Source organism: Dendropsophus ebraccatus, chromosome 6 (genome assembly GCF_027789765.1).
Source record: "Dendropsophus ebraccatus isolate aDenEbr1 chromosome 6, aDenEbr1.pat, whole genome shotgun sequence".
NCBI lineage: Eukaryota > Metazoa > Chordata > Amphibia > Anura > Hylidae > Dendropsophus > Dendropsophus ebraccatus.
In genome coordinates this window covers 100,509,496-100,653,674 of record NC_091459.1, presented here as the reverse complement: position 1 = coordinate 100,653,674, position 144,179 = coordinate 100,509,496, and the positions used below count along the sequence as shown (strand labels likewise).

Genomic DNA, 144,179 nt, shown 5'->3' with positions numbered 1-144,179 from the left:
AACGCTGCAGTACTGCGACAGTACTGAAATAAAACTGCAATGCTATATATTCTATAGAGTAACTAGGCAGTTTATTAGCACAGTATATAAGATCAAAATGAATAACCTTTTTTATCTACACAATCCCTTAGCTTCCCACAATGCTAGTAGCACATGTACAATGCTAAAGGTTCATCCTGACAATAATTCCCTCCATAAATGTCCAAAGATTGTGCCTGATAAAACAAATCACAGGTAGCAGCAATAAAACCTGACTACAGAGGGTGGAAGATTTGCCTCCAGCTTTCTTATATTTTTCACTGGACATTCTTGAGCAAACAGATACAGAGATCTTTGATAAGATAGAGAAGCTTTCCATTGTAGACGTCATTCTTGTTCACTGGTGCACCTGCATTTCCCTAGCTGACAGCCAGAGAACACCTAAAGCTATGTTCACATGGTATAAATTGGAAGGAGAACGTAAACCTATTCTTCAAGGCAGAAAGGCTTCTGAATTTTTACATATTTTACACATGTACTTTCTGATTTGCAAGCTTTTTTTTTTTTTTTTTTTTTTTTTTTTTTTAAAGCTAATTTAAACCAATTTTTTTTTATATATATTTAAAGGGGTTACCCACCCAAGAGTGAAAAAAATTAAGCGCTAGCTGTTCTTACTCACCACATCCCCCTGATTATTTTGAGCCATCTCCTATCTTTCTAGCTGCTGCCATTCCTGAGTTGCAAGTTTTTCTAAAAGCCGATCTGTATCCAAGAAAGGAAACTACATTTCCCATCATGCATCTCCCTGATTAGTCCATGTGTGTACTCGCCCCCTTAGCTTTCTTTCCTGCCCACTGCTGTCATTACTTTTGCACAGTAAACACAGGGCTGTTTTTTCACTGATTTTGCATCACATCACACCAGTATGTATACCATACTAGCTGATGATGTAGCAGAGCTAACGCGGGCATGGTGTACCTATGTGCTGCATAACGGACATCTGTTTACCGGGGGTGGGGGTGTACTGTAGGTTTAGATCTCTGCTTGCTGACTGTGAATGAAAACATTCTAGTTCCATCCAGACTCTAAGAACATCTATAACTTACAATTACAGAGCTGTGACACAAAGACAGGTACATATGCCTGCATTCAATAACAGCAAGCAGAGATAGAACTATAATTTTTCATATTACAGAGACCTAGGCTCAGGGACACATGTAAGTCTACGGAGGCAGCACAGGTGTATGGAGATGATGCAGATAATGTCTCCTGGGAGACGGGTTATCAAGTCAAAAGACAGCAAACCCGGCCCCCAGAGAGGAGATCACATGTCCTGTGACTACAGAGGGAGGGGGGAGGAGGGAGCTGGGTGTGGTCTGAGTGGACCCAGAGTAGAGGATTTTAAACATCCATAGCAGACAAGAATGAGAAAAAAAACTGTGAAAGGGTGCAGGTTATACATGTGTATTAGACATAGGGTGGTATTGGGAAAGGGGATTGTTTAGAATATTGTTTTTGTTACACAGATAACCTCTTTAAGAATGCATTCCAATACAATACACTGAATAAATATCAACAGAGGTAACACATCACTTCTTTTTTAGGGTATGTTTACACTGAGGAACAGGTGAGAAATTTCAAGCAGAATCTGCACTTAAAGGAGAAGTCCGGCCAATCTAATAGGTACAACTTCTCCCATCCTCTGCTCATACTATGAGCAGAGGATGGGAGGAGTAGTACTGTGTATATGTGCCCAGCACCGAGCAGGGAGGGAGGAGGGAGGTAGATGTATAGGCACCTCTCTCTCTCCCTGCTCGGTGCCCTCCAAATGTATTCATTGAATACATTTATGGGATACTTTGCGGAGCAAGGACACTTGCTCCCCAAAGTATTACATGAATATATTCAATCAAAACGTAGTGTACATAACATTTTTAGATACACATTAATTGGTTCAATAGAGTGTCCAGCAGGGGCGCACTATATATAGAAGTCAATGGTACTCATTGACTTCTATATATAGTGCGCCCCCTGCTGGACACTTCATTGGAATTACACCCTTCGTTGTGACGTCACTATATCTGAGAGAATTCTAACACTTCATGATCTAATAAATTAAGGGAAATAGCAGTATATGTGCATTTCCCATAATTAATGTACATTAGAAATTTGTCTAACTTTCCATAAGTAATAACATATTAAAAAATACTTTTGGCCGGAGTTCTCCTTTAATTTTAGGTGTATTCTGTTTGAAATTCTGGCCATAAAATATTTACAGAGCAATGTCCCATTGTGTTCAATGGGATTTCAGCTGTTGTTGTTCACTCGGTGGAATTTATGCACAGAATGTTCTGCCATGGATCCGCTTTTTGCCCAAAGAATTGACATGTCAATTTTATGGGCAGTTTCCGCTAAAGAAATCACATAGAAGCCTTTGGGGCTTTGAATATCTGCTTTCCACTCGCATTCCACTCAAATTTTGCACAAACACTATTCACACTAATGCTGAAGAAAAGGAAATTTCAAGCCAATTCCTAGCCTATTGCTCAGTGTGAACATACTCTAACACTTTTGAAAATTATGTGTAAAATAAGACTTAAAGTGAATTTTGCAGCATCATGGGTATAAAAAAATATTTTTTAGTGTTAGGGAAATGTTAAGCGGTAAAAAAAAACACATACAAATACACCGAGTGAACAAAACCTTAGAAATGGTTTGTTAGCTGCTGTGTATGCAACCCTGACATATAGGCCATTCCTATAATAATATGACTTTGATTGAAAAATGGCCCTTGACAATAACATCTCCCTGTGGAATAACTTCTTCAAAGGGTCTGTCTATTGTTGTCTATGTTCCTGGGGCCATAAAGCATGTTACTAAATGCTGCTAAAAAAAAATCAGGCAAGATGGCAGCCCCCATAACAACGTTCAAGAAATATAATAAAAAGAATTACAATCAGAAAAAAAAAAATCAGATAAAAAACTGTCTCTTATCAGGTAAAGAAAATCTAGGTGATACATTTCCTTTAAGAGGGGACCATGTGATTACTGTATCCACCACGTAAGTGAGTCCATACTCCACTTCCTCATGCCTAATGTTCCAAGATTTAACGCCTTTTACCAGGCTACAGACAGTATCATTTGTTTAGCCTGTTGCTGCAAAAAGTCAGACAGCACCGGCAGGGGCGTAGCTAGGATTCATGGGGCCCCATAGCAAAAAACTGTGTGGGCCCCCCCCCCCCAGATGCGTCCCAGGGTGGGGGAGGGAGGGAAAAGATCTTTCAAGTGGAGGTGCTGCAATGCAATGGGATATACATAAGGGTATTATATACATATGAGAGGGGTATATATGCATATTAGAGATACCCATCTAATAAGTATATAATACCCTCATATTTACCCCTCTCAAAAGTTTATAAAACCTTTATATACTGTATATATGAGGATATTACTGTATATACATATGGGAGAGGTATATATGATGGTATTATATGCAAAGATGAGGGTATTATATACACATTAGAGGGGAATAATATACCCTCATATATACCCCTCTCATATGTATATTATACCCTCATATATATGCATATAATACCATCATATATACCTCTCCCCTATATATATACTTGATAGTAGGGCTAATATAGGAGATTTTGTTTGAGCCTCTAACTAGGTAGACTGTAGTAGTGGAGGTATAGTGGATGAGGGGTGTAGTAGTAGTAGTTGAGGTATAGTGGATGAGGGGTGTAGTAGTAGTAGTAGTAGTGGAGGTATAGTGGATGAGGGGTGTAGTAGTAGTTGAGGTATAGTGGATGAGGGGTGTAGTAGTAGTAGTGGAGGTATAGTGGATGAGGGGTGTAGTAGTAGTAGTAGAGGTATAGTGGATGAGGGGTGTAGTAGTAGTAGTGGAGGTATAGTGGATGAGGGGTGTAGTAGTAGTAGTAGTGGAGGTATAGTGGATGAGGGGTGTAGTAGTAGTTGAGGTATAGTGGATGAGGGGTGTAGTAGTAGTAGTGGAGGTATAGTGGATGAAGGGTGTAGTAGTAGTGGAGGTATAGTGGATGAGGGGTGTAGTAGTGGAGGTATAGTGGATGAGGGGTGTAGTAGTAGTAGTGGAGGTATAGTGGATAAGGGGTGTAGTAGTGGAGGTATAGTGGATGAGGGGTGTAGTAGTTGAGGTATAGTGGATGAGGGGTGTAGTAGTTGAGGTATAGTGGATGAGGGGTGTAGTAGTAGTAGTAGTAGTAGTGGAGGTATAGTGGATGAGGGGTGTAGTAGTGGAGGTATAATGGATGAGGGGTGTAGTAGTAGTAGTGGAGGTATAGTGGATAAGGGATGTAGTAGTATAGGTAAGGGTGAGGGGTGTAGTAATAGTAGTAATAATAATAATACAGGTATAGATGAGGGGTGTAGTAGTAGTTCAGGTAAATATGAAGGGAGTAGTAGTGAAGGTATAGTGGATAAAGGGTGTAGTAGTACTAGTATAGATGAGGGGTGACTGAGGGTGATTGGGGGGACACTGAAGGGGAATGGGGTAAAACTGAGGGTACACTGAGGAGGACTTTCCCTTGATTCCCACCAAGGTAAATTCCTGATCTAAAATTAGAGAGGGTTTCCCCAGTACTTACCCATAACATGTATTTTTCCATCATGTATATTTCTTCCACCGCAGCATTATTACCAAATGGTTTCATACATCTCATAGAAGCAATAGGCCTAGCAGCTGGCTCCATTCAGCCAGGGCACAAATTTACAGGAAAAAAACGGTGAGGCGATGTTCACACTCAGTAAAATAAAAGCAACATATGACAGTAAAATAGGTATAAATGCAGAATATTTTGAGTCTACTGATAAGCTTCATTAAAGTCTATGGATAAACATTTGCCTGTTGTAAAATGTTTTTTTTTTTGTGTGTGTTTTTTTTTTTATTTTCCCAAAGATTTTAATGTAGCACATTAATAGATTCAAAATATGGCAACGTTTTAGACCTATTTTACTTTTCAGTGTGTGAACATAGCCTATAGCGTACATTCACACACACAGAGTTTAACAGATTTTACACAATGGATCTGATGCTGCAGATTTGATGTTGTCTAAATCAATGTTAACCCTTTCACAACCTGGAATCATTGATGCCTCAATGCCCAGGTCGTGATTTGACATCAGTTTATGGGATCATAATGATCCCATAAGCTGATGTCCAGGTGTCTGTCCCCTCTCCTATGTCCCCTGCCGCTGTCATAATCTTGTGACAGCGGCAGGGAAGAGAGGGGAGGTGGCAGAGCGCCCTGCGGCGCGTGTCATGCCTTCCCTCCCCCCGCCGGCCTCCGTATCTAGAAAACGAAAGCCTGAGGCTCTATGGCTACCATCTGGGCTCTGCGATCAGTTCACAAAGCCCGGATGGACACCGTAGAGACAATTTTCTCTCTGTAGAGGGAGAATTCTCTCTCCGGAGCCCTATAGATGCTGCGGTCGTGCTGACCCCAGTATCTATAGGGTTGACTCTCAGCACCAGAGAGCGGCTCGGGTGCTGAGAGTTGCAGCGGGTCCCTGGCTATCACTGATAGCCAGGACCCGCTGCGGATGACACAGGCGCAGCTCCTACGCCTGTGTCATCCTGTACAGTAAATTAACGTCACTGCAGCACCAGGCATTGGCTGCAGCAACGTAAATTTACTGTGCAGCGGCGGGAGAGGGTTAATAAATGATTGAACACAGCATCAAATATGCAGCAACGATACATGTGAATGTGCCCTGAGGAAGCCACAGTGTTAAACTAGCGCTGCACTCCCTTATTCTCTGAAATGGCAGGGACCATTGTTTTAAAATAGGGGCAATTATTTGCTATTAAATGACGGTCATCCACTCAATTTTAATAGTGTGTACACACAGCCTTTCTGTGTTTTCAATCCACTCCTGGTTTTGGTGGAAACATAGCCTAAAAGGGAACCAATCAGCCCAATCCGCTGCAGCAGTAGCTGAATACCCCCAAAAAAGCTGTTTAATCCCTTACTGGCCTCTCTGCCTGTCAATCATCCCCTCCGAGCACACTGACAGGCAGAGAGCGGTGACTAGATACGGGTGGGGAGTCACCCAGATGACTACTTGCCGCTGCTGCCTGTCACGCGCCCGGGGTATTAAACTGCTTTTTTCGGGTATACAGCTCCTGCTGCAGTCGCCGCGGCTGCAGCAGGAGCTGTATACACTGTTTCAGGGAACCATATCAGCCTGATTGGGCTGATTGGTTCCCTTCAAGAGCTATTCCTGCGAACTTACAGCTTTTCTCACTATCTGACATTAAATCAGAATAAACCTTTCCCATTTTATTTCAATTAGGATAACCAATTTTCTATATTTGCCAAATGCAAAAGTAATGGGAGAAAGAGAATTTTTTAAAGACAAGTTTACCTACACTAAGATTCCTATGGCTTTAAACTATTTGGGACAGTCCATATGATGATGTCATGTCTCTGGAAGCTTTTGCAACATCTCAGTACAAGCAAGATGGGAATGTCCAGCCATCATACCGCTCAGGAAGGAGAAGGGTTTTGTGTCCCAGAGATAATTGTGCTTTGGTACGAAATGGTCATGCCAACCTAAGAACTAAAGGAAAAGAGCTTGAGTAAAGTAGAACTGTCTCAGTGGAATCTGATTGGTTGCTAGGGGTTACTAAGACTATTCTACTTTACACCAGTTTGATAAATCGTGAAGATGCTGGCTAAAGCTGAGAGTGTCATTATCCACAGTGAAACAAGTATAGTATCAACATGGGCTGAAAGGCTACTCTGCCAGGAAGAAGCCATTACTCCAAACATAATGGGGGAGATTTATCAAACTGGTGTAAAGTAGAACTGGCTCAGTTGCCCCTAGCAACCAATCAGATTCCACCTTTTCATTTAATTTCATTTACTTTCTTTTCATTTTCCCAAAAATCTGTGAGAAATAAAAGGTGGAATCTGATTGGTTGCTAGGGGCAACTGAGCCAGTTCTACTTTACACTCGTTTAAAAAATCTCCCCCAATGTTTGCAAATGCACAAAGGAACAAAGACCTTAATTTCTAGAGACATGTCCTATGGTCTGACGAAACTAAAATGGAACTGTTTGGCCATAATGACCATCGTTACAATTTGCGGAAAAAGGGAAAAGCTTGCAAGCCTAAGAAAACTATCCCAACTGTGACACACAGGGGTGGCTGCATCATGATGTGGGGTTGTTTAGCTGCAGGAGGGTCTGGTGCGCTCCACAAAATAGATGGCATCATGAGGAAAGGACATTATGTAGCAATACTGAAGGAACATCTTAAGACATCAGCCAGGAAGTCAAAGCTTGGGCACAAATGGGTCTTGACCCGAAGCACATTGCCAAACTGGTTACAAAGCGGCTTAAGGATAACAAAGTCAATGTTTTGGAGCAGCCATCACAAAGCCCCTCAACCCTATTGAAAGTTTTTGGGCAGAGCAGGTGCAAGGAAGGCGGCCTAGAATCATGGCACAGTTACACCAGTTCTTTCAGGAGGAATGTCCCCAAAGTCCTACCAAATATTGTGAGAAGCTTCTGGAAGGATATCCCAAATGTTTGACCCAAGTCAGTTAAATACAGTTTAAGGGCAATGGTACCAAATACTAATGAAATGTATGGAAACTTTTGACTTTACATAAAGTAATAAAAATGCCTTAGTAGATTCTCTCCCTCTCGGTATTCTGCCATTTGGCAAATATAAATAATTTTAGTAATCCTAATTGACCTAAAATGGGAAAGGTTTATTCTGATTTCATGTCAGATAGTGTAAAACATGAATGTTTGTTTTTTTATAGTGTATGTGGTTTTAACTGTACATATCGCTAGTGCTGCTGGATGTACAAACACGGGCAGCTTCTCCAAGCCTAAGGCCTTATTCACACGTTCCGTAATTTACGGATCCGTATTTCCGTATCCGAGTTAGTGCACATTGAAGTCTATTGGGCTATTCACACAATCAGTAGCAGAAATGGATGAAATTCAATCCGTAAAAAAAAAAGGACATGTCCTAGTGCGGACCTGGTGCAGACCCATTTTTTTTTGCGGATCCTCTCATTGAAATCAATTGGTCATGGATCATTTACGGATTGTAACATGTTGGCATCCGTATTTCCGCAAAAAAATACTGATGAAGTGCATTAAAAAGCGATGAGTAGTAAAAAAATGGAATTACTGAAATACGGATGGAATACGGATGTCCAATCTGCAATTTCTCACGGGTTGTTTCAGGACCAGAAAAAAATACTGAACGTGTGCATAAGGCCTAATATCTACTCTATGCTAACATGCATTAGAACAGACATCAGCGCAACCTCAGTATCGCTAGCCCTGGGGCCAACGCTTGAGCAACCCTTCAGTTCCAGACATAGCCATAGGTGGCGGCAGATAGGCCACATCTTGCCTTACTGCTGCCACTCAATGCAAAAATATCATTTTTTTTAAATAAAATTATATTACAGTTAAAAAGTTAAGTTAAGAAACATATTTTTTTGTTTTCGCCAGAAAACCCCTTTAAGTCTATGTATCTACAGACTATTGTACAACTGCAGTACTTTGTAACATTGCTAGTACTAACATTGTGGGGATTAAAATGGTCTGTTTCTTGGAACAAATGAGAGAGACTTCACTGTAAGATGGGATCATCTGAAGCTTATATTATATTGAAGATGAGTCAATGAGCACTGGTAGATTGCATTAACAACAGGCAGGTCTCAGCCCCATTCACGTCAGGACAGCAACATGCTCTTATGTGGCTTATACTCATGGAAAGTAATGAGGTTGCGAATGTTGTCAAATATACCTAGAATTTTTAATAAGGATGAGTAAAAAAAAAAAAATTCCGAGGGAAAACCTTTCCTCTGTCAAAAAAAAATCTAGGTCATATATCCATTTCTATAGCAACTGCTGGCAACATAATTTTCCCGATATAATTCTGATTTCCCTGAATGAGTCATATTGTTGGGTATTTATTATGCAGGCACAGCATTTTAAATATATTTATAACATTCTTTAGAGGGAAACATACTATGTGCCAGTGGTGAATACAGGCAGTGGGGCTGATACATACAACCTTGTCACCCAGCTACATCCCCTAATGCACACAAATACATCTGTTTTTCACATAAAACAGACTGCAAAAACAGTGTGAACCCATCTTTATTCTATTAAAGTAAACTAATTCTAAGGACTCTATGGCCATGCATTTAAACGGCACCATGTAAGCTACATGTATAGGCTAAGTTCACACAACGTAATTTTAAAGTAAAGAACAGAAGCTGATTGCAATGGAATACGTGTCCATTCTTTACTACAGGGGTGGCATTGCATTGAAGTCAATGCCATGCGGCCCGCTGTGTTCATACATAGCTATGTTAATGCACGTTCTTTAGAAGAGACGTTAAAATAATGTACCTGCCTATTATTTTCAGATGCTGTTCCAGAAATAATAGCTGTTCACACAATGTAATGTGTGGCGGCGGCCGCACATTACATTGAAGTCAGTGGCTAATTGATTTGTGGGAACCCCCGACGGTGCCTGCAAGTCAATGTTAAAAAAAGAACGTTTCTGCAGCCAATACATACTGTGGTTACTACCACAGGTGTAATCTGCAGCAGGTCACAACTTCTTTTGACAATGTAGAAGGAAATTGACTGATAGTAATAGCAGCGTACCTTTGTTCCAATAAGTATGAACCAAAAGGGGGTTAATCCTAACACCATTTTATTTTTGCAACCACACTGATTCCACATACTACTGAGTGAATGGCAAACTCTGCTAACAAGAAAATACAGCAATTCATCACACAACAGCAAATCAATATGAGACATAGTTTAGAGTAAATTGTTCAATCATAAATACACTTGCATCTCTCCAGAGATCTATGAGACCTATGCCCCCCACAAATAATTCGGTTAGGAATAAGGTTGATAAATGTTCATTTCTTTGAATATATCTGTCTAAATCTTCATAAAATACATACACAGGGAGAATTCATCACAGTTTGGGCAAGGTGCCGGCTATAAAACAGCAATTTTTGTTGTGTACGCCACTGTCTTGTACAAAAATCTTGTTTTTTTACACTACACTTGGTAAAGCCACATTAAGACACACTGATAAGTTCCCCCCTTAGGCTGAGTTCACACACAGTATATTTGAGGCTGTATTTGTGAGGCTGTATAGCAACCAAAACCAGGAGTGGATTGAAAACACAGAAAGGATCTGTTCACATAATGTTGTAATTAAGTGGATGGCCGTCATTTAATGGCAAATTTTTGCTGTTATTTTAAAACAACGGCTGTTATATTGAAATAATGGCCGTTATTTACTGTTATATGGCGGCCATTCACTCAATTTCACCAGTGTGTGAACAGAGCCTTTCTGTGTTTTCAATCCACTCCTGGTTTTGGTTGCAATGAGGACCTGACATGAGGACCAAATACAGCCTGAAATATACGTAGTGTGAACCCAGCCTAAGGCTGCATTTACACGTCCCGTAAAGTTTTAGGGGCCATTGAAGTGAATGTGGCCATTCACATGATCCGTGCCGCAATCCGCACAGCGAAAAAATAGGACATGTCCTTGTGAGGATCCCGACACGGATCAACCCCCCCTCCCGCCAGCAGAGATGACAGGAGTGCATGATGTGCTCTCCTGTCATCGCATCTACTACTCACCTACTCCCCGTGCTGACCAGCTTCATGTTCACTAGAAGTGGTCTGGAGATCCATGCTGCGATCCTCCTCTGGACCGCGGTACGAATCGTGTAAATGAGCCCTTAAAGGAAACCTGTCACCTTGGCACCCGGGGTAGAACCCACCCGACCCCCCCGATACTTACTCACTCCTGCCAGTCCCTTGGTGGAGAAATCTTCACCCGCTCAATATGCAAATGAGAAGAAATGAGTGAAGGGTCCAAAGGAAATCACTGCTCCAGTGATTTCCTGTGGACATCGGATTTATCTCTCCTCATTTGCATATTGAGCGTGCAGACGAGTGGGCGGTGATTTCTCCGCAACAGGATTGGCATCGGGACCAACAGGAGTGGGTAAGTATCAAGGGGTCTATCAGGGGGATTCTGCCCAGGGTGCCAAATTCCTCTGAATTTTTTTAACCTTTCAAAAAAAAATTTACATTTTTTTTTTGTTTGTCAAATTTATTGACGATCAAGCTCAAATCAGACCAACACCAGGCACCCAGCCAATCAGCTGTCTGCTCAAGCCAAAAGATCACATACACAGAGAACAGAACATGCTTCTGCACAGTACTCCATAGGCATGGGACGTTTCCAAAGTAAGCCAATCTTTCGGCATTAGCTGCGACTGCACACAGAACTATGGAATAGTGAGGCCATGTTGACACACTGTCTTTTTTATTTTAAATAACAGCCGTTGTTTTCAATCTTCAATGATTTCCATTTAAGTCTATAGAAACGACGGCCATTAGTTCACATGATGCATATAATAACAGCCGCTGTTCGCCGCAGCTGTCCACTTGATGTTCAGGACGTTTATTGTCATCTGTTAGAGAACAACGGCCGTTATTCTACGTTGTTCACACTAGACTAGAAAGATGTACCAATGAAAGTCATGTTAAACGTTGATTGATACTCAAAATAACAACCGTTGAAAATCGTTGATAGAACATAGCCTGACAAGTATCTTAAATGTGTTCCTGTCACAAAGTTTGGACCCAATGCAGTCTGCAATCTACTTGTGGTTGCAAGTTCGGGTATTTGTGGAGATGATCATGCCAGGTCAGTAATTTGCATGACCCCAATTGGACCAGAATGTGGGTCATCTCCATGGATACCCTGAATATACACAAAAAGGCTCACTGGTGGATAAAACACAATAACCCTGTATAAATGTATAGGGCACAGAAATATACCGCAACCCCGGGCGTCACTCCACCATAGAACCAGAACAACCCACCAACAGAATGGATACAAAACAACAACTATGGGCATAGAGTCTGAATAATACCAAAATTTTATTTACCATGATACATTACACAACATGATTAAAAATCAATATTCCATAAAAATAAAAATAAAAAAATATATATATATATATATTTAAAAATAACCACTCAATGATAAAATTACATATATACAATAACCCACATAGAATGAATAATTTAGCAAATTGCAAGCGTTAAAAAATGTCTACTTCAGTGCCAGAGATATGTAAACATAGCCACCATATTAGTAAAAGGACTATACAATTATCTACAGACATTACAAATCTCCGTGGTATTTATCACTCACCCATATTCACTATGAGCCCTTATTTTTTGCGTCACTAATTGTACTTTGCAAAGGTAGATCTAATTTTTGCATAAAATATGCTGCGAAGCCATAAAAAAATGCAATCCTTTCTCTTTGTATTTTGTTTTTACGCCATTTGTCCTATGGAAAAACTGACATGTTATATATGTTCCTCAAGTCGGTACGATTAAAATGATAACTTTTATTGTTTGATGGCTTTTAAAAAAATAAAACCTTCTACAGAAAAAAAGTTCCTTAAAATTGCTCCATTCCCAGGCTTATAGCGCTTTTATCCTTTGGTCTATGGGGCTGATTGAGGGGTCATTAGTTGCCATGATGTGTACTTTCTATCAGTACCTTGATTGCGTATATGCGACTTTTTGATCGCTTTTCATTACAATGTTTCTGGATTTGATGCGACCAAAAATGCTCAGTTTTTGCAGTTTGGGGGTCTTTGCGTTTACGCCATTTACCGTGCGAGATCAGGAATGTGATAAATTAATAGTTCACGCGATTACGCAGGCGGCGATACCAAATATGTTTATTTATTTATTTATAAAATGGGAAAAGGGGGGGGTGATTCTAACTTTTATTAGGGGAGGGGATTGTTTATTAATGAAGACATTTCTTTTCCACTTATACAGTAATTAGAAGTCCCTCTGGGGGACTTCTAATACAACTACACTGATCTCTCATAGAGATCAATGTAGCTGTATAACACAGCACCGATCCATGAGATCGGTGCTCTATTGCTATGGTCTGCTGCAGACCATTGCAATAAAATACCGAGTCGGGATCAGCGTCATTCCGACGCTATCGCCCGGCCCGGTAAGACCAAGGGATCCCCCCTCCGCGATCACATGGCAGGGGGGGATTCTACCACTAGACACCAGGGATGGGCTGCAAATGACACTGTTAGATGCAGCTGTCAGGCGATCAGCCTGCTCCCACTAATAGCCAGGGTCCCATTCTGCAGAAAGCAGTCGGGATCGCGGCAGTTCAGAGCGGGGTTGTGGCGCGGCACCACTCTGAACTCCTCTTGCGGACATATGCCATACGGGTACGGCATATGTCCTTAAGAGGTTAAATCAACGTTATTCATATTGCAACTAGTTGTTATGCAAACTATGGTCCATGCTCCTTTTGTGCCTAAATTTGGTCTTTTCTTAGTTCAAAAAAAAAAAAAGAGACCAAACATAGGAAATCCCAGTCCTTTGTGCACTAACAGACATGGCTTGGTATTGATTAACAGCCATTCCTGAGCATCCATGGAACGGGACTAGTCTTCACTGCACGTGTGTACAGTTGCTGCACGTGCACATTCAGTAGGAAAGAATTCTGGTGCTTGCATTGTATAGTCAGCTCTCCTGTCACACAGCACCAAAACCTCTGTAACCACACAGTGACGTTATACTGACTGTCGCATTACAAACAGCATTGTCTCCTAATAAGCATGCAGAGCTGATAAATAATAAGCAAAAGTTTTAGCCTAAGTTAAAGGGGTATTCCACTCTTTTCATATTTTGCTGCCCATGGTAATACTACAATTCATTCCAAACTTGTTATTATCTATTCAGTCTCCTTCCCCACAGTTTTGCGCTGCTGCTTTCTGCTAAAGACACATAAAAACTGGGTGTGAGCTTTTCTCTCTGTCTCCCCCTCCCTTCCAATACAGTTGATGTAAAAACAACTCTATCTGCAACTTTATAATGCCGGGAGGATTAATCACAGCAAGTTCATCAACAACTTGACCTCGGTTTAAGCCCCCCCCCCAACATTACAAAAAAGCTACAAAGTTGCAGATACACCTGCCAGGAACTTTTCTACATCAGCTATCCCAGAAGGGAGGGGGAGATGGAGAGAAAAGCTCACTCAGAGATTTTTTGTCGTAAGCAGAAAGCAGCAGCTCAGAACTGGGAGAAGGCGACTGAATAGATAATAACAAGTGTGGAAGGAATTGTTACTCTCACCATGGGCAGGAACGTATGAAAAGTTATATTTGAGTGGAATACCCCTTCATACATTACCAGTGGCGTAGCTATAGGGGTCGCCGGGATCGCCATGGCGACCCGCACGGCCCCCCCTTGCCACTTGTGACAGTGTCACTTTAAGCATCCCGAGAAGCTGCGGCCGCGCAGCTTCTCGGGATGCACTGATCGCTTTGATGTTCTGCCCGCACAGTGAGCGGGCCGAACATTAAAGCGATCAGAATACAGGAGAAGGACCTGTCAGCGTCCTCCTCCTGTATTCTCTCCCATAGGCTGCCGGCACTTCATACCAGCAGCCTATGGGAGGCCGGGCCGTGACCTCTCCGGCAGGCGTGAGGATGTGACGTCATCACGTCTGCCGGAAGTCCCGTCCCTGCGGCTCGCAAGATGGAGGCCGAAGAGGAGGAAGAGCTGCTGCCTGCAGCCACACCGCGCGGATTAGGTGAGTAGGATGTTTGTTTTTTTAGGGGCACCTCTGGGGGCATTATTAGTATATGGGGGCACCTCTGGGGGCATTATTATTGTATGGGGGCACCTCTGGGGGCATTATTATTGTATGGGGGCACCTCTGGGGGCATTATTAGCTCATGGGGGCACAGCAGGGAATCCTACATACAGGGGGCATCCCACATTCCTACTCACTTTACTGCACATTACACCAAACAGCGCAGTTACTATGGGAGCCTACAGGAGGGAGGAAGGGAAGGAAGTTGCTAGAAATGTGCGGAGCCTAAATTGTTTGTCTCGCAGGTTCTAAGGGGATGAAACGTATCTGGAAGGAATCATCATGGAGGTCTGGGCCGGATGGAGAGGAAAAGGGAAAGTGACGCCTCAGATCAAAGAAGACATCACCGGTGAGTCACTGTATGACCGTTTTCTTATTTTGTAGAACATCATTTAGTAGGGGTGCCCCGAGGTGGAAAAGGTTGGGAAGCACTGCGCTAATCTGTCCCGCTGCGCCCGCTGGCACATGCTGTCATCTGATTGGGCCTCTTACCTAATCAGATGACAGCAAGTACCAGCGCCCCCTCCTCCAGACATCTGCCTTGGCGGCCCAAGCTGTGTCCTATGGCCGTATCTTTACCGCGTTGAGCTCCAGCTTGTGCTGCATCTACATTATCTGTACTCAGAGATATCACTGTGTTATCTGTGGTGTTACATAGGACTGCAGGGGACATCTACTACATGATCTGTACTCAGAGATATCACTGTGTTATCTGTGGTGTTACATAGGACTGCAGGTGACATCTACTACATTATCTGTACTCAGAGGGATATCACTGTTATCTGTGGTGTTACATAGGACTGCAGGTGATATCAGGTGACTTCTCCAGGTTGCAGAAGTTCAAACTTCATCATGCCCTGCTGACAGTTTATAATGGGAGTTGTAGTTTTGCAGCATGTGGCTCTTCAGGTTGCAGCACTACAACCCCCATCGTTTCCAACTGGCAGTTCATGATGAGAGTTGTAGTTTTTCAGCTGTAGAGTCAAAGATTGGAATACAATGATTAGACAGTGACACAGTACAGTCCATTAATTATAGGGGGCAGTAGTGCAGTACATGAGGTGGAGGCAGTGACAGGGCATTAGAACATGGTGGCACATTAGAGTAATTGGATATAACGTTAGATAGGACTTTGCCTGATCGGGGGGAGATGGGGGGGCCCCAAGCTAAAATTTTGCACCAGGGCCCATCAGCTTTTAGCTACGCCCCTGTACATTACCTCTCCACACTCCCGGTCTTCTCCTACACTCTGCTTGACTCCCGGCTGCAGCAGGTTGAAAACGGACTCTGAGCTTACAGGCTTCTCATCCAATCACTGGCCGGGACCACTGCGGCCAGTGCCAGTGATTGGCCGAACTGCCTGTAATCTCAAAGTCCCTTCTCAACCTGCTGCCGCCGGGAGGCAAGCAGAGTGTGGGAGAAGACTGGGAGCGTGGAGAGGTAATGTTCAACAGTTTAAGGCAAGGGCTGCACGGACATCGCTAACAATGTCCGTGCAGCCCTTGTTAAACGATTATCGAGCTGTGTGATAGGCTCAGTAAACGAACAGATTAGCACTTGTTTACATTATTGGGCAAGCCGTTATCAGCCTAATAGGACCCTAATAGTAAAAAAGGGAATTTAAAAGAAAATGCCAAAAATTATTTAAAAATATGTTTGGTGTGATAATCCCAGACTACACCAAGCCACCACTCCATATACAGCATATTATCCCCCTATACACCTAACCCTCCCATGTACAGCTTATTATCCCCCTATACGCTTAACCCTCCCATGAGTGGCGTAGCTACCATAGAGGCAGGGTAGGCAGTTGCTATGGGGCCCATGGAGGAGGGGGGCCCGGGAGAGAAGGTAAAAAAAAGTGTATCCTTCTGCCTAATCCCTTATGTACTGCAGTGTGTAAGTGACCTAATGTTTACTTACATGCTGCAACACAAAAAAGGGTTAACAAGCAGAAGACAGAGATCTTTGCTTCACTGCACTGCACCTCTGACCTCTGTTCTCCAGGTGGCAATCAAGTAGGAATATGTGCAGAGGTCAGGGGTTATCAGTGCACCAGCAGTAAAGCAGATCTACCTACCTATCTGCAGTGTCCCAGAACAGCCCTCTTATCCTCACACTTTTATTATGACCGGTTCTGTTCTGGAAAGCTATGGTCCACTGCAAACTACGTGTATTGTGTCACCCCCCCCTGCAGTATTCAGGTCTGCTATTCCATTCATTTCTTGTATGCATATTCAGTTATCAGTGCCTGATGGTATTGTGTCGCCCCCCAGTATGGTACTTCTCATGTATATTTCTCTGTATATGCCTAATGGTGTGATGATGCAATGGCTGGATGTCACGTGACTGTGCCCTGTTACCAATGGTCACCATGTGACTTCCTGTTCTGCCTCAGTCTTGTTCTCCACCTTCAGGGGACAAGTTCTGTGTCTGTTCTCTCTCCCTGCTAAGAGAGAGGCCTGCGTGTGCTCTGCTGCTCCAGTCCGCTGGCTGTGTTCCTGTCTCAAGTCTCAAGATTCTCATCTGGGTGTCGATTCTTCAGTCATTCTTCAGTTCCTCTCATCATCATCTTCTCTAATCATCAACAGCAAGTATTCAATTCAAGTCTCATTCCACCCAGCATCTTATCCTCAGTATCACTACTACTCCCATTATTCAGCACGCTACTCTCACAGCCTATTGCAGCATCACCCATTACTCTGCTTTATTCAAGATTGCCTTATTCCCGGTTGCATGTGGAGAGACTGTTGCTACTAGTTACCACCGTTACAATAAATATACAATTACCGTTGTTTCTGAACCTTGGCATTGGTGTGATAATTGGTGCCATGACTAAGGACAATGAAGAACCGCATGCCCAGTATCCCTGCATGGTCAGGAGCCCGATTTCCAGCTGTATCACCCTCGTGCCTACACCGTGACAACCCTATACCCTACAGCTGCCCCGGTTTCTGCCCGCAACAACATCCCCTCAGCGGAGTGGCCCCTAGGGGCCCGGGCATCGCATATGGGAGGGGGGGGGCCTTAATAAATTTTGCTATAGGGCCCAGTGAATCCTAGCTACCACCCTGACTCCCACATACATCATACATCCTTTGCATCAGAGGCCTCCATGCAATGTTATCAGCCTCCATGACTGTAGGGGTGCTCTCCCTACACCCCAGTACTCTCTTACACCCTCTGCGCTGACTGCTTAGGGAGTGACGTCACGTATTGGTTCTCCACGTGACACCACACTGCTGCTATCTATCAGTACACTTTCCCCGCCAACTTTGTCTTCCCCGACAGCTGACGTAACATCCTCAGCCCGGTCATGTGACTCGAGTTTGGCCACGCCCCCAGCCTTCATCTCCTCTCACACACGGCGGCCGTGACGTCAGTGGAGATGACGTGTGACAATGTTCCAGAAGGTAGGCAGAGCCGTGGGCCGTCTCCGCCGTGTCGCCGCCGCTGTCAGCGCTGGAGGGGGCGGGCTGCTGTGGAGCGGAGTGACGGATCTGGCTGTGTGTTGATGGGGACTCTCCGTGCTCTGTGAGCCGCTCTTACCTTCCTGTAGCCCCGGGAAGTTTCCTCTCCGCTTCTCCGGAGCGCTCCGCCAAGTTCCATGGTTGATTGGGACCGACATGAGCCGCCCGTCCTCCGCCGGACCCTGTGCTAGCAAGCCCTGCGGTAAACAGAAGCAGCCGCCGCCGCCTCACACCCCATCCCCTGCGGTCACCAGCACCACGATCTCCGCTGCCTCCGGCCCTGCCGCCCCTCCACCGTCCCCGGCGGCGGCAGCGGCGATCTCGGGACAAGTGTCCCAGCAGCAGCAGCAGCACCACGAGCTGACCTCCCTGTTCGAGTGCCCGGTATGCTTCGACTATGTCCTGCCGCCCATCCTGCAGTGCCAGGCCGGGCACCTGGTGTGTAACCAATGCCGCCAGAAGCTGAGCTGCTGCCCGTCGTGTCGGGCGTCCCTCACCCCCAGCATCCGGAATCTGGCGATGGAGAAGGTGGCATCTGCCGTCCTCTTCCCCTGCAAGGTGGGTGCTGCCCCCAAAGCTGCCTGTCTAATGCATGGTGTGCTAGGACTGCCTGCCCTGTGCCCACTGCCAGATCACACATCATACTGCCAGATCACACATCATACTGCCAGATCACACATCATACTGCCAGATCACACATCATACTGCCAGATCACACATCATACTGCCAGATCACACATCATACTGCCAGATCACACATCATACTGCCAGATCACACATCATACTGCCAGATCACACATCATACTGCCAGATCACTTATCATACTGCCAGATCACACCTCATACTGCCTCCCCTGTGCCCACTGCCAGATCACACATCATACTGCCAGATCACACCTCATACTGCCTGCCCTGTGCCCACTGCCAGATCACACATCATACTGCCTGCCCTGTGCCCACTGCCAGATCACACATCATACTGCCTGCCCTGTGCCCACTGCCAGATCACACATCATACTGCCTGTCCTGTGCCCACTGCCAGATCACACATCATACTGCCAGATCACTTATCATACTGCCAGATCACACCTCATACTGCCTGCCCTGTGCCCACTGCCAGATCACACATCATACTGCCAGATCACACCTCATACTGCCTGCCCTGTGCCCACTGCCAGATCACACATCATACTGCCTGCCCTGTGCCCACTGCCAGATCACACATCATACTGCCTGCCCTGTGCCCACTGCCAGATCACACATCATACTGCCAGATCACACATCATACTGCCAGATCACACATCATACTGCCTGCCCTGCGCCCGCTAATCATCAACAGCAAGTATCTCATTCAAGTCTCATTCCGGCCAGCATCTCATCTTCAGTTTCACTACTACTCCCATCATTCAGCACGCTACTCTCACAGCCTATTGCAGCATCACCCATTACTCTGCCTTCCAGATCACACATCATACTGCCTACTGCCAGATCACACATCATACTGCCTGCCCTGTTCCCACTGCCAGATCACGCATCATAATGCCTGCCCTGTGCCCACTGCCAGATCACGCATCATACTGCCAGATCACGCATCATACTGCCAGATCACGCATCATACTGCCAGATCACGCATCATACTGCCAGATCACGCATCATACTGCCAGATCACGCATCATACTGCCAGATCACGCATCATACTGCCAGATCACGCATCATACTGCCAGATCACGCATCATACTGCCAGATCACACATCATACTGCCTGCCCTGTGCCCTCTGCCAGATCACACATCATACTGCCAGATTACACATCATACTGCCTGCCCTGTGCCCACTGCCAGATCACACATCATACTGCCTGCCCTGTGCCCACTGCCAGATCACACATCATACTGCCTGCCCTGTGCCCACTGCCAGATCACACATCATACTGCCTGCCCTGTGCCCACTGCCAGATCACACATCATACTGCCAGATCACGCATCATACTGCCTGCCCTGTGCCCTCTGCCAGATCACACATCATACTGCCTGCCCTGTGCCCTGTGCCAGATCACACATCATACTGCCTGCCCTGTGCCCTGTGCCAGATCACACATCATACTGCCTGCCCTGTGCCCACTGCCAGATCACACATCATACTGCCTGCCCTGTGCCCACTGCCAGATCACACATCATACTGCCTGCCCTGTGCCCACTGCCAGATCACACATCATACTGCCTACCTGTGCCCACTGCCAGATCACACATCATACTGCCTGCCCTGTGCCCTCTGCCAGATCACACATCATACTGCCTGCCCTTTGCCCTCTGCCAGATCACACATCATACATCATACTGCCTGCCCTGTGCCCACTGCCAGATCATACTGCCTGCCCTGTGCCCGCTAATCATCAACATCTCATTCAAGTCTCATTCCGCCCAGCATCTCATCTTCAGTTTCACTACTACTCCCATCATTCAGCACGCTACTCTCACAGCCTATTGCAGCATCACCCATTACTCTGCCTTCCAGATCACACATCATACTGCCTACTGCCAGATCACACATCATACTGCCTGCCCCTTTCGAGGACCAGTGGGTGCTAGAGATGCTGTGCCCAGGCAGTCCTCTCTGTGAATGTGTCCTCTGGAGGATTAATCACCACGTCCGATACTTGTGTACCTGATCCCTGTATACAGCATTATTTATAAGCCGGCATTTCTGATCCAGATCACCTATGGCACCACATGCACTGGGTTCGCAGTGTACCGCCACATCTAGCAGGCTGAACTAGGTATACCAGCTCACCCGTATGATTCAGCTGTGTTCCGCTGGCTGTGCTGTTATACAGGGTGCTTATAGGTAAATGCACTGCACCGTACTTGGGAGAAAGTTTAGGTTCAGTTCAGACCATGCAGATCAGCAGTGGAATTTCCCACCACATCTGGCTGTACCCCTGTGGTCTGCGTTTGTTCCAGCACATACTGATCTGTTACTATTATCATTTATGAGAATTGCTGCAGAGAAAGAGGAGCGACCTATACAATTCTTCATATTCTAATCTGCCTTATGTAAATCATTGCTAGTGTATCATAGTGGGGTTGAGCTGCAATAACCGATATGGCCTATATGCCCATTGGGGCGTTGTTTGTGAAAAGTAGATTTTATGTTTTTTTACCTCAGTAGTGTGAGACCTGCGCCCTGATGGCCCATTGATTAGCATGGGTCCCTCTGAGAGCAGGGAGTGTACGTACAGGATAGTCAGGGAAGCATATTCAGCTAAAAGACGACACAAGTTTCATATGGCCACCAGAAAGGTCAGTCCGAGCCCATCTAGCCTTGTATCAGTTCTGTATCATCCATGAAGAGATTGGCACAGTTCCTTCCCTTGTATTATTGGTCACGCTGTGCTCTCCAGTGTCTCATGATCTGAATGTGATCTGTGACTTCCCGGCAGAGCCTGCTGCCTTGTCTCTTAGGTCTGGTAAGGATGTGTGTACATGCAGTGCAATGCAAATATTGGGGACACGAGTGCAAATGTACCACCTTGTGTCAGGATCCTCTAAGCAGCTATAAGAGTGTGAGGGACATCCCTACGGTTATGGGCTGAGACTTATTTGTATACAAGAAGATGGCGGCTCAGTGCCTCCAACCTTGGATGACTTGCTAAAATATAGACAGTAGTAGAGATGAAGAAACCCCGATCACCCTCGTGTTTAGAGGTGAGCGAATCGCTCATCTAAACAAAGCGCTACATTTGATCAGCGTTCTGCTCATCAAGCTGCCGGCCTATCAGCCACTCTTCCCAGGATGCCGGAAAAAGCTGGATCAAATCCAGCTTTTCGCCGACACCCGGGGTGGAGCGGCAGGGAGCAGAGCAGCGGTGAAAGGCCGGCAGCTTGGTGAGCAGAGCGCTGATCAAATGAAGCGCTTCTCTCATCTCTGCTCGGGTTCCTCTGAACCCGAGTGTGCGTCATTTTATTATCAGTGGCTAAAGAAAGGAGTCGAAGTAAAAGATTGGTGGCAGTCTGGGTAAAGAGATGCTGTCTACATAACAGCACAGCGCTGGTCTTTTTGGAAGCCCGGAGCACTGGGGGCCTTGGTGTGACAAAACCCCCAAGTGTGACTCTGCTCCCTGTGACCCTTGGAAAAGACTGGCCCCGTGCACGGGAATCGGGAGGTGGTTCAAAAGAAAGGACGGCACCACCGGTATCCCTGGGCCAGCAGCGATCCATTAAGGTAGAATAGCCAAAGCGATGTACCTAGTGGTTTGTTTTAAACTGAGAGCAAAAACGCTGTGTGAACCCAGCCTTGGAGAAAGCTGAGAGCAGGGCTGTAGGAAAATCAGAAAACTGCTGGAAAGATTAAAAAAAAAATCCACCAAAGAGCTGAAGGTAAATGGCGTCCTCTTTAATAAAGGGAACCTGTCAGCCATGATGCCATGGCGGAGCCCACCCGACCCAGAGGGATTTTGCTCCACTTATAGGGGTTGTCACATTGCCTAGAAAGGTAATCAGTGAACCAAGGCTTTTCTGGGACATTGTCCCTACTATCCAGCCACCAGGTATACACTTACTACACAACCACGATCATCAGGGTTGACTTTTTTATCCGCTGATCACCAGGCTTCTAAGGGTGCCTTTACACAGATTTGACAGATTTTTGAAGCCAAAGCCAGGAATGGATTTGAGAATTTCCTCTTTCCTTTATGAACTGTTCTGTTTAGTCTGTTCCTGGCTTTGGCTTCAGAAATCTCTCAGTGTAAAGGCACCATGACATGGGACAACAATCAGACCTGACAGCCGGGATGCCGTGGTGGAGCCCGGCATATGTAACCCTCCCTAGAAGTCCCGGTCCCTCAGAGCGGAGAAATCATGGCCCAAAGCTGAGCGCACGCATTGTGCAAAGTAGTAGAGAGGAGTCTGACGTCCATAGGAAATGACTGCTCCAGTCAGTGTATACCTGGTGGCTGGATAATAGAGACAATGTCCCAGAAAAGCCTTGGTTCACTGATGACCTTTCTGGGCCATGTGACTACCCCTATCCCTCTGGGTAATGGCGGCTGCTGCTACACACATGGGTAATGGCGGCTGCTGCTACACACAATGGCTATGTCCTTCCCAACACATTTCTCTGAAGGGGAGTGAAGTTCATCTAAGGGTACAAACCCACACACCGTATACACAGCAGATACGCAGCAAAAACGCAGCAGATTTGAAGCAGATTTGGTGGTGCAGATTTGATGCTGTGTTCAGTTATTTAGATCTAATCTGCTGCGTGTTTGCTGCGTGTTTGCTGCGTGTTTGCTGCGTATTTGCTGCGTATCGCAGCAGTAAATACGCTGCTTATACGGTGTGTGGGTTTATACCCTAAGCTAGAAAATAGATCCTCCCTGGGGAAGCGTTTGGGCACATTTCTAGGATGTTATAAAAGACATTAGAGGAGCAAGTATTCACACAGTGACTCCATACAGATGGCAACTTAGGGAGTCATGTTCTTGAGATTGTGGGGTCCCAGCGGTCAGACCCCCTGTGATCAGATAAGTGTCTATTGTGGCAAAACTTTTTTAAAGGATTTTCTCCAAGTGGCTTGGTGCCAAATGCCAGAGGACACATTCATAGGGTTAGTGGCGTCTATACTTTGTCACATAAGAGCTGCTCTTTTGGTTTTATTAATGTTTCTGTGTGTCAGTCAGGCTCTCTAAATTTCAGGCCCTTAAAGTGTACTATTTAGTGTGTGGTTTTTCAAATGTAAGCTAAAAATACTCCTTTAAGGCTCATCCCATGCAGCCTTGCCAAGAACAACAGGTTATTTTTATTATTATAGGCGTTCATCTTTCACTTACCCTAAATGGTGTGATTTTCAGAAAAAAAAAACCTCTGCCACATTCTTGCCTATTTATAGTTGAATAAAAATAAAGCGGCACAAACTATAAAATACTACTTTCTGCATCATCCCATTGACCTCCACTCCCGCCCTGAGCTCCGTGCATGTGGAAACAGACATGTTACTTGTCATTGAGCCGATATAAACAACTGAGGTCCTACATGGACACACCTAATGTGTGCACTGTGACATGCAGAGGTGCTGAGTGATACTCTGCAGCTATTACTGTGCACATATACATGAAGTCACTGCCGCCTTATCCAGGCCTCCTCTCTGCATATGGCTTATTATAGTGGCTTCTAGCTGGATGCAGTCCTGAAGCTGCCCAGATACATGTATTAGATATTTATGGGGAGGAGATGAGTGGCGCTGCGTGGTCTGTAACTTATTTTACAATCTTTTCAGAGGAAAATCCATTTTATCCCCATTCCTGGCAGGCAGCTGAGTTCTCCTAATAGACATGACATTGTCGGAATGAAGCTGAGAAAATGTATATACTGTATGAAGGGTGACTTCAGAGCTTGAACTTGTTTTTCTTGTCTTAGAAAGTGTCAGCTACATGGTGGTAATTATATTTCTGTGTATCTCGGCTTAGGCAGGTTTCATATGAGTGTATTACACAAGTATATTACCTGTGTATTATTGCAACCGTGTCACAGGTGCACAGGGCCAGTCTGACCGCATTTCTGATGACCTGAACTGATAGCTGCTGGTTCAGGTCAACAGAGCAGCAGTGAGGTCGGAGCTTGCGTCTGTAATACAGATGCAACAATGCACAGGTATAGAACCGGCCTGAAGGTTATTAGTGAAGCTCAGCACATAGCTGTAGCACCTGGACCTCTGCTATTGGCAGCTTCTGAGACAGTAGTGTATGGGAAAAGTTAGTTGTGCTTAAAGTGAAACACCTTTGCAGAAATTAATAGTACAAGCGATTTTAAGAAACTTTGTAATAGGTTTTGTTATGCAAAAGGGTTTCCTTCTGTACCCAGAAAGCTGTGAGTGAGCAGGGAGAGGAGAGAAACAGCCAGTGTGTAGGAGACAGCACAACATTCTGCAAAGTTCTCTGACCAGCACTGAGCAGTCTGACCTGTGAATCCAGCGTTTTATGGGCCCAGACAGTCTCAAAGTACACAGCTGTTTGTCTCCCTTTCCTGCTTACTCATCTCCCTTTGACCCCTCCCACCTCCATAGGATATAATGGATGCAGCAAATCCATCTTCACTTTGCTTCTCCGAAATGTACATGACTTACCTGATAATGAACAGATAAGAAGCCTAATAAAACCTAATACAAAGTTTCTTAAAATGACTTGTTCTATTAATTTCTGCGAAGTTGTTTTAAATGACAGGTACATATTTTATACATCCAGTAAATCTTCCCTTAAAGGGGTTGGCCATTGTTGTGTTTTTTTTTTTTTTTTTGTTTACTTGTTTAAGAGGTCTAATTGACTGACCTCTTAATATGTCAAGTGAGCAGTCCTACTCGTTGACTGACAGCTCATCAGGCACTCTCATACACGGAAGGCTGTTGATCACTAGGTAGGACCGCCCAGCGGACGAATTCCAAAATTATAGGAGATAAAAAGAAATAAATGACGACATATACAGGAACTTTTATAAAAATACTAAAAATCAATCTATTCAGCACCTCCTGCTCTATAACCAGCTGACTGGACGGCATGTTCAATGAGACAGGTTTTTTTTTTCTTTGTATTTGTTTATAGGCGTTTAGTCATGACCTTTCATACAATACCTATAAAAGATGAAACTTTCTAAGAATTTATTAAAGATGAAAACATAATTTTCAGGTGATAAAGGAAGAAAATAAATTGTCGCCTTATGGGCCCGACATGCATGTTTTTCTATTTGTAAATCTTCTGAATGTTCAGGTTAATTATAATGCAATGGAAATTCTATGGTAGCTAGACCAGTGGTTGGGCTGGAATTTACAGCTGTGATACACTTCAGTGTAACTGGTTTAAATATGGCCGCTCTTCTCTGAACTTTATGCCTCATTTGTACTTTATAAAGGGGTATAATAAAGCCCTGCCCTTTTCTAATACAAGATGGTATGTTGTAAAACACTTAATACACCAGATGCCACCTTTTAAGCTGTAACACTTTTCGCTTACTCTGCCAAAACTTTCCTGACAGGCTTTAGGTTAGTTTGGGCATGAAAGCACTACAAAAACATGGCCACTTTTGCACCACTCTTGTTTCTAGTTCAGGTGTGATTTGCAGTTAAAGGGGTTATCCAGTGCTACAAAAACATGGCCACTTTTCCCCCTGCTGTTGTCTCCAGTTCAGGTGTGGTTTGCAATTAAGCTCTATTTACTTCAATGGAACTGAGTTTCAAAACCCCACCCAAACTGGAGACAACAGTAGGGGGAAAGTGGCCATGTTTTTGTAGCACTGGATAACCCCTTTAAGCTCCGTTTACTTCAATGGAACGGAGTTTCAAAACCTGCACCCAAACTGGAGGCAAGAGTGGTGCAAAAGTGGCCATGTTTTTGTAGTGCTGGATAACCCTTTTAAAAGAGATACTTACAGGGTTTATCCAGGCTTAGAGGAAGCGCAGCTACTTTTTCTTGCAAAAACAAGCTCCACCCCTGTCCTCAGGTTGCATGTGGTATTGTAATTTATAAGGTATTCTGCTCAAATTAAAGTCTTAATATGTTGCTACCCTTGGTGAGAACATAAACATACCTTTCCATGCTGTTGTGGTGTCGTCTTTGGGTCTCTAATTCTCGCTAAAAACTCTGTGCAGAATTTGCCATTCGCTCCCACTTCCATTTCCGCCGGCTCCATAGACTCAATTCTTTGATCATTGACATGACATGACTTTGGAACGACAATGGAATCCGCCCGAGCATATATTGGACCCTATGTGACGGGCGCAAAGTGGGAGCGAGCGGCAGATTCCACGCAGGGTTTTCCGCAAGAATTACTGTGTGCATATACCCTAATAGAGATTGGCACTACTCAAGCATGCTTGAGTTCGTCTGAACCTGGAAGTCTTGGGATTTGATTATTGGTGGCTTAATAAGTTGGATGCAGCCCTAGAGTCCTGGAAAACATGGATACAGCATATGGCTGTAAAACTGAGCATGCTAAAGGTGGCCATAGATGACTGAACGCTCTTTAGCCGACACCTGTGCCTCCTGACCACCACATACATGTGCTTGGTTTTAATGAGGGTCGAAGGAATAAGCAGCAGCGGCTTCTCTTCTGTAAGAACAAAGGATCAAACACAAATCCAGCATGCCCAATCCTTTTTTCCACTAATATCTGCCAACAGGGCAGAGCTGGTACAGCCTTACACACATTAGATGATAGTCTGGTCCCACCAATATTCACAAATTCAGCTGTCCTGTTATTGATATGCATGGACATCTCACAGGGATTCAGTCAGCCGAGTACAGGGAGACGAGAGTAAGCACACATTGGATTATAGTCACGCATCCTCTGGTCCCCATTGTCCGCTCTCGTTGCCTCCTGAAGGGACCATAGATTGGCTAAATGCAGAGAGCACTGGGCCGTGTAACATGAAGCGCCTCCTCCTGGGCACTTGCAGTGGCTTTACTCTGCACCCTGACCATGTACATTCTGTTATGCACATTTGTGCATGTATGTTACATTCTTTGGCTAACCGTGTCTTATTAATAAAGGAATGGATATCGTAATGTTTATAGGTGCCCATACACATACAGCAGGACAGGCTATCTAATTCATACAAGGGTCTTTGGCTCTCAGCAGCAGATGTCTGGGGAAGCAAGGATTTTGGGCATCATGGATTACAACATGCTTGATTCTTTCACGTGGGATAAGCTACTACCGGAGGTATAAGAAGAATGGGGTTTTGGGGAGGAATAGCTTTTGGCTGATGGAGTGTTTAACTTGCAGCCATGTAAGCTGTACAGCCACCCTAACCATTACTCAGAAGGTCAGCATAGATCTAATTCTTCAGCAAATGTCTGGGGAAATATCTCTTGGCTAATTCAGTTTGCAGTAAACGTCTGCTTGGTAGAAGGTATTTTAAGTATGTAGGGCATCTCCTGATCGAGGCAGATTACCGACCTGCACAATGATGGCCTTTGTGAGCTCCGCTGCTCCGAACGAAAACCAGGCAGCGCTCTGTGGCTATTTGACTACACATGTACTGTACTAGGTGGTAACTGTCTAAATGCACCCTTGTTTTACTAAGACCTTGATAGGAGTGGACAAGGCAGGGTTAACGGGTTAATGTGAAAAATCTTTAGATGTAGATAGCGCTGATATTTGGCAGCACTTTACCAAAAGGGGGGGAAGGCTTGTAGAGACTATGTCAGTCATTACATATTAATAAACGATTGTTTCAGAAAGCGGGTATGAGGGCCCTGCTCACAAGAGCTTACAATCTATAAGGTAATAGGGGTGATACAAGAGGAATGAGGGTCCTGCTTACATTCTATAAGGAAATATGGGTGGGACACAGGAGATACAAATGCCTATTTTACACAGATACACATCTTTTATAAAAGTACAAAATGTGTGTAAATATATGTACTGTGCTTTTCCGAAAATAGGACAGGGTCTTAAATTTTCAAAAGAACATACTGTATACCTCTACACTGTAACACCACTCTATATGGTAGGCTATTATACTGTAATTTCCACTGTAGTTAGGCCTCCATACTGTATACCTTTTTCCCTGTAGTTGTTCCTCCATACTGTGTACAGTGCCTCCCCTTTCTGCAGATAGTATCCATAATTTATACCTCCCTCCCCCCTGTGTAGTTGGCCCACCTATCCTCTGTTCCCCCTTATTCAATGTCCCCTACTGTGCATCATCATACCCCTCCTGCCTTCCCTGCAGCTTGTGTTCAGCAGGTGGGGGCGGAGCATAACAAGTCTGGCACTGATTGGCTGATGCTCAGCACCCAGTGTTGGTTATCTGGTCAGCTTACTGTAACTAGGGCTTATTATTGGAGTAGGGCTTATATCTCAAGTCTACTCCAAAAAACTTGCAAAATAAAGCTAGGTCTTATTTTCAGGAGAAACGGTTTGTGTGTGTTAAAATAAATGTATATCCTATATTAATATATTTATTTCCTGCCTATACTTTAGGGCCCACTTAAAGCGACTCTGTACCCACAATCTGGCCTGCTTGTACCTTCAGATCGCTTTAAAGGCACTTTCCCATCTGGGTTGCAGTATTGCCTTCACAAACCCCTCAAAAAAAAAGTTTGCACTTACTATTATTGGTGCCTGTGCACCTGGTTTAGGATTTTCACCTCATTGACTACCATTATGTATTGTATGAGCATTGATCTCTTGATTCTATTCCTGATGATGTATAATGATACAGATTTTTATTTCTATAATGTGAGATTTACTCTTTGATTTCCTCTTTTGTAGTACTCCTCTACAGGATGCTCTTTGTCTCTCCATCACACAGAAAAGCCTGAACACGAGGATGTCTGTGAATATCGCCCTTACTCCTGCCCCTGCCCTGGAGCTTCTTGCAAATGGCAAGGTTCCCTGGAAGCGGTCATGCCTCACCTCACACATGCTCACAAAAGCATTACCACCCTTCAAGGAGAAGACATAGTCTTCCTTGCCACAGATATTAACTTGCCGGGAGCTGTTGACTGGGTCATGATGCAATTCTGTTTTAGCCACCATTTCATGTTGGTGCTGGAGAAACAAGAGAAGTACGAGGGACACCAGCAGTTTTTTGCCATCGTTCTCCTAATAGGAACGCGAAAACAAGCTGAAAACTTTGCCTACAGACTTGAACTGAATGGAAACCGTAGGCGTCTAACCTGGGAAGCCACCCCGAGATCCATCCATGACGGCGTTGCGGCAGCCATTATGAACAGTGATTGTTTAGTTTTTGACACGGCCATTGCACATCTTTTTGCTGATAATGGGAACCTGGGCATCAACGTGACCATATCTACTTGTTGTCCGTGATCTTTTGTTTTTGTGTTCTTTGTAAAGAAGGTAGATATTTATGTGGCTCCTTTTTGGAATAGTGCTGTCTGCATTTTATATTTTATTAAAGTGAACTCACTTTTTCCAATAATCATTGCCAACATTTTATAGAGACTATATTTAGTTTGCATATTATGACTAAGGCTGTGAATCCTTTTTCCCTAAAGAGCTAAATAATACAGTTTTTTCTCTTCTTAAATTATTTCCCATTAAAAGTGACTGTTCTTTTTCGATTGTCAAAAAAAAAAAAAAAAAACTTGTCACGAAAGTTTTTTTGAGACTACAGCAGGAGAAACCTAAGCATTGTTGCATGGTGTTTGTGTCATAAAAGGTCACGTTTTGTATGTGCAAAAGAACCACGTTCAGCAGAGCATTGCTGTGTAATGTTTTGTGAGCGATTGTATAGACCAAACTTTCTATGTGCCAGCGTAAGATTTGTTTTGCTATTTCTTGTCTTTATATTAAAGCACACAGTTTGCAATGTTTCATCCAGAAACCTCAGCCTAGTTTGCCTTCAGATTTGTTTTATCTGTCTAATAAAATGAAGCATACCTGGATAAATACATTGATGATCTGGTCAGATTATGTAGTGCAAGTGCAGTCAAGTATTCAAATTATAACTGCACATTTAAAGGGGTACTCCAGAGATATTTGTTTTTACATTGCTTTAATATTTCAAAGTAATATAACTTTATTAAAATAAATGCATAGTTTTATAATTAAATATTCACTTTTATTGACTGGCAGCAGTAAGGCCTTATTCACACATTTCGCAAATTTGCAGATCTACAATTACGGACAAAATTAGGGCACAATGATTTCTATTGGGCTATTTACACTGTTCGTTGTTTTGCAGATCTGAAATATGTGCTGCTGCAAAACAAAGGACATGTCCTAATACGCACTGTAATTGCGGCACAGATTCAACCATAATACCAATGTTAAAAAAAAAAAAAAAGGAAGGCTGGGTTCACACTGCAGTTTTGCAGGCCGTTTAACATATCCGTTTTTAAATGGTAACTTTTAATGTACACAAGCGTTTGTGTTTTTTTATTTTTTTTTTATTATAATGGAAGTCAATGAAAAACAGAAGGCGGATTGCACACAATGGCATTGTTTTGTTTTTTGTTTTTTTTTTCTTTAATAAAAATATATATGTTGAGCAGACTTGAAAAAACGCAGTGTGAATCCAATCTAAGTCTTATTCACACCAGCATATTTGGTGGCAAGAAAGCAACATATAAATGCTTTTATTAATTATTTTTGTTAAATAGAGTTTGGACAAAACACTGACCAAATACATAAGTGTGAATAAGCATCTTTGACTCAAGCCATGTCAACAAACAAACCAGAGAAACCTTTTAGGGCTGCTTGCACAGAAAAGTGTTCAGTCTGTGAAATACAATCCGTGTGCATGTCACATTTCTGGGACTGAACATGTCCCTGCAAATATAAGACTGCATCATACCGAATTGTAATGCAGTGAGCTCCTGAACGGCAACTACACTACTCATCTGACAAAGCTGTCATTTTTGTAGGGTAGTGCTCTTGACATGAGGGAGTTCCCTGCATTATAAATCTGTATGGTGCTGGGCGTCTTCTATTCACAGAGACATGTTCAGTTTATGAAATGTATCCAGCTCGTGGACCGTGTTGCTGAGCATGGACCTGTGCATGCAGTCTTGGTGCCAAGATCATGAGTAAAAATAACCTGTAGTAAAACATTGTATACTTGTTTCCTATATACATTTATTTAGTGAACTGTAACGCAGAACCTGGTATTTATAAAGTCTCCTCATAACAGAACATAGTAGCTTATGTACAGTGATTTATTTTCCAACTTTGTGTGTGTAGAATAAGAAGTTTTATTTATTTTTTTGTTACTTTATCTGTATTTAATTTTTAAAGCAGGACTGTGGAGCAGTGAAATGTAGCAACTCTAGCTCCATGTACTACAGTAAAGGTACGTTCACATGTAGCATATATACTGCGGCTTTTACGCTGTGTTCAACTGTTTTATATCTATTAATTTGTCTAATGTAATAAGACACAACATAAAATCCACAGCTATCCTTTTATATGTACCTGCTGTCTGTTCTTGTCTTTTAGTTTTCCCCCTTTTAGGGTGCTGTCACATCTACAGGATTTTATGGCGCAGATAGCATTGTAACTAAATGACTGAACACAGCATCAGAATCTGCTGCGGATCCTGTACGTGTGAACCTACCCTTAAAGGGGTTTTCCAGGAATAACTTCTGAGCTATCCATGGGTGATGTGTAACTGCTGCTCTGCTCCCTTTCATGTTAATAGGAGCTGAGCTGCAGCTGCACATCGCCACCACAACACAATAAATGGAGACTGATTCCATTCACTGGGTATAGCGGTGTCAAACAGCTGATCTGGATGAGTGTTGTCACCTCGACGATCAGTTACAGATGAGTTTTTCTGTGGACAGCTCATGTAAATGTTGCACAAAAAAACCCTTTAGGGTACCTTCACACGTACCAGAGTTTGCACTGAAATCCGCTGCAGATCCTGGTAGTGTGCAGGTCTATGGGGTTACATATCCGCAGCAGAATTTTCACTCCACTGCAGAAATGTAAGCCGCTCCGCTCCGCTGAGGATATGTAACACCAAAGACCTGCACACTACATGGATCTGCAGCAGTTTTTGCTGCGAACTCGCAGTGTGAAATCAGCTGCGGATCCAGTAGGTGTGAAGCCACCCTAAAGGTGACAGTACACCGCTGTGTATTGGCTCAGTTCTGGACAGAGCTATAATAGGGCTTCTATGGAGCTCTATAAGTACTCTACTGTATGCTTCCAATTTCATATAGAGATCTTTAAGTATAAAATGTGTGGCGATTATCTAGGAGAGTATGTCTTCATGCACAGATGAGTCTATAGTGAATGGACACTGCATGTCTCTGTAGTAGAGGAGCCTTACAGGGTCAGTGTTCATGCGCACTTAGTTGCCTAGCAACCTCTTTACGTTCTGATTCGGTGTCGGAGTATTTACAGCTATATGTCTGCAGTACAATACACTGCCTGTCTACTATATGTCATACAGGTGTCATTTAAAGTCCTGTTTATTCATGGACCATAAACATGAATGTAAAGATGAACTAATAAATTGTGAAAAGGGCAAAACCCAGAATTATTGCTAGATGAATATTGGGGGAGGGGGGACACAGTGTTGTTCAGCCTATTTTGATGGTTTGCATGGTTCTCTCTCCTGGATATTTGTGGGTTTAGTTCATTGTGAATATTCTATAGGGCAACAATAACTGATGGAGAAAAGTTTGGTATGTATGCTTCCTATTCTCCATGGAGGATAATGTTCAAAATCTGGAAGATGCGGGTCATGTTTTATCGTTTTCAGGGCATTGGTGACTTATTTTTGTAAGTGTTTACAATGGTCGCCCTCCATCTGATGAGTTCCTGTTCCATGTTCCTTTAATTGTAATTCTTTTGTTCGACTTCCTCCCCATTCTTTGTAGTATTTTGTGTGTATTTGTACATTTAATTGAAATCCTCTAGCAATGAAAACCGCTGATGAGAACATAGTATACCTACCAATAATACAGAAATGTCCGCTCGATTTTGCAAAAAAAACTTAAAAACACAACAGAACTAAAATAAATTATTTTGTGGTCAATATTATTTGTCCATACATTGTTTGGAGTTATACGTTAATAAAATAAATACTTGGTCTCTGTGTTTTATTAGATGTGACATGTTCAATCATTTTTCCTTTCATGTTCATATTTGCCATTAAAGAATATAATTTGAGAATAAAAAAAAAATTGATTTTGATTTCTAAGCAATATAACCAATGCAGGGTATAAGTCTGCAAGTAATAATGTAAAGCCAGCCGTACATGTAATAAAAAGAGCTAATGTGTTCGGTGTTAATGATATTAGTGACTCAAGGCAACAATTTATATTCTAATTTACTCATGACTTAATCTCCTGCCCCAAAGTGATATTTCCCCAGCCCTCAGGCATAGTGTGTGGGCAGTACCTAGTATTTCCGATAATGGGATGAACTATACTACCACTGGACAGCTGCTTTTGAGTGTGCAGAGCCGGGCCTGGTCAGTGAGAAAGAGGCCACAGCACTTGTGCAAGCTGCAATCTGATGGAGGCTCAGGAGTCAGTCACCCCATGATCTGATATTGATATGTTACGATCTGTGTGTTAGCCCCTTATTAGTGTTGAGCGAACTTGCCAGCCGCCAGGAGTCAATAATGTTCGGTCTCCTAAAGATAGACTGGGGGCAGTATATCAAGACCTTCTCACAAGTAGGCCTCTTAGTAAATCCGGTGGATCTGTGGCTGCTCTTGAGCAGGTGTAAATTTTTGCCACGATTTACATAATTCAAATGCAGGAGGATGCCACGCCTGTGCCCTCCTCTCTGCCCATCAGGTGAACAGGGCGTACGTTGGGGAAAGGGCACATTTTTTAGTGCAAACCTTTACCTGGCATACACCAGGCGCAACTGCCCCCCTCTTCTATTAAAAAAATCTCATCTTCCAGTACTTAGCCGCTGCTGTATGCCCCACAGGAAGTGCTATTCTTTCCAGTGTGGAGAGAAGGAGAGAACAGACACTGGTTGGGTGAGGCCATATTGATACCACTAGGCATTTAGAGGTTAAAGACCTGCTTGTTCTTGACATTTTCTTTTACTATATTGTATGAGCCGTCTGATACACACACACTTCACGCACACACATTTCCATTACAGTCTTGAATACAGCTGATTGATTGCATGTTAAATATTTGCATTGATCAGGCGTATGCGGGATAATTACCATGACAGGCATATGCATGGCTGAGCGTCTCACATTTACAATACTACAGTACACGTACAATCTGACTGCTTGGATTCTCACTGTTACAGTCTGCTCTACCATATTTATTACAGAAAATAAAAGCTAAAAATAATTTGGAAGCGGACTGAGAAAAGGGAAGACACCAGATTTGTCTTTGCCAAATCAATAAATGCATTTTTCACCCTTTAAATGACTTTTTGGTGCCTGATATTCATGCTGAGATTTTATTCTTTATTAAATATAAATCTATTACATCGGATGTGAAGGAAATTACATATCTAGTGATTGCCCTTGTGTTTGGGGTTTTAAGTGACGGTTTTTCTTCAATTTAGCCTATATATATATATATACAAACATATATATATATATATATATATATATATACATATATGTGCAACGGGGGCTGATCATGGTTTTTCAACAGGTTGAACAATCTTGATAACGACAGCGACAGTCTGCTGCGTATCGCTCTGTGTATTAGGAGCAGCATCAGCAGGCCGCCACTGACTTTAATGAATTTGATCGGCCCGTATAAAAGGCCCTTATCAGTCCAAACATATATATCCAAAGGTATTATGTCACCTCTCCCAGCCTGAACTGTTCATTACTGACAGGAAGGGTTCATAGATTCATGTTGCTTGGGTCCAATTTGATCTCCCATCAGCTTTGTGTTACAGAAACCTGGATTCACCAGGCAATGTTTTTCCACTGCTCATTGATATACTTTTCATTCTTTTGCCTACTGGAGCCTTGCCTTTCTGTTTCTTTAGTAGTAGCGCTCTAGCTGGTTGTCTACTGTTATAGTCCATCTGTGCTAAGGAATGATAAGATGGCATTTGTTGGCGCACCCGTATTATATTCGACTGAAATCTGCTTGCACCTTCTGTTCATCAGAACAATTCTTGAGATCCTCAGTTTTCTTTCATTGATCAGTTGTTTATATCCACAGGATCTTTCGCTGGATGTTTTTCTAATTCTTGGTATATATATTTTGTACCATTAAAGGGGTAGTGCGGTCTAAAAAATTTTTCACTAAATAACACACATTACAAAGTTATACAACATTGTAATGTGTGTTATTTAAGTGAATGGTCCCCTTCTCCATGGTCCTCCCCCCGACCGTGGACCCGCAAGTGTGATACAATATACTTACGTAAGCACTGTCAACCTGGCCGCCATCTTGGGGCGATCACATCATCTTCAGGGCGCCGGCCTGACTGCTCCGGCCCTCCCTCATGCCGGCCCCCCTCCAGCGCCTTATCAGCTGCTCAGCCGCCATTAGCTGAGCATAACAGAAGACGTCTGGGGCTTCTGTTATGCTCAGCCAATCGCGGCTGAGCAGCTGATGACGCGCATGAGTGGGGCCGGCATGACGGAGCTGGAGCAGTCACTCAAATAACACACATTACAATGTTGTATAACTTTGTAATGTGTGTTATTTAGTGAAAAAATGTTTTAGACCGCACTACCCCTTTAAGACATGATACTTTGTCCTGCACTGTAGAACATGTTCATAATGCCGGCCATACACAGCCAGATATTCCAACCACGTTCACTGTGAAACACTTGTTTCATCCAGAGCAATAAATTTTAGTCAGTATGGGTATGTTTGCACACATTGGCGTTTCATTTTATTAACGCGATGAAGGACAGCTGATCAGCAATCATATGATTAGTGCAATGAAGTGATGCAGTAAATGATACAGCACTGCAATGAAATTATTATGAGAGATCAACAAATAATGCATGCTCGAGTTCAATTATTCGGCATTGTATTACTGGTGGCTGAAGAAGTGGGATGCAGCCCTAAGGGTCCTATTAGACGAGGTGACTTTTAACGATTATTGATTAACGATAAACGATCACAAACTAGATTGTTTATCGTTAACTTGAAATCGTTCTCCATATTACACAGGACGATAGTCGTTAGTTACAATCGTTACAACAATTAGTACGATCGTTTACTCCATTAGATCCCAGCAAAAGAAGGAACGATGTGGAATTACACTGAATGATTTGTGAATAAATGGGGAATTACAGCGAACGATTAACAATAATTTAAGGGTCAGATCCTAAATAAACAATTAATAACACATGAATGATTTTTCGATCGTTGCCTGCAATTACACAAGACAATTATTGTTTAAATTCGAACAATTTAATGATTTCTTGCACGATAATCGTCCAGTGTAATAGGGCCCTAAGGGTCATTTTACAAGTACAGATATCTGACCAATTTATCTGGCAGATTTTTGAAGCCAAAGCCAAGAATGGATTTGAGAAGAGGAGAAATCTCAGTCTTTCCTTTATGACCTGTTCTCTGTTTATAGTCTGTTCCTGGCTTTGGCTTCAAAAATCTGTCAAATAAATTGGTCATACATCTGTTTGTGTAAAAGGACCCTTAGGCTGCCTGGAAAACATTGGCTATATGCATGTTTTTCCGGACTACCTAGGGCTGCATCCAGCTTCTTCAGGCAGTATTCAATAATGAACTTCTGTAGAAGTGATCTGTTACTTAATTTAATGATGCATTCCCATTGCAGTTTCATTGTGGTTCTGTATGGGTAAACACAACTTTTCGTGGCATAGTCTGGTGTGATGTGTACCCAACTACTATAAGCAACGATGAACTGCCAGTGTTTATTCCCTCAGCATCAGTGAATATTTATAATCACTCATAAGTTGTCAGTATTGCCTTAATGTATCACAAAACCAAGAATCATATCCACTCGCCCTCTTCTGGGGTTTTACATGGGATTTACATGTTTTTAGTGTATGTTGTATTTTTGCTGCAAACAAATGTTATGCAAACCAATGTCTCTAGGTGTCATCGGATGAGTGTGATGGTGCAGGCAGTCACCTGTCCAGGCGTGTGATCGTGATGGCTGGGTCGAACGTAACTGTGTCACGATGTGGAGAAAAGAGAGAAAACAGGAAGCCACAGACTGAGGGAACAGCACAGAGTAGTCATGTGAAGTTCCTGTTACACTGATATAGGAAGATAAAGAGAGTAAAATGTGCTTCTTCAAAAAATAAAGGACATATAGTTAACTTTATGGTGTAGGTAACCAGTAAAAATATATTTTGTAATAAGAGTTAGCAGCAGATTATGATGTAAAGATGGTAAAAAATATTTTCCTTGGCCCCAGGATACAACAGATGCAGGGGTGTAGCTAGGATTCACGGGGCCCCCTCCCCTATTGCACAACACAAAGCACTGCACACATATATATATATAGAGAGAGATACAGGCTCGGACTGGCCCGCAGAGGAATCCCCCGGTGGGCCCTACCCTTTGGTGGGCCCCCAAACAGGAGGTGGGCCTCCCTGTCTGGCAGCTCCAGGATGACATCCAACACTGCTGCACATGCCTTTCACCTGGTCACTTACTGCCTCTCATCATCATCATCATCATAAACTTTACAGCAATGGAGCAGCTTTATCAATCTGCCAGAGACAAAAAACAATCTTATTTACCTATAGCAACCAATCACAGATGACCTTTCATATGTTAACAAGCTCTTATAAGATTAAAGCTGAGCTTTGATTGGTTGCTATGGGCAAGTTAGACTAAGTTGCCCATGGCAACCAATCACAGTTCAGCTTTTATTTTACCAGAGTAATTTGAGAAATGTAAGCTGCTCTGTAATTGGTTGCTATGGTCAACATCAAACCATATTATTTAGTGTTCTTAGTGTGGCCTAACCATAAGCTCTTTGCTTGGTCACAAGTGTGTTTAGTGACCTCTGCAGTAAAGCACATCGCCAGTCATTAATGGGTTAATGCTTCAGATGTGTTTGCCTGCAGTAACCATGGCAACTATGCACTGTGATGACAAGCGCTTATGTCATCGAGAAGGTTCCATAAAGCAATGCACCGCGCCCTGATCAGTGCCATCTTGGATGCGCCAGAGGACCTTGAGCTTGACGACTTTACTGACCCCTTGGAGGTTCTAACAGGGGAAAAGGGGTGGTCTGCTTTAGACTACTCCTTCATCAAGTCTCCGTCCAAGGAGTGGACCTGGATCTGTAAGGGAGAAGAGATGCAGCCGCCTAGCCATCAATAAGGTGACAGGTATTGCAGCCAAATCTCACTCACATCCAGATTATTATATTTATAGTGTGGTATTACCCTCTAAGCCCAGGGGAGGGGCAACTCTCCAGCCATGGCTCCCTCGAGGTTTCCCCCACAGGGGGTTGTTCCTCGCTTGTGTGCTGGAGGGTGACTCTTCGTGAGTCGGGGGTCTGCCATTTTCAGTGTCATGTATTTTTAAATAAAATTGGGACCCTTTGACACCTGATTACAATGTGTTGTGTCTTTATTTTGCGTTCTTTGGTGTAACTTATGCCTGGGAGTTGGGTATCCATCACATATAGCAGAGTCATAAAGCTGGACATCTGCCTGCTACACAGATCTATCACCTGCACAATGCGCACAAGTAGGATGGAGCAGTAGATAGTAGAACTCCTGCATGTATGTGTATATCCCTGGACTAAAGGGGCACTCAACTCTTAAAGAAAAAACATGCATCGCAAGGTTTATACCTACATCTGCAAGGTTTGTTAAAAGGTTTATTCAAGCAGGAGAAGCCTCTTTGACTCTTTCTACCGTAGAATAAAAGCATTTTCTATGCTATGGAAGCACAGACAAATATATTTAAGGTACCATGTGTCTTCTTGACCTAACAGCATCTAACAGTGTCAGCAGTTTGGAACATGAATTACAGCTGACAGATTCCCTAAAGGCGAAGTCTTGTGAAACTAACAAATGACAGGCAGGCAGAAGGGTGTGTGAAGATTATAAAGAAAGTATACTTACCAGTCCGTGTGTCCCATAGCGCTGCTCTCGGGTCTCTCTCACAGCTGCCAGAAGTCATTTTCGCCCAGGTTCAGTGTACATCTCAGCACTGGCTCCTCCAGCTGCAATTTCATGGAGCGGCTGATAAATTGCCTGCTCAGCCAGTCAGTGAATACAGCGGTGTCCCATCCCAGTCACTGATTGGCTGACTGGGTGATCCATCAGCTGAGTATGTGACGTTGCAGCTAGAGGAGCTAAAGGAGACCTGCGTCTGTCGGATATCATTAAGTAAGACCTATGATGGCAGAAGATGGCAGAAGAAAATTAAGTGGCTCACTATGCTGTTTTCATAGAGTGACTAACAAGCAGTGAGCTAGTATCGTTGGTCACATCCACAGCTCTGTGCAAAGTCGCTATAGTAATTTGAAATGTTTGACACTGGTTATATCTGGTATATGTAGGGTGGGCCCCTAGGATTAAATTCCCTGGTGGGCCCAAGGTCCGATACTAGATAGATATCTGCTTTACTGCCAGTGCCCTGTTAACCCCTGACCTCTCCCAGCTGGAGAACAGAGGTCAGAGGTTATCAGTGCGGTGAAGCAGAGATCTCTGTCTTCTGCTTGTTAACCCTTTATTTGTGTTGCAGCATGTAAGTAAACACTGGGTCACTTACACACTGCAGTACATGAGGGGTTAAGCAGAAAGACACACGCTCTTACCTTCTCCCCCGGGCCCCCCTCCTGCACGGGCCCCATAGCAACTGCCTACCCTGCCTCTATGGTAGCTACGCCACTAAACAGATGAGCATTTGGATGCCACCTATGGTTATGAGCAGTAGGCTGCTTCACAGTCTGTTACCCCTGGAGGGGGCATTAGGATTTAAAGGGAATTTGTTATGTCCCTCACGCTGTATAAACCTCCTCCAGTACCTTTTAGCTGCTGTTATAATGGCTTAAATCCCTGCTGAAGGTGCTTAGTATGCAGACATAGGGGCAGAGCCACCGCAGAATGTAGTCACACTGCCTCCACCCGCCACCCAACCACTTGATTGGCACTCTGAGTGCCGGGAACTTAGAGAGGTATTCTGTCCAGGACCCCTTTTTCGTCAATGGTCAGGGAGGGCCTGGGTGTAACCAACTACATCCACTTACCTCCATGGTTTCAGCGCTGCCATCTGCATTTGGCTGCTCTGGTACCCCAGTGTCCAGCCGCTTCATGGCGACATCACATCCCAAGACCAGGAAGTAGCTGCACACCGGAGGACCAGAGCAGCCAAATGTGGGTGACAGCGCTGGAGCAGGCAAGGTAAGTGGATGTATTTGTTTTCACCTGAGTGTTGCCAAAAAAAGGATCCTGGACAGAATACTCCTTTAATGCAAAGCCCAGAACTGCTGGGTTTGTCTTGAAAAAAAAAAAGCAGAATGAAACCCTTGTAAAATCTTAGTGACCAGCCTACGTGTTTTTTGGTGATAACTAAGGGGCCTTGGGCTAGGCCTTCACCTTTTTACAGGGCAGCCTGGCATAGGTCTCATGTGCCGGGATTGCAGAAGCTTCACACTAGCTGACAGGGCCAGATAAACCTCCCCCTCAAATCATGACCCTGGCAGATAAGGGATAAGGGAGGCACTAACACCTCATTGGCAGCCAAATGGTTTTCCTGCCATGTAGGTGTACGTATAAAGCTGTGCCTGAAGCTTGGCGCATAACGCTGACAGACAAAATACACTGCACTACAACGGTATATGGTGCATTATAAGGGCCTTCAGAAGATTGCAAGTGAAACCCCCCATATGGGGCTAGTTAAAAGTTGAAAATTAAATAAACATATATATTAGCACCTGACTCTGCAACATATAAAATGCATAAATATTTTTTTCTTTATAAAACAATATATTGCCACATACATAATTACTCGAATTGTAAAACTTAAGCATTATTTATCCAGCATGGTAAACTCAACAAAAATTTAAAAAAAAAAGTGAGAAAGGCGAGATTTTGTTAATCCCCTTCCAAATAAGGCTATGTTCACACAACGTCAAAAATATTTAAAAGGCGGCCGATTTCCATATTTAAAATAACGTCCGTTTTTGCCAAGATTTAACTGACTGCAATGCAATGCATTGAAGTTTATTGAATAACGGACGTTTTAGCTGTGGGCGTCAAAATAATGATCAGTATTTTTGAACGTCTTTTGCAAACAGCGGACATTTTTTATTTGTAGTTCACACACAGTCTACCTTTTGTCACCGTTCGTTCTCCGTTTTTACTATTAAATTCAATGGACTTTTCAATTAAGCCGCATCCAAAGTCCAATTAGTAACTCCAAAGTAGAATAATGTACAAACAGCCGTCAGTGCACTAAGGGGAGGCCAGGCTGCTAAATAACGTCCGTTATTTTAGACTCAAAATGACGGAAGTCATTTTAAACGTAGATGAAAAAAACGTTGTGTGAACATAGCCTAATTGAAAAAAGAACAATTAAGAACTACCTGAAAGGGATATAACTAAAAATTTCAAGTATTTTTATGCAGAAAAGCCCATCATTCTTTGTTAACCAAAAAAGTAAAAAGTTGCAGGTCTTGGAATGTGGCGACATTTTTTTAAAATAAAAAATGTTTATATTGTGCCAAATTGCATATCAAGTTAGATTTTTTTTTTTTAAATAATTAAATAGAAACTACAGCAGATTAGAAGCATCTCACCTGCTGATATGTCCCTATAGTGCACGGGGTGCTATATCCTTTCAGAAACTTTTATTAGATATAGAAATGAGGTGGTTTGGTGCACTGGGGGCGGGACCACCATCCTCAGTGCACTGATCCGACCCTTCTAATGAATATTGAGGCAGGGCTCATCACTGCAGAGCACTGGATGAATATTCTTTAGAAGGGGCAGGGTAGGCGGATGGTGCACTGAGGTGGTAGTCCCATCCCCAGTGCACCACAGCACCTCATTTATATATCTAATAAACTACAAACATCCCTAAAAGAGGTGCTGGGCATATAGCCCTGTTCTCTATGGGGACATATCAGCAGGTGAGATGCTTATGATATGGTTCCCTGGAGCAATGTATAAAGCTCCTACAGCAGCTGTGGCACGTACCGGCCGCGGATGCTGCAGGAGCTTTTAATCGGAGAAAAATGAGCTTAATAACCTGGGAGCGTGACAGGCAGAGATGGGGAGGTAGTCATCTGGGCGATTCCCCACCCGTCACTAGTCACCACTCTCTGCCTATCAAAGTGCTTGGCGGGATGATTGACAGGCAGAGAGGCCAGTAACGGACCTCTCTGCCTGTCAATCATTCCCGCCAAATGCACTGACAGGCAGAGAGCAGTGACTAGTGACGGGCGCTTCTGCTTGTCATGCACCTGGGTTATTAAACTCGTTTTTCTCTGGTTCCCTTTAAGCTATGTTACATATGTAAAACCAGTATCCTGCCCATGAAACAAGTCACCCTTATGTTAGTGGGTCATATCCCGCAATGGTGTGTACATATATATATATATATATATATATATATATATATATATATATATATTTAGGTAATAACATCTCTATGATCCATCAGGAGATTCTATTTAAAAAGATAAGTCAATAATTTCCTAGTCATTCTGTAGGTATAGAGGTCAGTTTTATAGATATCAAAAAATTAATAAAACTATATATGTGAAGTCAGCTCCTTAGGAACTAGTGTTAAATATAGTGGAATAACATGTTATCTAATCTGTACATATGCAATAATATTATTACATGTTGGACCTTTCCAATTGGACATTTTATTATGCAGAGAGGACACTGGAGGCCTGATCTGCCCTATGGTTATACAGGAGCCGCACTGCTGCTGCACAGGAGGAGTCTGCGCAGTGCTGGGTTGTCATGGAGACCGCCGGGTGACAACAAAGCGCAGCAATGGAGGAGAGCCGGGAGCCGGGTGAGTTCTATTAGAGCCCGGTGTCGGCTGTACGGCACCGGCTGACGTGTGTATATGACTCTGACTCCTTCATACTCCCGGTCCCGGCACGTGTCTCTGCTGTGTCCGCTGCCAGGGAATCTCCGTGTAGTGGATGCGCCATATAGAATGTCGCCTGGTGTGACACAGTACTTTCGGGAAAATTACACTTTTTTGTCGTGTTTTTCTTGGTATTTTTTTTTTTTTTTACCCCAAATGCAGCAAGCTGGAGCCATGGCGTTTTCACCCACTTTGTTGTGTTTTTCTCCCTAAAACTTTTACATTTTTTTTTTGCCCCTGCTTTAAAAAAATGCTTGTGCAAATGCTTTTCCTCCTCACCATCTAGGACCCCTATGTTTTTTTTTTCTTCCCATCTACAGATCATTTTGCCACATAATGTGTTATAAAACCAGAAAAAAAATATCTGGATATGGAAATAGAAAAAACTAATTTGTGTGACAATCATTCAGGGTATGAGAAAACTGACCTGGTAGTATTATTCTCTAGGTCGGTGCTCTTGTGAAGGCCCCCGGGGGCTGCCATGGATGCCTGAGACCCCGACTATGCTGCAGGGCCTGTCAGCATGATCTAAAATTAGAAAAATCCCTCCCAAAAATAGGTAAAAAAAGGTTTTGGGTACAGTGATTCCAGCGCTGCTGCTGTAAACCAACAGAGGACTCCAATAGAATTGTGAAGTGCTGCGGAATCTGTTGGCACTAGAGATGAGCGAACCTCCAGCATGCTCGAGTCGATCCGAACCTGAACTTTCAGCATTTGATTAGCGGTGGCTGCTGAAGTTGGATAAAGCCCTAAGGCTATGTGGAAATCATGGATATAGTCATTGGCTGTATCCATGTTTTCCAGACAACCTTAGAGCTTTATCCAAGTTCAGCAGCCCCAGCTAATCAAATGCCGAACGTTCAGGTTCGGATCGACTCGAACCCGAACCCAGTTTGCTCATCTCTAGTTGGCACTTTATTTAGAATAAGCACAAGGTTGACATATTTCGGGAGAAACTCTCCCTTCCTCAGAACAGATGTGCATAGACATGAAAGGCAAATCCAGGGTAGCACTGCGGTATCTGTTGGCGCTATACAAATAAATATTATTATTATTAACCCCTTCCCGCATCAGGGCGTAACTGTACGTCCTAATGCGGGAGGGGCGGTTCAGAGGGGGCGGCCGCACGGCGACCCTGCTTTGAACCGCCGCAATCCCGGGTGCTATGTGTAGCCAGGGACCACGGCTATTATCGGGCGTGGTCCGATCGCCGCACCTGCTAATTATACATTTAAATGCAGCTGTCAAAACTGACAGCTGCATTTAAAGGGTTAGTGCAGCACCCAAACATTTATTCACAAAATAACACACATTACAAAGTTATACAACTTTGTAATGTGTGTTATGTATGTGAATGGCCCCCTTCCCCGTGTTCCCCCCCACCCACGCTAGACCCGGAAGTGTGGTGCATTATACTTACCGCATTCGTGTCGACCCCCGGCCGCCATCTTGTGACAATGATGTCATCTTCGGGAGGCCGGCCAGACCGCTCCAGCTGTCCCTCATGCCGGCTCCCCTCAGCCAATTGCGGCTGAGCAGCTGAAAAGTTTGAATCACCCCTCTTTTCCCATTTTCTAAATAAAAATAAATATATAAATAATCAATCACCCGAACTATTAAACTATTACATTCTGGATCTCGCACGGTAAACGGCGTAAAGTGCTAAATTGCGCATTTTTTGTCACATCAAATCCAGAAAAATTTTAATAAAAAGTGATCAAAAAGTCGCATATATGCAAGTAAGGTACCGATAGAAAGTACAGATCATGGATCATGCAAAAAATGACACCTCATACAGCCCCATAGACCAAACGATAAAAGCGTTATAAGGCTGGGTACAGAACAAATTAAAAAACACTTAGTTTTTTTTTTTTTTAAAGGTTTTAATTTTTTAAAAGCTGTCAGATTAAAGAAAAGTGATATAAATTACATATCATTGTAATTGAACCGACGTGAGGAACATATATAACATGTCAGTTTTACCATCAAACGAATGGCGTACACACAAAACCCCCAAAATGAAAGCAAATTCCTTTTTTTTTTAAATTTTACTGCACAAATAATTTTTTTCTGATTTCACAGAAAAATTAAGTCTGCCATTGCAAAGTACAATTAGTGGCGCAAAAAATAAGGGCTCATGTGGGTCTGTAGGTGAAAAAATGCAAGTGCTATGGCCTTTTAAACACAAGAAGGAAAAATGAAAATTAGCCCGGTCCTGAAGGGGTTAAAAAGTAGTAAAAAGCCCGCCAAACCCGCCCACCAGTGGAAGGTGGGGAGGGGGGACACAACAACGAGTGTAAACATAAAATATACATATGAATTGTGTGAACTGTATACAAAATATACACACTCCATTGTGTGCACTGACAGGTTTTCTGCAGCCGCTATTCAATGAAAAGGGGGCAGAAAACTGACATGTCAGTTTTTTTGCGGCGCCGCTAGGTTTCCAGGCCAGAGTGTATACTATGGGGGACATCTATAAAGTACGTCGTTTTTTACGCCGGGCTTACAAATGTCCCCGCAGCTCCTGAGCTCAGAGGATTTATGTAGAAGCGCATTGCCTCTACTTAAATCCCAAACGCACGGAGCCCGTCCTTGCGAAAATTCTGGATCCTACACCAGCTCTGAGGTTTCAGTATAATTTTTCCTGCCAGAAAAATGATAAATGCGACCCATGCAGAGGCCGCGCCCCTTTCGCGTGCTGCCGCACCCCCCATAACGCCCCCTCTCCGCCCCGCGGGCAAAGGTGTCGCAGGTGTGGCAGATGCGGAAAAAATATTTGCAAAAATACCATTTTCAAATATTTTTATGCCAATCTGCCCCATCTGCGCCTAAAAAAGGCAATAACGCCTTTTCATACATGTCCCCCTATGTGTATACACTCCAGCCGGGATTCCCTCAGGTGCAGCACTACGTAAGTACCATAGAAATCACAGCCGTTGGTGCAAATCGGCATCGGTACTTACGTAGTGTGAGCCTAAGGGTGCGTTCACACGTACAGGATCTGCAGCAGATGTGATGGCGCAGGTTTGAAGTCGCAGATCCAAAGCAAATCAAATCTGCTGCAGATGCTACAGTACATGTGTGATTGCACCCTTAAACAATAAAAATTTACACTACTTGGGAAGCAACAATGGAAAAACTATAATGACTTGGGCATTACGGCCCATAATGAAAGCCGGAGGGGTTAGTTCCCATGCTGTCCCCCAAATTTACATGTTCAAAACTGAATAAATCGGCTAAAAAAATGCCCATACAGTAGATTTTTTATTGACTTGAGAGGCAATTTTTCTGTGGAAACACTGTACTAAACTATTGTATTTGTATTGATTCTAATACATTTATTATTCAGGAGCGCCACTTTTCCCAAGAGCAATAATGACAGTAAGAAGAGAGGAAGAATCCCTGCCTATGGAGTAAGAAAGACGTGCTGTTAACCAGAATATTCTGACATCCAACATTCATGTGTCCTTACAGCTTGGTGTGGCCCTAGGTCATGGTAATATGTGGCCCTGACGGAGTCATGGACAGGAGATTAGTATTGTATCATTTACTGCTCACTACATCCTATGCTTAGTCTTTAGTTATAATGAGCGAACTTGCCAAATGTCCAGGCTCAGCCGTAACCGAGTGCTTGGCATTTGGCCCCCAATGGCTAGAGAAGTGGCAACCCTAGGAAATCCTGGAAAAATGGATAGATACAGTCTATGCCTATGTTCCTACACAGTATTTTTGTTCAGTAATTTGGTCAGTATTTTGCAACCAAAACCAAGAGTGGATTGAAAACACAGAAAGGCTCTGTTCACACACTGGTAAAACTGGTTGGATGACCGCCATTTAAAGGTGTATTCCCCCCAAAATTATTTTTGCATTAATACGCTGCCCACCCGTAGCTTTCCATCTTTCCAATATAAAGTTATTACGGATTCTGCATAGTTTTGCTGTTATCCAGCTGCATTCACCCCTACGGATTGCAGAGAATCATCAGACCTCAGTCCAACCCGACACACTCCCTGCTCCTGGCCCCCACCCTCCGTGTCGGCATCACGTGTCCTCAGTCCCAGCACAGTGAGGTGACTGAGAACACTGATGCGGTGGCTGCTGTTACAGAGGGAGACAGTGATCAGCGCAGCTGTGACTGCATCCCTCTCTAACAGCAGCCACCCGGTCACCCCCAGCCCAGACCTCACCCCCTGTGTCCAGAGCCTCCCGTCACCGTCCAGCACTCACCCGCAGCCCCCCGCCCCACAACCAACCACCCCCCCATCACCCGTGGCATCCCTCACTCACCCGCGGCACGCCCCCCCGCCCGCGCCAAGCTCCGCTCCCCGCGATCGCCCGCTGCAAGCTCCCCCCCAGCAATCGCCCGCGGCAAGCCCCGCCCCCGCAATCGGCACTGCAAGCTCCGCCCCCGAGATCGCCCGCGACAAGCTCCGCCCCTCGCAATCGCCGCGTCACCGCCAACTCAGCTCTGCTACATCGGCATCCCCAACTCAGCTTTGCTACACCTTCTCCCCAACTCAGCTCTGCTAGGCCCTCACCGCCAACTCAGCTCTGCTGCACCGCCATCTCAGCTCTGCTACACTGTCACCGCCAACTCAGCTCTGCTACACCGTCACCGCCAACTCAGCTCTGCTACATCGGCATCCCCAACTCAGCTTTGCTACACCTCCCCAACTCAGCTCTGCTAGGCCCTCACCGCCAACTCAGCTCTGCTGCACCGCCATCTCAGCTCTGCTACACTGTCACCGCCAACTCAGCTCTGCTACACCGTCACCGCCAACTCAGCTCTGCTACACCGTTCCCCAACTCAGCTCTGCTACACTGTCACCGCCAACTCAGCTCTGCTACACCGTCACCGCTATCTCAGCTCTGCTACACCGTCACCGCCAACTCAGCTGCTCTGCTACACCGTCACCGCCATCTCAGCTCTGCTACACCTTCCCCTCAGCTCTGCTACACCTTCCTTCAACTCAGCTCTGCTACACCGTCCCCCCAACTCATCTCTGCTACACCGTCACCGCCAACTCAGCTCTGCTACACCGTCACCGCCATCTGAGCTCTGCTACACCTTCCCCTCAGCTCTGCTACACCGTCCCCCCAACTCAGCTCTGCTACACCGTCCCCCCAACTCAGCTCTGCTACACCTTCACCCCAACTCAGCTCTGCTACACCGTCATCGCCAACTCATCTCTGCTACACCGTCACTGCCAATTCAGCTCTGCTACACCGTCCCCGCCAACTCAGCTCTGCTACACCATCACTTCCAACTCAGCTTTGCTACACCGACACCGCCATCTCAGCTCTGCTACACTGTCATCATCTCCTTCATTGTCTTAGCTCTGCTACACTGTCCTCATCTTCTTCATTGTCTCAGCTCTGCTACATCGCCATCATCAGGCAGAAGCATTGCATGATGGGAAATGTAGTTTCCTATCTTGGATATAGATCGGCTTTTAGAAAAACTTGTAACTCAGGAACGGCAGCAGCTAGAAAGATGGGAGACCGCTCAAAATACTCAGGGGGACTTGGTGAGTAAGACCAGCTAGGTTTGGGAGCATTTAATTTTTTTAGCTCTTGGGGGGAGTACCCCTTTAATGGCAAATAACGGCAACTATAGCACGTTATTCCTGAATAACTAAAGCTTTGTCTGTCCAGGCATGATGGGAATTGTATTGCAAAAGCAGGAGGAAGACACCAGTGCTATAAGGGATTTTAAGGTGAACATGTAATAATGTTAACTGCAGTAGGCGTCATCAGGGCGGTCCCTGGTGGCTTTTGCCTGCCCAGCAGGCCATGATTAATAGATCTCACCCTATACCTAAACAGGGAGAGGTCTATCCATCAAGGCTGTTGGGGTGGGAAGATGTCTCTGGGACCACCCTGATGACCCTTAGTTCAGGTAACATGAAAGTGATGATGGGTTCCCTTTAAAGACAACAGTTCTCTTGCAAATATTGCCCAAAACTAAAGATGATAACCAAAATGTACACAATATTATATTAAATTGCTTTCATTTTTTTGAACTGAGTGCCAGTAATAGAGCAAAACATGTAGGGTAAATTTTTTGCCTTGCTCTCCTGCTGGTCAGATGTACAATTCTGTGAATGACCAGAAAGGATGTGCCAGTTATTACTGCATGCTGGCTTCTCAAATCCTGTGTGTTACAGAGAAATAAATCTGACTCATAAACAGAACTATTAGGATCAATCAAGGAAGCGTTCGCTACAGTGAATGTAGGAACACTTCCAGGAAACTCAAGGTTGACCTTATGAGAGGCATTGTATGTATGTGCAGAACATACTGCTTTACCTCTTGTTCAGGTTGAAGTACTAGACACTTCAACTAATTGATCATACAAGAACAAACAAGGAAAAATAATTCCATTAGTCCATAATTCTGTTAAGGTCCATTTACACAGAAAGATTATCTGCCAAAGATTTGAAGCCAAAGAAAGGAACAGACTATAAACAGAAATCAGTTCATAAAGGAAAGCCTGAGATTTCTCCTCTTTTCAAATCCATTCCTGGCTTTGGCTTCAAATCTTTGGCAGATAATCTGCCAGATAATCTTTCTGTGTAAATGGACCCTCATGGTGCATTTACACAGGCAAATTTATCTGACAGATTTCGGAAGCCAAAACCAGGAAAAGATTTGAAAAAAGGAGAAATCTCCGTCTTTCCTTTATGACCCGTTTCCTGTTTATGGTCTGTTCCTGGCTTTGGCTTCAACAATCTGTCAGATAAATCTGCCTGTGTAAACGCACCATTATGGTGTGTTTACACACACAGATTTATCTGACAGATTTTGGAAGCCAAAGCCAGGGATGGATTTGAAAACAGGAGAAATCTCAGTCTTTCCTTTATGACCTGTTCTCTGTTTATAGTCTGTTCCTGGCTTTGGCTTCCAAAATCTGTCAGATAAATCTGTCTGTGTAAACGCACCATTAGTCTTCTCAATTGCTATGTGTTCTTCTCCCATCTACTTCTCGTACCAGTGGTGGAAATGTGAACAAGAAGGAATTAAAACCAAAACATTACATTGCATGGAATGTCGCATCCCTTTTGCCAGCTTATATTCATTTTTTTTGTCTAGAAAAGGTCAGACAAAGGCAACAATTGATGACATACAGCATCAAAGCGGGCAGATTTCATTTTGTCTCAGGCAGTTAACCTTCAGGCTTGGGAATATACCTTCATGGGAGGATTCATGTTACTAAAGAGAAGCGCTTGGACACCTTAAAGCACTTTTCCTGCCATTTGTATTTTTTTTAACACAGCTCCATGTGGAGATTATTTTTTAAAGAAATCATATTTGCCATAATGTTCCCCCATTACTCTGTATCTGGCATTGTCTGGGTCCTCACATCAGTGACCTACTACAACCAGTAAATAGCTGCAGCGGTACGCACTTGTAGGCATCAAGAACAGTAGAAACTGTCAGGTTAGATGGGCAGGGGATTGGTGAGGTGAGTATCACGTCTTTTATTATTTTCCACCCATTTGAGCCATTTTGAAAAATATTTCAGAGGCTGAACAACCCCTTTAACAGACTTGTTCGCACTATACATACTGTTTAGGGATGGTCCGAACCTGCCGAGGTTCGGGTTCGTATGAACCCGAACGCTCGGCAGCAGATTTCCGCTGTCTGCCCACTCCGTGGAGCGGGCGGATACAGCGGGAGTAATGCCTGGAAAACTGGGATACAGCCTATGGCTATGGCTCTATCCCAGTTTTCCAGGCGGTCCTCCCGCTGGATCCGCCTGCTCCACGGAGCGGGCAGACAGCGGGAATCATTACCGAGGGTTCGGGTTCTTACGAACCCGAACCGAACTCGGTTCGGACCATCCCTAATACTGTTGTTATTTTTATGTCAAAATGTGGATAGAAAAAATATATTTCCATTACTTTCTTGTGTTTAGGATCCACTCCTGTTTTGGGCTTTCAGATACAGCTGCACAATATACAGTAGATCAAATACGCACTGAGGAAAAAGTTTTGTGTTAGATAATAGTTGACATTTGCTGATTTTTATCATACGCATATTTTTTTGCCCTAGTTTTAAAGCAAACCACAGAATCTTAAATCAAGAACACAGTCCTGGGTACAATGGTAAGCTCTAATACTGTTCAAATAACTTATCCCATGAGACCTTAGGCCAGGGATGGTGAACCCTCGGCCCTCCAGCTGTTGCAAAACTACAATTCCCTATAATTCTACAAATCCCTATAACAGAGCTTATTGTTATGAACAGAGTGGTGACTTGCTCCATGGACCTGCTGCAGGTAGCTGGGCGTTGTACTCAGCTGTCTCCGGCAGCTCTATAGACAATGAATAGAGCATTGGCACATGCACGACTCACCGCTCTATTCATAACAAAAACTCGGGGCTCCTTTCTGGAGATTGTGAAGGTCACATGTCTGTATATATACAGCAGAGATATATATTGAGGACCACAAGCCCATCAGCATTTAGGTGTGTGTGTTGAGGGGGGTTGTACATTTGCTATGCTATTCTAAAATAAAATAAGAAATACTGTATATTTAATGTTTTTGTCATTTTCTAAAATATCCTTTAAGCATATCACAATATTGAGCTTTCCGTCAATGTAACTGGGGAGGAAGTAACAGACTTCATAAAGCACTGTTGTACCTGAACTGTTTTTCAGATGGAAGTAAATGTTGATGGTAGCTTCCAGGCAGGAAATCTGCTCGATGTCATATAGTCTAAGCAAAAGTAATATCATCTGTGTTCTGACATGTTATTACAGTCCCTCTGATTTCAGTAGAGCTTCTCTCACACATAAGAATCTCGGTGGAAAAAGCAAGTTGCACAGCACTGCTATGAAGCAGACCCCTGTGTTCCAGTAATAGGTGAGGGGGTCCCAGGTTATGAGACCTTACTGATGCCATCCACTGACATATCTCAGTGACACAGTTGAAAGTCGATGTGCCCTTTAAAAAACAGCCATAGCTATAAAGGTTGCAGAGGAAGCAATAACACTGGGCCTCTGGTTCCTTGAGTTGCTTGAAGGCATACATAATAAGGGACCATTATAGTACAAGCAAATGTGAGAAATATTGTAATGTATCTTATCAGGAAAAGGCCTCTTTCTTTTATTCTTTTCTGCCCTCTCTCAAACTCACCATTTACTCTAAAAAGCAGCTCAAATCCATCTTATCATGACATGAGGGAGTATCATAGTGGTGAGAGGAGAGAATGTGAAGACAGAGACACTGAAAAGAGACTACAAGAGCTTAGTGTATTGGGCTATGTTCACACAACGTCAAAAATAGAGAAAAGGCAGCCACTTTTGCTATTAAAAAAGAACGTCTGTTATTGACGCGATTTAACTGACTGCTATGGCAATGCATTGAAGTCAATAGAAAACACGTCCAGTGCACACAATGTGTTGAGTAACGGACATTATTACCACGGACATCAAAATAATGATAATGACAATTATTTTTGGACGTCTTTTGCCAACAGCGGACGTTTTTATTCGTTTTTCACATACAGTTTTTCTTTTGTCACCATTCTTTCTCCGTTTTTACTATAAACGTGACTCTGTACCCACAGTCTACCCTCCCCAAACTGCTTGTACCTCCAAATAGCTGCTTTTAATCCAAGATCTGTCCTGGGGTCCGTTCAGTAGGTGATACAGTTATTGTCGTAAAAAACAACTTTTAAACTTGCAGCCCTGTGTCAAATTGGCGTGGCCTAGAGTGTCTATGCCCTAACCTTGCACCGCCTCTCCGTCCCTCCTCCCCACCCTCTTTACCATTAGGAATGCTCCTAGAACAATTTCTGCTATTCCTCACTTGTCTGGACACTGCACAGGTGCCTTAACAATCCAGCCCATGTGACGTGTTCTCACAGGTTATGAATAGTAGAAAACCTGCCTGGAGCATTCCTAATGATGAAGAGGGTGGAGAGGCGGGAAGGAGAGGTGGTGCAGGCCTAGGACACAGACACTCTAGGCCACGCCAATTTGATTAAAAGCAGCTATCTGAAGGTACAAACGGTTTGGGGAATCAGATTGTGGATACAGAGTTTCTTTAAACTCAATGGACTTTTCAATTTAGCCACACCCAAAGGGCAATTAGTAAACCCAAGCTAGAGTAATGTACCAACAGTCGTCATTGCACTAAGGGAAGGCTAGACAGCTAAATGGCGTCCATTATTTTAGACTCAAAATGTGAACATAGCCTTAGAGTGATATTGTCGCCCTCCTTACTCGACCTCCTTATGTGCGGTTCTCTGCACCATCCACATGCTTAGATGCTGCGCATATGATATATACCTGTATAAAACTTGTCTGTATCTTCAGTCTGCTCTAAAATCTCTTCAGTTCATTGGTAGATAGTGTCAGCAGGAAGACGGGGCCCAACTGCTGTGAAGCCCCGCCTAGGTGACACTGTCCACCGATGAAATGAAGGGAGAGTAGGGGGGATCATTTTACATGTCATCTGGTGCATAATTCACAGCTTAGACTGTTCAGTACTGCTCTATATAGTCCTCCATGTCCTCCTGTATATCCACTGTATATTTCCACAGTGTACTCCTGAGCTCAGTCTTTGAGCTGTGAAGTGTTGCTGATGGAAGAATTATGCTTTACATTGTACACTTTATTGCTAATTGTAACTGGAAAGATTAGAAAACACCAGGGACGCACATAGTGTGTTACTGCAAACTGGATATTCGACTAAAATGGTGGCTTTGGAGCCGCTTACTTGGGGTGCTCGTGCTACGATTCCGACACCGCCGATCGCATAATCAAATATTGAGCCTCTTGCAGCTAGTCCGGGGGTCGGGTGATCCTGGTGGAGAATCAAGGGAAGGTTATGCCAGCTGAGGGTACAACCGTGCTAGGAGATCCGGAACTTTGGTGGCGCTGACGGCATCAGATGGACATCACTCCTTCAATGATGGGAGTAGTAGTACTTGATGTAAAATCAAAGCTTTATTACAAGAATTACGCATTTCAAGGCACAGCCTCTTCATCAGATTCGCAAATCACCACCAAAGTCCCGCATCTCCTTGCACGGTTGTACCTCCAGCTGGCAAAACCTTTATTGCTAATTGTATAAGGTTTAAACTGCAGTCAACTAAAATTGCTTAGTTTTTTTTTTTTTCTCCCGAGAGATGGGATGATCAGAGGATTTATTCTCGGCACAAAAAAAAAAAAAAAAAAAAAAGCACAGCTTTACACTATTTATAGACCTAAAATAGGCTCCAAGAATAAGATGGAAAAATATTTTAGTAACAGTGATTTTAGATTGAGTATATATGAAACTACAATTTGAGCCCTGACTGGTTGTTATAGGCAGAAATTTCCATGAGTGTTTTTATAAGTCTGTGTATATAGGGTGTATGTATGTTATGATCAAGGACAACTTAGGACTAATTCACACGTCCACAGAATTACGTCCGTGTATGAACAGTGTCCTGCAGAGTGGACCTCAGAGCTCACAGCATCATGATTAATTATGATGTCTGAAGCTCTGAAACTCTTTGAAAGTACACGCTAGTACAAGGAGTCTTTTACAGTATATTTTGTTTAGTTTTCTGTCTGAGTATCATATCTGCAGTTTTGTGTTAGCAAAGACTTCAGAAGAGAAGGATTTAGGGGAGTGATATTTTGATAGCTTCAAAATGAGTCACTGGTGTTGCCAGGAGGTAGGGAAAGCTAAGCATATGTTGGGCTGTATAGCTACAGGTAGAGGGAGTAGGAAGAGGGAGATTGTGATCCTGTCCTAGTGAGATCACATCTTAAATACTGTGTCCAGTTCTACAAAAAGATATCAGGAAAGACAATCCTAATTTATAATAAAATTTTGACTAAAATCAGGTTTGTCAGTTTCAGTTCACTTAACACTGGCAGTGACTGTGGTAGAGTATTTTTCTTGCCTTTACTGTCACAAGTATAACTTATATATTCCGCATTTCCACTTTACTAGCGCACAGAACAGTTTGCATGTAAGGTGATATAAACACCTCTTAAGAGAAGGCATAGAAAATCCTGATTACTGAATGCAAATGACAGGGAAGCTGACTGATTTACATTATGCTGGCTTCGTTTTTATTTAACATGTCATTATAGTTAAATATAGGATTTACTTTGCATGATGTGAACTCAGGATATGGTTCAGATTGTGCTGCATTGCTAATGCTGGTAAATTGGTGACAGGGTGCAAATGTGCTGTTGCTTCCTATAAAGAAGATTTGGGAGCGTTGGCCAGTCCTGACCTGCTGTAAACTTAAAGGGGTAGTGCGGCGGTAAAGAATTATTCACAGAATAACACACATTACAAAGTTATACAACTTTGTAATGTATGTTATATCTGTGAATGGCCCCCTTCCCCGTGTCCGCCCCCCCCCCCACCCGTGTACCCGGAAGTGTGGTGCGCTATACTCCCCTGTCACGTGCCGACACCAGTCTCCGATCTTCAACGTGTGACGTCTTCTTCGGGCGGCCGACGAACAGCTACGACTGTCCCGAATGCCGGCCGCCCTCTGCAGCGTCATCCGATGCTCAGCCGCGATTGGCTGAGCATAACTGTGCTCAGCCAATCGAGGCTGAGCAGATGATGACGCGGCGGAGGGGGGACGGGCGGCAGCGACTCCGCCGTCTGTCCAAAGATTACTTTTGGCACAAGATGGCGGACGGCCCTCGACATGGATCAGGTAATGTATAATGCACCAACACTTCCGGGTACGCGGGTGGGGGTGGTGGGACACGGGGAACGGGGCGATTTACAGACATAACATACATTACAAAGTTGTATAACTTTGTAATGTGTGTTATTCTGTGAATAATTTCTGAGCGCCGCACTACCCCTTTAATGCTGGTTTCACTCATGGCAGGTTTTTGGAGTACTGCCACTGCAGTATGGATCAACCAGGAAAAAGAAGTACAAGTCCTCCCTTTATATTTTCCATCCTATTTGAATCCACTTCTGGCTTTGGCACAAAAACTGCAGTGGGACTATTCCAAAAAACTGCTGTGCATTTGGGTATGTGGACAAAGGGTGGATACACTGCGGATTTCCCGCACCAAGTGGTGCGGACTTTAGCCTGGATTATGTAAATGTTGTTAGAGAAAAAACAAGTTCTGATGCCCCAGTGCTCCCCTCCTATCTTAATTCTTGCAGCCATGATGTGTTATACATGCTAGTGTTACTGATGTGACTGGATGCAGCAGCCCCGCACTTTGAGGCTATGTTCAGACAATGTAAGAGACCGGCTGTCAGATAAGATCATCCCCAATCATCCCGGATGATCTCTAGCGCCGCTGGGTTCTGATGCGGCCGCTCGCTCCACAGTGTGCAGTGACAGGGTTTTCAGCGGCCGCTATTTAATGAATAGCGGTCGCAGAAAACTGACATGTCGGTTTCCTACATTGCGCTAGGGATCCTGGCCGGAGTGTATATCCTGTGATTAGTACGGAACTTACATTGTGTGAACATGGCCGGAAGCACATCATTGCTGCAGGAAAAAAAAAACACTGGGTCAGGACCGAACACTTCGATTATGTTTGTGTCTTTATTTTATAACTTTTCCTGCAGCTAGTGTAATTTCTGCAATGACCAGACAACCTGCTAAACATGGCTTCCATTTTAGAGGCAGACTCTCTTCAAACAATAATCCAATGTACTGGAAGTCCTCATCCTGTGATGGAGCAAGAGGAAGGTAAGGGAGACAATAGAAGAAGTGATTGCATACCATTACATGCAAGAGAATAGATGAAGTAATTGATAGCATTAACCACAACTTATTATTACCTTTTATTGCTTACAGACTTATACTCTTCATTATCAGATGACCTGAGTGAACTAAGTGTTCTGTGTGATATGGAGGTAATGGGATTTCTTCTTCCATTTCTGCTCATGACGTGATTAAATCAGGTAATAAAACGTGTTTTCCTGTAGTTCTCTCATGATTATAGGACGTTTTTTGAGAAACATCTTAGGACTCTGCCACTTGTCGGCCCTCCTGCTATCCTGGCATATAAAAGAGAATCCTCAGAAAACCACCGACTACTGGCAATGATGAAGGTTGGCAATTAGTTAATATAATAAGGTCATAAGCATAATAGAGTTGTAATGCAACCCTCACTGGTATCAAATAATAATAGAGACTTCTATTAGAATATTTTAGCAACCTCTTAGTAGCTATTCCCAGTGCATGTGAGATGTCACACTTATTCTTGTTCTTCTCTTCTGTTGTAGATCCTAAGAGAGCAATCTGGAAAAGAACTTTGTGAATTCTGTGGAAAACCACTGAAGCCGTTTCCTCTAGAATACACCATAGATACAGCATTTTCTAATGAGGTAAATCTCTACATTAGGCCCCTGGGTTTTGTTTCAGGAATAGGGCAGAGTTTTGCAGCTTAAACATTTGCATAAATAGGTCCTGAAAATCTACTTGCTGAGGCATCTTGTAGCAGAGGGATGGGAATGGATGCAGTTTACCTGTAATGTGCCTGATTTCAGATAGCAAACTCACGCAATAACAGAAAACTGCCGCTGACTTGCTCCATACCAGTCTCATTGTAGCGGACTTGAGCCGTCTTTGTATTATTTCATCTGAATGGCTGCCGTGTAAGAATACATTTCCCCTGCAACAGCAGCCGTTTGCCGGGGGCATTGAAAGTGGGAGTTATGGTATTTAGCTAATTGATCTGACAACCATGTTTTAAAAAGGGTTTTCTCAGATGAGATACCTCTTTACGGAGCATCTGCCATTGGTTATTATTGTTTTTAGGGCTTGTTTAACCCCTTCCCCTGGCATATATTGTGGGACTTAATGCCTTAGTCATTTGTTTCAATTTTCCATGATCACCTCCCAAGCAGTATAATCTTTCTATTTTTTAATCTACTTTTCTATTTTTTAATTTCTGGGGGTGGTGGGGGGTGGATTAAAATAATATAGTAATCATAGTTTTTTTTATGTTTTTTTTTTACTGCATTCACTGCGTGGGATAAATATTAATAATAATACAATGTTATTGTTCCGGTCATTGCGGATGCGGTGATACCTAATAATTATATTTTTATTTATTTATTTATGTTTTATTTAGAAAAAGAGAAGGGAAAGGGACTTATTTTTTTACCTTTTTCCATGTCCCATGGGGTGAACTTTTCGGCTATGTTCACACAAAGGGAGAGATTTATCAAACTGGTGTAAAGTAGAATTTTCTTAGTTGCCCCTAGCAACCAATCAGATTCCACCTTTCATTTTTTTAAAGAGACTGCAAGGAATGAAAAGTGAAATCTGATTGGTTGCTAAAGGGCAATTGAGCCAGTTCTACTTTACACCAGTTTGATAAATCTCCTCCAAAGTCTTCTTTAGGCAAAATAACAGCTAAAACAGCTGTTTGATAATGACGGCCGTGGAGTGCACGACCAAGTAGAGGCATCCACTCCCCCCATCTGGAACACTGAAAAAAAGACAAATTTGGTCAGTTCTCCTAGAACACCATTCACACTAGGCAGGAGCACGTTGCTATGGCTGAAATTGCAAACACACAAAAACAGAAAAGTGCATTAGCTCACCACAATGGCAAGATACAGACCCACTACAGACATGAAAATAGTTAAAAGCAGCCCCCCCCCCCAACTGCTAAAAAAAATTCCCACAAAAATAATGAGGCTCTTGGTTTCCATTTGCAAACAGTGTTAACCACCCCACCACAATAAAGTGTCCTTACTGACAGCAGTCACTGTAAAATAACGGCTGTTATTTTGCATGGAAAGACATTGTGTGAACATAGCCTTACAGTGATCCTTAGATCACTACTGTAATACACTGCTCTAGTCATGTAGTGCAGTGTATTAAAGCCTCTATTGAGCCTGTCAGCAGTATACGGACAGGCAACCCGGCCGTGTTTGGAGCATACATGTCTGGCCCGTGTCTGGTGTACTCAGGCATCTATAGCAGCCCTGGGAGCATTTACAAGGCCTCCCTGGCTGCTGTGGAGACCCATCGGCATCGGCATCCCTCTGCTACAAGATCTGCCTGTGGAGACCCATCGGCATCGGAGACAATGTCATCTGGATGCCAGTAAGTATACAGCGCTGTATACTCTTTCCATGTAGCGGTCACAATGTGGCATGCAAAGAGTTAATCAGTTTCTTCATTCATGATAGATACAACAGAGGCCCGTCTGTTATACTGACAACCGAGCTCCCATGATCCCTGCGCGGGGGGCATACAATTCCTTATTCTAGGTCCAACATAAAAAGGTGGGGGCCTAGAAAAGAACCCTTAATGACCACAGTAAAAAGACATATTGGTGGTCATTAAGAGGTTAAAGCGACTCTGTACCCACAATCTGACCCCCTCAAACCGCTTGTATCTTCAGATAGCTGCTTTTAATCCAAGATCTGTCCTGGGGTCCGTTCGGCAGGAGATGCAATTATTGTCCTAAAAAAACTACTTTTTTTTTTTTTTTACAGCTATCCCACTGTACAAGTGGTTTGGGGGGGTCAGATTGTGGGTACAGAGTCGCTTTAAGGCTACTAAAGTCCACAGTCTCCTTACTCTGCCCTGAGAGATAATGTTGGGGGAATACGTTTGATGGAGCAATACAACAATCTCACTTGTCTTCATATCCAGTGCATAATTACTCCAAATATTTTTCTTATTTACTTGTGTTAGAAAGTTATACAGATTGCTAAAACACTGAAAGTCATCCAGTACTTATCAGCTGCTGTATGTCCTGCAAGAAGTGGTGTATTCTTTCCAGTCTGATATGGTGCTCTCTGCTGCCACCTCTGTCAGTGACTGTCCATAATAGGAGAGGTTTTCTATGGGATCTGCTGCTCTGGGCAGTTCCTGACATGGACAGAGGTGGCAACAGAGAACACCATATCAGACTGGAGAGAATACACCATGTCCTGCAGGACATACAGCATCTGATAAGTACTGGAAAACTTAATATTTTTAAATAGAAGTATTTTACAAGTCTGTATAACTTTCTGACACCAGTTAATTAGAATTTTTTTTCTCTCTGGATTACCCTTTTAATGTAAAACTAACATAAGATCCTTTCAGATTTTTTGCTGTAGGCAGTTCAGAGACATGTTCCAGTATCTGTTCAAAGAAGAGAAGCGACTTTCTCACAAAGATGAAATTGAATTAATCTCGGTCGCCCCCCATGGACCTTATGGAAATGAAGTTGAGAGACAAAAAGCAAAGGAAAAAACTGCACAGAGGTAACACCCTGTGCTCTCCCCATTTCCCACCTGTTACTTTGGGATTCTCCTGAAGCTTGGTAGACTGATGATGAAGCATTGTGTATATGGAAATACATGTCATGACAAAAAACTCACTTTTAGTGTCATATCTAAATACAATGAGCTGGAACATTTCTTAGTGACATTGTTTTTGTAAAATATTCTTGCTTTTCGAAATATATTTCATATCAACTCTTTCTGCTCAAATGTTTATCCTGTGTAGTACTGGATGACTTCTATTCCTAACGTCTGCCTCCTGTGTTAAGGCACCTGATTTAATAGGGGGGCTTGCAGGGTCTCTGTGCATCAGCAGTTCTAGTGTTTTGCCATATGGCTTTCAACCATAGTTAGTATTATAGAGCTGTTCTGCCGTCAGCATTCTGCTGTAATGACCTCCAGTCTTCAGGAAAGGCATTGTGCTAGATTTTCAAAGATAGACATGAAATATATTTTTGTATGGCTTACAGGGGTTTTCCTCATGATAAACCATTAATCGTTGATGAGCAGTACCAATGAGCTGTTTGGGAAAGCCTTGGTGTGAGTGGGACTAGAAGCAGTTGGCTCCATTCACCAAATTGTGGCTGTGCTGGGTTACTGTTCCCACTCATGTGAAGAGGAATTAAGCTGCAATAACCAGGACTGGACACTACTAAGTGAACAAACCCAACTGCTTGCGCCCTCATTCACTGTGTGGTGCCGCAGCTGTCCAGAACAGCTCATTGGAAACAGCCGATATGAAAAAAACATTTTAAAAGGCTTGTCCAGATGTCTCCAAAAAATAAAAAGAGGAGCTGTAAATGTTCTGAAGAAGTCTAGTCTATCATCTATCAGTTGGCTGAGCTTTATTGCAAAACTGCACCAAAATGTGCATGGAAGCCCTCTTGACAGGAGTTACACCCAGTTTCTCGTAAGCCTCACCCCCTTATCGAGCAAGTTGGGAAAATGTCTAAAAAGTGTTAAAACAAGTCATGTAAGGTATTTTTGATGCAAACAGCACCAGACTTTTGTCCCAGACATTTGTATGTTTGTATCTCCCCCATGTCATAGATATTAATAACAGAAAGTATAAACTTTCATAGCTTTCCAGAGACATGGAGACTCTCTTACCATTCCTGCAGGTTCTCTGCACATGTTCAGAATTCTGCGTAGTTCCTAAAAATCAAGAACAATACTAAAATCGCACCAAGAGGCCACTCATTCAGCAGCCATATAGACATACAGTACATAAACCTGGGAAATGCAAAACATAGTTCCACCTGTGCATTATTGTAATTTCTGGTTTGTAATAGTGGGTATGCTTTAAAGCTCATCTGTTAATCTTTCACAACGCTTCTGAAAGCATAAAAACACATTTTTTATTAGCAGAACACCCCTTTTTGGACCTTTAAATTTTTTAGTCTTTCTGTTACCTCCTGTTCCTTGCTGGGAATTGATTTGAACCATTATTGTTGATTTATGAGACTACATCAACTTTCTTGTAGATGATCAGTTATTTGGTTCTGATTATTGTTCAGTTTAGAGAGTTTATAAAAATGTTATATATATATATATATATATATATATATATATATATATACCGTATATAATGCAAGGTCTCTCCTTTTCTGAGTAAATGAAACTTGAGGCTAGTGTACAATTGCATTAGATAAATAAAATATTCTACTATTTCAGCCCTGCATGAATGCAAGTAGAGAACAAGCGACTGCTAATAATTGCAGGAGAAGGCTGAATATGCTTTCACGCCAATCCCCGGTAATCTGGCCACATGAGGAAATGTTCCCACATACTGTATATGCTGCAGATTTTATGTGGAAATTTATATAAATAAATAGTTAAACAAATCTTCATTTTTTTATTGGTGAAGTCTAACATACAGAATGCATAAAGCTCCACAGAGGTAGACTCAGATGGGTATCTGAAACAAAGGGACAATCTCCCAACTCAGAAAAAAATACCTCCGTAACCATGACCAGCCCCCATAGCAGATACTCTATTAGATAAACAAAACACAACAATCACTGAACTCAGTGACTGAACAGCGAAAAAATCCAATGGAGTACTCATTTACGAGTCTCCACTGATTGCCCCCTACAAAATTTGAATATGCAAAGAAGGGGTCCTTGGAGCCTCAGTTACGAGTCTCAAAACACGGGAATAGCCAGATATCCCTCTCTCCAGAGAAGGAAGCCCGTCGCCAAGGGGTGCCTCCTAGTGGGGAGAGCACCAAACCACCCTGAGGACCTGAGGGACTACGTATCAGGGTGGTTTGGTACTCTATTAGATACATGCATTATGTTCATGTGTGCTACATGCATTAGAATAGATTTGTTAGCAATGGCAGAGCAGGGATTTAGGAATAACCCCAAATACCAACTGGTTACTGTTTTTCTTATGATGGAAAGGGATTCCATTCTTGCTACTTTTTTACTGTTTTACTGACTAAACCCTAAAGTAAGTATTATTCTTCCTCAGGCTGAGAGAAAGACATATGGCCAAAGTCTTTGAATCTGTAGTGACAGAGCCAACAACTATTAATGAATGTAAGTGCAAGCGATGCATTTAAATATCTGTCTGTCTATCTATCTATCTTTCTATCTAGAGTTCAAATCATGAAGCAGCACTCTTTAAAACGATGTGGGCGGGTGCCAGCAGATAGGTCTTGACTCCGGACCATGTGATTAACAAAGTAAAAATATTCCGTAGCACTTCAATTCAGGTGAAAAAATCCAAATTTATTTTGTGCAAAAAATCATATAAAGAACAGGTGCACAACACAGCAATGAACCTGTTCTTTATATGATTTTTTGCACAAAATAAATTTGTATTTTTTCACCTGAATGGAAGTGCTGCGGAATATTTTTATTTTCTATCTATCTATCTATCTATCTATCTATCTATCTATCTATCTATCTATCTATCTATCTATCTATCTATCTATCTATCTATCTATCTTTTAATCATCTGTGATCGATCATCTATCTATCTATCTCTCTCATATCTATGTATCTGTTATTTATTTATTTATCTATCTATCTTTCAATTATCTGAGATTGATCTATCTATTTATCTATCTATTGCTGATCTCTTTCATATATCTGGTATTTATCTATCTATATCTATCTGACATATTTTGATTTTATTTTTTTTCCCCTATTTCACAAATTAAGATAACAGGTCAGTAATGTCTAACCCTCTCATAAGACACTGTTGATATAGTGACACGTTTCCCTGTTCAGGTCTAAAATTAGATGTGTTTTAATCCAAAGTGTCCAGCAGTGTATGCCCAGCTGTAGCCCTATTTACACGCTACCTCTGTTCCAGACTATAAAAAAGCTTTATCCTCAGGATTACGTTACCATTACAAGAAGGGTCAGGGTATAATGGACTGTAGTTTGCAATATTTCTTTTGTTTGGATGGCTGATATGAGTAAATGAGTCAGAACTTTATTAGTGCCAGAATGCACTAAATTGCTTTATATTCATTTTATTGTGCAAGTGCATAATACAATAAGCTCCTCAGCTCATTTTTCAATGCGTATACTGTGATCAGCCTGTTCAGCGCAGTTATCGCTGCATGCCTTCTCTATAATCTTTGGAAGTGGCTAGTTACTGGGCACAACAGCTCTTACTGTTTATAATAGCTTTTTATTGGAGATATACAGTATTGTGCTGTAGGATATACAGTCACCATATAAACAGAAAATATGTCATAAACCAATTTATGGAAATTAGTGGTAAACTATGGTAACTAAGTTACCATTGTTGGCTTAAGTAGTTTAAGAGACCCTTGGAGCGACTATTAACATTATATTAGGGAATTGCATTATCAGCAATAACCTCATGTAATGTCCTAATTCCATTAACTTCTTTTACGTCTACTGGCAATCTGCTAAGGGCTCCTGGTAACTTCTAATTCTATTAACAAAATGTATCCTCCACTTATGGAAGCCATTGGTCTTCTAATAGACTACTATATGTCTAAAGAAATAGTGACCAGCACAATAAAATATGCTTTATGTGCTAAGGAGCAGGCAAGTTTCATTGTATGGTAAACCAGTGAACACAGATCTGTCATGTCTCCTATACTACCATATCTCATAAAAAATAGGAGTCAGAGAAAACCTCTGCACATAGAAGCCTGGGGTAAAATCTCACCCTGGTCAGCAATGGCACGGCGTTTGTATGTTCTTCTGATGATTAAATATATACTGTATAATTCCTTGTATTCATGGAGAGAAAGCTGTCAGTCACTGTACTTGGTGAGTCCAGGGAGCAGTTACACAGCTTTTACACTACAATAGAGTATCAGTTAATGTAAAACTATATATGCTACTCAGTCTCTGCTCTATCTTATCCTGTCTTCAAAGAGGTCAAAAGAAGTAACCTGTCTGAAGACCTGAGGCCTGTCTACTTCAGCAATGTTACATAATTGGCAGTAGAGGGCCATTAACACCCCTTTTACACAGTTGTTAAATCTGTCTGTTACATTTGTGGATTAATATCGATGGCCCCATAAACACACCTGTAAGTATGGACGTGTGTGCAGGTCTGGATCCATGCCACAAAAAATATCGGCGAGCTATAATAGCCATTTGTGTCACAGATTCCCTATCTTGAATAAAGGGGCCAGTGCCATTGCAGACAGGCGAAGGTATGTGTCCAAATGTTATCAAACAATAAATACAGCTATGCTTACTACTTTTTTCCTTTACATGGCAGATGGAAGGCCAATGAAAACCATTTCCTACCAGCTCTCCAGTGCCCCTCCTGCCACAGACAGCTGGACAATTCCTCCAGACAATGAAGATGGTGAAGAATTGTCTGATCAAGAGCCAGTCCTGTATGATTTCACTAGTGATATGGTAATGTTTGTCCTTTCAGTTTTTGTCCATTACTTGTAACATTTAAAGGAGAAGTCTGGCGAAAATTTTAAAGTATTGTATTGCCCCCCAAAAGTTATACAAATCACCAATATACACTTATTACCGGAAATGCACATAAAGTACTTTTTCCCTGCACTTACTACTACATCAAGGCTTCACTTCCTGCTGGAGAGGATGATGGCAGGGGGATGCTCAGTGTCCCTCCAGTGCCCTATGACCCTCAGTGTCCCCCTGCCATCTTCCTCTCCAGCAGCCACAGCCCGCACAGCTCTGGGAGTCGGGTCGTGACATCACAATTTTATCCAGGAAGTGAAGCCTTGATGCAGTAGTAAGTGCAGGGAAAAAAGCACTTTATATGCATTTCCCGTAATAAGTGTATATTATTGATTTGTATAACTTTTTGGGGGCAATACAATATTTTTGCTGGACTTCTCCTTTAAGGTCTGTTTTTATGTTTATTCTAATTTTATTTAAAATAGCAAAAATAAGATTACAAATTGCATACAATACAGTAAGATAAAAGTCTGTTATTTAGAAAAGCCTTACAGATTTTTTTTGTTATTCATTATGCAGCCAGTACATGTAATTCAGCTAGTTTCCCCTCATTTAGTTGTTTGTTTGTAAACAACCAAATCTGTCTTTTGTCAAATAATTTGTCAGATATCTGTTGGTGTAATAGAGCCCATAGACTGTTCCACTCAAAGGGTGGGTTCACACTACGGAATTCTCGCGGAGGAAAATGTGACCAGGCAACAGGTTAAAAAGTATTAGTAAAATACACACCACACAAAGAATACCAGTTAATTCCACCCACTGTAGAGCAAGACAGCAATGTTATCTCTGACTGTCCAACATCCTAAATAGCTCTGATATATTTTTCCTGAGTCACCTGAGTTATGAGGGAATAGTCCAGTTGTTATTCTGTACACACAGTATAGACAAGAAATTATTCTTTTCTCAAAGGAAGTATTCAGTCGATAAAGCACATACGTATGTGTCTCATACAATCACATTAGGATAATCTGCCCTGCAGGTATCATCTTCCAAGTGAGTCTACAAAATGAAGCCAATTATACATGTAGTTATTAGGATTTGTATTTCTTTAAAGATAATGTATACAGACACATTGTATTAGGGATGGAGAACCTGTGGCCCTTCAGCTGTTGCAAAACTACATTTCCCATCATATCCAGGCATGATGGGAATTCTTATTTTGCAACAGCTGCAGGTTTCCCCATCCCGGTATAGCCGTTTGGTAAGGCCACTAAATGCATACCTGTAATTTAAAATACAAAATATACAAACAATTAACCATGACTATAGAGAGGTACCTATATAGATGTCTATGTATGTGTTCCTTGTCAGCATGCCAGTGAAAAAAGACCCGTGCTACTACATGGACACAGCTGAATGTTTTTCATAAAGAGACGTTCTGTCCTATAAACATTGCTCTGCGTATATGGAATCCTATGGACCATGCTATTTTTTCTGTTGAATTCTTTTCTGTTGAAATCCTGTATGCCTTCTGATGAAATCAGAGAAATACAGAACTCCAGTAAAGGCCAGATAGTTGATTGTATGAAGGCGGAATACAGCTATGTTCATGGGCCCTTAGGGTACAGCTCCCACGTGGAGACCGATAGCAACATGATTTGACTGGCAGTAGCGTGGGCAGAATTGTGCGGACATTGGCCACTGCAGGTTGGCGTGATTTTGACCTTTCACTTAGTTTGAACATTTTCAATACTCTGCCCTCTAGACATTATTTACATGACCCCTTGAGAACCCCTTTATAAACATGTATTATTAGAAAATGTCATAAGGCAATCATGCTTGGAAAAGCAGCACATTTGAAAGCCCCGTCTCATATCATTGTGTACACAGAGTTATGATTACCTTGCCCTAAGACATAACCTTATGTTATAGCTCTACTGCACTGAATACACCTGAACGACTTACTGTCATATCTTAGCACAACAAAAGTAGACCACTTTACATCTAGGTAGAGGGATTTTTTAAATACTTGACATCTTTAGCAGTAACATCTTAATGGTTAAATAGCAAAAGCTGACAAGCTTTATTAAACACACTGGTTGACACCAAAATGTAGTGTCTATGGCCAACTGTACACAGTTACAACTGCAGTGCAAATGCATTCTATGTTTTTACCCTAATATACTAAGCAGAAGCTGGACAACTCTAAGAAAGAAGATAATCCATGCAAGAATCCATCACATATATCAAGCCTAAAGGCCCTATTACTCTTTATGATTATCTGCCTTACTAGGCTGATTACCGGCCGCTCAGGCCGATAATCGTTTAGTGTAATAAGCGCATGTTGAAAGAGCACGACATGTGCACAGATGGTCTGCTGTGCATTGCTCCGTGTAATATGAGCGGCAACAGCAGACCACCACTGACTTCAATGGGTGGCCCAAATGATCTAAGGATTGTTCGGGCGGCCCCTCCCGCTGCTCTCCACTTGCTGTCTGTGCATGTAATAGCACAGGCAGCGAGGGGAGAACGAGACGGAAGCAAGCGCTTTGCTGACAGGTTATTGTGACATGTATTAGAACCTTAAGGGTAGATTCACACGTAACAGATTTGCCGCGAGTCTGCAGCAAAATCCGCTGCAAATCCTGCTACTGTGATTTTCAATGGGGTTACATCCCCGCAGCGGAATTTTCATTCTGCTGCGGGTATGTAACGCTGCCCCCTTTAAGGCCCCCACCCCACCGCCCCCTCCTACAGCATAGATTACCTGGTCAGCGCCCCGGCTGCATGTGAGGCTCCCAGTTCCTGTCAGTCCCACTCAGCCAATCAGTGACTCTGGTGGGGTCGTGCACTGATTTGCTGCAGCCACGGCACAGAGCAGATATGCTGTGGGTTAAAGGACCGGCTGAATGAAAAAAAATTTCGCTGCTAACTCGTAGCGTGAAATACCCTGCGAATCCAGTACACGTGAAGCCACCCTTGTAGTGGCTGTAGTCACTCATTTAGTACCCACACCACAGTACCACCGCAGTTTTTGCTTTCAATGACTGAAATTGTGGTAAAAATTATTTGTGCAATCGTGTTATAAACGCAAAGGAGTGAATTTATTAAGACTGACAAACCCCTACGCCAGTCTTACATAAAGCCCCATCTCCATGCTGCGTTTACTTAGAGGCGCATCTGGGGATGCCACATGGCATTTGCAGAAATCTACACCAGCTCTGGAGGAAATCATGATAAATCAGGTGTGGGAGGGGGCTTACCCATCAGGGGAGTAGGTTAGACTTCAGGAAAATCTCTGCCTTTTTTTACAAAGTACGCTGGGTACAAGTTTGATAAATAAACCCCATAGTGTTTACCAGTTTTGGTAAATCTCCTCGACTCAAACTTAACTGAAAAATTACTTGTGGGAATGTATGATGCCCTGTGCTAATAAAGAGTGGCATATTTAAGCCAATTTTTTTGTGCAAGCTCCGTATTCGGACAAAAAACTGTGCAAAACGCTCGATTTTGCCACTTGCGCTGGTGCAGGAAATGATACATTTTTGTGTACAGTCACACTAGGGAATTTTTCTACTGCAGTTTTCTTTGGAAAGAGAACATATGTAAATCTAAGCTTGGCTGCTATAATGTAGGTGTTGAGATAGAGAATGACTTGTAAAGGCATTCATGACAAAAGTGGCCAATTCACGGTAAAAGCATTGCAAAACCACGTAGTGCCTCCCACCATTTTACTACCTTACATGTCACATAGGACAAAGCAGTTTTATTTCCAGTGGTAGCTAGGAGACTTATGAAAGCAGCTGTGAATAAAGAACTGGTCATACTTTACACTTAACATGAAACAGTTAAAAAATAAAGGAAATGATTTACACAGAATTCCCCAGCATAATATACTCGGGATCTCTCTCTCATTTTCTGTAATCCCACAGATAGTAGTGTAAACCTTTCCTTGTGTTTAGAAAATCTCCCAGACTTTTTCCTATATATTCAAAGTATAATAGAATGAGGCACATTAGCTGGACATAGTGATTTGTTGTGAGATATGCAGCCCACATTTGCTTCACTGCTAGGACCCTGTAGGCTTTTGTGGTACTAATGCTAATATGAACCCTACTTACTGCTGTGTGTACTTTTAACTTTTTCTTATTATATTTGTTCTTAGAACAAACAAAGTTACAGTATACACCACCATGTCTATTAAATCATTCATCCCCTTCATGGGAGTAAAACAGCAAAAAAAATGGCAGTGGTGGAGTCCTTACCTGCTGGACAACAATGGCACTCGATGGACCCTATTTCTTTAAAGAGGTTATCAGATTTCCATAATGGAGCTTGGACCTTTTGATGGAATCTGCAACAAAATCTCCAGCGCAGATGTTAACAAAGCTGTAAATGCAATTTTTTGACTCTGGAATAAAGTTTGTGTGCAAATTCAAAGCACAAAGGGTGGCTGCTTAGGTAGCAACTGGCAGCAGTGACTACTGTAGATCTTCTCAACTAGTGCTTCATGTACAAAAACTGGTGATTCCCATAGTATTCAGTCAGATCACTGCTTTTAGCTTTTTAATCAACTCTAGTAAAATAAATGCAAAAATTGGATTGGCTGTTATATATAACCCTGACGCATTGGGGGAGATTTATGAAAGGGTGTAAATATACACCTGGTGTAAACTGCCCACAGCTACCAATCACAGCTCAGCTTTCAGCTCTGGTAGAATATAAGAGGAGCTGTGATTGGTTCCGGTGGGCAGTTTACACCAGGTGTGTATTTACACCCTTTTATAAATCTTCCCCATTGGGTTTGACCAGTTTTAACATCTGATGCCACTAACCATACCATTCTTGCACTTTTTATGGGAGAGGTTCATCACTGATAGACAAGGGAATGTTAGGCTAACAGTGGGATGGCTATATGGGTTGCAGGGATGCCGCTAGGACCAAGCCTATAAATCCTAGGCCCCCCTCACCTCTTTAAAGGGTAAGTATAAAGTTTTGCAGGCAGCAGGATATGATGTGAAGAAACCTGCTGCAGCGCTCCTGCCACGCTCCTAATGCAATGCAGGCACGTGGCAGGTATAGATTTTTTCCAGCAGTGCTTCTAATTGCATTGATTGCACTAGTGTAAGAAATCGGGAGCGCAGCAGGAGCAGTGCAGCAGGTTTTTTCACAGTGTATCCTGCCGTCCGCAAAACTTTATAGTTACCCTTTAAGGTTTACTGTTTATGCTTGACCTGCTAAAATTTAGCTCCAGTGCTTTGCAATACATGAAGGTATGTGCAGTAGCACTGACAGGAGCAGAGGTGTCACACAGGTTAGTGGTCAGAGCAGTAAGGTCAGAAAACAAGAGGCTGCAATAACAAAATCAGAGGAGATCAGAAGTGTTTGTTTACCCCTTCCTCTCAATTTGGTATCTGTCTATGCTGTTCGCCAACAAGGTTAAAAAATAAATAATTTTTACCAATTTTAACTCTAATTAACTTTACATTCTTTTTTATAATTGTATTATATAAATTGGTTCTACCATTTGTAGCTATGGCCAAGGCAAGATTGGCATTAAGAGTAGCAGATCCTTATTTTACACGTAGGACTCTGACTGATGTTTTTAACTAATAATGTGTTTATATACAATTGAAGGGTAAACTAAAGGGTCATTTGGACCACCTATGGTAGTTTATTTCATGTAAGTCTATTACCCTTCTTTCAATCTGGCCTGTTTAGCAGTCAAAACCTTAGATGGGTATAGAGCCCAAGCCAACGTTTGCTTTGGGACTCGTGAACATTTAGCTCACATTCTAGTTATCATTTCCGGTTCTTTCTTAATAGTAAAGCAATTGTGCCAGTGTATATGAATGCAATGTGCAGTAATGTTACCATAAGGCCACTCTTATTTTGCAGCACAGGTGTTTTGGGTTCAGATCCCACCAAGGGCATCATCTGCATGGAGTTGTATGTTCGCTGTGCTTGCCTGGTTTCCTTACACTCCAGAGACCAAAAACATACTGGAAGTTTAATTTGGTATTTAGATTATGAGCCCCAGTGGGTATGGCAGCTGATATGAGTGATGTATGTCTCTGTAGAGAGCTGCAGAATATGGTGGCCTTACATAAATTGCAAATTAATAAATTATATGGAGACTGTTTCATGCTTTATTTCAGATGATGCCGGAGAGACTTGTCGAAAAATACTACAGGACAGGAAGGAAATTCCTCACAATTTTTCCAGATGGAACGGCACAGATTTTGTAAGTTTTGTACTCTAAATTTTATATTCTTTAAATTTTATAAACTGTATATTCTGTCTCATAATGGACACTAGCACACCAGTGTTATTAATATTTTTTCACTGACTTGTATGGTTCTGTTGCAGGTTGCAACAACAGCTGTTGTTTATTGACAGTGGCCATTTGAATTGGTGTATTAAACAACGGCCGAATTGTATATATTCTGTATACACTGTGGCTGTTGTTCTCTGCTGCCATACAGAAATACTGAAATTTCTATTTTGTGCGGCCACTATTTAGTGAACAGCGGCCATACAAGATAGCCTGTGCACACAATGTAATGTGCAGCTCCCTGCCATACTTTACATTGTGCTCTACGGCTAATTGGCATGCGGGAACACCCAAATGTGCATCTGTTGACACTGCAAACAGCGGCCATGTCAAACAACGGCCAATGTTCATACAGCTTGTGAACATGGCCTTAAAGGAGACCTGTCACCCCCCGCACCGGGGTGACAGGCTCCCGACCCCCAGATAGATCCCCTTATACTTACCTCATGTCGCTGAGTCCCGCTGCCGGAGCCGGTCCCGGGACGGAGATATCCCGGTGAGAAGTCGGCGCGCGCGCGCTGTGGAGAGAGGTCTGGCGTCCATACAGAATGAATGGAGCCGTGCGCGCGCAGCAGAGATGAGTCCGGCTCCATTCATTCTCTATGGACGCTGGACTCATCTCCACAGCGCGCGCGCCGGCTTCTCACTGGGATATCTCCGTCCCGGGACCAGCTCCGGCAGCGGGACTCAGCGACATGAGGTAAGTATAAGGGGATCTATCTGGGGGTCGGGAGCCTGTCACCCCGGCGCGGGGGGTGACAGGTCCTCTTTAAGGTGTATGGAAACTCCTGACTTTATCTGTACAAATATAGTACTCTCTATGTATATAATACTCTACTCTTTACTAATACACATGCTATAGGAAGGGAAATAGCAGAGACTTCTTTGCAGCCAGACAAAAGGCGGTGTAGAATATTTTAGGGACCACTGTCTGTTACGTGTATAACGAGTATTGATAAGATTATTGGTTATTGGTTTCATCTTGCAGCTATCCTTCTGGTAACCTGGCTATTATTGTTATCCCACGTAAAATCCAAGAATCAATCTGCATTGTCCAAGAAGATAAAGAGGACGCCGCTGACATCCTAGCAGTGTTTGGATCTTCTGGAAAAGCGACTTGCTACCACTCAAACAGAAATGTGTGGTATGATGCATTAACTCTTCTTCTGGCTTCCATAGTCCACATGTACATTTTATCTATTATGGCCCAGTACTATCCGATGGGCTTTCTGATTCCTTTTGGTTCAATAAGGCATGCTGTGATCAAAGTCATTAGGCTTGTGGGTAATGCTAAAATGCCCAGATATTGATAGGAGCCAGCTCCCTGCTGACTGTTGCAGATCAGCACATTCACAGCATTTGCACTCTTCCAGTGCTGCTAATATTATCCGAGCTGGCAGCCTTCCAAAGCCTAGAGCGAGTGTTAACATAGCTCCCCTGGCAGACAGATTGTGTTATGTTGTAGATGATCATTAAAATACTGTTTCTTGGAAGTGAACAAGACATAAGCAATAATAAAAAGTACATATATACTTATACATACAGCATATGCATTTACAAGTGGAAATTCTCTTCAGTGTTCTAATGATCATAAAAGACATTTACATGGTTATACTTTAAAGTGTCGTTAAAATTTTTTTTGCAGAAATCAATAGTCCAGGCGATTTTAAGAAACTTTGTAATTGGGTTTATTAGCCAAATATGCCAATATCTGCATGTAAAAAGCCTTTTCCCAGGTCCCCCCTCCTCTCCTTTCTGTCATCCACTCCTCAGAATCAGGAAATCTCGACTGTTTTTTCATCAGTCGGATCTGTCTGGTCTATGAAGAGGGGAGAGGGGAGGGGGAAGGTATCGAGATTAGCGGGCAACTGAGAGCGGAGAACAAAGGATTGCTCAGCAGGGGAGCTATTCAGAGCCTTAATTAGAGATCAGAGAAGTCGGTGGTGACTGTCAGAGGAGAGAGCCCGCAATGTGAATGTAAATTAACTCATTGTTGTCCTGTTTTGCTGCTTTTACTCTCTCTCTCCATAGGAAAACCATAAAGACAGGAGGGAGAGCTTCAAACTGCTTTTTAATGATAAAAATTCATTTTTCGGCTAATAAACCCAATTACAAAGTTTCTTAACCCCTTCGGGACCAGGCTAATTTTCGTTTTTGCGTTTTCGTTTTTTCCTCCTTGTGCTTAAAAGGCCATAGCACTTGCATTTTTACACCTACAGACCCACATGAGCCCTTATTTTTTGCGTCACTAATTGTACTTTGAAATGACAGGCTGAATTTTTGCATAAAGTATACTACGAAACCAGAAAAAAATTCAAAGTGTGGTGAAATTGAAAAAAAAAACGCATTTCTTTTATTTGGGGGGAATGTGTTTTTACGCCATTTGCCCTGGGGTAAAACTGACTTGTTATGCATGTTCCTCAAGTCGTTACGATTAAAACGATATATAACATGTATAACTTATATTGTATCTGATGGCCTGTAAAAATTCAAACCATTGTTAACAAATATACGTTCCTTAAAATCGCTCTATTCCCAGGCTTATAGCGCTTTTATCCTTTAGTCTATGGGGCTGTATGAGGTGTCATTTTTTGCGCCATGATGTTTACTTTCTATCGATACCTTGATTGCGCATATACGACTTTTTGATCGCTTTTTATTACATTTTTTCTGGATTTGATGCGACCAAAAATGCGCAATTTTGCACTTTGGGATTTTTTTGCGCTGATGCCGTTTACCGTGCGAGATCAGGAATGTGATTAATTAATAGTTTGGGCGATTACGCACGCGCCAATAGCAAACATGTTTATTTATTTATTTGTTTACTTTTATTTATAACCTGGGAAAAGGGGGGTGATATATATACTTTGATCTCTCATTGAGATCTTTGCTGTATAGATATACAGCAAAGATCAATGAGATCGGCACTCGTTTGCTTTCGGCTGCTGCAGCCGAATACAAACGAGTGCCGAGCCGCGGACGGCGCCATCTTGGACGAGTCCCCGGCCGGCATCAGACAGGGAGATCGCTCAGACAGGGTGATCTCCGCTACTAGACACCAGGGAAGTGCTGCAGCCGGTAATGGGATGCAGCTGTCATGTTTGACAGCTGCGTCTGATTACTGTATTAGCGGGCACGGTGATCGGACCGTGCCTGCTAATACCGGCGGTCCTGGGCTACAATAGGCACCCGGGACCGCCGCGGTTCAGAGCGGTGTCGCCGCACGGCCCCGCTCTGAACGCCTGCACCCGCACGAGGACGTACAGTTACGTCCTCGTGCGGGAAAGGGTTAAAATCGCCTGTACTAATGATTTTTGCAATAAAAATTTTAACGACAGTGACACTTTAACCTTTTCAGCCCCAGTGGTCATTCATTCATTAAATAAATAAATATAGAAAAGTTCGGGGAAATGTATCAAAGTTTTACACCTGGTACAAAAGGTGAAATGTCTTGCACAAGCCCAGTTTTGCACAAAAAATTGCAATTATTTATGATTTTACACCACACTCTTCAAGTGGGTAGCACTTGGCATAAAGTGAGCCAGTTTAGTAGCAAAAAGGGCAAAGATGTCAGTTACAGGCACTCAAGAAAGCCACATATTTGCCAGAAATATTAACAGGTGTGCACCTTTTAATTAACCTAGTGAATCTAACACAGAAGGGATTTTACTTTAAAGTGACACTGTCACCCCCTTCGTGCATTCTGACATCTCTACACAGGTGTAAAGGGTAAATTTAGCGTTTTTCATACCTTATTTCATATCATACATCATGGTGTTTGTTCAAGTAAAAAGTGTCCTTTTATCAACTGCAGATTGTATTAAGTGGGCGTGGCCTCGCGGCATTAGCACCGCTTAGCCCCAACCCCTTGACGCCCATTGGTTGGCCGTCGTAAAGGGGGTGGGGTCTAGACCTTTGGCCCAGCCTGTTCCAATGGCCGGAGAGGGGGCAGGGCTAACCGTGCTGTTGTGGGCGGGGCAAGTGTTGCTTATGCCGTGAAGCCACGCCCACTTAATACAATCTGCAGTTGATAAAAACACCATGACGTATGATATGAAATAAGGTATGAAAAACGCTAAATTTTCCCTTTACACCTGTGTAGAGATGTCAGAATGCACAAAGGGGTTATCCAGCATTAGAAAAACATGGCCACTTTCTTCCAGAGACACCACCACTCCTGCCTCCAGTTTGGATGGGGTTTTGCAACTCAGTTCCTTTGAAGTGAATGGAGCTTATTTCCAAACCACACCTTAACTAGAGACAAGAGTTGTGCTGTCTCTTGTTTTTCTTTTCTTTTTTTTTTTTCAAATGAGAATTTTTTTGATCTTTCACAAAGAGAAAAGCAACACTTTTACTACATATTGCATATCATCAGTCTATGAAATGGTATAGATGTACAAATGCAATACAAGTACCAGCTAATGAACAGTGAGAGGTGATACATGTTAAATAACACATCAGGCTGGGATTTGTAGGAAGGGGGTGAGGGAGGGAACAGCCTTCCCTCAACAGAGGAGAAGGGCAAGGGCGGGCAGGGAAAGCGGATAGGGGAGGGGTACCAAGAGAACTAGAAGTCAACCAAGTAACCGTAGACCAGCCACGCTGCAAGTTGAGCGCAAAGCACTAGTAAAGTTTTACACCAGTATAAAAATCGGGTGAGAGACAGAAGCCTGTCTAAGGGCCCTATTCCACGGGACGATTATCGTTCGCATAATCGTTAATGATAAATGATCCAAACAACTGCTATTACGAAAGACCTGAAATCGTTCACCCATTAACATGGAAAAATAATCGTTACTTATGATCGTTCTTGCGGTTGTCTTGTCGTCGCTATTGCGTTCGTCACTACTGCGAACGACTTTTTATTCAATGCGAACGATTTGCGAACAAGCAACAATAAAAATAGGTCCAGGTCTTATTAAACTATCAACGATTTCTCGTTCGGTTGTTAGTCGTTAACTGCAAACGAACAATTAATGTTTAGATTTGAACGATTTAACGATAATCTGAATGATAATCGTCCGGTGGAATAGGGCCCTAAATAACACTCACGAGGACCAGTGGCCATGTTTTTCTACTGCGGGGTAATGCTGGTGTCTCTGGCAAAAGAGACTGATGAGCTCATCAGTCACTGATGGGTAAGGTGCACTGCACAGTGAATGGGGTCAGAAGCAGTTGTCTCCATTCACTTTGGCTTTTAGCGGTGGCTACGTCTAACTGCAGCAAACTCCTATTCACTGTATTTTGGCCAGAAAACCACTTCAAGACTAACATATGAAACGTTTCTAGTAAATTTCCCCTATTGTGTCTAAAAGGTGTGTTTATCTCTAAATTCTTTCGTCTAAAAGCCATAAATATCAATAGCTGTCAGCCAATGTTCTTTTAGCTAACAGTTATGTCCCGAGAAGCCTATACAAATGGATGTCACAGGTGTTTATCTCTGAATAAGGTTTTTTCACGCCACATTTTTTGTAGAATATGGCAGGGGTATATGTTGGAAGATTCCCCGGTGTATCCCTCTGCTGTATAAACATGACAGAAGCCACTTTATCAAATGCATCATACAGAAATGTATACTGAGTGGTATATGTTTTACAGAATTATTCTTTTTACATCTGAACAAACTGACACATTGCCGGCCCTGTCGGGTCATTGGGGTTTATGGATATGGAGATTTTCCGATGCAAACGGCTAACTGATTCCCCAAATGTGGTGTGAAAAGAGCCTTAGGGCCCTATTTCACCGAACGATTATCGTTTGCATAATCGTTAACGATTAACGATCTCAAACGACCGCTATTGTGAAAGACCTGAAAACTTTCACTCATTTCCATGGAATGATAATCGTTACTTATGATCGTATTTGCGATTGTTTTGTCTTCGCTATTTCTTCGCTATTGCGTTCGTATCTACTGTAAACGACCGACATCTTATTCAATGCGAACGATTTGCGAACGAGCAACGATAAAAATCCAGGTCCAGGTCTTATAAAGTGATCAACGATTACTCATTCGGTCGTTAATCGTTAACTGCATTTCAACTGAACGATTATCGTTTAGATTCGAACGATTTAACGATAATCTAAACGATTATCGTCCGGTGGAATAGGGCCCTTAGTCTGGGAGTTCAGACCCATGCTATTGCTGGAAGAAGCATTTAACCCGCTGATATGTCCCTATAGCCCAAGGGTGCTGAGAATTAAGGTAAGTATCGTACCGTTATTCCTGTGCCGTTTCAGTGTACTTTGTAGATTATTCCTTTTGCTAATGAGGTGGTTGGGTGCCCTGGAGGCGGGCCTACTGCCCTCAGTGCACCTATCTGCCCACCCCTTTAATGAATATTCATTTGGCGCTCTTCAGTGATGCACACTGGAGTGATGTCACTGCACAGTGTCGTATGAATATTCATTAGAAGGGCTTGAGTGGATCTGTGCAGTGCACCAACAAGGCTTATTAGCATATGGATTAAACTACAAAGTACACGGAAACAAGGCAGAGAACTGAAACAATGCAGAGAATAAAGGTAAGGAACTTACCGTGCGATATAGGGACATATCAGCAGGTTAGATGCTTCTAACCCGCTGATAGTTTCCCTTCAATACTGGCAGCAAGTTATATATGATATCTAGGCACTGAAGCACCATCAGAGGAAATGTAAAGGTGTCGTCAGTCAGTAGTGGCATTTGTCCCTAAATATAACCTTTGACACCCGGCACATATACAGTGTTTAGATCATAACACGTGCCACATACAGTAATGACAGAAGTGAGACTTACATTGTCTGGTCGTGTATGATCACTGATGAACATTGAGCGGTGAATTATAAGGTATAGCTGACTCATGAGACTACTGTTCATCTGACACTGTCTGGTTAGAGATACCCTGCTCCAGTATTAGCCTGCTCTGCTTTTACTGCTCCCACTGCTGCAGAAATGTAATCTTGTATCTCATATAAAAACAGTCAGTCATCTGTCATCTGCAGAATTTCTGCTTAATACTAATATCATTTTGCTGTATTTTTAGAAAAGATTCATAACCAAGTTTTCTAACATTCAACTGCAAGAATAACTCAATATATATAAAATATTGTATATCTGACTTGGTATATGGATTGCTTAGAAAGACAGCCACCCCAGAGCCATATGCATGTAAATTCACACTACATGAATTCAATATAAAAGCACTGACTGAATGTACACTTTAGAATTTGATGAAATAATATCTTCATGAAAATTATTAACCTAAACCATAGCATTAAATGTTATCGACTCTTATGCCTTATACTACTGCCCAGTATCCTTCTAGTAACATAAAATTCATATAGAAAAGTAACTATTTGCTTTGGAGTTCTCTTCAGCCTTGCTGAAATAATAAGTATGCTTTAAAGGGTACAAACACACACACCGTATATGCAGCAGATACGCAGCAAATACGCAGCAGATTTGATGGTGCAGATTTGATGCTGTGTTCAGTTATTTAGATCTAATCTGCTGCGTATCTGCTGCGTATAGCAGCAGTAAATACGCTGCGTATACGGTGTGTGTGTTTGTACCCTAAAGGTGCTTTCTTTTTTCATTGCCCCAATACTCGTTTACAGCATGAGTTCGTAGTTTAACTTCCTTGAGGCAGATTTATTTAGGAGATTAAAGGGATATTCCCTTGTCTCTAAATCACAGGTTCCTGACCCCCTTCAGCTTGTTTGCCATGGCCTGAGGAGGCCATGAAGCTGGAAACAGCTAAAGTGGGTAAGTTATACAACATGCCTAACTCCTATTCCTGGCATTCTTTTTTTTTACAACGTTAACAGTACAGGATAAATATAGGATAACATTTTATAGATGCAGAGAAATTGACTAACTTTCAGTTGCATGTAAAAGCAAGTGTACTTACTTGGATTTCTGCATTGATTACTAATAAAATGCTGTCTGTTTCTTACAGCTATGGCAAGCAAACACTTGTGTAATCACAGACCCGCTCCTCATGCCGTACTGCTGCTGCACAGTGCTGCAGTACAGGGTGGTTTCTGCACAGTTCTTGCTTAATAAATCGTAACTATAAGTAATATGTTCTAATCTAATACCGCTTCACACCCAATGAGATCACGTTCTAGCTCTACTTTTTACACTTCTTTTTCCTTCCTAGAGTAGCCAGTTAGGGACCATGGTGCAAGAGGCTGTGAAAGCCAGCTCCCATGGAAGCATTTTTCTCCTTAAGTACAAAATCATGTATATATATATATATATATATATATATATATATATATATATAGTGGTACCTTGGTTTAAGAGTAACTTGGATTGAGAGCATTTTGCAAGAGGAGCTCAGAGTTTTTCAGAATTGTAACTTGGTTTAAAGCATTGCTTTGGTTTAAGAGCTCCCTGTACTGGATGGGAGTGGGAGTGGGGGAGGTGCATGGCCTGCAATAGCGTGGTCTACAGCACTGTACTCTGACCCAGGAAGTCTCCCTCACTTTCCAAATCATAGCAGATCCACTTCCGGCTGGGACCTGCATCAGGGGACAGGACTGTGGAGGTAATCTCTTTATAGCTGTAACCCCTCACTCCCCGGACAGAGTGCTTCTATACTGTGCCTACATCTGCCCTGCTTATTCCCTGCAGTCAGCCCTTGCCTGCACTCACAATAAGCTATACACACTGCTGCTATAATGTGCCTGCACTTACACTCAACTATTCATACTGCTGCTATAATGTGCCTGCACTTGCACTCAACTATTCATACTGCCGCTATAATGTGCCTGCACTTACACTCAGCCATTCAAAGTGCTGTATATAAATTTTCTGTCACTGTCCTCCTGCACAGCTCTGTGATTCTCACTTCCTGATTGGTCCATGCTGAACACACACTCCTTCCCCATTGCTGTCATGTGACCACACAGACTTCTGACAGCAGCCCTGCTTCTCTAGTCTAACCTGTTGTACTACGCTACTGTATTATGGGGATCTGCAGTTCCATCCTGTATCTACAAACTGCTGCTGTTTTTTCCAGGTTTATGCTCTTACTATACATTATACTGCACATGCTGATTGCTATACTTTACAGTGACTTATAATATAATATATTCAGCTGTTTCTAAATGTTTGTTTAATCTGTTCTACATGTTCTTCAGAATAAAAGAAATCATTATTTTTGGGGCGTGGGACCGATTATCAGTGATTTCTTTTGGGAAAATTTGCTTTGGTTTAAGAGTGATTTGGATTACAAGCACAGTCCCGGAACGAATTATGCTCGTAATCCAAGGTACCACTGAACATATATTTTAGGCAGCTGTGGGAATAATAAGCTTGCGAAAATAGAAGTTTTAATTGTTTATTTTTACCAGTTAATAAAATGCAAAGTGAATGAACGGGAGAGAAATCAAAGTAAGATCAGTATTTGGTATGGCCATCCTTTACCCTGAAAACAGCATCAATTCTAGGTAATTTAGGTAGACTTGCTTAAAACCTTCTGTCTTTTCAGGTATGTTTCTGGTTGTTGTTTCTCTACAGAATAAGGCTATGTTTTCACGATGTTCAAAAGAAAAAAAGGCATCCACTTTTTCTATTAAAAAAGACATCCGTTTTTGCCGCGATTCAATTGACTTCAATGCAATGCATTGAAGTCAATGGAATGACGGACGTCCAATGCACAAAGTGTGTTACATACTGGACGTTGTCTGTGCGGACGTCAAAATAATGATCATGACAATTATTTTTGGACGTCTTTTGCAAACACCAGACGTTATTTTTTAGTCGATCACACACAGTTTTTCTTTATTCACCGTCCTTTTACAGTTTTTACTATTAAATTCAATAGACTTTTAAATTAAAATCACACCCAAAGGGAAATATGTTCGCTTAAACTAGAATAATGTACCAACAGCTGGCATTGCACTGGTGGCCAAACAACGAAATGACAGACATCATTTATTCTATTTAAAAATGGAGAGGAAAAAATATAGTGGAAACATAGCCTATATACATACTTAGATTTAGGAAGAGCAGGATGTATATTATGCAGTATCCAGTCTCTGCCTCATCTTCTTTACATAAGAAGCAGTGGATAGAACAGCACCTGGGTGTTCTCAGCCACCCTAGTGATTGTCCATGAGTGGACATAGCTAAAATAAACTGTGAGTCTGCCAATACCGTTATATGGACAAATATCTTGGGATCCTTTTATTTTCCATGAATTTTACAATATTAATATTTTTATGTGCAGATGTGAGATTTTGCTGTTTTCCCTAGGTAAACATAAATTAATATAATTTGAATAGATATGTTCCTTATAGATATAAGTCTGCCCTATGTTTGCAAAGGAACTGTATTGGAAGCTTGCATAAGAACATTATGTGAACCCAAGGGCATATTATAATCAATCACATTTATAAGGCAGAACTAAGCAGCAGAATATATTTTTAGCAATATGGAAGTAAAAGGACCTATAGTTTTATAAGAACTATATCCTTGTTTTATAATATCTCAAAAAATAAGGTCTTTGTGTGCTTATGGTCATATTGTAAATTTCTTGCCAGGGGAAATGTCATTCAGATGATACATTAACAATCCATACTTGGAAAAGGGCATTTACAATACTGCATGCACTTAGTAATATCATCTCTTATCAAGAGCGAATAAAATATTTACCCTGCCACCTTAATGTTCTCATGCTTTATTGTGGCTTATTACTTTAACCCCTTCCTAAATGCTGACAGTAAAATTGTGAATTGTGCCCTTACTAATGGCAGAAATAATATTTACATTGCTGGTTTCAATGGCAAATTACACATAAGTAGATAGATTTAGAAAAGTGTGACATAGGTCTAAAAAAAATAAGACCTGTGAGGAAAACTACCCTTATATCTGCATTTAAGCAGATACAGTAACACACAGAGTTCTTGGTGTCACTGGATCTGGTTCTGCTGACTTTTTAAGTCTACGAGAACATGGTATTGAAAGGATTATTGTCCATAGGTATGTATCTGGCAGACTTATACAAAAAAAAAAAAAGAATAAAAATTTAGCTGCAGTTCTTGATTAAATGTATGATATGTATTTTATGCTTCTAAGAGAAATCCCAGAATTTGTACAATTTATATTACGGTAGGTGTGTGGAGGAATTTATAAATGTTTACAAGCAGGGTAAAAAGTTTCAAATTTTTACACAACTCTCTTATTTGTACAGCAAAAAAAAAAAAATAATAATTTTTTTCAGATAAATGGGGCGTAAACATTTGCAACTTTTAAATTAGAAAACGGACGTGTAAATCTTGATTAATTCCCCCCTATGGGGTGTTGTTTTAGTCCAAATGATTGATGCATATGGAAGTAAGGAGGTGGAAGGTGCAGGTTAGAGGCATGGAGATATATTTTTTCCCAAGCCATTGGTTTTATGATGAATAACAGTGAGATACAGGTTTTTGTCTTTACTGCAGAAGCATCCTAATGGGGTTATCCTTTAAGATGTTACTGAAACAGCACCTCTGTCTTTCACTTGAACTCTTTCACTTACTCCCTGACTCACAGTAAAGACAGCAACAGGAGCACTTACATGGCCTTTGCAGTTATTGGGCCCTCTTGTCCTCAGCTAACTATGTGTAGCCACTGAAGCATTTCCTGGCACCTTCTTTAGCAATAGGCTTGTCCTGGTCTACTGGGTTCCAATACACATCAGTCTCTCATTCTTGATCATGGTTGACGAGACTCTTCAGGATTCTGCCATTCACACGCTAGCTGCAGTAGTTTATCCTGCACACAGTTGCATTTTATGTGAAGTAGACCCCATGGGAAAGATGCAAAAACCTACAAACACAATCTCCCAGGCATGTGAACAACCTTTTGCTCCAGGCAGCCACAGGAGCCATTCATGAAACCAGATAACCATGACAACCAACCCCCTAGCATGTAAGGTAGGACACCAGTATTACATTAAAGGAGAAATTTCAGCAGGTTAGATATGTCCCTATTGCACAGGAGACACAGAGGCGGAAGGTATGTCTCTTACCTTCCTCCTCGGCACCGTTCCAGTGCAGTTAGTCATGTGCTGCATATTGAGGTAAGACCGTTAAAAGCACTGGGGGGGACTGTTAGGAGCACGGCTCCGCTCCTATATCACAGATCTGCCCCCACTAATGATAATTAATGATAATGATTAATGATAATGAATGAAGCAGGGGCGGATCAGCACTATTAGGGCGGACTTAGCTCCTAAACATCTCCCTGAACCGTGGACTAACTGCACCAGAACAGTGCAGAGGAGGAAGGTAGGAGATGGACCTTCCTCCACATTGTCTCTTGTGCAATAGGGACATAAGATTCATCTAACCTGCTGATAGTTCACCTTTAATACCTATTATTATCCCCTTCATTATCTTTACTTTAAAACTATACATTTATTTCAAAAAAGTTATATTGCAAAATAATATAACTTTATTAAAGGAATTTATTAGAAGAAAAAAATATCGGGAGTACCCTTATAGTAACAGAATAGTAACAGAAACATTGTACATTTCCTGTAATCAGCTGTCGGCCATGCATCTCCTGTTACATAGGATGAGAGATGTCCAGCCAACGGCAGATTATTTTTTAAAAATGTTTAAAGACAGCAACCAGACGTTTTCACGCTTGTCTGCTGATCACTCTCTGTATTACATGGGGAGATATCTACCTGATTTGGCAGATAACCCTTTATGTGTAATAGAACCATTAGACTGCCTCCAGGGACCAAACATAACAGAACCTACACGATTCATACTGTATTTTGACCATCCCTTAAGTTTGAATACAGTGGTCCCTCAACATACAATATTAATTGTTGGAAATATTGTATGTTGAGACCAGTCCTTACATACAACAGTCAGAAAGTGATTTACAGACTCCAGTACCTCTTTCTGAGTAGAGGACTGGAGCATTTTCAGGGTCCTGTACAGATCACACAGGGTCCCAGAAAAATAAAATGAAGCTGCCCTCACCTGGTGCCTAAAGGAGCAGCTCAAGCTGGCATGTAGTATTACACTTTACTCTGGAGAATCACTACTAGACAGCCAACCAGTGCATGCATTTCAGTAATACTGAGGTTTTACTTGTAAAATGGCCAGTTTAATTGGTTGATTATCTAGGTATTTACATGTGCCGCAGATCCTGACTGTCCATAGTATTGTATGTTGAGTCTGGTCTCAAGTTATGATGGTCTAGAAAGGAAAATTGTATGTTGAAAATATTGTATGTTGAGGCCATTGTAAGTTGAGGGATCACTGTAATTTTAACAGATCTTATAGTGAGTTAATACTCACACATAATACAAAAGCATGTTTAACATACATAAAATTCATTGATCAGATACCATTAGAGATATTTTTTTTCCTGCTTGAGCCCGATCATTCGCCTTTTGATTACCGGTGGCTGCAGAAGTTGGATGCAGCACTAGAAAGTCAGATAACTTATAAAGTACTCAACCAGTGCCCAATAAATAAGAGAAAAGTTTGTTTATCTTTACAGTTCATAAGGATTTTGGAAACAAAGTGCATAATCCTAGCTTCATAGAAATTACAAAGTATGCTAGTGCAGACCCCAATGCTTCAATATGCTTTTCACGTCTTCAGAAAGATATATACAGTATATGAGTTTTATATCAGACTGTATATTTCAGTATATTGCATGTAATCGATTCTAGTTCCTACATCAGTCTCTGCTGCTAAAAAATCATTGATGACAGAGTGGTCACCATGGTACCCCTGCTGGCATGTACTGTATGATACCTCACACTGTCAGTGACCGTCTGGTAGAAGAAATTGTAACTCATGGTTTAATAGGAAGAAAAGAAAACTGTTTTCTAGAAATGTTTTCATTTCATTGGCCCCAAGTGCGCAGCACGCTGGAAGTTTAAGATTCTTGAAGTGACTTCTTTTAGTCTCACATTAATCTCCAAGTCTGTTGTACTCCACATCAATGGTTAAAAGGAATTTTTCTTATGTGATTTTCTTTTCATTTTCAAGAATATTGGAAAATACCATAAGAGACTGACAGTGGTGACAAGCTGTTGTGATGTGCTCTCATTATGTTCTGTTAACATTGATCAGTTGTCACTTATATATAATGCCTTATTATATCTTGATCCTTCCAGGATAAATGTGACTCCTGTGGGAGGACAGTACTCGGACAGCAGTGGCAGGAGGGTACGTCGATGGCAGTGGAGGAGCCCTGACATTCTCAAGCCTTGTGCTCCCTTCAAACCAATCTTTATAGCCTTGAATCATCAAGTGGGCGTCAGAATATTTGGACAAGACCGGATGTATGTCACATTTTTAGCAATGGGGAAACAAGCAAAATTCAGCGTTGGAGGGAAAAAGTTGACGTCACAGGTATGTTCATGAGCCTCATTGCATAAGATGGATATTCTAATAATAGGGCAAACCTATAGGACTCAACTATTTTTAGAACATACACGGAACAACTTTAATTCTTAGGTACATTAGAGATTCAATGTTTCATATGGTGTAGTCAAGTCTTTGCAATAGATAGGTAAAAAGGTAGAAAGAATTTGCTTCAACCCTGTAAAGTACCTGAGATCATGAGTTCTAGTGCACTGGCCGGGGGGGGGGGGGGGGGGGGCTGATTGGTGCACTGGGGGTGGTAGTCCACCCCTGTGCACCAAAAAAACTTATTAGCATGGAGATTAAATTTCCAATATCATGGAAATGACATTGAAGATAAAGATGGAAAAAAATTACCTTCATCCCCACCGCCCCATGCAATAGGGACATATCAGCAGGTTAGATGCTTCTAACTTGCTAATAGTTCCCTTTTAAAGTTTTTAAAAAAATTAAAACAAAGAATATTAATTACAAAGTTGCAGGAAGAGGGGTCATATAGGTACAATGTGTAATTCTGTTTAATCCTTTCTCTGAAGATCCTACAACCACAGTTCTATTACAGTCCATTAAAATGTACCTGTCATGGTTCTGGCTCCTGAACTTCCACATGCAGCTGTCAACGGAAGTTTGTGTTGCTGTGGTAAGGTTTAAAGCATCTGAGTTTTGTGCACAAGCCCTATTGAGAAGAATAGTGCTCTTGCACCCTGACAGCAGCACCCTGAACTTCTGCAGCTGTATCTGCACATGGAAGTTTGGGAGTCTTACCCATGTCAGGTACGCTTTTACATTGCCTATACATTTAACAGCCGTATGAAAAAATACATAAGTGTATTCTTTCAGAAACAGGGCCACGGCTGCCTCTGCCTGGTATTGAAACTAGACTTTATTTAAACTGAGCTTTTATACCGTACACAGACCAGGAACAGGTAAAAAGCAGCTTTGTTCTTCTACTCCTGTACAATATGTATTGTATATAGATGAGTGAACCTCGAGCATGCTATTTGATTACTGGTGGCTGAGGGAGTTGAATACAGCCCTAGGGAGTCCTGGAAAACATGAATACACCCTATGGCTATGTTTACACTACATAAGTTCTGTGGTACTTACATAGTGCTGCAGGCTGAGGGAATCCCTGCCGGAGTATATACACCAAGTATACACTCCGGCGGGGATCCCTAGCGGTGCCATAGAAAACTTACATGTCAGTTTTCTGCGCCCATTATTCAGTGAATAGTGGCCGCAGAAAATCCTGTCAGTTCACACAATGGAGTATACGGCTCCAGCTGCACGCTCCATTGTGTGCTGTGGAGGGGTTCTGATGCAGGCGTGCACGGATGCGCCCGCATCAGAACTCAGTGGCGCTAAAGATCATCCAGCCCGTACTGCAGTACCTGCCGGGATGATCTTTTCTGAGACCGGCTGGGTCACAGAACGGCCACTCTCATACTACGTGTGACCATAGCCTATGGCCGTATTCATGTTTTCCAGGCAGCCTTATTACATGGAAAGATTATCACTCGAAAAATTGTTAAATCGTTTATATTTAAGCGATAATCTTTCTGCGTGTATGCAGGCAACGATCAAACAAATAATAAAAAATTCTTCATATGTCCTTGATTGCATCTTTTGAGCTGACCATAAAATCATTGTTAATCGTTTGCATTACTCTCATTGTATTTACACATCATTCGTTCATAATTACACACATGTGTAGATTACAGTATACTATCATAATTGTGATGGTGACGAACGACTATAGTATGGCGAATGATTTCAGGTCGTTCTGCAATCATTTATGGTTATTCGGTGAAAACAAAAAATCACTTTGTCTAATAGGACCCTAAGGGTTGCATTGAATTTCTGCAGCCACCGGTAATTAAATGCTGAGAGTTTGGATTGGATAATCCTGAGCGTGCTCGTTGTTCGCTCATCTCAAATTGTATAGGTTACTCGCAACTGAATTGAGGTAAGTCATTGTTACTGTGGAAGCAAAAAATAACATAATGAACTCATTATCACAGTTTAATAGGTTATATTCCTACCATTGCCTTCCCTCACCATTTTACTATTTTCATTAATTGAAAGGTGGAGGGAAGAGATGGCGATCTGCTGAAGGAATCACCTGAAGATGAATTAATGCTGCTCGCCATGAAGATCAAGTTCCTGAGCTTGCTGAATAAATGTCATGAATGTCTGACTTTCCCATCTAAAAAGCAATGGGACAGCGTGAAGCCGCCATCATTTCTTGTTGCTCAGGCACAGAAGCTAATCTACCTCTGTAGTGTTTGTGACATTAACAAGGATGTCTGCTCCTCCATACTGGATATTTTAAGTAATTATGTACCATGTGATCTGTCCAGTTAGAAATAGCATTTAACATTCAAATCACGTGCTAGATTCCTAGCATCAGTAATAAAATATTTTACATGCAATATAGTTGGCGTTGTAATTGCTAATAAAACCAAGCATTGCATTTATTGTTTCCTTTACTTACATGGTGGTACAGAAACGATCATTCACAACATTCTGCCCCCTATCAAACACACTTAAACCAGTTTTTCAGAGCCCCAGGTTATCTACAAGTATATTTTAAGTGTGTAAAAGGTTTTTGCCAATGTACATCCTATTTATGGCAAGGCACAGAGGGTGTGTGGCCTCCTGCACCCCAGTTTTACCATAATTTACACTGAGCATCCCCCTGCCAACATCCTCTCCAGCAGCCACAGCCGCACAGCTCTGGGAGTCGGGTCTCGACATCACCATGTTATCTAGGAGGTGAAGCTTATGGGTGGCAATACAATACCTTAATAAAAAATTTTGGTAGACTTCTCCTTTAAATTTGTAGCGAGACATGGGGGCCAGGGAGGTCAGCATACAACTACGGTCTTGGTAGCTAACACCCCCCCCCCCCACACACACACACACACAAAATGTTAAAGTGTTACTGTCATTAAAATAAACAGCTTTCGACATGTTGTAGCTATGTGACATGTCATAGAGATTCTGAGACCTCCCCCTTCAATCAGTAGAAGAAACAAGGAGAAGTGTTCAGATCAGCGTCCTTCCCCCCCTTACCATAGCAGGCAGGTAGTATGGAGTCTGTCTCCTGCAGCGAGGAAACAGATGGGGAGAGAAGTGCTGAGTGCTTCCCCCTCTCCTAGTAATCAGTGGGGGTCTCAGCCCCCTGTCTGTGACATGTTAGAGGTATTTTAGATTACAGTAACACTTTAAGTCATGAAGTGAACCACACATAATGCTGCTAACTGTGTCACTAAGAACAGGACCTCTATAGTTTCCAGAGTCAGGACTCTAGACACCACACCTTTTCATTATCTGTCCACAATATGGGACTGGACATTTCACTTTTAGAATTTCATCAATTCATAAATGATTTATATAATATCTTCAAACTGTTCTGTTAATAATTTTACAGATTTAGGTTATGTTCCCACAATTGAGACTGATTACCATATGGGGCACTGTTGAGGGGGGACTGAGTGCTATATGGGGCACTATTGAGGAGGGCTGAGTACTATATTGGGCACTATTGAGTGAAGATGACTACTATATGGGCCACTGTTGAGGGGGCTTACTACTATATGGGATTGGAAGGGGGGCTGATAATACTGCATGGGCTACAGAAGGGGGCATTTTTAAAATTTTGGGTACTATGGATGGAGAGCTTGTATATAGGTGAGTAGGAGGTGTTATAAAAGAGCAGTACCTAAGGTGAACTATAGATATGGGGCAATGGGGGCAATTTCTGTAGACATCTGATCAATGCATTAGGGGAGCAGGGGTGGTACATGCAGTACATGCAGCAGTGACAGGGACGCTTCCCTGACAGTGTCAAGAATATTGCATGCATGCTTCAATAAATATCAAGGTTGCCTGTGACTTTGTCCAATCTTTTAACATGGCCCACAGTGTACTTGAGTTTGCACTGTTTAAAGAATATACAATGTTAGTAAATCCCACCCATTCTGTAAGAATCAGGGACCGATCCCTACCCACAATGTATGTTAGCTCATAAGAGATACTAATGCACAGTAATTTGCCTTCATTGCTACACAATTAATCCAAGCATTAAATTGGTTGCTACTAGAAGTCAGATCGGTAACAATTGTAAAATATCCTAGAGTGCAGTCCTCCAGTACCCACAATATGCCCTGCTTTTAGGATTTCCTAAGAATATAATTATGGTCAGTGCATTTGTCTGTGTATGGGATATCCTCAATTCTTAACCTCTTGGTGGTCCTTGACGAATGAATTTAAAGGGGTTCTCCAGGATTAAAATTAACACAGCTACTTTCTTGCAAAAACAGCACCACCCCTGTCCTCAGTTTATATGTGGAATTTCAATTCAGCTCCATTGACTTCACTGGATCTGAGCTGCAAAACCACACCCAACCTGAGGACAGGGGTGGTGCTGTTTCTGGAAGAACGCAGACATGTATTTCTAAGCCTGAATAACCCCCATAGAAAACACTACCCTGGATTGAAATAGAATACACCAGTAAAATTCTGGTTTATCCATTAACAATATATTTCATACAGAACCAGTTACACCGAATAAAAATTAGGCAAAACATTTTGCATGTTTATGTGTATTAAAAAAAAAATAATCCAAACACTGTAACAGTAATGTAAATAATATACAGTAAATAGAAAAATATATACAACACATTAAACATGCAGCCTCCCATTGCCCTGCATGGAATTACCACACTGTATCTATTGCTCATTAGAACCCCTTTAAGACCATATTCTGAAAATCCTGTAAAATATGCGTCCTGAAAATACAAGGGAAGCTGGATGTCAAGAATTAAATAAATATCCTGAGATTGTACAGCTGGAATTATGCTTCATGTTTGGAATCAGACAAGAACACTTTAAGACAAAAATACACTTCTAATGCATTACTTATTACAAGAATGAGACCCCTGAATACAAGAAGAACATAGCACCAACACTAATGCAGAGGTAGGCAACCTGTAGATCTCCAGCTCTGAATCTATAGTGCTGGCTGCAGTAATATATATATATATATATATATATATATATATATATATATATATATATATATATATATATATATATATATATATATATATAGGCTGAACCAGCAGCCCAGTAGTAGTCACATCAGGGACAGTAGTGCAGAATCTTGTGCTTTCTTGTGAGAATCAGCAGACTGATCAGGCTGTATCTAGGGGATAGTGCTTTTATTTGCTATGCTGTACCCTTACAATACTCCCCATTACTGATGAAAATGGATAGGTTCTGTCCAGTGTCAGCAGAATTATGGGCCAGTGTAGAGTCTTCATGCATGGCTGCTCCTCCAATATTTGTGAATTGGACTAATGCCAGCCCCTGGGGCTTTACCTTCCTCCTTCTGCAGATGATATGTTTGTAAAGGTAACTTCTTATGTCTCTGCAAGAAAAGGTATAAATAATAGGGTTTAAAAGAGAATTGGCTTCCCCCAAAGCAAATAAAATATCCTTGAGTAAGTCCACAAGTTTGCAGGAGGTGCAGGTGGCTTGGATGATTCCAGTGATGTAGTAAGGACCCCAGGACAGGGTGAAGCAGATGATCACTATAAGAACTGTCCTTGCTGCCTTAAAGTGGGATGAATGTGCTGGGTGGTCGCTGGGAAGCCCACTGATGGCCATGGCTCTCTGGATCCGTCTGTGATGGACATAAGCAATCCTTCCCACAGCAGTGTGCAGACACACAATGGTCACCAGTGCTGGCAGGAAAATAACAAAGCACAGAATATACAGATAGTCGCTTTTTGCTGCATAGAAGAGTCCACAGACCCCTGTGTAGTTACTGTGCTGCAGGGAGGGGGTTATTAGAGGCATGTGGCCAACAAGGAAGGAGACCACCCACAGAAGTGCCAGGGAAATGCCAACACACTTACTGTTCATGATCTTGATGTAATACAGTGGCATCTTCACAGCCAGGTATCTGTCCAGGGAGATTAAAAGAAGGGTTAATATGGATCCAATGCAAGGGGTAACCGTGAAGCATAACCTCAGCAGGCAGAAGAATAGGTTCCTATCGAAGTCTTCATCAAAGATATCATCCAGGGCTTCTATGATGCACATGATGCCCACCAGGAGGTCTGCAGCAGCCAGGTTCAGGATGAAGATGTAACTCTTGCAGCGCTTCTTCCTCAGCAGCTTGGACAGCACCACAATGACCAGAATGTTGGCAGCTGGGATGAGGATGCTGAGCACAACGTGGAGAGCAGCATAGACAGAGCTGGTCATCTTCTGGAAAGTGTCTTCTGGAAACCCTACCAAAACTTTCCATGCCCCATCTTCAGGTTAACCCTACCTCTCCCTGAAGTCGTGAATCTCCTTGATGCATCTTACTGTAGTGGTGCAATGAGATTCTGCTAGTGGGGGGTCAGATTGGGTAGAGGGATCTGGGATCCATTCTGGGATCCTCTTTCCTGTGACTTGTCTAGGTGATCTCTGTCCCCTAGTCTGTAATCCCTGTTAGTATAATGCTGCTGTGTATGGGAGAGGAGTGGCTTCTAGCTGCGGGGGAGTTCTGCTTCATGAGATACAGGGAACATAGGAAGAGATAGCAGAATGTCCTCAGTGACATCCCCAGGACTGCTGCTCCAGCACCATGGACAGGGCTGTCACCTGGATATAGGCAGGGTGGCTGTATACCTACACTCTATTACAGATAACCCTGCTGCTGGGGTGGACAGTCCTTTAGGGGGACCATAGGCACATGGACCTGGGTGTCATTGCCATATCTTCACCCCTTATAGCTACAATAGGACTGTCCTGTGTTATTATGGGAACAATTCAACCTGTACAAGAAATGTCCAATATACATGATGATACAGTTAAAATATTAGGGAAGTTTTATCAGATCAAAAATTTAAGTACTCAGGAGAATAAGAATTATTTTAGTTAATATTACTTTGTAATATAATGCTATTAAAATAAAAGTATCATTTTTTTGTAGATCTACTATTATACACTGTCAGCAGTAAGTGGCGGCACAGGCTGTCATCACCAACTTTTCAGATACTGCACAGCTTTCTGATCAGGCACTGCTGCTGGCACAGTGCTACTAATACAGAGCTCCCTGGTGCTCACTACCTCTCCCCAATCACCTAAAGAGATGAGGGAGGGGCAGGGGCTGGAGTTTCATCTTTGGCAGGCCAAGGGCGCAGCCTCTGACCATAAAAGATGTTTTTTTTCCCCTGCATTACGGCAACAGGAGACAAACGAACCTCAAGATCAGGCATGGATTGAAGAATGTATCAGCAGTATGAATGTGGGGGGGGGGGGTCAGTTGGGGACAAAGACACTTTAAGGAGTTTTTTTTTTTTAAGAAGAAATTATATGAGGGCAGTCTAGGTGGACCACATGTCCAGTGTAATGACATTAGGGGGTGTACCTAATCCATAATTTATTTTTGCCCTTGTTACTGTACCCAACTATTGGTTTAAAAATGCTACTCTTACTATAGTTATCCATAAATTTGTAATTGTTTTTCCCATATCAGCAGGATATATGTTTCGCCTGTTTTAGTATGTATGCAGTAAAGCAACCATTTATATATACTATTAGGCTATGTTCACACTACGTAAGTTCCGCACTACGTAGTGCTGCAGGCTGAGGAAATCCCGGCCGGAGTGTATACACATGGTATACACTCCCATCGGGATCCCTAGTGGCATCACGAGAAATTGACATGTCAGTTTTCTGCGGCCGCTATTAAATGAATTGCGGCCGCAGAAAACCCTGTCAGTGCACACTATGGAGCGAGCGGCTCCGGCTGCACGCTCCATTGTGTGCAGTGAAGAGTTCTGATGCGGGCGTGCACGGATGCGCCCGCATCAGAACTTAGCAGCGCTAAAGATCATCCAGCCGGTACTGCAGTACCAGCCAGGATGATCTTTTCTAAGACCGGCCGTTCTGTGACCCGGCCGGGTGACGGAATAGCCAGTCTCTTACCAAGTGTGAACATATCCTTAGGCTGCTCTTACATGGGGCAGTTTTTTAAAGTTTTTTTTTTTTGTTTCATTCCATCCCAAGAGTACGCATATAAATAGCACCTGTTCCTTAGATTATCTGATTTGTTATGATCCACACCTGGTTTTGGTTTTAATTGTCCAGTAAAAGCTGCAACTAAACTGCCCTGTGTAAAAGAAACCTTATATTATTATGTTATACATACAGTATAGTCAGCTGTGGAGTATATCACAGGCTTATGTAAGTCAATCTTCATATTCTTTTAGAATTACCCAGAACCAATAATAATTCTACCTATACATATACAAGGTAAAGGTACTTAGAAGTATACAGTATGTATACACCTTGGGGGAGATTTATGAAAGGGTGTAAATATACACCAGGTGTAAAATGCCCACAGCAACCAATCACAGCTGAGGTTTAAGCTCTGGTAAAATATAAGAGGAGCTGTGATTGGTTGCTGTGGGCAGTTTACACCAGGTGTATATTTACATCCTTTCATAAATCTCCCCCCTTGTGTATATACCATGGGAATATATTGCAGTTTAGTAACTTGTCAGTCACTCTATGCGAACAGAATAGCGTGCCACTTAAGTTTCTTGAAAGGAAAGGTCCCATGAAACTAACAAATCTCAGGCAGGCAGGGGTGTGTGGGAAGATAATAAAGAAGGTAAACTGAACAGTCCTTATGCCCCAATAGCACCTCTCTTGGGTATCTCCCACAGCTGCCCGAAGTAATTTTCACCTGGGGTCCATGTACGTCACGGTGCCAACACTTCCAGCTGCAAGGTTACGAATCGGCTGGTGGATTGCCTACTTAGCCAGTCAGTGACTGAAGCGGTGTCCTGCCCCAGTCACTGATTGGCTGAGTGGGTGATCAATCAGTTTGTCTGTGGCAACACAGCTGGAGGAATCGGCATCATGACGTACACAGATCCTGGATGAAAATTACTTCTGGTGGCTGTGGGAGAGACCCGGGAGTGCTGCTACTGGGGCACAGGGACTGGTAAGTATACTTTCTTTATTATCTCCCTGCACCCTCCTGCCTCCCTGTCATTTGTTTTTTTTCATGAGACTTCTCCTTTAAAAGGAATCTGTCAGTTATAATTCATTTTCCGAACTGCTGCCACTGTTAGATCAATGCTGTAAGGTCAATGAAACACATGGTACCTTAAATATATTTGTCTGTGCACCAGAGAATAAAAATAGAAAATGTTTTTATTCTCTGGTACAAAGAGTCAAATAGGCTTCTCCAAGCTCCTTAAAGTGACTGTACCACCAGGCCCATGCTGAAGCACTGGAGGCGGGCCGACCCACCCTTAGTGGGAAGAAACCCCAGCCCCTCCATGACGTGACTCCATTAGAATCAATGGAACCCTATCATAGAGGGGCTGGGGTTTCCTCCCACTAAGGGTGGGTCGGCCCGCCTCCAGTGCTTCAGCCTGGGCCTGGTGGTACAGTCACTTTAATAGTTACAAGCTGGAATGTCTCCTCTGTCCCCCCCTCCCTGCTTAATTGACACCTGGAAGCCCTCAGCAGGTTTAAGTATGGGAGGGGGAGATACACAGGAGTGCACATATCATGTGCATACATATTACATACAATATGCACAACCCATACACACCTCATACACAGATATAAAGAAATACACATTACCTATATACATACATACCTGCATATTAAAGAATCTGTACATACCCATTCCCATGACCTTGTGTCGCTCCTGGACCCTAGCCAACCTTCTGCAGCTCCTGCTCCTTGCAATGTTACATCCCAGTTGAGAAATACCTGCTCAGCCAACTGGCGATGGAATACTGCTGCAGTCACTGACTGGCCAAGCAGGTATTTCTCGCTGGGCCATCAGGGTTCCAAAACCTGACACCCCTACCCACCATCAGATCGGCTCACGGGATTCCTGGAGGTAAATAGTGTAAGTAAGCCTTGGCTGTGGCTAGTTGGTTGCACTGTCAAACTGTAAAACAGTCTTTATGAGGGTCTGCACGCCCTTCATATCAGGCAGCTTCTTGTGTCTATCATGACAGGCTGAATTAACTCTGCATTATATTGTAAGGATAGGCAGCACTTCATAAATTGGTGCTAATCAGGAGTGGTTTGCCTCAGAAATAACCAGTTAACAGTGGAAGCGATGGCACACCACACATTGTTTTTGATTTTGTATTGTTCTGTTTGTCACCCCCTATTGTTTGTATAGTGCTCTGGAATAATAATAAGAATAATTAGATGCAGAAGACGCATGGAGTGTGTCTAGTGAAAATTAGAGGCACTTGCTGTGTCCACAAGACCAAATCCTACTGTGTCCTTAAGGAGTTAAAAGCAATCTGCTCCACATGTAAACAGTGGGAAAGGCAGGCTTTTTTCTTTTTTAATAACAATAGTTATTTTTCCTGATTTGACTGTTAAAGATAGTTTATGTAATCGTTTAAGCCTTTGAATGTATATGTATAAGTCTTTTTTCTTTTTGTTCCTAGAGACTAATTGAATAAATAGGCTTATAGTACCCACTTACAGTATATGCCCCCATATGCTGGGAGTCACAAGCGTACCTCAATTTTCTTCTCAATAGTTTTCTATTGACGTTGTGATATATTTTCTCTGAAGATCATATCAACTATTCATTGGGTCTCCAATTATATCTGCTTGGTATTTTTCTCAACATAAGAGTGATGTACATGTATAATGGAACATGAATTGAATTGAGTTAAATTGTTATATGAAAAATAGTCTATTGTCCAACATTTTCTATGGACTTGAGAAAAAAGGGAAACCATTTTGTGTTGGGTTGCATGATCCTCCAATTTTCAACCAATGTATTACTATCCTGCTACTCTAGGGCCAGATCCCCGGGCTGGAGTAGTGGGCGCTGCCGCCATCACTCACAACCTCCACGGCCTGCTGCAGGATAGATATGAACTTTGTCCCCCTGTGAGACTGGAGTACCTGTGGGAGAAGGAGGTTGCCAGGTTAATTCTGAAAGCCATACCGCTGATCCTGTAAGCAGAGCTGTGCAACCGGAAGTGGTGCACACCAGAGCTCCAGGGCTTTGAGAAAACAGAGCTGCAGCAAGGATTCTGTGCATGTCCGGAACCAGGAACCTCTCCAAGCTGCCGCGGGTTGGCCTGGGATGAGCACTGGTGGATCCAGAGACAAGCAGGTGATTTGAACACTGACCGACAAGCAGGTCAGTTCCGCGGTGTCACTGAGTGGATTTGGTGGCCTGCTGCAGGATAGATATGAACTTTGGGAACATCTCGCTCTGATGCAGCTAGGCCAAAAGCCGGGAAGTATGTGTTGCCTGCTGATGAGTCTCCCGCAATGTCTCTCTGACAGCACCCCACCACCACCGGCTACTGTAGATGACTGTATGTCTCACTTACTTTGTACCACTGTGATGAATGATGACACATTGTGTGACCCCCTCCCCCACCATGATCACTGTGTGACAACTCCTGCCCGCCCCAGTATGACTGCGTGTTCTGTTGCAATGTGCAATGCATTAATAAGCTAAGGGGATGGGTACAAATGGCCCTCGGGGAGAGGCAATGCATGATGGGAAATGTGGTTTTCAGCTGGAAAGATGGGGATAGCTCAAAATACTCAGGGGGACTTAGTGAGTAATGCCAGCTAGGTTTGGGAGTATTTAATTTTTTAGCTCTTGGGGGGAATAACCCTTTAAATATGAGGTAAAAAAAGGTGTATATTAAGAATAAAATATACAGCAATTGGGGAAAACTATACTATAAATAAGATGGACAAAGACCTTGAAGATTCCTAATATTCTGATTATAGGACAGTTTTAGGAAAGAAAGTCTGTTGCAATCTACCAAATAGTGACAGACAACTGCCCTTCTAGTGTAGCCGCTAAAGGTCCTAATTAGTGATGAGCGAGTACTAAAATGCTTGGCTGCTCGTTACTCAAGACATGTATTTCCAGATACTTAAGTGCTCGTTTCGAGTAATGAACCCCATTGAAGTCAATGGGAGACTCTAGCTTTTTTGCAGGAGACTCAAGTTCGGTAGAGAGAAGGTCGTGTAAAAACCTGTCAACCTCAGAAATTGATGGAAACACAACGGATATGAACAGAAAACAGCAGGGGCAGAATGTATGCATGCCTCTGAGGCTGCCTAATGGCACCATTATGCCTAATTCTTTGCAACAGCCTGGTTAAAACAGAGGTAGAACAAAAGGTAGAAAAAACAGGCAGAGGACGGCGCCTCGTGTGATACCGCAAAGGTTGTTGGTAATGAGAAAGGGAAAGTAGCAAGGCTCACCTTGTTGCCCCTTTGGCTTATTGCATATCACCCTGAAGTAGGGTAGGTAGATGGAAGGTAGATCCTGACGTGGGTCCAGGCGGAAATCCTTCTGATGTGATGTTAGGCTGCTGAAGCTAGTTGAGGGTACATGAACGGGATACTCCCAGAAAAAAGGGGGCCCGTATGATACAAGAAACAAACGTAAAAACAAGAAATGGCTTGAGACAGCCGTACCCGAGTGATAACCAGCGCTGCCCAACACAGTATTCAGGAGTAGAGTGCAAATAAAAAAGTAAAAGTTTATTGCATGCTGCACATATTACGCGTTTCAAGAGTACTAGGCTCTCTTCATCAGATTAAGTGCATGGTATAGATAGTAACAACAGGGTTTAAATGCATAAAAGGGCGCCAAACACACCCACTAATTAAGAGAAAAAAAGGAAAAAAACTTTGTAAACAATAACACATTAAACATACACGTGAACACAGAATGGAGAAATGAACAGTACAATGATAATCTGGATAATGGTGGTTGTGTAGTTGAAGGGGCGATTAGCCACTATATGGATTATAAGAATGATCAGATCTATGGTATACGATACATAAAGAATAGTTTGTATCTGGAGATACTATCTCTCGGGGCTGACAGTGGTCACGTGACGAGGGAGGACCAATGGGAGATGGAGGAGTGTCCGTGCGGCAACCAATGATGGCCGTGGAGTGACGCTATCACTGATGACAGGAGTCATGTGACACGAAACCACCAATAGGCAGCGGAGGAGTGTCTACGCGGTGGCCAATGAGCACTAGAGAATATCGGAGATACGGCTCAGCCGGGCGGCTGTAGAATCTTCACTGGGCTGAGTGAAAAGAAGGATGATCATAGAGCGGTATGTTAGAGACTATTTGTATTTAGATGTTGTATTCAGACCGGAGAGTTGTGTTAGAAAGTGGATGTTGTGTAAAGACCGGAGATCTATTCCAACATGCAGACATCTCATAGGTACATGTCAGAAATAGTAGAGAAAGGAGTCTGTCAGAATACAATAATAAAATAATAAAAAGAGGTGAATGGGCCTGGAGAAGATGGACAATGGCCAAAAATGAAATCATGAGTACATACATACTAATAATTGTATAGAAATGGCGCATATGAATAAAAGGATAATGTGCAAAACACATTCACATATCATGAACATATCAACCTATAATGACACAAATAGTACAGATGTGGGTCTAAAGATGAACCACAGAAAATAATAGGAATAAAATTGACTCAAAAAATCTAAATACAAATAGTCTCTAACATACCGCTCTATGATCATCCTTCTTTTCACTCAGCCCAGTGAAGATTCTACAGCCGCCCGGCTGAGCCGTATCTCCGATATTCTCTAGTGCTCATTGGCCACCGCGTAGACACTCCTCCGCTGCCTATTGGTGGTTTCGTGTCACATGACTCCTGTCATCAGTGATAGCGTCACTCCACGGCCATCATTGGTTGCCGCACGGACACTCCTCCATCTACCATTGGTCCTCCCTCGTCACGTGACCACTGTCAGCCCCGAGAGATAGTATCTCCAGATACAAACTATTCTTTATGTATCGTATACCATAGATCTGATCATTCTTATAATCCATATAGTGGCTAATCGCCCCTTCAACTACACAACCACCATTATCCAGATTATCATTGTACTGTTCATTTCTCCATTCTGTGTTCACGTGTATGTTTAATGTGTTATTGTTTACAAAGTTTTTTTCCTTTTTTTCTCTTAATTAGTGGGTGTGTTTGGCGCCCTTTTATGCATTTAAACCCTGTTGTTACTATCTATACCATGCACTTAATCTGATGAAGAGAGCCTAGTACTCTTGAAACGCGTAATATGTGCAGCATGCAATAAACTTTTACTTTTTTATTTGCACTCTACTCCTGAATACTGTGTTGGGCAGCGCTGGTTATCACTCGGGTACGGCTGTCTCAAGCCATTTCTTGTTTTTACGTTTGTTTCTTAAAACAGAGGTAGGCATAGGGACCACCCAAAAACTCAGCCTGACCCAGCATGTTAGTGAGAACACAGGGAACCATTAAAACAGAGGTAGCATATCATGAACCAGCCAAAAATTCAGCCTGACACAGCCTTGCGGTGAGGATAGGGTGAACAAGGTAGAAGCGGTAGCCAGTCAGCCTTCCAAAAATTATACCAGACCTAGCATGGCAGTGAGCTCACAGAGAACCATTAAAAGTGAGTGAGGAAGAAAGTGAGCCTCCCCAAAATTAGGCCGAACACTGCATAGCATTGAGCACACAGAGAACTCCCGGTAGCAGCAGTAGCCAACATGGAGGCCAGGCAGGAGCAATAGTAACCAACATGGAGGCCAGGCAGGAGCAACAGTAACCAACATGGAGGCCAGGCAGGAGCAACAGTAACCAACATGGAGGCCAGGCAGGAGGCCAGGCAGGCACACCAGTAGTCAGCAGTAGTCAACATGGATGCCAGTTAAGGCCCAGCAGTAGCCAACATGGAGGCAAGGGCAGGCACAGCAGTAGTCAACATGGATGTCCATTACTGCTCTGGTCAATCCTGCCTTAAAAACGGCTACAACATCGAAAAAAGGTTGAAGGTACTGGTGAAAGAATGGCAGAGGACACCCGTAAGATAAGATGACATCCACAGATAATATGGTTCGAAATGGACAAGACAAGGAAGGTAAATTGAATTTGACTGTAGCAGTTGGGGTAACATTCCCTGCATCAAGTGACTCCCTACTTCTCCCCCACCGTTGTTTTGAGTTTGAATTTGACTTTGAATTGGACTGTAGCAGTTGAAGTTAGTTTAACTGGTTGACTTGCGGAAATGCGCACAGATGCGGTGCACCTTGTTGAGCAAGTCAGCCACATTGTGGTAAGTTTTAAGGAACCGCAACAACATTAGATTGAAGACGTGGGCCAGGCATGTAACATGTGTGAGGCTGCCGAGTTGCAGAGCCGCCACCAGATTCCGCCCCTTGTCACACGCAACCAAGCTCACTGCTAATTACACATGAACCCGGGTGCTGACAGCTAACTGGCTAGGCTAGCTGTCAGTCACCATCAAGGGTACACCTGATGCCCCTCGACCGGAGGTGGTGAGGCCCCGGCCACGGCTAGACAAAAAAAAAAAAAATAAAACAGTTGGCGGGGGCGCGATCGGCGGGCCCCCGGCAACCAGTCCCGCTCCTCCACAGACGTAGTGTGACATCAGACCATGGCAGTGAGGACTCAGAGAACCATTAAAAGTGATGTAGCAAGTGAGCCTCCCAAAAATTTGGCCTGATACAGCATGGCGGTGAGGACACAGAGTTTCATTAAAGCAGAGTTAGCATTTGAACCAACCCAAAATTTAGCCTGACACAGCATGGCGGTGAGAACACATGGAACCATTCAAACACCGGTAGCATATGGACCACCCAAAAACTTAGCCTGACACCACAGACCCAGACCAAGATGGACAATACAATTATGGCTAGATTTAGCCTCACACCCACATGCAGTTGTGCGTGAGAGGCATATCTTTGGAGGTCAGGACGAAGAATAACAATACAGTCTTCTTAAGAGGAATTTGATTTGAACGAATTAATACACATTTAATACTTTAAAGAGTCTCTAATGGTGCGTTTACACAGACAGATTTATCTGACAGATCTTTGAAGCCAAAACCAGAAACAGACTATAAACAGGGTGCAGGTCATAAAGGAAAGACTGAGCTCTATCTCTTTTCAAATCCATTCCTGGCTTTGGCTTCCAAAATCTGTCAGATAAATCTTTCTGTGTAAACGCACCCTAATGCTACGTTTACACGAAACCATTATCGGGCGAATTTTTGCGATAACGATCGAATTTGAACGATAATCGTACGTGTAAACGCGGCGAACGATCGAAAAATCGTTCATTTTGATCTTTTAACATGTTCATAAATCGTCGTTCGCCGATCGCAAAAAATTCGCCGATTGTTCCGTGTAAACAGTCGTCGCGCGATAGTCCGGCCGCCCTCCGCCCGGCCCCCTGCTCGCAGCCCGGCCCCCTGCTCATCCGCAGCCCCCTGCGCCGGCTCGATCGCCACCCCCGCCGCTCTGATCGACACCCCCGCCGCCCCGATCGCCTCCCCCGCCGCCGCTCCGATCACCCCCCGCCACCGCTCCGATCACCCCCCCCACCGCTTCGATCGCCACCCCCACCCGCCGCTGCTCCGATCGCCGCCCCCCCGCCGCCGCACCAATCGCCCCCCGCCGCCGCGGCCAAGAGCATACGTTACCTGCTCTGCGCAGCAGGTCTTCAGACATCCCCGGCTCCCCTCTTCAGCGCACTGATTGGCTGAAGAGGTGAGCCGGGAATTTCAAACGGCTCCTCTTCAGCCAATTAGTGCTCCTCTTCAGCACTGATTGGCTGAAGGGGAGCCGTTTGAAATTCCCGGCTCATCTCTTCAGCCAATCAATGCAAGGCAGCACTGATTGGCTGAAGAGGGGAGCCGGGAATTTCAAACGGCTCCTCTTCAGCCAATCAGTGCTGCCATGCATTGATTGGCTGAAGAGGGGAGGCGGGAATTTCAAACGGCTCCCCTTCAGCCAATCAGTGCTGAAGAGGAGCACTGATTGGCTGAAGAGATGAGCCGGGAATTTCAAACGGCTCCCCTTCAGCCAATCAGTGCTGAAGAGGAGCACTGATTGGCTGAAGAGGAGCCGTTTGAAATTCTCGGCTCATCTCTTCAGCCAATCAATGCGATGAAGATGGGAGACGGGGATGGCGGAAGACCTGCTGCGCGGAGCAGGTAACGTATGCTCTTGGCTGCGGCGGTGGGGGCGATCGGATCGGCGGTGGCGATCAGAGCGGGGGGGCGATCAGAGCGGCGGCGGGGGGCCAATCGGTGCGGCGGGGGTGGCGATCGGAGCGGCGGCGGAGGGGGCGTTAGGAGCGACGGGGGTAGCGATCGGGGCGGCGCAGGGGGCTGTGGTTGAGCGGGGGGCGGGCTGCGGGCGGGCCGGGCTGCGGGCGTATGATCGCAAAATGATTTTTCCGTACGATATATCGTACCGTTGAAACGCTGATCGTTATAAAAGAAAAAACGTTGCTTCGAAATCGTTAATCGTATGATCGGGCCAATAATCGCCTCGTGTAAACTTAGCATAAGAGAGGGCAAGTGTCTATTAAAAAGACCTGTTTAATCCTGTCTTTGAAAAGGCTAAAACATCCAAGGAAGGTAGACGGAACTGGTGAAAGGCCTGGTCAATCCTGCCTTCAAAACGGCTACAACATCTAAAAAAGGTAGAAGGTACTGGTGAAAGGATGGCAGAGGACACCCTTAAAATAAGATGACATCCACAGATAATATGGCTCGAAATGGACAAGACAAGAAAGGTAAATTGAATTTGACTATGAAATTGACTCTAGCAGTTGGGGTAACATTCCCTGCATCATGTGACTCCCCACTTCTTGCCCCACCGTTGTTTTGAGTTTGACCTCTTCCTCGACCCTTACCCCTGGGGTTCACCATTTTATGGACACTGCACAGTATGGAACTTAGATAGGCCTTGCATATGAAATACAGAAATCAGGAAAAATACTTGTGCTCCCACAAGTTTTGGGGGCTGTACGGTACAATCTGGTACTGGCTGGACCTAGATACACGCTGTGATACCCCCTTACAATGAGCAGTGAAGTTCTATGCAGGATGTACTACAAATCCCAGCAATACAGTGTAGCCCCCACGAGTTTAGAGGGGGCTGTACAGGACAATCTGCTACTGGCTGGACCTAGATACACGCTGTGATACCCCCTTACAATGAGCAGTGAAGTTCTGTGCAGGTGTACTACAAATCCCCACAATCCAATGTAGTACAGCAGCACCACAAGCCCCAAAATCAAAAAGGAGTACACTGAGCACTTCTTAGGGGTCTGTATGCAAGACCTAATGCCCCCTTTCTGCCAGCAGCCGGTCACCACAGTGTGCTGATGAAATCGCAGTAGCAGCACTGCAAGTCCCAGCCAACAGTCTGTAGTAATAGTATTAATAAAAGCTTTTAAGCCCTGAAAAGGGCTTTTTGTGTATATTGCTAGTATTCCCTGCCTACTGAAACACTAAATCCTACACTGACACTCTCCCTGACCAGCAGCAGCTCTGTCCCTGATCTCTCACAGCATGCGTCTGAAGCGAGCACTGCCGGCGCCGAGTTTTATACGGCAGGGTCATCTGATCTGGCCAACCAATCGCTGCTATCGACATGTATGGGTCCCACGTGATCTCAGGATGCACCAAAGAGTCTCCTGAATGAGAAATAGCGCCCAAACTTACAGGAAACGGATGTAGAGATTTTCTCGAGTATCGCGAGATGCTCGTCCAAGTAACAAGTACCATCGAGTACCCTAATACTCGATCGAGTACCAAGATCAGACGAGCATGCTCGCTCATCACTAGTCCTAATATTTTTTTTGTAACATTCCCAACTTTAGTTTATCAATAAGACATTCTCAGATTATGCCACAAGATGTCACTGTTGAGTAGGAAAACAGTTTATTGCTCTCAGAGAGACAACAGCAGTATTGCATAGATGATACATTTAAATGGCTAGCATAAATTAATCAATGATGTTATGCTGCATTTACACGTAATGATTATCATGCGAATTTGCGCGATAACGATCGAATTCGAACCATAATCGTACGCGTAAACGCAGCGAAAGATGAAACGTCGAGCGAGAAATCGTTCATTTTGATCTTTCAACATGTTAGCAAATCATCGTTCGTAAAAAATTCGCCGATCGTTCCGTATAAACAGTCGTCGCGCGATAGTCCGGCCGCCCGCTGGCCCACCTGTTGCCCGGCCCCCCCTTGCAGCCTGACCCCGCGCTCATCCGCAGTCCCCTGCGCCGGCTAGATCGTCAACCTCGCCGCCGCTCTGATCGCCACCCCCGCCGCCACCGCTCCGATCGCCCCCGCCGCTCCGGTCGCCCCTCCGCCACCGCTCCCATCGCCCCCGCCGCGAGCATATGTTACCTGCTCCGCGTAGCAGGTCTTCGACAACCCCGGCACCCCTCTTAAGTGCACTGATTGGCTGAAGAGGAGCCGTTTGAAATTCCCGGCTCCCCTCTTTAGCCAATCAGTGCTGCCTTGCTCACACATCTGTAACCCTGCCCGTAACTACGGATCCGCAACTTTAAACGGTATTACAGATGTGTATCTGTAACTGTCTGCATTTACACAGACCCCTCAATTGAAAAGGCTAACCTTTGCCTGATAATGGATCCGTAGCAAATACAGATGTGTAAAAGGGGCCAAAGAAAATAAAGGGTAATATACTGTCCACAATTACGGATCTGTTTATGCAGACAGTATTAGGCTTTGTTCCCACAACGTCTTTTTTTGCCGTTGTTTTTTTGGACAGTTGTTATCAGGGCTGGATTGAGACTAAAATTCATGCCTTTCATTGGAGAGCACAGGGTCCCACTTGCTGTCTGGTTTATGTTATACAAGCTTAATGTATTTTTTACAAGATTTTTTTGATGTATTTTGCACAATTTTTAAAGGGAATTTTTTGGCAGTATAGACTGACAGCGAATCCGGTACTTCCGTACACATATTCCGTGTGAATATGCCCTAATTGTTTCACACATACAGGATCCGCAGCAGATTTCACAATGCGAATTGTACAGCAAAATCTGCTGCAATTCCGTGTCCTGCCATTTTTTTATGGCCTTACACATTCGCAGTAGATTTTTCATGTGAGTATGTAAAGCCCCTTCCCACTTAACCCACCTCTGCAAGGCTAATTAGTTACCTGACCACGCTGCTGCTTCCTCCTTAGGCTCCCAAATCCCTGACACCCCGCTCAGCCAATCAGTGGCTACGACAGCACACTGATTGGCTGAGTTAAAATGTCAGGCAGTCTCTGTCTCTGGGGGACACCTTGTAAATAAGGGGGATTCCCATCATATTGACGGGAATCCCCTGCGCTGCTGGCCCCTGCATTGATCACCTATCATCAGCTGCCGGCTCCCTCTGCTCCCCGACACCGCTCACAGTCCTCCCCGCCAACTGGTATGGCCCCGTTGGTATGGAGCAGCTCCTGGCACCAATCTTTAGCCTGCGCTCCTGCGTCTGCAGCCCCGCTCACCTACTCCTCAGCCAATGGCTCCGGCTGCTCACCGCCACAGTGGGAACTACAAATCTCAAAAGTGACTAAAAGTCTATTACTGTTAACATATGCTGGGAGTTGTACAGGCTTTTTTGCATTGTGGCTTATTAATTAAATCTACTATAGATGTAAAAGATAGAAGTAGAGGATAAAAACAAGTACAGGATAAAAACAAACGTCTGCAGGTCTGGCTCGACTGCCCCTTTCCTTTGAGTGGCCCCTCAATGTTCTAGTAACGGGTGGAGGACATTGTGGAGTAATGGGCACCTCTGTGGTGCTGAGGCAGTTTGGACTCCACTACTAGAAAGCCTAGAGGGATGGTGATTTCTCTGAACCTAGACCCAGAGTGGACTCCTGTGCCTTAGCACCCCATGGGCAAACTGTATATATTCTGATAACTTAGGGTGTTGTAACAGCCGCCATGGTCACTGTGGTTTCCCTATGGTGAGCAGTGTCTTTGCTTCCTTCCGCCATTCACCCCATCACCACGGCTCAGGTTCCACTGACATGGCTGGTGCTGTGTACCTGTTCACCATCGCCATGGCTATCCATGTGCTGTTTTCCCCTGCATTAGCAAATCCGGCCATGGGAGGGGGCGCGCACACCATCTACAGATTTAAAGGCAAAGTTTGCCAATTTCTCCCCATGTCTTCCTGTGGCCTGAGACTATTTAAGGAAGGTTACTGAGCACTTCCTATGTCTGTGTTGAGGTCCTTTTAGACTTTCAAAAGTCTTCCGATGCTTTGGTCTGCAAAGCATCCCTTTATTACTGAACCTGTATATACCCTGCCTGGTGTTCCTGTACTCTCTGTCCTGGTTTCTTTTTTCCCACTGTGGCGTTCCTGCTGTCTATGTATGTTCCTGCCTTGTGGTGTGAACCTTACCAATCTGTGTTCCTCCCAGCACTGATTGAGCTTCACAGAGTGTCCTGCACCTCTGGGTGAGTCCTTTGCATCCGTCACCTGCATCGGCTGTATCCATCGGCTGTCTTCGTAGTTGCTGTACAGTCAGTTGACAATTCATGTGGCTAACATCCCTTGCCATCCAGACTGCCTGGACCAGTCTCAGTCTCATGTCCCAGTCTTATCTCAAGAGGTAGCGAACTGGCATATCCTCTGGTAAAGTCTATCTTCACCATCAGGAGTATCTTGCAAAGAAAAAAGGATACACTTAGACAACGCCCTTAGGGATATACGGACATGTGACACAGTTGGCTCATGTCCGCTGATCCTGACAGGTGTTACATGTTTAAACATTTTTGATGAACTACTGTTAAAAATAAATATGCCATTGTATACAAAAACAATATTGTATTGCTTTTAAACAAAAATACAGAATGGAGACAACTGTCTGCAGCTCCAGATCGACTGCCCCTTTCCATTGAGCGGCCCCTCAATGTTCTGGAAACGGGTGGAGTAGTGTGTAGTACAATGACCGATTGTATCTGGGGGCCATGTGCTGAATGGGTTTTTATAACAGGGAGATGATGTTCTTTCATCTGCAGGCATTCACCTTGTATTGCAGCGCTTCTAGGTTCACTGTACTCCCCAATGAAAATAAACCCCCTGCAGGATGCGTAGCTGCGCCCCCAAATATGTTTTTTTTTCTTTGTGCACTGAACCTGGAAGCACTGCAATACCATGCCAATGCCTGGAAAGGACAGAGCAAGGTCTTTTTCCATCTCCCTGTTGTAAAAATCCATTTAATATAGGTCCCCAGATAGGGGACGTATCAGATAATAAACTGATAAGAACAGATACTACACTTGATCTTAGCCAAAAGGCCGAGAAGCGATGCCCCAAATATGTTACAACCAAAAAAACCTGCTGGGTGCGTAGCTGCACCCCTAATTATGTTACCCAAAAAATAAACCCCTTGCTGAGTGCGTAGCTGTGCCCCCAAATATGTTGCTGAAAAAATTAAACTCCCTGCAGAGTGTATAGCTGAGTTTGTGTTCCGCTCTACGTGTCCTACGGACTTTCCTAGGGGAGTGCCTAAGATGCTGGGCATTTCTAATGCACTTTTCATACAGCACTGTCCTGTCTCAGTTGCCATGGCAACATAGTGCAAAGGTTGTTTACAGTTAGCCAGCCAGGAAAGTGTTGCATGATGATGTCATCAAGGCTGTGATGATATATATAGCTGCATATATAGGCAAGCAGTTTAGTTGCAGCCAGGCAACCAACCAGGTAGGTAGCAAAGGTAGGTAGTTGGCAAGGAAGATGGAGGTAGGTACAGTTCAAACTGTTTAAATTTGATATTTTAGGGGCCAATCTATGCCTCTGCATACCGCTAACATTGTGAGAAGTTACCATAATTCTTTTTAGATTAGTTATTATCTAATTTGTAGTTACCTATGTGGATGGATTAATGGATGTATGCATGGACGGACATACAGATAGATAGATAGATACAGGAGAAAGCCGCACGTACAAAACCTCGTGAAGCAGGTGCTGTATGAAGTCAGTCCCCCGGCTTGGGGATCCCCAATAATATGCACAGATATTCCGCAGCACACCAGCATAGGTGGAAAAGGTGAATTATTTATTACAAAGGATGTAAAAAATACAGAGATGCGACCTTTCGACCCTCTCACAGGGTCATTATCAAGCATGATAGATAGATAGACAGACAGACAGATAGGCAGACATCTGCAGTGCAATGTGCAGTGCCTAGCTGCGCCCCCAAATATGTTACCCCCCCCCAAAAAAACCTTCTGAGTGCGTAGATGCACCCCCAAATATGTTACCCAAAAAATAAACTCCCTGCTGGGTGTGTAGCTGCACCGCCAAATATGTTGCCCAAAAAATAAACCTCTTCCAGGGTGCCTAGCTGCGCCCCTAAATATTTTACCCAAAAAATAAATCACTTGCTGGGTGCATAAATGCATCCCCAAATATGTTGCCCAAAAAGTAAACCCCCTGCTGGCAGCGTAACTGCACCCCCAAATATCACAAAGTCTGAGGATATTCACCAGCACTACTTACACAAAACCTTAATGAGACCTTGGATCTGATTAGGACTTGCATTCAAATCGCACCGGGGTGCGCCTCTCGTGCTAGACGTATAACTTATGGAGTAGAGAAGACAAAAGCTGAGCGCACTCACCGGGTTGTAGCATCACTTCTTTATTTCTTTACATCATGTGTGTGTTGTAAACGTAGGATTTTGGCGTCTGCCGTCCCATGAAATGTGTTCACTCTAAGTTTTAACTATGTTGATGTAAAGAAATAAAGAAGTATCGCTACAACCCGGTGAGTGCCCTCAGCTTTTGTCTTCTCTATTCCATAAGTGCACCCCCAAATATGTTGCCCAAACATTAAACCCCCTGCAGGGTGCCTAGCCCCCAAATATGTTACCCAAAAAATAAACCCCTTGCTGGGCGTGTAGCTGCACCCCCCCTGCTGGGTGCGTAGGTGCACCCCCAAATATGTTGACCCAAAATTAAACCTCCTGCAGGGTGCCTACCTGCGCCACCAAATATGTTACCCAAAAATTAAATTAAATTAAATTTACTGTGTAGTGTGGGCACAGAACAGGTGATCAGTGGGGGTGCTGGGTGTTTGCACCCTACCAATCAGAGACTGATCAACTGTAGATAGTAGGTCAGTCTGTTTTTCCTTGAAACCCCGTTTAAAGCTTTCTTTTTCTGGAAATGCAGCATGCATTTTTTTCCTCCCCCATAGGATTATCAGTAGGAAGAAAATACCTACAATATACCATACCTACAGCATGCAGCATTCTGAAAAAACACTATGCACACAAATGTATCAAAGAAAGTGATAGCCTATCACTGGAAAATATATATGCCTTTAAACAGGGCCGGATTGGGATTGAAAGTCAGCCCTGGCATTGGAAGGCCCACTTGCCGTCTGATTTATGTTAAACATACTTAAAGAGGTTATCCAGCAGTGGCGTAGCTACCATAGAGGCAGGGCAGGCAGCTGTTATGGGGCCCTTGCAGGAGAATGGGCCCGGGATACACAGGAAAGATAAACGCCATCCTGTGTCCTTCTGCTTAACCCCTTATGTACTGCTGTGTGTAAGTGACCCAGTGTTTTCTTACATGCTACAACACAAAAAAGGGTTAAAAAGCACAAGACAAGTAGATCTCTGCTTCACTGATCTGATAACCCCTGACCTCTGTTCTCCTGACCTCCTCCAGAGGTTATCAGTGCCGAGTAGTGAAGCAGAGAACTAGTCTTGTGCTTTTTAACCCATTTTTGTGTTGCAGCATTTAAATGAACACTGGGTCACTTACATACAGCAGTACATTAGGGGTTAAGCAAAAGGTAGTCTGCACCTGCAATATGTATTTAACCATGGGCCCTTATAGTTAAATACAGTGGACTGACAGAATAAGCAGCCATTGGCTGTCCACAGCACTCTCTGACCCAGGAGGTCTCCCTTACCTTCCAAACCATGACAGATCCACTCCAGGCTGGGGCTTGCATCAGGGGACAGGACAGTGGAGGTAATCTATTCATAGCTGTAACCCCTCTTTCCCCAGACAGAGCATGCTGCATTTATGTGCCCTAATTTCTTCATGCTCCCTGCAGTCTCGGTCAGCCCTTGTATTTCCCATCCTCTCCATTCCTGCTATAATGTGCCTGCACTCAGATATACACACTGCTGATATAATATGCCTGCACTTACATTCATTACTCAATCACTCATACAGCAATTCACAATGCCCTATAGAAAAGTTTGTCACTGTCCTCCTGCACAGCTCTGATTCTCACTTCCTTATTGGTCCATGCTGAACACCCCCCCCTTCCCCATTGCAGTCATGTGACCACACAGACCTCTAACAACAGCCCTGCTTCTCTATTCTAGCCTGTTGTACTACACTACTGCATTATGGGGATCTGCAGTTCCATCCTGTATTTACAAACTGCTGCTTTTTTTTATTACTCTTATGCATAGTATACTTACTATACTCCACATGCTGGTTGCTATACTGTACAGTAACTTATAATATGACATTCAGCAGTTTAATGTTTGTTTCATTTGTTTTACATGTTATTCAGAATATAAAATCATAATTTTTAGGGTGTGGAATCAATTGTCTGCATTTTAATAATTTTTTGTGGGACAATTTTCTTTGGTTTAAGAGTGATTTGAATTACTGGAAAGAATTAAACTTGTAATCCAAGGCACCACTGTGTCAGAAAGTTTTGTCTTGGGGGTCATAGTTTGGTAGTTTTATTTATAAAATTCTTCCCAACTAGCTCAGCACAAATTAAAACCACCTAAGGGGAGACAGCCCCCCCTGGTGGGGGACATGTCTGAGCACACATCAAATCTTACATGAAATGAGAACACTGCCATTTATAAATATGTTTGACATGCAGACATATTAAAAAAAAAAAACTTTGTTCTCTAGATATAGCTATAAAACATGCAAGGCTCGGCACTCAACCCACCTAACTACAGGAGACTTGGAGTAATGCACACAGCCATGCATGTCTCATGGCTATATCTAGAGAGGGGTGGGGAACTCAGCACTAAGACCCCAACTAATGAAAATTTTAGAATGTCTGTATATGCCAAAAGTTTTTATAAACAGATAGTAATGAGATTTTTCTTTTACCAATATACTAAAAAAAAAAATTTAATCTATTGCAGCATTTCTTTTATTTCAATTTTAGTACATTAGAAGGGAAATAATATTGCTGGAGCTTCTACGCACTTTGACATGTCTAAAGTTTTCATAGGTCCAGGTTTCAGTGCTGGGACCCTCACTAATCTCTGGATAAATGTGGGAGAAGCAAGTAGCCAATACCTGGATAACCCCCACTATATGTGTGTGCAAGTGTTATCCAAATGAAATTTTTTTCAATTTTTTACTGGAAGCCATGCCATGAGAGGCAACACATGAGGCTGCAGGATGAGCTGTTAGCGCCCCTCATATCACTATAAAGCAATTTAACCCCTTCTAGTGGTGAGATCAGTATCAGTGAGTGTAGATATAGCAACCATGGAACATCACTAATGAACTATATGACCCAGATCTGGGCACAAGTTGTCTGCATTTGGCCCTGAATACACATCAGACGGCCTATAGCGAATCCCGGCAGTTCAACCAGGTAACCACGCACTGCAATACTTATGAGCACCCTCCACACTCCCGAACTCCACCAGTCCGGTAAAGCAAACAATTATACACAATGAATGTGAAGGAAAGTGATTTTCTCACCAAGTAACCGCAATCTTCGGGTAATGAAACCCACTTGGCTCCAACACTATGGAGGAATGTACTCACAGAGTCGACTTGACTTCAGAATTCTTTTTTATTTTCTTGTTTAGATAGATGCAGCATACAAAACGTAACATGCTCACAGTTGATGTGACTCTCACATCCGGACGCCCAAGTACGTCCTCCTCGCGGACGTTTCGGAGGATCAGACTCCTCCTTCCTCACGTGCAAGGACATAAGGGACAGGGCGGGATTATAAAGAATCAGCATTTAACCCTCTAAGTGCAACTCATCAGCAGTATACAAATAAATTGATAAATTTACATAATGCTACAAATTCATTATAATACGCATGATAATTGGGTGAGATAGAAGGTAAAGACATCACGTGCTTAATACTCACAAAAATGCACTAAAACTGCACACTTCATTGAGTCCATTAGGACTCAATGTTTCTAATTTGGAAATCCAATATGTCTCACTGCGGAGTAACCTTTTGAGGTTCTCCTCTCTGTCTGCACACAACTCAACCTGCTCCACTATCTGCCATCTTAGATCACAAATATTATGGCGATTTTCAGCAAAATGTCACGCAACTGTAGTTTCACCAAAAGATTTCTGCTCTTCCTTTGCTCTGCTATCTTGTTTAGTGCCAAATTTCCGTATGGCTGCCTTGTGTTCATTGAGGCGAATTTTTATCGGGCGACTCGTCTGGCCGACATACACTACATTTTTATCGTTACAGGTGAAAAAGCCTTTCACAGGATATTTAGTCCCTTTCCTAGGCTGACTGATATATTCTCATTTTATAATAGCGCTACAATGTTGACAAGATAAGCAACTAAATGTACCTTTCCGCTTGCTAGAAATGTCTGTTTAGACATCCTTTTCTTGGCTACATCTCCTCTGATCAGTTTATTACCCACTGACTTATTCTTCCTGTAACAGAAGATCGGATTCTCCCTAAAGATGTTACTATACTTAGGGTCACTCTTTAACCCTTTGAGGACCAGGCCCAAAATGACCCAGTGGACCGCGCAAATTTTGATCTTAGTGTTTCCGTTTTTCCCTCCTCCCCTTCTAAGAGCTCTAGCACTTTCAGTTTTCTATCTAAAGGCCATGTAAGTGCTTGTTTTTTACAGGAATAGTTGTACTGTGTAATGGCGTCTTTCATTTTACCATAACATGTATGACGGAATTCCAAATATATTATTTATGAAGATATAAATAGGTGAAATCATAAAAAAGAATGCAATATGGTAACGTTTGGGGGGTTCCTGTGTCTACGTAATGCACTATATGGTAACAGCGACATGATACAATTATTCTATAGGTCAGTCCGAACACAACCACATGCAGGTTTACACAGATTCTCTAATGTTATATATTTTTTTTAAATGAAATCTTTTTTTTGGCAATTAATTATAAATAAAATGGGACTATTGTGACGCTTATAACGGTTTTATTTTTTCACCTACGGGGTTGTATGGGGTGTCATTTTTTCCGCCATGATCTCTAGTTTTTATTAATACCATATTTGTGAAGATCGGACGTTTTGATCACTTTTTCTATTTTTTTTTTATATATAATGTAACATAAAATCGGTAATCCGCGCACTTTTTTCCCTCTTTTCGTGTACGCCGTTCACCGTTCGCAATGACGCTTGTTATATTTTAATAGATCGGACAATTACGCACGCTACGGTATATTATATGTTTTATTTATATAATGGGAAAGGGGGGTGATTTCAACTTTTATTGGGGGAGGGGTTTTGGGTTTGTGTGTTAGTGTTAACTTTTTTTTTTTTACACATTTGAAGTCCCTTTGGGGGACTTTTACATCCAGTACTTGGATTTGTACACTGATGATTGCTATGCCATAGGCATAGCATTGATCAGTGTTATCGGCGCTCTGCTCATTGAGCCTGCCTGTGCAGGCTTAGTGCAGCAGATCGCCGATCGGACCGCACGGAGGCAGGTAAGAGACCTCCGGTGGTCCGTTTTACCGATCGGGACCCTCGCAGTCACACTGCGGGGGTCCCGATCGGTAAGCGACAGGGGACTCCCCGTCACTTACACTTAAACGCCGCGGTCGCACCGGCCCCCACCTGCTCCGGAGCGCGCTTCATAGCGGGAGAAACACCCAGGGCGTACAGTTACGCCCTAGGTCGTCTGGGGACAGACTTCCATGGCGTAACTATACGCCCTGGGTCGTCTAAGGGTTAACAAGCCCCAGTGTTTCAAAACGCTTCTTCTAATTATGTCAGCGTGTCTATCATAAGTAGTACAAAATACCAATTTCTCTTTCTTGTCTGTTTTAATACGTTTTTTCCTTAAGTCATCTCTTTTGAGCATACTAAGCTAAAATTATTATGTTAATTTGTTTTCCCTAAGACCCATTGGCATCACAACATATGGGGTAAATTCGCCCCTGCGAGCCCCTGGGACGAAGGAATATTTAATGAAAAAATAACAATTAAATTTTAATCCCCTCCTCCATGAGGTATAAATAGGCTCCACCTCCCCCTAGACCTCAGTCTAATTATAAAGAAACATAAAACACAGGGAGGGAGTCTTGTGATGCCAATGGGTCTTAGGGAAAACAAATTAACATAATAATTTTAGCTTCCCTTACGTCCCATTGGCATCACAACATATGGGGAATTAGCAAGCATTATCCCCAATGGGCGGGTTATTTATTACGTCCGCATTAAGAACAGATCTTGCAAAGGTTGTTCTTGACAAGAAAGAAGTATCCAGCCTGAAATATCTCACAAAGGTAGTCAAAGACGACCAGGTAGCTGCCTGGCATATGTCCTCAAGTGGCACAGCGGCACGCTCTGCCCAAGTGGAGGCCACAGCTCTAGTAGAGTGAGCCCTGGTAAATTCTGGTGGATCCAGATCAGCAGAGGAGTAACATAAGGCAATGGAGTCACAGATCCATATGAATATTGAAGGTTTTGAAGCCTTTCTCCCCTTGTTCTTTCCTGCGAAAGGGATAAAGAAATTCTCGTCTTTACGAAAATCACCTACTCTATGTAGATAGATCTTGATAGCTCTGGATACGTCCAATAAAGAAAGATCCAAGTCTTCTTTAGATGATCCAGTAGGAGAAAATACAGGCAATACTATTGGCTGGTTGATGTTGGCAAATGAAGCCACCATAGGCAGGAATCCTGGAAGGAACCCAAGGATAACCTTGTCTTGGGAAAAAAATCACGTATGGAGGTGCGGAGTCAAGGGCTTGAAGTTCTCCAACTCTCTTAGCAGAGGTAATGGCTAGTAAAAGAGAAACTTTCAATGTTAACTTGAAGTCTACTTCCTCCCAAGGCTTAAAGGGAGGAAGACACAGGCGTCTCAACACAAAGGATAAGTCCCATGGGTCTACCTGCTTTACCAGGTTAGGCATAGTCTAGCCTTAACAAAATTCTTTACCTCCAAGATCTGAAAGAAACGTGAGTTTAGGTGTGCAGAGAGGGCTGCTATCTGCACCTTGATGGAACTAGGTTTTAAACCTTTATAGAAGCCTTCCTGTAAAAACTCCAATGACTGTGGAGTAGAAGGTTTAAGTCCATCAATACTCCTGCTCGCACACCAATCTTGAAAATCTTCCAAATACGTGCATAAGATTTATTTGTAGTGCTACTACGAGCGTGAGAAAGGGTATACTATACCTTCTCAGAAAAACTAGAGTCTAATACGGTCCTCTCAGTCTCCAAGCTGTCAAGCTGAGGCTGGAAAGATTCCTGCACAGATGTTGACCCTGGAATATTAGATCCGGATGCAGAGGTAACCTCCAAAATTCCCCTCTGCTCATATTCATGGGCAGGGTGAACCATGACCCCTTCAGCCAGAAGGGAGTTATTATTATTACTGACGACTGATCTAGACTGATCTTCGTGAAACTCTCGGAATCATGGCTATGGGAGGAAAGATATACGCCAGCTGGTATGTCCATGGTATTGTCATTGAGTCCACTACCGTGGGATTGTCTGCCCTGTAAAGGGAACAGAAATTCCTCAGTTTGGCATTGCTTGCTGATGCCATGAGGTCTCTCTGAGGAAGCCCCCACCTCTGGGTTAACTGAATGAACACTCTCCTTGAGAGAGACCATTCCCCCGGTAATGTCAGGCCTCAACTCAGTCAATCCGCCAATATATTGTCGACACCCCTGATATGAATCGCAGAGAGTCTGGTTATTCTGGTTTCTGCCCAACAGAAAAATCTTCTCTACTTCCCTGAGGAGAGAAGGGGATCTGGTACCTCCCTGTTTAGGTACGCCACACAGGTCCTGTCGTTCATCCGGATTCTGACTGCTCTCTGTAAAATAGGAGGAGAAAAATGAAGAAGAGCTAGGTAAATCGCTCTGAGCTTCCTCACGTTGGAGGGCAGAGCGGATTCCTGTTGACTCCAAGATCCTGCAGTCGTGATGACTGTCAGATGAGCTCCCCAACCTGTTCCTGAAGCATCTGTCGTGATGGTTATCCAGTGTGGTTCTGAAAATAAAACTCCATGTTTGACTTGTCTCCACCACATTAGAGAATGTCTTGTTTGAGTCGATAGAACATGCATCGCATCCAAGTCCTTCAGTCCTCGGTTCCATACTGTTAGTGCTTCTCTCTGAAGAAATCTCATGTGCCATAACGCCCATGGCACCGCGTCCGCAGCTGAGGCAAGGAGCCCTAGAAAGCGCATTTATGTTTTTATGGATACCTGACGAGGAGGAATTATTAATTAAGTCTGATTTCTCTATGTTGATAAGCCAACCTAATTGTTGAAGTATGTCCTGGACATAGTTCAACTGAACTCTCAGAAGATCCTGAGTCTGAGTCATAATCAACCAATCGTCCAGGTAGGGCTGGGCGATTAATCGAATTAATTCGATTAATTCGCCCAGACAGTTAGAATCGATTTGATTTTTTGTGAAAATCGTAAATTCGATTTTCACAAAAAATCATGGCGGGCGGCGCGGTAAAGTGTCGGGCCGGAGAGAGTTGCAGGACGGCGCGGTGAGGTGCAGGGTCGGCAGTCAGGAGAGATGTGGTACCGGGGGCTCCAGCCTCTTCACAGAGCCGTCGCTGACCTGTCCCCCCGCCCCTTACACGTTAGTGCCGCGCTGAGCTGCGTCCCGCTCTCTTCCTGGCACACGTGCAGCTCCCAGGTCTGTGGAGGAGGCGGCAGGGATGGCAGCAGAAGGAGATCGCGCCGCTGCGGGTCCTGGAGCTGTACAACAGACAGCGGCACGATCTTCTTCTGCTACGATCCCTGCCGCCTCCTCCACAGACCTGGGAGCTGCACGTGTGCCAGGAAGAGAGCGGGACGCAGCTCAGCGCGGCACTAACGTGTAAGGGGCGGGAGAGGTCAGCGACGGCTCTGTGAAGAGGCTGGAGCCCCCGGTACCACATCTCTCCTGACTGCCGACCCTGCACCTCACCGCGCCGTCCTGCAACTCTCTCCGGCCCGACACTTTACTGCACCTGCCTTAGTCCCGCATACCCCCTCAGTGACCCCCAGTCTGCCCCATAGCCCCTCTGTCACCCCCAGTCTGCCCCATAGCCCCTCTGTCACCCCTAGTCTGCCCCATAGCTCCTCTGTCACCCCTAGTCTGCCCCATAGCCCATCTGTCACCCCCAGTCTGCCCCATAGCCCCTCTGTCACCCCTAGTCTGCCCCATAGCTCCTCTGTCACCCCTAGTCTGCCCCATAGCCCCTCTGTCACCCCCAGACTGCCCCATAGCTCCTCTGTCACCCCCAGACTGCCCCATAGCCCCTCTGTCACCCCCAGACTGCCCCATAGCCCCTCTGTGACCCCTAGTCTGCCCCATAGCCCCTCTGTCACCCCCAGACTGCCCCATAGCCCCTCTGTGACCCCTAGTCTGCCCCATAGCCCCTCTGTCACCCCCAGACTGCCCCATAGCCCCTCTGTCACCCCTAGTCTGCCCCATAGCCCCTCTGTCACCCCCAGTCTGCCCCATAGCACCTCTGTCACCCCCAGTCTGCCCCATAGCCCCTCTATCACCCCCAGTCTGCCCCATAGCCCCTCAGTGAGCCCCAGTCTGCCCCATAGCCCCTCAGTGAGCCCCAGTCTGCCCCATAGCCCCTCAGTGAGCCCCAGTCTGCCCCATAGCCCCTCTGTCACCCCCAGACTGCCCCATAGCCCCTCTGTGACCCCTAGTCTGCCTCATAGCCCCTCTGTCACCCCTAGTCTGCCCCATAGCCCCTCTGTCACCCCCAGTCTGCCCCATAGCACCTCTGTCACCCCCAGTCTGCCCCATAGCCCCTCTATCACCCCCAGTCTGCCCCATAGCCCCTCAGTGAGCCCCAGTCTGCCCCATAGCCCCTCAGTGAGCCCCAGTCTGCCCCATAGCCCCTCAGTGAGCCCCAGTCTGCCCCATAGCCCCTCAGTGAGCCCCAGTCTTCCCCATAGCTCCTCAGTGAGCCCCAGTCTGCCCCATAGCCCCTCTGTCACCCCAGTCTGCCCCATAGCCCTCTGTCACTCCCAGTCTGCCCCATAGCCCCTCTGTCACTCCCAGTCTGCCCCATAGCCCCTCTGTCACTCCCAGTCTGCCCCATAGCCCCTCTGTCACTCCCAGTCTGCCCCATAGCCCCTCTGTCACCCCCAGCCACCCTCATCTAGTCCTGTACTACTACACTCCCATCTATACCTGTACTACAACTACACCCATCATCTATACCTGTACTACAACTACACCCATCATCTTTACCTGTACTACCACCACACTCCTCATGTTTAGCTGTACTACTACACCCCTTATCCACTATACCCCCATTACTACTCCCTACCTAGATGGAGGCACAAAGAAGATCTCCTATACTATATGGGGCACATATTTGTGAAAACTACTTATATGGGGCACACAATGGGCTTGTCTACTACATGGGGGCACAGGGGGAGCACTGGTACACTGGGAAGCAATACCGTTGTCTCAAACGTCAATAAAATAGTATCTGATGCTGCAGGGAGAAAAATGTCCTGTTTATTTAGCAAAATGAAAAAAATCGAGATTTAAATCGAGAATCGTCCAAAAAATTTAAAAAATCGAGATTTTATTTTTTGGCAATATCGCCCAGCCCTACGTCCAGGTAAGGGATAACTTTATCCCCTGTAGACGGAAGCGAACCATCATGGTGACACTAACTTTGTGAAAACAAAGGGTGCGGAGGTATTCCGGATGGAAGGACTTTGAATTGTAAGTGTCTTACCTTCCCCTGGATTTGGATGGCGAAGGCTCTCCTGTGAGCCTTCAGAATCGATACATGAAGATATGCATCCGGTAGATCTATGGTGACCATAAAATCTCCCTCCTGGAGGATAGATTTTACCGATCTTATGTTCTCCATGTGGAACGTCTTCTTTATGATGCACCTGTTGAGATATCGCAAATCTATAATAAGCCTCCAATTTCCGGATGGCTTCAGCACTAGTAACACTGGGGAGTAAACTCCCTGACCGATCTCAGATAGAGGAACATTCTCTAGAGCCTCAATGGAAAGGAGGTAAAGAATTTCTGTCTCTAGGACTAAGTGTCTTTCTGGCTTAAGATTTCTTGACAGAAGAAATCTTGGAGGAGGAAGAGATGATAAATGAAGGACATAACCATTTTGAATAATATTTAACACCCAGTGATCTTTTCTTAATTCTTCCCAGGCAGGGAGAAACAAACTCAGACGTCCCCCACTGGACAGCTTCTGCGTCAGAAGTCTGGTTTCTAGTTGATGTCCTTATTCTGCTGCTTCCCGGAACCTCTTCTGGAATAGTTTCTTCCTCAACCTCTGTACTGGTATCTCTCTTTGCCTCGCTGAGGAGATTTTGCTCTGTGAAAGGAATCACCGCTCTTATAGGACAATGGTAGGGACTTCCCCTCCTTGTCAGACAATTCCTCCATTAATTTATCCAGCTCAGAGCCAAACAGCCTACCTGGCTGGAACTCCATATTACAGAGCTGAATTTTGGAGTTAGCATCTCCAACCCAGGGTTTTAACCATAGCGCCCTTCGGCAGCGGTCGAGAGCGTACTAGTTTTTTTACGCTAACCTGGTTCCCTGAGATAATCATCGCAGAGGAAGTCAATGGCCATAATAACCTTTTTTTAAGGAGCGAAGGACCTTGTCCCTGCTAGCTCTACCTTCCAAATTTTCCTGGACCTTGGCCAGCCATCTTCTTAGGCTTCTAAAAACCTCAAAGAAGAAATGGAGACTGCCCCTTGGGCTGCCGCTGCCGTATATGATCTCTTGAGGGCTACCTCCACCCTTCTATCCATCGGATCCTTAAGATTGGATCCGTCCTCCGCAGGCAGCACAGTACATTTCGACAGTTTGGCTATGGCCGGGTCCACCTTTGGAGGCTCAATCCAGTCCTTACATTGTTCTTCCTTGAGAACATATAAGGTCTTAAACCTCTTGCTCAAACCCGGAGCCTTTTCCGGTTCCTTCCATTCCGCCTGTAACATAGACACTGAAGTCTTACCCACAGAAAAAGCCCTAGGCTTTTTTGAGGAGGACCAATCCTATCCTCTTCTATTTCCTCAGGGTGTATTTCAGCTTGCACAGCTTAGCAGAGCTTTTGAATTCTATCAGCTGTGAAATACCCCCTGAATAATTCTTTCTCATCTTCAGAAGTAGAAGAGGTTTCAGAAGAAGATGATGACTTAACTTCATCAATCACAGTAAAACTGAAAATGACCATAATCCTACAGCCATAAAGTAATATACTCAAAGGCTGGGAGTAGAGAGAGAAATACTCCATTTGGTCTTTAACTTAGGACACGGGCGGCGATTCTCATTAGCCGCTAAAGTCTTTTGCACATAGTCCTTGACCCATACAACTACATCCTGAACATCAGGCTCCTCATAGGTTTAGGTCTGCATGAAGGACAGCGTACTTAGGCATTATAAATATTTATAGGCATTCATAAATATTTTTATGAAAGAAAGGATGAATCTTATCTGGAAAAAATGATCATCCTACGGTACCCATAGCCGTCAGGTAGTGGAGTCTGACACTCGGCACATGAAGTGCTTCCTTAACCCCTTAAGGACCGGGCCTGAAATGGCCTTAAGGACCGGAGCAAATTTTATGAATTTGACCAGTGTCACTTTATTCATTAATTACTTCGGGATGCTTTTACCTATCCGGCTGATTCTGAGATTGTTTTCTCGTGACATATTGTACTTCACATTTCTTGTAAATTGGAGTCGATACTTATAACGAATCTTTATGAAAAAACCCAAAATAGCGTGAAAAATTGTGAAAAAATGCATTTTTCCAACTTTAAAACTTTTCTGCTTATACAGAAAATGGTTATATCACATAAATTATATATTAAATAGCATTAGCAACATGTCTACTTTATGTTGGCGGCATTTATTAAACTATATTTCATTATTTTTAGACAATAGGAAGCTTAAAACATTAGCAGCAAATTTCCAAATTTTCAGTAAAATTTCAAAATCAGATATTTTTAGGGAACTGTTCAGGTTTAAAGTGTATTTGAGGGGACTGTGTGTTAGAAAGCCTCACGAAGCACCCCATTTCAGAAACTGCACCCCCTAAACTCTGCAAAAGCACATCCAGAAAGTTTTTTAACCCTTTAGGGGAGTCACAGAAATAAAAGCTAAGTGTGTAAGAAATTTGAAAATTTTAATTTTCTGTGCAGAGATTTTATTGTAATCCAATATTTTTCATAATTATAAACCTATTACCAGAGAAATGCACCCCAATATTGATTGCCCCGTTTCTGCAGTTTATAGAAATACCCCATATGTGGCCCTATTGCGCTATTTGACGCAACCACAAGCCTCAGATATAAGGGAGCGCCTAGTGAATTTCAATGGCTCCGTTATTTTTGGTCATTTTTGACTGTACCACTTCAGGTTGGCAGAGGCTCTGGGGTGCCAAAACCTAAAAAACACCCCTAAAGGGACACCATTTAGAAAACTACACCCCTCAAGGAATGTAACAAGGGGTGCGGTGAGGATCTGGACCCCACAGGTGCTTCACAGATTTTCCAAACAATATGGCTTGAAAAAAGACTAAAGTATTTTTTACACTAAAATGTTGTTCTAGCCTTCAATTTTTCATTTTCACAAAGGGATAAAAGGAAAAAAAAAACACAAAACATGTAGCACAGTTTCTCCCAAATACGGAAATACCCCACATGTGGACATAAAGTGCCAAGCGGGCGCAGGACGAGCCTCCAAAGGGAAGGAGCGCCAATTGGCTTTTGGAAGCTGGATTTCACTGGAATGGATTTCAAGGGCCATGTCGCATTTACAGAGCCCTCGTGCTGCCAAGACACTGGAAACCCCCCACAAGTGACCCCATTCTGGAAACTACACCCCTCAAGGAATCTAACAAGGGGTGCAGTGAGCATATGGACCCCACTGGTGACGGGCACAAATGTGGAAAAATGTGACGTGAAAGTGAAAATTTTCATTTTTTCACTTTCATGGCACAAATGTGCCCGTCATCCAGGGGTCCATATCCTCATTGCACCCCTTGTTAGATTCCTTGAGGGGTGTAGTTTCCAGAATGGGGTCACTTGTGGGGGGTTTCCAGTGTTTTGGCAGCACGAGGGCTCTGTAAATGCGACATGGCGTTCATCATCCATTCTAGCCAAATCCAACCTCTAAAATCCAAATGGCTCTCCTTCCCTTCGGAGGCTTGCCCTGCGCCCACATGGCGCTTTATGTCCACATGTGGGGTATTTACGGACTCGGGGGAAATTGCTCTACACATTTTGTGTTTTTTTTTCTCTTTTAACCCCTTGTGAAAATGATAAATTCAAGGCTAGACCAACATTATAGTGTAAAAAATTTAATATTTCATTTTCACGCCACATTGTTCCACATTTGTGCCCGTCACCAGTGGGGTCCATATGCTCACTACACCCCTTGTTACATTCCTTGAGGGGTGTAGTTTCCATAATAGGGTCACTTGTGGGGGGTTTAACTGTCTTGGCAACACAGGGGCCTTTTGAATGCAACATGGCCCCTCGAAATCCATTCCATCCAAATCCAGCCTTCAAATGGCGCACCTTCCCTTTGGAGGTTTACCCTGCACCCGCATGGTGCTTTATGTCCACATGTGGGGTATTTCCGTACTCAGGGGAAATTGCTCTACACATTGTGTTTTTTTTTATCTTTTAACCCCTTGTGAAAATGAAAAAATCAAGACAAGATCAATGATTTAGAGTAAAAATTAAAAAAAAATTACACTAAATGTTGGTCTAGCCTTGATTTTTTTCCATTTTCACAAGGGGTTAAAAAAGAAAATGAACACAAAACGTGTAGGGTAGTTTCCCCTGAGTACGAAAATACCCCACATGTGGACATAATTTGCCATATGGGCACAGGGCAAGTCACCAAAAGGACAGAGCGCCATTTAGAGGCTGGAATGGGGGATGGAGGCCATGTCGCAATTACAAAGCTCCTGTGCTGCCAGAACAGTAGAAACCCCCGACAAGTGACCCAATTCTGGAAACTACACCCCATAAGGAATCTAACAAGGGGTGCAGTGAGCATATGGACCCCACTAGTGATGGGCACATGTGTAGAACATGTGCCGTGAAAATAAAAAATACAATTTTTTTCATTTTCACGTCCCAAATGTGGCCGTCACCAGGGGGCCATATCCCCGCTGCCCCCCTTGTTAGATTCCTTATGGGGTGTAGTTTCCAGAATGGGGTCACTTGTGGGGGGTTTCTACTGTCCTGGCCGCACAGAGGCTTTGTAATTGCATCATGGCATCCTCTAATGGGAATGGCGGCCATACCTATTTAGCTGGGGAAAAGGGACAATTCTAATTTATTTGGGGGTATTAGGCCAATTATTAGTTTATAAGGTTGGAAATGACAGGTGTCCATCAAATTCAACCTGTGTTGATCCAGAGGAAGGCAAAAAACCCTCGTGAGGCAGACGACAGTCGCCTCATCACAGGGGAAAAATTCCTTCCCGACTCCATAATGGCGATCAGAATAATCCCTGGATCAACGTGACCCCTGAAATAGGAATAAGGGACGGAATTTAGATAATGTAGAACTCCGATGACGTGTGGTACGCCTTGGAGCGATCCAGTATGCTAAGGCCGGGGTGATCAGGACAGGTGTCACACGGGAAAATGGTGTCCTTCCTGATCCCCCTGTTACCCCACACTCTGCACTTCTTCTGGGGTCTCCCGTTCTCCAGTGTGGGGGACGTCACCTGGAGAATGTTGCCCTGGTGCGATAGGGGGTCCTTCATATCCAGAAGCGCTGGGTCCGCTCCATGGCTGCTAAATATTAGGGCGCTATTACTACTTCTGATATGTTCGGATCGTGCCGCAAGCTACAGGGCAGCAAGAGACCGGAAGAGGGGGGTGCTGGTATAAAAGTTATCCCCGTACAGGTGGTGGTGACCTTTATCCAGCAGTGGGAAGATCAGTTCCCGGACGATGTCCCCACTAACTCCGAGGATGGGGGGGGGAGGGGGCATCTGGGGGCTGGATTCGAGTGTCCCTTCCTTCATACACTCTAAGGGTACGTGCACACTGCGGAATCGCGAAGGATAACCCTTTGTGCATTCCGCAGTTGGCACCCGCCGGCGGACTGATGCAAGCGCACGTCTCCGTCCGTGTCGTAGACTCCATTCTATGCACGGGCGGATTCCGCTCTGCGTCCAACGTGTTGATGGAATGACGGATGATGGATTCCGCCCGTGCATAGGATAGAGTCTATGACACGGGCGGAGACGCGCCCCTGCATCAGTCCGCCGGCGGGTGCCAGCTGCGGAATGCACGAAGGGTTATCCTTCGCCATTCCGCAGTGTGCACGTACCCTAAATCTGTAAGTGTACCCTGAGGTACTCTCACAGAGTTTGTAGAATTTCACGCCATACCGTCATCTCTTATTGGGACGGTACTGGTGGAAAAGACGTGTCTGGGAGGCAGTGTACGCTACGCTACCCCCAGACACGTCACTGGATGATGAGGAGGATGAGGATGAATGGAGGAACAAAGGACCCCCCATTCATCCTCACTGGCTGTTTCGGTGTCGGAGGCAATAACGTATCCCTCTGACGCCGAAAACACCCTGGGGGCCATCTTTATATGGGGATTGGTATATGGGGTATGTAGTGGTGTAGTGTAAAACTTTATTCAATGTAGTGTGGTGTAATGTAGTGTTTTTTTACGTGTTTTTTACAGTAAGTATACAAAAAAAACCTACGCCAAAAATGGTGTTGCTGATGAATGCCGCACTTATGTTCGGCACTTATCAGCAGACCGTGGCAGTAGGATATAAAAAAAAACACCCTACGCCAAAAAGGAGGAGTTGCTGATTAGCAGCGCACTTTCGTGCGATGCTGATCAACACTCAGCGGCGATAGGGTGCGGAAAATAGAAAAAAAAAAAATTGGGAAAAAAAAATTTTTTTTTACTACATTCTGAACATCCCTGTAGTGGCTGATACGTGTATTACACTTATCAGCCGCTAGGGGGCAGCAGAGAGCAAGATCCGAAAATAGACGACGCTGGAGCCGGAAAAATACGAAAAAAGACGACGCTGGAGCCGGAAACAGACGATCGGGACTCACGGAAGAAGCCGAAGTCCCGACAAGATGAAGAGGACGCCGGGAACCCGGAAGACGCCGATCAGGACCCCGGGACAGGTGAGTAATGTACAAATACCTGCTCCGGACCCCTCAGCTACCTAGCTGAGGGGTCCGGAGCAGGTATTTATTACTTGTGGGGACTTTGATCGCCGTGAACGGCCGGCCGGCTAGCCGGCCGTTCACGGCGATCGGGACGGTGGTACCGTGACCACCATTACTTTTTACAGTAATGGCGGTCGGTGCCGTCCTCGGACAGCACCGACCGCCATTTTTTTCCGGGTCATCGGGCCACCGATGGCCCGGAAAGGTTCCGATCGCCGCTATGGGCTTATCAGCCAATAGCGGCGATCGTCGGCATGGGGGGGGTTAACAACCCTCCATGCCGACAGGGAGAGATGGCCTGCTATGTATTATAGCAGGCTATCTCCCCCGATCGGGACCCGGCCGGCCGCGGCGCCCGTTTAAAGGGATGACGTACCGGCACGTCATGGGTCCTTAAGTGACAGTGATCCATGACGTGCCGGTACGTCATGGGTCCTTAAGAGGTTAAAAGGTCTTTTGCCAGCAGCAGGACTGGTCTCCATTTCAGACATCTGCAAATAATCAATGTATTACAATACATATAAACCACTAGCCTGGCTAGAGTGATATCGGAAAGAGACACTAGGTGGCAGCAACACTTACTTTTAAGTATATAGAAGAGAGATCACAGCACTTTGCACTCAGATGTTTTCTATTAGATCCAAATGAGCCTCAGAAAATCCTTCCAGAGGAAGACAGCCAGACCTAGAGGTAGCAACAGCTTACCTGATGCCTTGAACACACAGCTAATCCAGCATGCAGAGAGCGCTCGCCGCTGCCGGCCCCCGAAAGTGACATGACGCCGACGCCGCAGTGCTGAGACGCACGCAGCGCTGATGCGTTCCACAGTCGAACGCGACTGGAAGAAAAGCCAGCGGCTCCGGTGACACGCAGAGTGCGTTCCAAGACGCACTAGGTAAGAAAAACTTAAAAGCTAAGACCTGCAGAAGCAAATATCAGGATACTACCTGGACACCGGCTCCAGCGGCATCCCAGCAATCATTACCTGGAGAGAAAACCTGAATGCAACAGGTTAACAAAGCATAAAAACGGAGGAGGGACAAAGTCCGCTAGGGCTAACAGCAACGAAGTAAAAAAAGACTGAGGTCTAGGGGGAGGTGGAGCCTATTTATACCTCATGGAGGAGGGGATTAAAATTTAATTGTTATTTTTTCATTAAATATTCCTTCGTCCCAGGGGCTCGCAGGGGCGAATTTACCCCATATGTTGTGATGCCAATGGGACGTAAGGGAACCTCTTTTTCTGTTCTTTCTACCTTTCTTTTATTATAGCCCCTCTCTTCAAACTTAACCTTAATTTTATCTGTATTTTTTCTATACTCATTTTCAGTACTAGCTATTCGTCTAGCTCTTATAAACTGTGATTTCGGTAAGCTTTTAAAGACATGGGGGGCATGCTGACTCTCCCGATGCAACAAATTATTCTGGTCTGTGGGTTTACAAAACATTGTTGTCTCAAACCCTGTCTTATGTTTTATAATTTCCACATCCAAGAAATGAATATTCTTTCTGTTATATTCCAATGTAAATTTTATAGAGTGCAAAAGAGGAGTCTGTGGAGCCTCATTGAAGAGTCTCAAAACACAGGACTAGCCAGATATCCCTCCGGGAAGGACCCAGCCAAGGGGCAGCTCCAGTTAGGATCCCACCAAATCCACCATATTAAGTGGCCCTATAAGTCAATGTAATGACAAGGGATAAACCAAGGCCAGGTAACCATCCACATACAGCTGTTTCAGGGGAGTTGCCCCTCATCAGTGTGGAGCAGGATTCTGGCTAGGTGGGAGCAATGCCTAGTAGAGCCATAAGAGAAACAGATTGCTGAACTCAGAGAGACCAGCCAAACAACAACACTGCCGGCTGCTAGTGAAAGCGCTCAATGCAGTGAAGTCCTAGGTGCATTGCCCCCTGGGAAACATGAATATGCAAAAGAGGAGCCCGTGGAGCCTCATTGAAGAGTCTCAAAACACAGGACTAGCCAGATATCCCTCCGGGAAGGACCCAGCCAAGGGGCAGCTCCAGTTAGGAAACCACCAAATCCACCATATTAAGTGGCCCTATAAGTCAATGTAATGACAAGGGATAAACCAAGGCCAGGTAACCATCCACATACAGCTGTTTCAGGGGAGTTGCCCCTCATCAGTGTGGAGCAGGATTCTGGCTAGGTGGGAGCAATGCCTAGTAGAGCCATAAGAGAAACAGATTGCTGAACTCAGAGAGACCAGCCAAACAACAACACTGCCGGCTGCTAGTGAAAGCGCTCAATGCAGTGAAGTCCTAGGTGCATTGCTCCCTGGGAAACATGAAAATGCAAAAGAGGAGTCTGTGGAGCCTCATTGAAGAGTCTCAAAACACAGGACTAGCCAGATATCCCTCCTTGGCTGGGTCCTTCCCGGAGGGATATCTGGCTAGTCCTGAGTTCAGCAAACTGTTTCTCTTATGGCTCTACTAGGCATTGCTCCCACCTAGCCAGAATCCTGCTCCACACTGATGAGGGGCAACACCCCGAAACAGCTGTATGTGGATGGTTACTTAGCCTTGGTTTATCCCTAGTCATTACATTGACTTATAGGGCCACCTAATATGGTGGATTTGGTGGTTTCCTAACTGGAGCTGCCCCTTGGCTGGGTCCTTCTCGGAGGGATATCTGGTTAGTACTGTGTTTTGAGACTCTTTAATGAGGCTCCACAGACTATTCTTTTGCATTTTCATGTTTCCCAGGGAGCAATGTTCCTAGGACTTCACTGCATTGAGTGCTTTCACTAGCAGCCGGCAGTGTTGTTGTTTGGCTGGTCTCCCTGAGATCAGCGATCTGTTTCTCTTATAAATTTTATAGAGTCATGACAATTGTTCAGAGTCTCAACGAACGCCAACAAAGATTTTTCATCTGACGTCCAGAGCAGGCACACATCATCCACGTACCTCAGCCATGTGGACGATGTGGGGATGCTCGGGACAACAAATTTTTCCTCAAAGGCATGCATAAAAATATTAGCCAAACTTGGGGCTACTGACGACCCCATGGAAACACCATGGGTCTGCAGAAAAAAAATCCTCATCAAATCTGAAATAATTTATACTTAGGACATGTTCAAGCAATCCCATAAGGAAATTAATCATGTTATTACTTAATTTGCTATTCTTATTCAGTTGTTCCCTGATATATGCCATACGTTCATCTTGCAGAACGTTCGTATATGGAGTAACCTTTTGCGGTTCTCCTCTCTGTCTGCACACAACTCAACCTGCTCCACTATCTGCCATCTTAGATCAGCAGCCCACCCGGGCGGCCCATTGTTTCGGGCTCCGGGTCGCTGCTGCAGTCCTTGTCTGTATATGTAGATTCTTACTTGAATATATATATACGATAGGTGACATCTTTGCTATTTATTTGTTCAATCTCATTAAGGAAATGGCATGTATCCAGAAGGCACCTGTCTAATTTCTTCACAATTTCATGCAAGAAAGAATCTACATATACAGACAAGGACTGCAGCAGCGACCCGGAGCCCGAAACAATGGGCCGCCCGGGTGGGCTGCTGATCTAAGATGGCAGATAGTGGAGCAGGTTGAGTTGTGTGCAGACAGAGGAGAACCGCAAAAGGTTACTCCATAGTGAGACGTATTGGATTTCCAAATTAGAAACATTGAGTCCTAATGGACTCAATAAAGTGTGCAGTTTTAGTGCATTTTTGTGATTATTAAGCACGTGATGTCTTTACCTTCTATCTCACCCAATTATCATGCGTATTATAATGAATTTGTAGCATTATGTAAATTTATCAATTTATATGTATACTGCTGATGAGTTGCACTTAGAGGTAGGGCTGGGCGATAATGGCCTAAATTAATATTGTGGTTTATCGTGCATATTACTGCGGTAACGATAAATTGACCAATAACTATGACACACCCCCTTTTAAAAACCACACCCATTTGAAACACAGCGTTTCAGCGTCTCCTATGCCATTTTTAAGTGGCACTTAGGAGACATAGGAGACGCCAAAACTCTGTGGTTTACTTATGAAGTTTGCTGCACATCATTATATGGAATAAATCCACATTTTCACATTTGTATTATCATCGGAGTGCTGCGGAGTATTTTTTACTAGCTGATTTGATCCAAGGTCTGGGATTCGTCTGCTGGCACCCACAGTGCTGCCTATATTGTTTGCTATAGCTATCTATCGATCAACCTATATCTAAGATAAATAGACAGATATATCTCCTCTCTCATATCTATCTATATATCATCTATCTCCTATCTATATATAATCTATCGATCTAAGGTAGATAGATTTTATATACAGATACTAGATAGATAGATAGGAAATAGATAGATAGGAGATAGATATAGAAAGATATGTCTCATCTATCTATCTTCCTACCTCCTATCTATCTTTCTTTCTATCTATCATCTATCTATAAACTCTCATTTCTCTCATATCAATATATCTATCTATTTTACCTGCTGTTTTGCCCTGACCCCCCCCCCCCCCACATACAGTTGGGGTCAGCACCTTCTTGCTCCACCGGGCACCGCTCTCTCCCACACAGGAATTCTCCCTGTCACATATATCTGCTGTCAGCTGGCAGAGCGTCACACATGGCTGCTTCCAACACTGACAAATGATAACGGGCGCCGAGGATTCCTGCGCGGGACAGAGTGCGGTGCCCGGTGGAGGGAGGATGTGCTGACCTATCTGACCCCCTGCAGCCACTGTATGTGAGGGAGAGGGGGGGGGTACGGCTCGCTGTGAGTGCAGCTTCCAGAGCCGTCCGGCAGCAGCAGCAGCTATGAGCACACACTGGAGGGGGAGCTGCTACCTGGAAACAGCCTGCCACATCTCCAGCCTTCTTCCTTACCCCCAGCAGCACTGTTAACAGCGTCCTGAGCCGAGCGTCACACATGGCACACGCCCCCCCCAGACAGCAGAATAGTTTTACCCAGGCAAGGCAGCGGAGGAAGAGGGACTCGAGGAAGCCTAACTGAGGGGAGCAGAGCAAGCAGCCGCTGGGTGAGGGGAGGAAAAATACCGCAAATACCGTCCTGGCAACGTTTAGGTCGGTTAACCGACGCCAGTGACGGTATCGGTATTTTTGCGGTATACCGCCCAGCCCTACTTAGAGGGTTAAATGCTGATTCTTTATAATCCCGCCCTGTCCCTTACGTCCTTGCGCATGAGGAAGGAGGAGTCTGATCCTCTGAAACATCCGCGAGGACGACGTACTTGGGCGTCCGGATGTGAGAGTCACATCAGCTGTGAGCATGTTACGTTTTGTATGCTGCATCTATCTAAACAAGAAAATAAAGAATTCTGAAGTCAAGTCGACTCTGTGAGTATATTGCTCCGTAGTGTTGGAGCCAAGTGGGTTTCATTACCCGAAGATTGCGGCTACTTGGTGAGAAAATCACTTTCCTTCACATTCATTGTGTCTATAGCGAATCCCGGACATGTGAACATAGCCATAGAGATTTAGTGCTGCTGATGTATGGTTATAGAACAAATGCAGTCCACACAGGTTGTAATGTTTTACTGTAATGGTAGATTTATTTAACTTAATTTGCATCTTCTGTAAAGAGAACTAGTAGAAAGGCTCAGTTTAAAAACTCTACATTAACTCAAATACAACAGAATAGCTTGATCTTCCTTAAACAGTCACTGATATATCTTCAAAGCCAATAAATTTGTTTATAATTTAGAATAACTTAGCGATCTGCAATATAATCTTATTATACAGAACATCAATAGAACTAAACAATGCTAACATCTGTGGATTGTTGGAGTCCTTTTTTGTTAGAGCATCACTTTAACCTATAAAAAGAACAGATTCTTATAAAAATTAGGTATCAAAGACAAAAAATCTCAGGAGGAAAGAAAATTAGATAACCTATTCCAAAACTGTAAATGATGAATATAAAACAAGGTTTAATGCCAGCATTATGTGACGTATGGAACAATGAAAAAAAAATGGCTTTAAAATAAAACAGGCTTGAATCTACACAGAATTTCATTGCACGGTGTCTGTAAAACTCCACAAAATGGCAGCACTCGGAAAAGTCTTGCAAGCAGAACTTTAAAAGGTACAACGAGATGGCAGAGACATCCAGCTTGCACTAACAGGATCTGTCTTCAGAGCAGGCCTTCATAAACACCAGTCCCGCTGATACCATCATAGAAGCTCACATCATGTCTGGAAAGAGAGAGATTAACTAGAACAGACCACAAATACATCATATTCACTAAATCTCTACATTCATTTATTTTGTACCACTTTACACACATATCCTTTAACCCCCCCCTCCCCCTCGTGCCGCTGTATGGTCTCACCAATCTAGAATTCTAGATATCTATGCCTGGTCTCAGCAATTACCAATAGCCAGCTATTTCCCATTTCATAGAAGGATGCAGGAATAGATTACTATACGTAAATGACTACTAATACGGGTGGGTGTAGCATGGAGACTTGGGTGTGCCAGAGAGTGGTGTACATACACACTGCAATAAAATTAAACACTAGTTAAAAGGCCTCACGTACTGCTTTATGAATGGAACCAAATGGCCAACATTATTTTACCAGAATCTGCATAACTGGACAATTGTAAAGGGTTACAGAACCGGCATTTCAGCATGTGCATGCATGGGGAGAAACCTGCAAGCTGGCACCAACACATGAGGTGACTCTACTAAGTGGGTAGGAAATATACATTTGAAATTTTATCATGGCTGTATCTTAACTGAGGCTCCTAAACTACAACCGGTCACCTCTACTGATTCTATTATCTTTACAACCTGTAACTTCCCTACAACTGATTTTTAAAATGTACTGCCCAATTTAAGTCTATATTTAATATAAAGCATCTGCAGATTTAGGCTGGGTTCACACTACGTATATTTCAGTCAGTATTGTGGTTCTCATATTGAAACCAAAACCAGGAGTGGATTAAAAACACAGAAAGGCTCTGTTCACACAATGGTGAAATTGAGTGGATGGCCGCCATTTAATGGCAAATATTTGCTGTTATTTTAAATCAACGGTTGTTGTATTGAAATAATGGCCGTTATTTACTGTTATATGGCGGCCATCCACTCAATTTCACCATTGTGTGAACAGAGCCTTTCTGTGTTTTTAATCCACTCCTGGTTTTGGTTTCAATATGAGGACCACAATACTGACTGAAATATACGTAGTGTGAACCCAGCCTAAAAATGGCTAGTCCAGGGAGCAGAAAAGATATATGTACTTCCTCTTCAGCTATTCACCTCCAGCACCTTGTCATACCGGAAGATATACTTCTGAGACAAAAGGGGTAGGTACCAAATCACGATAATCCCAAACAAAAAATTACGATTGCATGTGGAGCATGTACACATAATGCTGTGGTAACATTGTACACCTACTGGACATTGCATGTGGGGATATTTTTGCCCACATGTAGTAACACTGTACGCTGCACTGATCGAGTGGGTGGGGCTTAGTGTAAAGTGGGAGCATAGCCTCCTACAAAGGGAAATTGTAGCGAAAATCAAGGCTAGCTCTGCACTAGTGTAGATTTTAGAAGCAAGGCACACGGGCATCCTCTACCAAGAGGTATATTATTCCAGCTTTAGAACCACCGTCAGACTTACAAGATTAATCTGGTGCTGGAAGATGTGGCTATGAACGGTGGTGGTTGGGAATCGCATCCATGTGAACATTTAGCTTCATTTCATTATCAATAATTTGGACAAGTTGCTGCATTGATGGGAGATGACCAGATTCTAGCTTTGACCACACAGGTACATCTGGGGAAAAAAAATACAAGACATAATTAGGCCCCTTACACACTGTAATGCACATTAGCAGATAACATAGAACCAATTCTATTCTATAGGCCAATACATGTGTGCATGTAACGTGACTTCAGGGAACCCCACATTTGATACTCCGTGGCCCACCTCCTTGAGCACTCCTGCCTGTTCCCAGTCCAGAGCTGTTGCACAACATCTTAACCCTTTCACGACCATGGGTCATTGATGCATCAATGCCCAAGTCGTTTTAGGACATCAGCTTATGGGATCATAATGATCCCATAAGCTGATGTCCTCTATGTCTGCCCCCTCTCCTCTGTCCCCTGCCGCTGTTACAATCTTGTGACAGCCACAGGGGGGAGAGAGGTGGGGGCAGAGCCCACGGGCGCGCGTCCCGCCTTCCCTCCCCCGTAGATAGGAGGCTTCCGGTTTCCTTGGCTACCATCGGGGCTCTGCGATCATTTCTCTGTAGAAAACTACAATTCCCATCATGCCTCGAGAAGCAAAGCCAAAACTACTGACGCGTATGTTTCAGCTCAGCTAAAACTAAAAAAGAAATGCAAAGGGAAGGTGACATCCATCAAGGGCTATACAACGTACACAGTTAAAGCAATATGGAAATGCACTACATGCAAACTGTTTATAAGCCACAGGACTCTGAGCAAAGTATAACAGCATTTACCATTCAAAGTGATCTCAAAGGCTCCGGTGGACATACACTGGTTCTCAATCATGTTGCTCAGGAAGAAAACCATCATACAGGCATAGACCTAGCAAGAAATAGCAAGCGGGGGAAATCTTAATACTTGTCAGAAGATCAGTAAGCATTTACCTCTACAACCTTCCAGAAAACACTTCCATATTATCCTTACTTTGAATATTATTGTCTGAATGAAGAAAGTCAGAATTTATATAGGCCATGTTTGAACACTGCAGTCACCACATGAAAACAATACCAAGCCCCAGTGCATTCACCAATACCCACACAATGTTGCCAATCATAGGAGCACTGAGAGGCCATTGGTACATGGGGGTGTGGGTACGGCCACATGCTGTGACTGCAATGTGGTATTGTGGCCACAGCTTTGGCAGGTTTTACTCTATTTGTTTAAAAATAAATGTGGGGGGCATAGGGGGTTTATGCTCTAACATTATTGTGCAAACTCCCACAAATTATGCACAGTTCTGGCACCCTGCATAGGGAATGATATAATCCCATCTTACTAAGCGTTTACAACTACAATGAACTTGTATCGAGTGCCTACAGGTCTCACTCTCCGGCTCTTAGTGTGCAGTGTTTGGTCTCAAAGCAGACACTTGTTTCTTGGATGCACAGAACAAGATGATGAAACTGCCGGCAATAAAAGATATTGTGTAACATGTAACAATGTGAATGTGTACATAGTAACCTGGAGAAATGTAACTACAGTCCTGGGTATGTGAAGCATACAGGTAACAGTCACATGCCTACCCATATTATATAGATGTCACTATCCATACATAGCTAATCGGCAATGGTAGGTGGTCACAAACCTTGTTTTCTTGTCCCCACTGCCAAAGACCCGGTGCTTGCATGCCAAAAAACGCAAAGGGATCCTTTCCGACAATTATTAAGCCTATTAATACTAACTTGAAGACTGACAGGAACGATGCGATGTGTCTAAAAGAGGAGGAAATAAATATATACACATTACTTTTGGGCAGACACATAAAATATTTATGTTAACACACAGTGCAAATACCATTTCCTGTGACACCAGCGGCACACATAAAACAGCTGAACTGTGGTCAGTACAGATCCAAAGCAGGTCAAGAAAAGCTGCAGACAGAGCTGCTCATCCTGCAACACTGCTCTGTTTATCTGGATGGGACAAGTATGGGGATTGCAGCATCAGACACCGAGGAGGCTGTGACACGCACAGATTGCAGGTGCCAGACGCCTACAGATCTGATACTGATCACTTATACAGAGGATCGGCTATAAAATAAAGGCCAATAAGACCTTTTATAACTTATTTAGGCATGGATTCTACACCTGATTCCAATGCTCATGAAATCCACAAACATTACGCAGCCAAAATGAATGTGTTTTATTTTTAATTAAAGAAGTATTCTTTATTTTAATATTATACTTTTATTAGGTGATAGAGACAGCAAAAGTAAGCTTTGGTTCAGCTGAGCACCGTGGGTCCCATCCTTGCTCCCCCTGCCAAACAAGACGTGAGAAGGGAACTGAAAGTTCAGCACATGAGAATACCCCTATAACCCTGTTCACATTTAGCAGAAAAAATCTGAGCAGATTCTGGTCACACAAAAAAGTCATTTATGGAAATAAAATACACTCCACGTATTTCAATAGATTCTGCGTCGAAAAAAGAAATAAAAACAATGGGATTTAGTCCTTACCTATAAAAGGGGTGGGGCAGGTAATTCTCCCCTTCTATGCGGATGTCTGGGTACCGCTGGCTAATAACCCGCATGTACTCTTCAAACACCCGCCGGTAACCTCAGGAGATACTGCAGAGAGAAAAGGTTTGCTTACTTGTGTGGTGTACATACATGAACACCTCAGTCACATATGTAATGATTGTCTTCCATAATCCTGATCATTTTAACATAAAGTGCTACTTACTGCCACCTGACATATTAGGCCCTAATCACACATCACTCATCCTGTCTGTAATTTCAGCCCCGCAAATAGACAGGAGAACAGTGTAATACCGATGTGTGAAAAGGGCCATAGTGTAGGGGTCCCACCATGCCACGGACAGAGCATGCAAGCAAAATCCTGTCAATGGCTGCTAAATTGTGCTTCAGTGTTTACTTGCTGCAGCATGTGGCATGCACTATCCACACCTTGGGACCCTACTCGTACACATGCATTCACGCACAGTAGTGGTATCACACACTTTTCCCTCCCAAGATATTTACAATGTTTCGCCATTAGCTACTACACAGCTAAAAATATACTACATGACCAAGACATTACCAAAAAAACCCAGCTTTCTGCTTGGATGTCTATACACAGCCACAAGGAGGCCGGTTATTACATGTAAGATTAAATGTCTGCTTATTTTACTTTCAGCATCTAGATATTTTAGCAGATCATCCCTAAAGCAAACACCAACAAAAACTGGTTCCTCAGGAAATTTGCCCTCTGATTTCTGCTAGAAGTGATTCCAGGAAGGCCCCAAGTACATATTACAGATAACAGGGTCCACAGCCTATTGGTCTTGTCAAATGTGGGCAAATTATTTCTAATCAGTTTGTGCACCTCAAAGGGGTTATCCAGCACTACAAAAACATGGCTACTTCTCCCCCTCTCGTCTCCAGTTCAGGTGTAGTTTGCAATTAAGCTCTATTTACTTTAATGGAACTGAGTTTGAAACCCCACCCAATGTGGAGACAAGAGAGAGGGAAAGGGGCCATGTTTTTGTAGCGCTGGATAACCCCTTTAAAGTTACTGTACCACCAGGCCCAGGCTGAAGCACTGGAGGCGGGCCGACCCACCCTTAGTGGGAGGAAACCCCGCCGTCTATGATAGGGTTCCATTGTATCTAATGGAGTCACGTCATGGAGGGGCTGGAGTTTCTTCCCAGTGCCTCCAGTGCTTCAGTCTGGGCCTGGTGGTACAGTTACTTTAAACTGTGTTTCCTCTAAAAAGCCACAGCATCTCAGACCCATGATTCTATAATATATATATATATATATATATATATATATATATATATATATATATATATATTTTATTTTATTTTTTTTTTAATGATGAGCGAATAGTGAGATATTCAAATATTCAATATTCGTACGAATATCCCGCGAATATTCGATCGAATATTCGATCCCATTAAATTCTATAGGAACAAGTATTCGATTCGTGAAAAACATCTATTTGACCATTTGGAGGGTGTAACCGGAAGCTGGGGGATTTGAATGCTTATCGAATATTTGTCAAATATTCGCGGGATATTCGTACGAATATTCGAATATCTCACTATTCGATCGAATATCTATTCAATCGAACAGTATTCGCTCATCACTAATTATATATATATAATATATATATATATATACACATACTCACACACCCACCCTGATATATGGTCACCCTGGTATATTGCTGGCATTAGGGTAAAACAGCATACTGCCAACATAGACTATGGTGTGTGGCAGCAGGTGCCATTCATTTCATTCATTGATCTATACCATGACCTATTCAAGGTTTTGGCTTCAAAAACTGCTTAAAAAAAACTGAACATGAGAACATCAACATGCCCTTATGGCCTAAGCAGACACAGCTGATGGATGACAGGGTCTGAATAAGGGTCTAACGGCCCCTGGTATCAGTTACCAACCTGTAAGCTGTCATATACATCCAGGAGGATGACAGGGGCTGGGGGAGGAGGACAGGCTGGGGGGCTGTCTCCAGTAATACATCTGTGAGATGTGTCATTCATCCAGTGATCAGCTGGGACCCAGAGGGGAGGGGGGCAGCGCCCTCTGCAGGACAAACATAAACATGTCCACCCCTATGTGCCTGACACCCCCTTACACATATTACAGGGTGAAGGACCACCACGCAGGGGTGTGAGGAGCCGCAGGACCACCACGCAGGGGTGTGAGGAGCCGCAGGACCATCCCCTTGTGTCACAGTGATATAAGCCGCCAGCACAGGCTCCTGCAGGACCATCCCCTTGTGTCACAGTGATATAAGCTGCCAGCAGAGGCTCCTGCAGGGCCATCCCCTTGTGTCACACTGATAGAAGCTGCCAGCACAGGCTCCTGCAGGACCATCCCCTTGTGTCACAGCGATATAAGCTGCCAGCACAGGCTCCTGCAGGACCATCCCCTTGTGTCACAGTGATGTAAGCTGCCAGCACAGGCTCCTGCAGGGCCAGCCCCTTGTGTCACAGTGATATAAGCTGCCAGCACAGGCTCCCACAGCACCATCCCCTTGTGTCACAGTGATATAAGCTGCCAGCACAGGCTCCTGCAGGGCCATCCCCTTGTGTCACAGTGATATAAGCTGCCAGCACAGGCTCCTGCAGGACCATCCCCTTTTGTCACAGTGATATAAGCTGCCAGCACAGGCTCCTGCAGGGCCATCCCCTTGTGTCACAGTGATATAAGCTGCCAGCACCCTGATCCTGCAGCTGGGGGGCAGCCATCTTGTAGGATCAGTCACACGCTGGGAGCTGCAGGACAAAGGGCAGCACTTCCCCTGTGTCACCATGAAGACACTGAGCAGTTACACAAGAGAGGCCCCTCCCCCTGCCGGGCGCAGCCATTACTCAGCATGGCACCGGGGTCAGCCCGGGACCTCCGCTCCGTCACAAGGTCACTGTGCAGCGGACACTCTATACTGTGTGGACACGGACCCGAGAGCACGTCACACCACACCGGCCACGGTTCACCTACCAGATCTGAAACTTGAGCAGCGGCCCCGCCGTGTACTGCATCCTCAGCTTCTTGCTCGGTACACCGTTCCCGTCCGCCGAGGCGGAGCTCAGTACAGCGGCTACAATGCCGCTCACCAGCAGCAGCCAAGGAACGCACCGCACAGCCATCCTGGCCTCCGCGACTGTAGCCAAAGCCGGGTACAGCCCTTTGTGACGCAATGACGTACACGTCCAGAAACGTGCAAGGCAGGCGGCGAGGACACCATGACTACTGAGGGAAACGTGCCAGTACTACGTTACTACGTCACACCCCCTGTCGTTTCGGCCTGTGATTGGCTGGGTTCAGACTCTTAATTTATGTCTCCTTTTAGTGTTTTAGTGGGTTATTCAGTGCTACAAAAACATGGCCACTCTTGCACCACTCTTTCCTCAAGATGCCTGGGGTTTGAAACTTAGTTCCATTGAAGTAAATGGAGCTTAATTGCAAACCACACCTGACCTGGAGACAACAGTAGGGGGAAAAGTGGCCATGTTTTTGTAGCGCTGGATAACCCCTTTGAGTTTTTTTATACATGCAGAACATGGTGGCGTGTTTTTTTTTCCCCGAGCAAAACAATCATGCAAATAGTATGGGGAAAGAAAGCCTGTGCCTTTAAATACTAACCACAGGAACACTTGCAGCACTCCCGACATCATCATGATAAATAATGCCGGGAGGTTTGTGAATCCGGTACATTGTACATCTTCTGCGCACAAACCATATTCATTGAACGTGTGAATACGTCCTGTGGATGGCTCATCTGTTTTTTTTTTTTTTGTCCCGAAAACCATTTTAGGCCAGTTTCACACATACAGGATTTGCAGCGGGCTTCACGCTGTGAGTTACACAGCCAAATCCGCTGCGATCCTGTGTCCTGTCATTTTCTATGGCTTGCAGCATATTTTTCATTCTGCTGCAAGTATGTAAAGTCATTTCCCACTTAACCCACCGCTGCCCGGCTAATACATTACCTGGCCGTGCTCCTGCTTGCTCCTCAAACTTTCGGCTCCCTGACACCCCGCTCAGTCAATCAGTGATTGCAGTGGGACAGCACACTGATTGGCTGAGCGGAATGTCAGGAAGTCGGGAGTCTGAGAAGCAAGTGGGAGCGCGGTCAGGTAATAGCCCTATTTCACGGAACGATTATCGTTCATAGACTCGCTCCAACGACCGCTCGTTAACGAGCACTTAACAATTTTTTAAAGCGAACGATAACACATAATACGTGTGGTAACGTGAAAGATATCTGTAGTGTAACGATTTTTTTGCGATCGTTACATGGTCGTCTAAAACGTGGGGAAATGTAGGTAGACATTTCAAGAACGACTGAAAGATTTTTTTATTCAACAAAAAGATTAGCGAATTATTGTTGAAAGACCAACGATTTTTTTCGACATGTTGAAAAAAAATAGTGAACGACTCAACGACGATTAAGCTGTTGTCGTTCGCTCGTTTACAGCTATTCCACAGAACAAATATCGTTAACGAGCGGTCGTTTGGACAATTTTATAAACGATAATCGTTCGAAAAAGTTCAGTGGAATAGGGCCTTAAGGCACTCTGTGCCTTAGCACCCCATGGGCAAATTGTATATATTTCGATAAGTTTCGGTGCTACATGTTTCAACAATGTTATTAACCTATTGTCAAAAATAAATGTGGTATTCAGTACAAAGACAATATAGTATTGGTTTTAGGTAAAAATACCGGATGGAGACAACCGTCTGCAGCTCTGGCTCGACTGCCCCTTTACTTTGAGTGGCCCCTCAATGTTCTGGAAATGGGTGGAGAACATTGTGGAGGAATGGGCTCCCCTGTGATGCTGAGGCAGTTTGGACTCCGCTACTAGAAGGCCTAGAGGGATGGTGATTTCTCTGAACCTAGACCCGGAGTGGACTCTGTGTCTTAGAACCCCATGGGCAAACTGTATATATTCTAGTAAGTTTAGGTGTTGTAAAAGCCACCATGGTCACTGCGGTTCCCCTAAGGCCAGCAGTGTCCTAGCTTCCTGTCACTGTCCACCCCATCACCATGGCCCATAAAAACACAGAGAAATACAACATCTCACAGCAATGGCCAGACCCAATACAGACAGACCCAATACAGCTATGGAAATCACTAAAAGCAGCCCCCAACTGCAAAAAAAAAAACTCCATAAAAATAATGAGGCTCTTTGTTACCATTTGCAAATAGTGTAAACCATCCCACCACGATAAGGTGGCCTCAGACCGGGATGGACCTACACTGTACTATGGCCACTCCATGGCATATAATAAGCCTATGCTCTGGGCATGCAGAATCCATCTTATACTGTCAGAAATAACCACCTGGGTGAGATGGGTGGAGTGCACGATCACCCATCCCAAAAGAAAATACAGGATGGAGACAACTGTCTGCAGCTCTGGCTCAACTACCCCTTTACTTTGAGTGGCCCCTCAATATTCTGGAAACATGGAGAAGGACTGAGGACATTGTCTCCATTAGAATGGGCTCCCCATGATGCTGAGGAAGTTTGGACTCTGCTACTAGAAAGCCTAAAGGGATGGCGATTTCCCTGAACCTAGACCTGGAGTAGACTCCGTGCCTTAGCACCACATGGGCACATTGTATATAGTCCAGAAAGTTTAGGTGTTGGATGTTTCAACAATGTTGTGAGCCTGAAGTTACATAATGTTAATATTTTTATATTCTGTTATGGGTTTGGGGGGGCAAACTATATACTCTGATAAGTTTAGGTGTTTCAACGGCCACCATGTTCACTGTGGTCCCCCTAATGCGAGAGGTGTCTTCGCTTCCTTCCACTGTCTACCTCTTCACCATTGCCCAGGTTTCTCTGACATGGCGGCAGGCTGTGTTCGTGTTCACCGCCGTTATGGCTAGCCATGTGCTGTTTACCCTGCATTACCATGGGAGTGGGCGCGCACACCCTCTACAGATTTAAGGGCACAATTTCCCAATTTCTCCCCAAGTCTTCCTGTGGCCTGAGACTATTTAAAGTGTCACTGTTGTTATAACTTTCAAAATCTAAATCAACAGTAGATGTGATGTAAAGCAAGTTTGCAATTTACATTTATTTATTTTTTTAAGTTATCATGAAGAAAACGGCACTTCCTGTTTTCTTAAAAAAAAACATTAGCCGTGACTCTCTGTACTTGCTGGAATTCCTGTATTTAGTCTTTTTTTTTTTCAACCAGCACAAGTCAGAAAATCTGCCTTCTGGAGACCAGGAAAGTCCGCTTTAGGGGGATAGGGGGAACCCAGAAGAGCACATCGTGGGTCTGTGTTAGGGGGCTGTGGCCGGCATGGGCTGAGGGCGCTGAGTGGGTCCATGTTAGGGGGCTGGGGCGGTTCATGGCTGGGAGGGTCGGCATTAGAGGGCTTGTGCGGGCCTGGGCTTGGACGGGCAATGGGAGGATCCGCATTAGAGTGCTGTGGCCCACCTGGGCTGGGAAGAGTGCTCGAAGGGTCCACGTTGGGCTGGAAAAGGCGTCAGATGAGTCTGCATTGGGAAGTTGGAATGTCTCTGTCAGCCCTTGTGTTTCCCATCCTCTCCATTACTGTACAGTAACTTATAATATCACATATTCTGCTGCCTCTGAATGTTTGTTTCATTTGTTTTACTTGTTATTCACAATAATAAATCATTATTTTTGGGGTGTGGAACCAATTTTCTGTATTTCTATGATTTCTTATGGGAAAATTTGCTTTTGTTTAAGAGTGGATTTGGATTACAAGCACGGCCCCGGAACAAATTATGCTCGTAATCCAAGGCACCACTGTGTATGCCTTTATATAACACTCTAGAAATGAATCACATACCTCATGTGCCACTAACATACCTGCTACATACCTATTGCGCAACTAACATTCCAGCTACATACTACGTACCACTAACTTACCCACTACATACCGCAAGTTTCACTAAGATACCCGCTACATACCACGTGTGCAACTAACATACCCACATCATACCGCATGTGCCACTAAAATACCGGCTACATACCGCGTGTGCCATCCATGCCGCATGTGCCACTGACATACTTATTCTATGCCACATGTGGCTACGCTCTGTGCAAG

At 43.7% G+C, this 144,179-nt stretch overlaps 4 protein-coding genes, 1 long non-coding RNA gene and 1 other non-coding gene across 6 annotated transcripts; 3 read left to right on the top strand and 3 right to left on the bottom strand.

The window, feature by feature from the left end:
• Window positions 1-18,177: 18,177 nt before the first annotated feature.
• Window positions 18,178-31,175, top strand: SIAH2 (siah E3 ubiquitin protein ligase 2). The gene is made up of 2 exons (XM_069973893.1): window positions 18,178-18,784; window positions 29,489-31,175. Exons 1-2 carry the CDS (start codon window positions 18,383-18,385, stop codon window positions 30,044-30,046), a joined length of 960 nt encoding a protein of 319 aa, XP_069829994.1. The 5' UTR covers window positions 18,178-18,382; the 3' UTR covers window positions 30,047-31,175.
• Window positions 31,176-31,266: 91 nt separating this feature from the next.
• Window positions 31,267-33,727, top strand: LOC138794959 (uncharacterized). The gene is made up of 2 exons (XR_011363542.1): window positions 31,267-31,592; window positions 31,630-33,727. It is a non-coding gene; the product is annotated as an uncharacterized lncRNA (long non-coding RNA).
• Window positions 33,728-51,771: 18,044 nt separating this feature from the next.
• On the top strand, window positions 51,772-88,951 carry ERICH6 (glutamate rich 6). The gene is made up of 12 exons (XM_069973892.1): window positions 51,772-51,818; window positions 57,330-57,398; window positions 57,507-57,565; window positions 57,638-57,763; window positions 57,938-58,039; window positions 60,765-60,925; window positions 63,419-63,486; window positions 65,666-65,808; window positions 71,982-72,067; window positions 73,146-73,301; window positions 86,274-86,511; window positions 88,609-88,951. The coding sequence occupies exons 2-12, from the start codon at window positions 57,383-57,385 to the stop codon at window positions 88,885-88,887; spliced, it is 1,434 nt and encodes a 477-aa protein (XP_069829993.1). The 5' UTR covers window positions 51,772-51,818; window positions 57,330-57,382; the 3' UTR covers window positions 88,888-88,951.
• A 2,723-nt stretch (window positions 88,952-91,674) lies between these two features.
• GPR119 (G protein-coupled receptor 119) lies at window positions 91,675-92,888 on the bottom strand. The gene has a single exon (XM_069973890.1). The coding sequence runs from the start codon at window positions 92,797-92,799 to the stop codon at window positions 91,756-91,758; it is 1,044 nt and encodes a 347-aa protein (XP_069829991.1). The 5' UTR covers window positions 92,800-92,888; the 3' UTR covers window positions 91,675-91,755.
• Window positions 92,889-108,572: 15,684 nt separating this feature from the next.
• On the bottom strand, window positions 108,573-108,762 carry LOC138796115 (U2 spliceosomal RNA). The gene has a single exon (XR_011363726.1). It is a non-coding gene; the product is annotated as a U2 spliceosomal RNA (small nuclear RNA).
• A 23,634-nt stretch (window positions 108,763-132,396) lies between these two features.
• SELENOT (selenoprotein T) lies at window positions 132,397-140,282 on the bottom strand. Its single transcript, XM_069973889.1, has 6 exons — window positions 140,084-140,282; window positions 137,072-137,182; window positions 136,199-136,325; window positions 135,348-135,435; window positions 134,504-134,659; window positions 132,397-133,067 (listed from the first exon to the last, which is right to left on the bottom strand). The coding sequence occupies exons 1-5, from the start codon at window positions 140,230-140,232 to the stop codon at window positions 134,532-134,534; spliced, it is 603 nt and encodes a 200-aa protein (XP_069829990.1). The 5' UTR covers window positions 140,233-140,282; the 3' UTR covers window positions 132,397-133,067; window positions 134,504-134,531.
• Between the last annotated feature and the right edge of the window lie 3,897 nt (window positions 140,283-144,179).

Excerpts from the sequence above, each read along its gene's own strand:
- SIAH2 (XM_069973893.1), top strand. The coding sequence starts at position 18,383 with ATGAGCCGCCCGTCCTCCGCCGGACCCTGTGCTAGCAAGCCCTGCGGT. Across the intron at positions 18,785-29,488 it reads CCGTCCTCTTCCCCTGCAAG|TACTCCTCTACAGGATGCTC; the intron begins GTGGGTGCTGCC and ends CCTCTTTTGTAG.
- ERICH6 (XM_069973892.1), top strand. Across the intron at positions 57,764-57,937 it reads GACTACTGGCAATGATGAAG|ATCCTAAGAGAGCAATCTGG; the intron begins GTTGGCAATTAG and ends CTTCTGTTGTAG. Across the intron at positions 60,926-63,418 it reads AAGGAAAAAACTGCACAGAG|GCTGAGAGAAAGACATATGG; the intron begins GTAACACCCTGT and ends ATTCTTCCTCAG.
- GPR119 (XM_069973890.1), bottom strand. The coding sequence starts at position 92,799 with ATGACCAGCTCTGTCTATGCTGCTCTCCACGTTGTGCTCAGCATCCTC.